The sequence below is a fragment of the Carassius carassius genome, chromosome 18 (genome assembly GCF_963082965.1).
Source record: "Carassius carassius chromosome 18, fCarCar2.1, whole genome shotgun sequence".
Classification (NCBI taxonomy): Eukaryota; Metazoa; Chordata; class Actinopteri; order Cypriniformes; family Cyprinidae; genus Carassius; species Carassius carassius.
Window position 1 is genome coordinate 24,882,588 of NC_081772.1, and position 144,179 is coordinate 25,026,766.

The following is a 144,179-nucleotide window of genomic DNA, read 5'->3' on the forward strand; positions in this document are numbered from 1 at the left end:
TGTTAGTTCTTGACTTGAATCTTGAGAAAGGGCCTTGAAGAGTTTTAGACTGGTAGGTCACCCATTAGGGTTGAACCAGAGAGCCTGGTTAGCACAATTATTTCTGCCAGTGCATTAGTCTTCCCTGTTAACGCGTCAATCAAGGACTTAAAAAGGCTGGAAAAGGACAAAACTGTTATTTCATGTTATGATGTATAATTTCCCAAGACCTGAGAGTTGTGATTGTCTAGCATGCACAGCACACCGTTTCAAATTTTGACATCTTAAATATACAAAAACAATGAATTTCATTTGTGACCACCATACTTTTGTTTCATACAGGAACAGGGAAAAATCAGATTAAGGATGTTTCGAGCTGCTTTTATGTCTTGAGTTGCATTGTTCAAAAAGTGTTGCGCTGTTAAGAAACCCCATACACTGTTAAGTTGGTACGTATTAAAAACGGCTACTAGAAAAAGTAAAAACACTTTAAAAGACAACATAATAAAGTGATTTAAAGCTTTTGTACATATTTTACAACGTCTTTCAGAGTCCAGAGTAGGAAGGGTACCAGAACACGGAGAGCAAGCCTTATCTGGTATCACTCTGAAAGGAGTAAACCACAGTTTGATGGACTTAACTTTGTCTAAAAGGGTGTAAGGAGACAATAATGAGTTTTCTGACATCACTGCTATGTAAAAACTAAAATATGAGGTAATAAACAAAAGGCAAGCTGACTGAACATGAGTAGCTGCCAGTCCCAAACGACACCTTCCTTTTAGTGTTTCTTCTCTGAATCTACATTGACCGTCGAGTAATTGTCAACTGAGTAGTAGTCCAGAATTGGTAAAATGGCTCATCAAAGGTGCCTAAATTAGAGATCCATTCCCGCAATAAAGAAAAAAAATATAATCAATAGTCAAACAATGTTATTTCAATGCAGATTATTGCTTTAAATGTTCACTGATTCACTAAATCTGTAAACTGGTGTGTAGTGGTCCAATATCAATGGAAATAGTTGGGTACCGAAGTATTTGACATGGATGATGGTAGTGGACAGAAGCATTTGTGTTGCTGTGAGCAGTTTCTCAGTTTGGCCCTGCTGGAGCTTTATTGTGGTTGAACAGAAGGAGAGATGTTCCTCGTGTGTTAGAGCTGCTATAGAGGGCCTTTGAACGGATTCCCAGAGAGCTGCTGTCGGATGGACGGCTTTGATCCTGCCACGTCCCCGAGCTTTCGCCATACCACCTGAACACAAGGGGACGAAGTCAAAAAACAGCTGTGCCACTTATACATGCTGTATGCCAGTGCAAAACCTGCATCTTACAGGCTGTTATCATTTTCAACACACTGCTTTTTATGTAAACTAGGCTTATATATACTTAAGATTGAATCAATTCATTCTGTATGTTCTATAATATTTTGTCCCATTTAAAATAAATCATTTTAGAAGTAAATTTTAGACATCACAATGTTATAATGTACAGTGAAAGATGGATGATTTTGAGATTTGAATTTAAAGATAACATTTAGCAAGTGTTAAAGTCAGATTTACTACATAGGCCAATTAAGTGTGAGACCACAATCCTATAAAAGCACTGATGGGAGTTGAACCCACTGACAGTGTGCAAATGAAAGACCAATGCAATCTACCAAGAACAGTGCAACTATCTCAGCCATGCCAAGCACAAAATGGTTTATGCTGTTTTTGGGAATTAAATAATGATGCACATTCCAGTAAACTGACTAGTGCAAACTTTACTAAGTCACGCTGCATGATATATTTAAATACTCTCCTCCCATGCATTTTGCATTTGAAAGGGAAACTTCATGTGCAACAAGTGCATATGCAATATGGTCAGCCACAAAAATAAATGTCCATGCCTTTTCATAGCTAATTTTTTTCTAATTCTTTAGGAAATCCTAGAAAAAATAATGTAGTGCATCCCAATTCTAATTTATTTACATTGTCCCTTTTTCACATAAAGTCTGCTATTTGTTTGGCGTATTTAGCATCATGTCACAATCACCCATAGAATGTAAGGGGAAAACTCTTATTCACAATGGTGTTGAACAGGCCAGGAGTATCCAGGTGAGAAGGACAAAGGTGTTATTATGCTCCGAGCTGGATTTCTTCATTCCCACATTCCACTGAGGGGCCCAACAAACAGATTAAACTATCATGAGCTCTGTGTACCAACCTGTCCATTCACTGACACTTCTTCCCAAGGGGAAGCTTAACACTGGAAATGAAGTGTGATATTGTAAAGCATTTCTATCTGCCTTAGCAAAGGGTCGACTGAATGAATAGACGTCACATTTTTGGATCGTACTCTATATGTTTTAGCAAGCCTGAGAGACCTATCACAAAAATCCAGAAAACACTCACATTGCACATCTCTCGCACTATGGCTTTCTCTTTTTCATTCAGGTCCTTTTCACTTTCTTCTGGAAGCTGCTTGGCCAGATTATCATGGACCTCCAGAACCTGTTAATATATGGTCAAGAGCATTTTTTAAAACCAGCATTCAAGCATTTTCGCCAGTTTTCTAATGTTCTAGTAAATCCAATCTGTTATCATATAAAGCAATTGTGTCTCTTCTTCAGAAGACTTATATTAAAGTGCTTGATTCATATGCATTACTTTTACAATGCTTTTTATTAACTTTATGAAGCCTGAATTTTTGTTAGGCAGTCTTTCAAAAATGATGGGAGAATATATATATATATATACAGGGAGTACATTTAACATAAAAGTGGTTGAATGCCATTGCATTAGATATCAATATATCAAAGTTGTATACTGTAGATACAAATATAACTTTGAGAGCTTCTTTAATTTTTGAAGTTATTATATTAATGATATAATTACTAAGTGCTAACATGGTGATTTTTTGTGAATTTATGAATTAATTTCCTGATTTCATAATTCAGATTTCATTAGTTGACACAGGAGTCCTAGCAGAGAAACCACAGATGTAGTTCATCACAGTCAGTGACTATGAACATATTTCATAACATCTGACCAGAATATGTTCAAATGCTTCATTTTGAACAATATATCTACCGTTTTATCAATTGAAACCTGTTTTGAATAAACAACTTCTATATAGCTATCTTTAAATAAATGCTATATGGTTTGATAATGCGTGAGAAATGAGTGTACCTTCATGGCATGAACCACAGCTTCAGGTTTCTGTACAGATGAGACAAACCCGGTGGAAGGAGACGACTCACTGGTCTGTAGCCTTCCAGTCCCCTGGAGAAGAGAACACACAGGGGGTCAGTTTAATCCTGGCACACATCCTGGTTAAAGCACCATGGTACACCCCATTTTTTGGGGTCAGTAAGATTTTTTTCTGAAAGAAACTTATACTTTTATTCAGCAAGGATGAATTCAGTTGATCAAAAGTGACAATGAAGATTTTTATATTGATACAAATATATTGATACATTTTTTGTGTCTCACTGATTTAATTGCTGGTTTGCTGAAAAGTTATAATTTCTCACGCCTCTCCCTGTAACCACTTTTCAAACCAAACCTCCGCCTTGTAAAGGTGAGGGCGCGAGGTTAAAAACAGAAAAACATCCTGCTGGAAAACATCATCTTAAACTACTGAAACATGGTAACTGGTTTATAGCTGGTCATTAGTGGGTCCAGTTTAGTTTAAATGGTTGACCAGCGGAAGTACAGAGAGGTAAACATAACCAACAGTTTTGCAGAATTTGATGATTCCCCATTCATGTACATAAAAGCCAAGAAGAATGCAGATTGAACTGCTTTTAAAAAGCAACTACCTGTACCAGAGAACTAGCTGAGCTGGTATAGATCATTGTGGACCAAAAAACACACCAGCTACAGCACATCTCCATTATCATCATGCAGTCCTGTTCTCATTGGTGATTAATTGAATAATTCATCATCGTTAATTATCTGTCTCAACAAAGAGATATGAGGATCATTTATAATGAAAACCACATCCCATTTAAAACATCCATCTTAGCTCAGCATCGCACACAGCAGCCCAGACAGCTGTAGAGGACAAAATCCCTGGTTGTGTTTAATCATTCATAGTGCATGAGGAGAGCCGGACATGATCCGCATACATTCATACTGATGATGACTACAAATCACTCCATTTAAAAAACACTAGTGTGTTTTGCTGTGTGCCGATGATCTAATAAGCATCTAAATATACACCTCTATATCTTTCATAACAGAGCCTATCAATCAAAGCTTCTGGAAGGAGCTCTCCATAATTTAAGATGGTTCCCATAGAAACACAGTGCAGAAACCTTCTTTGAAATGGTTGAAGAAAGTCATCCTCACTCTATTTATTGTCAATTCATAGACAGCAAAACTGCAGTGGAATACACTTTGCATGCTTCTAAAACATGTTATGTACGTTTCAATGTTGACGTCATCATGAAAATTTAAAATGAGAGTCAGTTGTTTTTGATTCTGATAATGAAGGCGGAATGAAAGAGCTGTCTGTTAATTGTTTTATGTACCTGATTAATCATTGGCTAATTTAACACAAAAAACAATGCTGTGCAATGGGAATGTATGATGCCTTTGTTCAGTCCACACACTGCTTAGAAGTGACACCAAAAATCTATAAAACATGAAAGGTCAAATGGAATAAAAAGGAGCTTGAACTGTTTCTCAGAGGAGATGCTGAGTTTGAATTTAGAGAAATTCAATTCAAGCTCTGCATTAATGCTGTGAAGACTTTCAGCTGACAATGGCAAGATTGTTTCAAGCAAGCATGCAACATGAAACCGACAGGGGCGAGACTTCCTGTGCACAGGCTGAAGGCTACATGTTCAAAGGCGCATTTGCTTTTCCATTTACTCATTCATCGTATTTTCAGTAGACCTGGTAATTTTTCAGGGGAAAATGAAAGGGAAAAGTTTTCAAAGATAAGTGCCTCCAGTTCTATACAGGAAAAGCCTATAGCAATGTACGCCAGATTAAAGATCTGACGCACCAAGGATTTTTCCCAAATTGTTGCTGAATAGTGCCAAACTGATTAGACTGAGGGGCCATATACATACACAAACTTTTCCACCAAAAACTGGAAACTTTTTATGCGTTTTGCCTATCCGTTTACACAACAACAGCGTTTTGGGGACTGAAGACGTTATAAAAACGTTTAAATATTTTTACAAACGGGTTTCAAAGTGCACGTTTTTGAAAACTGCACCGTTGTCGTTTCTGTGTGAACACTCAATATGGGAATCTTTGAAAAAGGTGACATCATGCGTTCATTGTATGTGTTAGGTATGTGGACATGAGCAGTTCGTGTCGATTTTAAAGGCAAGCGTGAACAAACATACACAACAATGGCGGAGTACATGGTACTGTTGTTGCTGCTCAAGAGTTTGCTAATGATTCTTCAACAAAGTGTGGGTTTACTTCACCAATAGACGCATCACAAACAACATATAATCGTCACTTCCCTACAGGTACTGTTTACTAACAAGGTGACAGCGCCAACTACTGGCCTGGCATACGTGATACAGCGTATTTGGTCATTTTTGTGGATATGTGTAAATGCAAATCGTTTTGAAAACACTGTCATGTATTCGTGAAACTTTTTAAAAATGCAAGGGAAAACGTTTAAGTTTTTGACTACATCGTTGTTGTGTAAACGTAGCCTTAGTAGCCAGTCGCTCAGGGCATGTTCTTTTATTCTATCTTTGCTACTTTTTTTTTTTTTGACATTATACTATCCATTTAAAAAAACATTTATTATGAATGGTAAAACAAATTTACAATTTGTTTAAAATTCAAACCAATTTATTTAAAGCAAAACCTAAACTATGGATTTGTTGGAGTTCATTCTCTCTCATTTTAAATGTGTGCACTTTGCGAACATTTTTCTCATATGAAGTTAATTGAATTATTTAGGACTGCGTCGCTTTGGAATATTAGTTGCAGCACATTTCAGATGATTACAAATACTGAACAAATGAACATGCTAAAATATGCTTGGATTGATTTGTATGTACAGTGACTTAAAGAGGATCGCTCACATTCAGTAGGGCCTCCTGTCTCTGGGGGAGTGAAGACAGCTGTGATTCGGAGTGGTAGAGGGTCATGCCCTTCCGCAGGGCTCGCAGGTCTCCCAGATTACACTGCCAAGAGGGAAAGAGAGACATTATGACTCAGTGCATATTAAATATCCCATTGAACTAAACATACTTAACTGTTCTCAGAGGAAACAGAAGTGGCAAGAAAAAAGGGTGTGAATTTTTTTTTTTTTTTTTTTTTTTTTTTAAATCTGGAGATCACAACCAGTATGAGAAAAGAGGAGAAATGACTCAGATATTGGGAATATCTGCTTTAAAGGGATAGTTCACCCTAAAAATGATAGCTCTGTCATTTACTTACCTTTAAATTGTTCCAAACCTATGTGTGTTTTTCTCAGTTGAGGGTAGCCATTGACTTCCATAGTATTTTAAGGAAGTCAATAGCTACTGTCAGCTGTTTGGTTACCAACTTACAGGTTTGGAACAAGTGGAGGGTGAGCAAATTATGACAGAATTTCCATTTCGGTGTGAACACTCCCTTAAATTAAGAGAGAGAGAAAAAAGTAGTTTATTTACTCCACTGTTGAAAAAAACAAAAAACAAACGCATATGCTTGTTAGATATGTTTTGAAGCATAGCAGCTGGTTTGAACTTGTCATGTGCTAGTCCTTAGCTGGAGATGTGCTGATCCTAAGCAAGTCCTACGCAACTAGCTCCTGCTCAAGACCAGTTCAAACCAGCTTCTATGCTTCAAAACATACCTAACCAGCATATGCTGTTTTTTTCAACAGGGTCTTGACTAACTCTTGGCTAGCTAGACTAGCATAAAAAAATGTTATTGAAACAGATTTGGAGATTTTGGTCTTTTCTCACTCAAGCAGAGCTGTGTGTCTATTACCTACATGCAAAATAACTACATGGGGCTGTTTCTAAGATGGCTACAGTCCATAGAAAGTAAGCTGGAATCTCTTCATGCTGCTATAATAGAGAAACCCACAGGCTCCAGCTGGCATCATCTCTAATCACCAGTGATCCTTATGACATTTTCAATGTCTTGCTTTCATGTTCCCTGTATGCATGTGATCACTATAAGAAAGACCTATAAATAACTCTGTCGCTCTCTTTTAGCAGAGAAACTGTGTTTAAGGAGGCTGCAAGAAAGAAGTGAATTTCACATCTGCCTGCAACTTAAACATACTATATCACCCACTAGCCATCTAGTGGGTGATTCTGTTTCATTCTGTTCGAGTGGCGCCGATACAGGATGGCTGCCTCCGTGACGTGCTCTGCAGTTGTTTTTGTGTTTTTGTTAGTTTGTCCTGTCTTTAGTTATATTCCTGCAATCAGTTTCACCAGGGACGAATTGCTGGATATTCGGCAACACACATCTCCCGATATTTCACCGGTTTTCGACTATTCTGATGTTTTGCTAGACATTCTTGTCGGCGGAGCGGCTGCGCTGATCAAACGCTTCAAGAGGACGCGCAGGCGGGGGAAGCGAGCGGGAGCGCTCGTGAGACTCAGAAAACGCGGATTTCGAACGCCGTTGCCTAGCATCCATCTGGCAAATCTCCGCTCTCTTCCCAACAAAACGGACGAACTGCTTCTGCTCTCTCGGACAAATAAAGATTTCTCTCACTCTGCTGCTCTGTGTTTCACGGAAACTTGGCTGAATGACACCATACCGGACAGCGCGCTCCATCTGCCGGACTTTCAGCTGTTTAGAGCGGATCGCGACGCAGAATCAACGGGGAAATCGCGCGGCGGCGGGACATGCTTTTACATCAATGAACGGTGGTGTACAGATGTAACTGTGTTAAAGAAGACGTGCTGCTCAAATCTCGAAACGCTCTTCATTAACTGCAAGCCGTTCTATTCGCCGCGGGAGTTTCACTCGCTCATTCTGGTTAGTGTTTACATCCCTCCTCAAGCGCACGTGAGCTCAGCTTTACAGAAACTCGCTGAGCACATCACAGAGATAGAACAACAACACCCAGACTCTGTTTTAACCATTCTTGGGGACTTTAATAAAGCCAATCTCTCCCGTGAACTGCCAAAATACAGACAGCATGTTACTTGTCCCACAAGAGACAGTAATATATTGGATCACTGTTACACAACAATAAAGGATGCATTTCACTCTGTTCCACGAGCAGCTTTGGGACGTTCTGATCACCTTCTGGTTCATCTTATACCGTCCTACAGGCAGAAACTAAAATCAGCTAAACCTGTATTATGGACTGTAAAAAGATGGACTAATGAAGCAGAGCAGGATTTACAATCTTGTTTTGACCTCACTGATTGGAGTGTTTTTGAAGCTGCTGCCACTGATCTGGACAAACTCACAGAGACCGTAACATCATATATCAGTTTCTGTGAGGATATGTGTATTCCTACCAAGACTCAACTAAATTACAACAATGACAAACCATGGTTCACTGCAAAACTCAGACAGCTCCGTCAGGCCAAAGAAGATGCTTACAGGAAGGGGGACAATGTCTTGTATAAACAGGCTAAATACACACTGGAAAAGGAGATCAGAGTGGCAAAGAGGAATTATTCTGAAAAAATAAGGACTCAGTTCACTTCGAACGACTCAGCATCAGTGTGGAAAAGTCTAAAGAAGATCACCAATTACAAGACACCACCCCCCAGCACTGTGAAAAATCAACGACTGGCAGACGATCTGAACGAGTTTTACTGCAGGTTTGAAAGAACACCCATCACCTGCCCTGAACACCTCTCCACACAACCGTTCACACCAATAACAACTCCTGCAACCAACCCTGAATGCCTTTCCAAACAAACGTTCACACCATTCACAGCTCCTGCAACCAACCCTGAATGCCTCTCCACACAACCGTTCACACCATTCACAGCTCCTGCAACCCATCCTGATCACCTCTCCAATCAACCGCTCTCACCATTCACAACTCCTGCAACCAACCCTGAATGCCTCTCCAAACAACCGTTCACACCATTAACAGCTCCTGCAACCCATCCTGAACACCTCTCCAATCAAGCGCTCTCACCATTCACACCTCCTGCATCCCCCCTCTCCCCCACACCTGCAATACAGATCAGCGAGGATGCGGTGCGCCAGGTCTTCAGGAAGCAGAAAAGGAAAAAAGCACCAGGCCCAGATTGTGTTACACCAGCCTGTCTGAAATCCTGTGCTGACCAGCTGGCCCCCATCTTCACAAAGATCTTCAACAGATCGCTGGAACTGTGCGAAGTCCCTTCATGCTTCAAACGCTCCACCATCATCCCCATCCCAAAGAAACCCAAAATTACAGGACTAAATGACTACAGGCCTGTGGCTTTAACATCCGTAGTCATGAAGTCATTTGAAAAACTGGTGCTGGCTCACCTGAAGGACATCACTGGACCCTTGCTGGATCCTCTTCAGTTTGCCTACAGAGCAAACAGGTCTGTGGACGATGCAGTAAACATTGGACTGCATTATGTTCTGCAACACCTAGACAGACCGGGGACCTATGTGAGGATCCTGTTTGTGGACTTCAGCTCGGCTTTTAACACGATCATGCCAAACCTCCTCATGCCCAAACTAACTCAGCTCTCCGTGCCCACCTCCGCCTGTCAGTGGATCAACAGCTTCCTGACAGACAGGCAGCAGCTAGTGGAGTCATTCAGGTTCCTGGGCACCACTTTCTCTCAGGACCTGAAGTGGGACATTCACATTGAATCCATTGTGAAAAAGGCCCAGCAGAGGTTGTACTTCCTTCGCCAGCTGAGGAAGTTTAACCTGCCACAGGATCTGCTGAAACAGTTCTACTCCACCATCATCGAATCCATCCTCTGCACTTCAGTAACTGTCTGGTTCAGCTCAGCTTCTAAATCTGACCTCAGAAGACTACAGAGGGTAGTCCGGACTGCTGAGTGAATCATCTGTACAACCCTCCCATCTATTCAAGAACTGTACTTATCCAGAGTGAGCAAAAGGGCTGTTAAAATCACTCTGGACCCCTCACATCCAGCACACTCCCTCTTTGAACTGTTGCCATCTGGTCGACGCTACAGAGCACTGAGCACCAGAACGACCAGACACAGGGACAGTTTCTTCCCTCAGGCAATCCATCTTATGAACAGCTGATACACACTGAACACACTACACTTTATATTTATATACACATACACTTAATTTATCTAACACACATACTTAGTATACACTTACATTTTGCACATAATATACATGTACATACATAACTGCATTTTTGTAATATACCTGCCTACAATTGTCAATTTGTATATTGTCATTCCTTTTCTACTTATTTGTATTTTTTGTATTTTTATATTCTTTTATTATGCGTTTTATGTTCTGTCGCTGTCATTCTGTTGTACTGCGGAGCTTCTGTCACGAAAACAAATTCCTCGTATGTGTAAACATACCTGGCAATAAAGCTCATTCTGATTCTGATTCTATGGTATTTAGGACACCTTGAACCAGGACTGATGTACTTGTGTAGACAAGTTATACTTTTGTTTGTATGCACTTTCTGTATATTTTGATGATGAACACACACACACCCACACACATTTTATATTAATTTTACTTAATATTAGGGCTGGTAATCTAATGCGTTAATTCGATTAATTAATTATGGAGAAAAATAACGCATTAAAATTAACGCATTTAACGCACTTGCCCTGCCCCAGACCTATGTTGATCATCTGCCATTTCATACAGTCGATTGATGACTACTATGAGGCAGAGCAACAACTTACTGAGATGGAGCCTAGAGAATATCCCTAAAATTCAAGATATTACTGTTTGAAATTTTGTCTCATATTTACATCACATAGTTAAGAAACATTACACGAGAAGTAGGCTAAGTACAATATCACATGAGTGCAAATGTGATCCTCATCTTATACAACAGTTCATTAAGAAGTTAATATTGTGTTATTTTAGACACAATTATGTCTGTTCTGCTCAATATATGCCATATATATATATATATATATATATATATATATATATATATATATATATATATATGCAAAAAAATTGTTTTGCAAAAGAAAATAAAGTTTTACAAACAAAAATTTAAGTATTGAGGAAAATAATTTTGCTTTTTGCAAACAAACATAAAGAATGGCAAAACTTGAATGAAACCACGCGAAAGCAATGATTTTGCAATACATATTTTATATGCTCATATCTATAAATTTATTTGCAACGCTGCTTTTATTTTGCGTGTCAGTCTAGTTTGAGCTTGTGATGCCGTTTTCCCTTCGCGCTTCTTTTTTCGGCACGTCTCTCTTTGTGGCACTGCTTTGACGTGGGGGCGGAGTCAAGGGACGGGGGCGAGTACAAAATGCCTCCCTGGAGTCATCGGCCCGAGACGCTGCTCACTGATCTGGGTCCTGTCATGATGAGCAGAGGCTTGCGAGTGGATAGTTTCTTTTTATTCAGTAGCATTAAAACATGCATGTTTTCGTTTTATTAACTATATTTACAAATGTATATGTGTATTAGCAGTGTTGGCTCAAGTTAAAGAAGTTGTTACCATGAACATCTGCTGTTTATTTCTCTCGATGTGCACACTTTTATGGTATTAAAATGTGTATCGTTTCATTTGGTTAACTGCATGCGTATTAACTGTTTGTTTAAAATCATTTAACTTGTGATGGGGACGCCAGCGCACAGAAGCGTCTTTGTTCACATTAGTTCAGAGTTACTGCTAGTTTTAACGATGCTTTTGGAAAACGCAGCCCTGAAGAGCTTACCAGTCCTACTTAATATCAGAGGTGGGTAGTAACGAGTTACATTTACTTCGTTACATTTACTTGAGTAATTTTTTGGGGTAACGAATACTTTTCGGAGTATATTTAAAGATGGGTACTTTATACTCTTACTTGAGTAAATTTTTGGGGAAAAATCTGTACTTTTACTTCGTTACTGTGGGCGACGCTCCTCTCGTTACTTTATCTTAATGCAATAAATGTTAGGTGCTTCAGTTTATTCCAAACGCGCCGTCTACTTTTCTCTGGGCAATGAGCGATGCCCATTCGCGAATGATTCATTCTTTTGAGTCAATTCTGTTCAAAGGCTTGATCAAACCAATTGGCAAATGAGTAAATTGGTTCATGAATCAGTTTGAATGAGTCGTTCAGTTCCCTGCTGCACGCGCTGAGCGTCTGAAGTGGTTCACTCGGAGTTGTAACGTTTAAGAACAGAAAGAGCGTTGAAAACGTGGCTGGAACTGCACTGAATTGAAATCTGCAAAGGTTATTATTTGCTAGCGATGGAGATCCTTATTAGACGAACACCGCGTGTGCTGTCTACTGTTTAACAGGTAATAACTTGGGCTACATTCGATTACAGTACACGATACCACTGTGACATTAGTTTGTTGTACGTGTGTGGCTTATAACAGAGGGGAGTCAAGTTGAATGCAGCTTCCAAAAGAAAAAAAATAGCCGATTAAGATTTTATTAATTTTAATACAATCACACTGGTGCAAGTACGTTCAGCAAGTCATATAATCAGCTGCTAAATTCAGATCTGTGATCGCTTGCTGGCGCTGAGCCAGAGATAGATGCGTTTATACAGCGCTGCGCATTATAACAAATCACACATGATTCTTTTGAGATTATTAAAGCATTGGCCAATCAGAGGGGTTCAGATGAGTCATCGCTAAAATGCCGGTGCTTCCTTCACTCGCTCACTGACTGAATACCTCTTTCTGGCGAATTCTCATTTTTTATCCGATACTCTTTTACTCTTACTCAAGTAACTATTCAAGACTAGTACTTTTACTTTTACTTGAGTAAATATTTCTAGAAGTACTTTTACTTTTACTTGAGTACAGTTTTTGGGTACTCTACCCACCTCTGCTTAATATATATCAGTGTTGGAGGGACAAAAATCATTTAGTTGCATGATATGCTTTAGTTGCAGTTATTATTGTATTTTAACACCCATTATTTTACAAACATAATTTGCAGACCTCCAAGTGCAATGACTCAACCAGGGGCCCAGAGCCCACTAGAGGACCTCAGCAAATTTTCAAGGGGGCCACAGGATAACTTTAAATAAGTATTTTAATAAAAAAAATATATGATTAAAATAATCAAACTCTGATCAATATTAAAATTTCAAAAAAAAAATTGAACAGTTCTTCTGCAACAATTCTGACAGAGAAGGTTTTTTCTTTTTCTGAGAAAGACAAAGGATATAAAAACCAGAGGGACCAGATGTGGTCCAGAAGTTTTCCAGAAGTCAAAAGTTCTTCTATCATACTAGGAATGAATATGATCATGCTGTCACTCAACAATAGAATAGTCAGGTCACTACACTTTCAGCCAAAAACTGGAAACTTTTTATGCGTTTTGCCTGTTAGTTTACAAGACAACAGCATTTCGGGGACTGAAAATGCATATTTTCCAAAACGGGTTTCAAAGTGCACGATTGTGAAAACACCACCGTTATTGTTTCCGTGTAAACACCCAAAATGGGAATCTTTGAAAACGGTGACGTCATGCGCATGCGTAGTAGTATGTAGACATGCAAAGTACATGTACATTTTAAAGGCAAGCGGTAACAAACATACACAACAATGGCGGAGTACATGGTACTGTTGCTGAGTTTGCTAACGCTTCTTCGGCTAAGTGTGGATTTACTTCACAAATATTACAACCAATAGATAACAGTCACTTCCCTAAAGGTACTGTTTACTAACAAGGTGACAGCGCCAACTACTGGCCTGGCATACGTAATACAGCATTTTTGGCCATTTTCGCAGAAATGTGTAAGCGTGAAATTTAAGCGTTTTAAGAAATGTTGTTATTTATACATTTAATATTTTAAAAACGCAAGGGAAAAACTTTACCATTTTTGACTACATTGTAAACATAGCCATAGAGGGAAAGAGAGAGAGAGAGAGAGAGAGAGAAATTTAAATGTATTAGTAATCTTCTTCCAGGTCATTACCCAGTAATTTTACAGACATTTCTGTTAACCCTAAAACACTACGCAATTAAGTGCGACAATCAGAAAAACAGGTAAAACACCTGTAAAAACAAGCTATAAAAGCTGTCACTAGGATGGTATCTTTTCAAAATAAACTAATATGTACCATTTCGGTACTAATATGTACTTTTAAGGTACTAATACCCTTAGGGGATTCTGGGACTCTGAAAAGTTACCGCTCCAGTGACAGCTTTTGTACCTTTTTTTCTGTATGATGTGTATGAGTGTATGATGTACCCTTATTATAAGGTTTATTTATGACCGTCTAGTCAACTCATCACTCAGACAACCCAAAATCTAATTAGCTTTGAAAATATGCACAACCTTACTTTGCTGGAAAGTCAAATATGGTTTTAAGCAATTTAACTGGATTTAAACAAGACACACACAGAGACGTGCATTCTCTTAGAGAAGATATGGGATGATGCCCAAGATAGATAAGTGGGCATTTATAAAAAATTTAAAGATGTTCACATTCATCTTTACATCCATCAGTCTGTCAGACATGAAAAATTGACACTGCACTCACTACCTGTGGTGCTTGAATAAATGATAAGATCGGAAAGACGTTCAACACAGAGGGACAAGAATATGAGCTCAAGCGCCAGAAGCCCCGAGCACATTCCAGCATGTTAGCACAAGTGCTTAGCCTAGCATGCCATTGTACACACCAGCTTTTGAATTCACAAAGAATGTGAATGTAAAGATAAGAAACAAGCAAGAAGAGAGCTAGGAGGACATAGAGGTCCACCACCACTGAGAAAAAATGTGGTAAAATTACCTTCATGGACAGCTTTGATAAGCTATAACGGCTACAGGGCTGGAGAACACAAAAGACATTTCATAAACCAATTAAACAAATACAAGTATGTTCATATAGTTTTTTCACAAGGGCTATCAAAACCAGATTAACTACACAGATAATAATGTTTGGACTTAATATGCATGGTTTTGCAGGACATTCCACATTAAATTGTCATCTCATGTCACCAGATGGAAATACAATCCTTTCAATTGTCTTCATTTTGTGAAATATAACAGATATAAAATAACTCAGATTTTATTCGTCTGAAAGAAGAAAGTCAGTGAACCAAGGGGTACATTTTCGGTGAACTATCCCTTTAATAAAATTATTTTGTTGATTTCTAATGCAAAACGTTAGCCTATTATTGGGCTGCGTGAAAATCAGTGTTGGTTCGATTTAGAAGCTAACCTTCATTTTCAATTTCAAAGACTGCCAATCACAATGAAAGCCATTGGCAAAATAATTAAGGCAAAGCAAATACTGAAAAGTGACATGACATTCAGTTAAGTATGGTGACCCATACTCAGAATTCATGCTCTGCATTTAACCCATCCAAAGTGCACACACACACACAGCAGTGAACACACACACACACACACACACACACACACAAACACCATGAACACACACAAACCCGGAGCAGTGGGCAGCCATTTATGCTGCGGCGCCCGGGGAGCAGTTGGGGGTTCGGTGCCTTCCTCAAGGGCACCTCAGTCGCGGTACTGAAGGTGGAGAGAGAGAGCTGTACATTCACTGCCCCACCTACAATTCCCGCCGGCCCAAGACTTGAACTCACAACCTTTTGGGTTATAAGTCCAACTCTCTAACCATTAGGCCAAGACTTTCTGAACTGTTTCATGAAAACAAACCTTTCATTCTCAGGGTCATGTGGGTTTAAAGTAAGTTGCCAACCAAAGCGTCATTTATCAAAACATCTGAAATGCTTTTAGGAATAGCTTAGCGTAGGTATCCTGGGAAATCACGAGTTCAGCTCAGTCCATGTGCGCTCAGGACAGCGTTCTCTGAAGGATTGAGCTCTCGTCTGAATTAATCATGCTTCAAGTGAATTCACTTATTCTCAGAGGACTGCAGAGATGAGACGCAAACCGTTTTCTCTTATTTGACCAGAGGGAGAACGTAACTCTCTTGCATTTTAATCATAGCTTTACAAAGTGCTTTCCATCTTGGGGCTAAAATGCTTTCAGACGTTCCATGCACTTCCACATGTTCCACATGTTCAGAGAAAGAGACTTAAATATACATGGCTTGAAAAGGCACAACAATTTAAGTGTACCGCCGTTTAGTACACCCACATCCACTGCAAGACAGAGAGGGGCTGGTAATGAAAACTTAATGAGAAGGATATATGATTAAAAGAGAATTATTGCAGATTCAAAGACTCTTTCAAGCCTGTGGCCATGCCAAGATTCTCGGCTTTGTTTCTATGAATACTGTGGTGAATGCTACCTACAAAGGCCTTCATATGAACTGCTTTGTGTTTTCATTTTCACTAGAGACTGATAGAATAAATCACCCAAAAATGAAAATTCAGTCATCACTTATGCACCACAATGTCTTTCAGACCTTCTTTCTTCCAAGGAACACAAGGTGAAATGCTAAAGAATGTTCTGGCTGCTCTTTTGCATGATGGAAGTGAAAGGGGACCTGAAATGTCAAAAACTGTCAATATGATTTGTTCAGTTTATTTCAAGCTTTAATGAATCAACAACACAGCCATGATGGAGGTCACGTTTTTGTTCTGATGTCACTGAGGTCAAGCCTGAGATATAATGGATGTGGACAAAGCACATCAGAGAACATGTTTTAGAATAATGACGTCCCTTTTATTCAAACCAAAAATAAATTAGAGAATAAAATGTATATGCATATTTTTTATATTTCTGAAAGAAGTCTCTCATTCTCACCAAGGTTGCGTTTATTTGTTTAAAAATGCAGTAACACGGTTACAAAAAAATATTGTACAAGTAATATTGTCATAATATTATAACAATTTAAATATATTTTATTCCTGTAATGGCAACGCTGACTTTTTAGCTAATTCTGAAAAGGGTCATTTGATCCTTCAGAAATGCTAATTTGATGCTCAGTTATTTGTTTATAAGAAGAAAAAAAACAACAACAGTGATTCATTGATCTCTTTACTTTCACTTTTGATCAATATAGTACTGCTAAATGAAAATATTAATTATCTTTTTGTACCTTAAACTTTTGAATGGTACTGCATTTTCACAAAAATATTACGCAACTGTTTTCAATATCGAAAATTATAAAATAATAATATAAAATAAGATAAAAAATAATAACTAATGTTTCTTGAGCAACATATTAGAATGATTTCTAAAATATTATTTTACATTGAAGACTGGAGTAATGGTCTTCATTCCTTCATTCCATGCATCACAGGAATAAATTACATTGTGAAATATTTTAAAGTAGAAAACAGTAATAATTTTTTACCATATTACTGTTTCCTGTTTTTTTGTAATCAAGTAAATGCAGCCTTGGTAAGCTTTGGTAAACATTAAAAAAATTATTCATTAATTCATAACTTTTAATCAGTGTGTGTGTGTGTGTGTGTGTGTGTGTATGTGTATGTATGTGTATGTGTGTGTATATATATATATATATATATATATATATGTATTATTACTGTAGTGGCAGCCCTAGCCTTATTTGTCTGAGTACAGTTAATTTATAGATTTTTGGGTAAACTTTTACCTGCAAGTACAGTGAGCTTTAAAATATGAACCTCTGTGAAGCTATGAAATGTAATTGCTCTGACGTTTCCAAATACAGGTATGAACCTTTTTTTTTCTATCTACACATCTACACAAGCTGGAGGTGAAATAAGTCCTATTCCAGTGCAGAGGAGAGTGGGCTGTAATGCTGTTCTGCTGCATGGGTTCACAGTAAGTGGTTTGTTGTAGATGTCTGTACTATGGTGGGTGAATACATTTGTGCCAATTGATGATAGACAGATTGATTGTGGTGCCTTCAGGATAAATAGGTGAACTTTAAATGCTCTTTCAGTTGGTAAACCCCACTCATTCTCCACAAGGGAGGTTAAATTGAGGACACAGATGCTCAGAGATGCCAGCACAATCCCCGTGTGATGGTAAGCTGCTCCTTCTTCCTGCCGGAGGTGATACTGTGTGCCAATTTAACACAGTTTGACCCACCATGAATTAAAGGTTGGCTGACTCTTTCGTAACCCCAAACTGCCACCACTAATGCCACCAATGGCAAATCTAGGTCTAGTTTACTCTTATTTTCAAGTGCTTTATGAAGAAAGCATGTTGTTAAAGGTCCAATATTGTACACTTTTCTGAAGTTCTATTTTAGGTTTTGATGTCCTTTAGAACATATGTTTGCGATATAATTACCAATGACCATCTCATTATATTTTTACAGCTCCTTTCTCAGGAGGTCTGCTAAGAACAGGTCGATTTTAGCCTATCTAATTAATATTCATGAGGCTCTCTTCTGATTGGCCTGTTGTTTTCTGAATGATGCATGGCCAGGCCAACCACAGGTAACTAGGGTCAGCCGATGTCACAGCACTAGCTGGAGGCGGCAAAACAAAGGGGAAACTGGAGGCGGCCCACTCAAACCAGCACAGATTCGGCTATGTAAGGAGCTTAAAATATCTTCAACATGATGTGTTAGATAGACTATTACTATACATGTTAGATGTGATAAACCTCATAGTCACACGCGATGTTGTCTGGGGGTTTGACAAAAGGAGAATGGGACGGTGGCCGGTGCTCGGGGTGGTAACTGAAGGAGGTGACTGTAGTTCTGATGTCAACTTTTTATGGAAGTCCCAACGGTTCGTGAAAAATCACAGCTACTTTATGCAGGCTGTGTGCATTTTAATGTGGACTGACTGTTTTTAAATTTACATGGTGGTTAAATAGCCCCTAGACATCAGTTATCGTGAAAAAAGCCAGGAAATTTCAACTTTGACAATATGTGACCTTTAAGTCAGTCCTTACTTGAGACAGCAGTTTGTTGTTATTGTCCTCTAGAATCCGGACCTTGGTTTCCAGCTGGCGAATGTAGTTTGAGGATGCATCTGAAAGACAAAAGAAAGGAAAAGATCAATTCGGATCCTAAAGAGAAAAAAAAAACACCTTCAGTATTAGAACTAGTGATTTTCTGTTGTCAAAGAATGAATTCGTTTTTTGTTGTTTATTCCCTACACTTATTTTTTACTCTACTGAACAAAATAAAGAGCCCTGAACAAGATTTAAACTGCTGGAAACTTTCAGTTTAATTAAAGACTTGAGAATACAGCCTGTGATACTATTGTTTTGATTCATTTGATTCAGTTTACTTTCAGATTTTAATTTAATCCCATGGTGCTTTAATCTTAAAATGATCTTCCCTTCTGATAACACAGTTGAGATCATTTCATTTTCTCTGTCACTTTGTCAAGGAATTCAAATGAGCAAAAGAATAATTTGTGGTCTGTAGAAAGCCGGTAACTTTGGACTCAATGAGTAATCCTGCTAATTTAATTCTGGGCTGGCATTAACGTTCAGGCCAAGAATGCATGGAAAACTCATCTCATCATAGACTTCATAACATGCAAGACTGAAACAAAAATCAAGGAATAACGCAAAACAATATTGAATTATAAGATCCCACATTACATTCTCTAGTTTAAGTGAATGATAAATATTATACAGTAGAATATAAAGATAGAACAGTATTTACTGTCGTATATAACCAAAAAACTGAGGATTTTCCAGGAAACATTTTAGAATAATGAAGCAAACAAATCGTTAAATTATAGTTTTGAATATATTAATTTAAAACAACCATTTGAACTGGTTTCATGGAAACAACTAGGAGCATCGTAACAGACCCTCAGATCAGACTTAACACTGCCATAAAACATTTCCTGTTTGTAAAATATTACACTGCAATTTTATATTTGGTCTCACTGACCAACGGAGACACCTGGCTTTCCGACCTTCTTGAGTTTCCTACCGCATACAATGCTGACTATGAAATAAAGCACATACTTTGATTTATCCTTTTGAAACTTTTTTTTTATTCATTTGGCCATCCAAAGATTAAAAACATGTGCTAGGAGTTAGCTGGGAAACTGTTACAGCCAAGAGTTTCCTTATGAATCAAGAAAAGTTTGTGCACTGAACTCCCTTTTTGCTGATTTTAATCAGTTAAAGGTACAGGTTGTAGGACCTGCCACTAGAGGGCGCACTACCAAAACAATAAAAATCACGTGGTTTGATGACGCTAAGGAGCGTGGAATGATAGGATTTGTTGTCTTTTACCCAACTGCTGAAGGCCATCAATCAGACGATATGAAAACGATTACCACTTGTTCAACAAATATATACACTCGTGTACATTCAAACACAATAATTGGGCATACATAGCAAACGCGAGTTCAACGATTTGTGCGAGTAGATTACATACAAAGTCAATGCAAAGACGCGATCAGACTATGGATCAGACGCGTCCTCGCGTGAGTCCAGATGCCCCGCGTTTGGCGTGTATGCCCCATAATACTAATCTTGTTGATTGTTATAATAACATACGTTTTCTGTAAAGATACGAATCGAAACAACTCACCTGTCGAGTAAAACACAAGCGAGATCGGCATCTCTTTCTAGTTGAAGTTTGTCGCGAAGCTACTTCTGCATTTGTCCACGACACTGTTATCATGTGGTTTCTACGTCAGTAAAGGCGGTAACAAAGGGTAACTAACGTCACTGACAGGCGACTGCACTGCTCCGTGTCACTGTTTAGAACGGGAATCTTCTCCTGATTTACAAGTAGTTGAAAACATTACAGATATTGTTAATAATCAGCTGGACAAAATATATAACACTAGTCTAGTGGTTTTTGGATATTTTACTGCAAATATCTTACAAATTGTACCTTTAATCCAAGCACTTATGTTCTATGTTTAGCAAAAAAGAAATACTTGCAATAATGTTGTTCATATTTCCTTTGAAATAAAGACTTATGGGCAGCACTAGTTATTAGCCTAATAGATAAACCGACTGCCATGTCGGAGTAAAACCCTCATCAGTGCTGGCGGCTGCAAATCCCTAGAGACACTCTAATCTAACTTCATCTGGCTGACTGAACGATGGGCACGGGCCAAGGCGATTAAGAATCAACTCTGATACACAAAACCCCGGACCAGCGTCCAAGTGAAGAGATCCACCCACTACCAAAAATCATTCCAACCAGAACCAGCTACTAGAAATATGACTCCACTACCCAAAACAATTCAGTTTCCAGCATTCCAGGGAGCTTTTGATTGCTCAAAAACATTTCTAAACTGAAAAAGAAAAGATTTTTGTATACATTTCTAACATTAAATAATGAATTTTAAACAGTTTTTTTTAATTTTAAACTGGTTTTATTTGATCAGTTTTAGACTTTAATGTATAAAACAGTTCATATGCCAGTGCATAAATATAATTTTACTCTTATATCCACCTTTTTAACGTACAGTAAGACTTAATATTTTGATGTCATCCACTTCCAGTTACCTGTTCTTATTGTAAACTGAGGTTAGAGCACTTTGAATTCTTCTAGTTACTTTTGCACATTCATGGATAAAATAGCTTACTTACACATTGCAAATTAAGTTGCACATGTTGCATTCAAATTGATGTCAGTATTTTAATATATGCTTTATATGCAATGTTACGAATTCAGTAATTTTAACAAACTTTTGGGCATTACCATTCAGCTCCTTGTAAAACCTTGGAGCTGAATGTTTTATAGATGTGTTTGTTGTGTATATCCGTAGTCTTTATTGTTTTGCAATTTATATGGTAAAAAAATGTGTAATTCCTTTCTAGCCCACAATGTAGGACTATAGCATTTTGTAGTTTGAGACTCGGCTCTGAATGTATTAAGAGACAGCACTGCACAATGATCAAGTAAATCTGACGTGCTGATAAGTTATTTGTTATATTTTTATGTGTGGCAGCACAACGCGGATGAGCATGTGGGGGTGGAGCAGCGGGTCTGTATCTCTCGCTTTGTCACTTCCAATCGCATCAGCAATGCCATGACCCACTTCTATAGCCACCACTGCGGCACAAGGCTCACGTGGGAATCTTCAGGACAGGCCACATGGGCAGCAAGTGTTAAGAAGTCTTCATGGCATCAAAAGCAGCCCCTTCCAACAGCAGTCCCACCCAAAGCCTACAAACGCAGCAGGATTTGTTCAGGGAGAAATGAGATGAATTCCGACTTGGAAACATGCTGATGAGCCTACAGAAACACTGTCATTCAGTTTCCTTTGAACATCTGTTGCAATACATTGGGCGCTGCCTACTGCGTGCAAGCATGTGTTTCAAATACAAAATCAAAAACTGTGTGTGTGTTTGTGCGAATAACGCTGTGAGTCTTGAAGAAGAGAAACAGAAAGGAAAAACTATAACGGGAAAAAACTCCCAAGCGAAAGCTTTAAATGGGTGTGTGCACAAAGTTGCTGGATCAACTGCTACAAGATGTGGAAGTCCAAAGCAGAAACAACAGTCCCTACAATAATTCATTCCATACAGTCTGACCTCATTCTGCAAGAAAACTACAGCATGGCAGACAATGAAACTTCAATTAAAGAGAGGGGGAAATCAACTTCAAACTTGGCTAAAAAGAAAGTCGGACAAAAATCTTGTTTAAAAGCCTGCATGACCTTTCTTGTCTCACCGGAGGAAAGAGGAAGTAAGAACAGACGAGAGGAGAAAACAAAGAATGTTAGTGAAAGACAGAAATAGATAGAGACATGTTTGTATAGTGAGTTCATGTTCAAGGTTGTATAGACTTTTTGCTATCACTACTTCTCTATTAAGGAGATGGACAAACTAGGTTTTTAATACTGGAAAATGTACATAATATTCAAACTGTGCTACTTGTTGAGAAGACTTGTGCTATCACTGTTCAAACTAACTATTTTCAGCTGACAACTGATAAAATGGTTAAAAAATGCCATAAGGTCTAGACACACCAAAAACCAACATCAATGAACTAGCGGCAATGACAGCCGGCTGTGGTGTTGCCTCACACCAAACCATTTAAATAAAGAAAATTAACTTGAAAACACCACAAAGACTACTACAACCTGTGCTACAACCTACAGCCATCTTCAAACTGTGTCTACATACTTACACTGATGGTGAAGACAACAACCAGCAGTTTAACGCATCAGATTTAAATCACTTTAAATTATACCAGATTACTATTTCAAATTATTACCAGCTCATGGACGATTCATTTTTTTTAACCAATACTTATCTGTTTACTTGCTGCATGACTAAAAAATACTGCATTTTTTTTTTTTCGAACACTCCCTCGCCTGGTATTCATCAGGCCTCACCAGGTAAACCCATCCCACTTCTCAGTAATCTCACTCCTCTGGTTGCCATGTTGTGCTGGGAATTCAGACAATGCATTCAGCGTTACAAACTCAGTTTCAAGTTAAACTTCAATTTAAGCTGTAAAGCAGATCAAATGTCATTATTCAACTCAATTTATATCAATAACAGTGTAAATTTTGCACATTTGTTGCAAATCAATTATTAAACAACTTTAAAGGCAGCTCAGAAGATAACTGTGCCATTATTCAGCTCAATTCAGTTCATGACTTTTTTTTATCCAGTAGTGTCACTGCAGTCAAATCGATACACTGCAGTCAAATCGATAATATTTCTGAATTTTAATTGTCTTATGAAACACTGCTCTGTGTCCAGACCAGCGGAAAAGTCATTAACTTTGTTTTTCCGTTTACTGCAACTAATAAATGCATTAATAATACACCTGACACTTCAGAGGCACAGCTGAACACTTCACAGCGACTACAAATATTTAATATTCCACCAGATCCCAAGATCATCAAGGGCAAAGAGATTCCTCTTTGACAAGATATTATGATATCAGCAGTCAAACAAGCTTCATACATTAGTAAAATTACCTTAGATATATCATCTTACACAATTATTGTTACTATTGTATAAACTTATATGGTTCAGTCAGTAATTTGGTTTAATTTCTTGACAGTATGGCTCCCATTTTTTAGTAGTAGTAATAACAATAACTGTAATAGCCAAGACTATTTTGGCAAACGTCATGATTACAATCCAATGTTTCAAGTGAAAATGCTTTTTTAGAGGGTTTTTTTCAATTGAATAGCTTTTTATTTCAAATTATAACATCAACATAATAAGTTGTGTTTAATTTGACAAATAATTCACATAAATGTCAGAATGTGATGCGAGTAATAACCTCAAAATAGCTAAATATTAGTCTAGTTGAATTCATTTTGGGCTACCAAAATCTGAAGAGTGCCTACCCAAAGGGCTACCTGGGATTTTGAAATATTCCTATGGCCTGGACGCCATATTGGTGTATCACTAGTTGACCAACCAGACATTGTCATTCATTGAACAGAGTAATTATAAAAACTGTACGTAAAAAAAGAAAAAAAAAAAATCACCTGCTATTCCATTAAGTCTAGGTGTATATCACGTGTAGACGTGCCTCCCACTTTTAATTCTCTTAAGAGCAGACAGACACACACAGGGCATGCTGGAGTATTTAAGCTGTCTGTTTGCTGGTGGGTGACAGGCACAGCGCCAGTGGTGCAATTCTAGCCGATTCCACAGATTTAAGTAATGCTGACACCACAAGCCTTAAAACTTCAGTGCATCCTCTAAGCCGTGTAAAGGGTGTGATCTCACCACTGGCAAGGGAACCAATAAATGAGTTTATCTAGGAAGACATGAACTTCAATTATCTGTGTTGTTTCTGGGCAAGTAAAAATTTCTTCTCCTCTGCCACGGACCACTAACATTTCAGAGGTCACTGGAGAAAAATCTAAATATTTTACATTGTGGACATAATGCAGCACGTGAAAAAGACCCCCAGACTCCATACGAGACATGAACCTTGATCTTCAAGTTTAAAGTGACAGCGAGTTTGCTAATGGGATATTTACTGGAAGTTGTGCAAGTTTTATTTGGCAGATCAGCACAATTGTTGTCTGCATTAAAATCAATTGAACATATTTTTCATTATGTACAAAGAGATTATTGACAATGTGGAATCGGTCTATTAAATCTATTAACTCTGTGAAAATATATCTTTCATTACCAGTTATGCAATATGAAAATAAATGTTTGTCTATTCCTCAGAAAATTGTTGTATGGCTTCAGAAGATGTAATACTTCTATAAAATAAAAAAAAAGTATGGGATGGCAATTTTAGAAAATGATCATGCATTGTGATGATCTCCACCTCATTCAAGTGTGAATAAACATAATCATATCATGTATTGATTAAATATTCAGTTTTCAACCACCTTAAACCAAACAGACATATTTAAAGGCCTCAGTTATGTTTTTTTTTCTATGCATGAAAATAAATGAATACATAAATTTAGATTAAATTTCTAAACCTCTGCTTAAATTGAGAACAAGACCTTCTTCCTTTCTCAGCCTAAGCAGATGCCTATAGTCTTAAAAAGAGAAACATGAGACAAAAACAGCTCAGAGGAATTTGACTTGAAGGTGTCAGAACAACATGTGTAAACTTGTACCAATATTTATTTTTAAAATTCTTGTTCTTTGTAAAAACATTTCAGAGTATTTTTGTGTCTACTGTGTTTTTATATAACAGCTATAAGTGCCTATTTATAATGTATGGTTGCTTGCAGTGGACTGAAGATGCTTCACAAGACACTTAACAAGGCAACTGGGGAATATTCAAGTTCTACCACTGTTTGCATTTCACCCGGCTGAGTGGTACAGTATATGAAAAATTTAGAGAAAAAAAGAAAGAAAAAACGTTCCCAAATGGAAGAAGTAAAAAAGTAAATATTTCGCATTTTGTAGAGGAACTGCTGCTGAGAGTCAAAATCAATCAACCTCCTATACCAGACCAATGACTGATTGGTAGAAATACAAATAATATGCACTTTATTAAAAAAAATATATATATAATTCTAAGCTGTATTTAGAAGCGTCTTTTACACAATCTGACAATATTTTCAAAGAGCTAGAAGTCGTAAACTTTTAACTTTAAACAATGTATTCAAGTCTATATTACAAAACAACAAGTATTTGGCCTTAGCTTGGTTATATTTAATGGTGCCTATGTTTATGCTTCTATGGTCAGGTTTTCTTGTTATTATCGTCCCACATATTATGCAACTGACCCTGGAAAAATATTACTTCAACATGTTAATGAACCACAGCCATGCCAGCATCGCTCTCCAAGCCATGGAGGGTCTATCGGAAAATAGAAGTGCATGTCCATGAAGCTTCTGCTTCTGTGGTCTCCTTGTGGGATAGTAGGAGTGTGAATTTTAAAACATGGCTCTTTCCTACACCATATCCAGGTACCATTTCAAGATCCATCTGTGAGGTCCCGTAGAAACCGGAGGTCATTTTCAAATGCACTCTCGCCCGTGCCTACCATCAAACCAGTGTCCTGTACTGACTACTGAATGTTCCCTGGTCCCACTGGGCACTGATGGAGCCGGAGATGAAACTGCAGTGTGGAGACCTCAGGCAAGCTCTGTCTTTTATCTGATGGAAACCGCTTCAGTGCAGGTTTTGCAGAACCCAGACTGATACATCTGTGGTGAAGAAAAACTGAGCTCGACCAGTGATACCTTCCACCGGATTCACAAGATTCCCAATTAGTCTGGGTACATAACATCCTCATTCGTAGTTTTCAGAAAAGCAGGGACAGTGTCCCTGGTGTAAGGACAGTTTCTGTGAAAAGACATCTGACGTGTGCTGCAGTTTTGTTGTGTGTCAATTTTCAGGATTGTTTCTAGCAAGAAATGTACTTTAGTTTGCGAGACAACTGTTGTTCTATTCATTCATTGGTAAATGAGAGACTGATGGCATTTTTGAGACAAGCCTTGACCTCCTTTGAAGTTAAAAAAATAGCAAAGTGACAATACCACAGGAGAGGATAGCACACACTCCAAAACCACAAAAAATGGTATCCTAGCAACATGAGACTGATGCTGGAGGGTTTCGCTTTATTCCAGAAATGCAACTAAAGCTTAATCTGCTCAAATCTGTCTGTGTCTGTAAGCTACTTGACTAAAGCTATATATATATATATAACGTGTCTCCTCTCACTTAAACTGCGTCCTATGCTCACTATGCTCATGTGCTAGATATTATTTCTTATTATTTTGTTTTTATTTCTAGCCTTTTACTGCGTGCAGTTAGAACGCTCTGATCCGTTAACATGGGCTCTGAAAAAAGGCGCATTACAGACCGTGTGTGAACCTGGAGTTAGGCATATGCCCAGTCTGTTCTGTTTTTGCGTTAGAGGCGCTGCATTCTGATTGGATCGGATACTGCAGGAGGTCAGGGCCATGGAAAATCGTGCTATAAGGTGATTTAGAAGTCGCGCACGCTCAAATCGTGATTAATTACGATTTTGATTAATCACACCGCCCCTAGAATGAACTGGCAAACAGAAAATAACTCGGGCTGGCACTGCTCAGCAAAACGGGAAAACCAGATCCAGAGAGTCAGTGGAGCAAGCAGTCAGGAGGGAACATGCTGAAAGCCATTTATGTTGAGCCTGTTGACAACCATTTATGCATGTTTGAATATGTTGTTCTGTAGCATATGCAGCAAAAATATCTAAGATAAATTGGTGGTTTATTCTTAAACCAATCAGCGAGTTCGAATAGTGGAAGCATAGTAACAGTTTAATATTAATTTTTTGTTATTTAATTATATATATGAAATGATGTTATTATGTTATGACTTAGACATTTTTACATATATTAACAATATTATTATTTCTTGACAGCCCACCTGCAATACCACCGCGACCCACTAGGCCGTGGCCTACAGGTTGAAAACCACTGGTTTATAGAGAGACTAAATCTTGGAACTACTTTGAAAGAATCCTTTGAGAATAATTGGAAAATTAGATTATATTAATTGCACATTTTGAGAAAACTAAAGCGTTTTTTGACATCGCATGCATGTTCTCCTATTGTAGGAGACTCCCAAAACAATATTAGGAACCTTTAAAATGGCATAATAGAGGCACTTTAACCGAACCTTATCGCAAAGAGGACAGAATCAAATTGATAATAAACAGCTTCATCTAAGCTAATATGGATGTTGCTTGCAAGACAAAAAAAGATCGATTTATGAACAGTATAGGTCTGTCTGATGTACAGTATAAAGGTCTGTCTGTCTCACAGCTCCTGAAGTGTGGAATGCTCCTGGAATGTTGCTGCATGGCTAAAAAGCTAAGAGCACCTAAGAGCAGAAGCAAACCGTCTAAGACAGCTTAAGAACATAATCATTCAGAGATGCTTTTCTTTTCTTGAATATCCATTTGGCTTTTAGATAAGCTCTACAAGACTGCTGGAGACTGAATACTGCAAAAACTTGGCCTGTTTCTAAGCAGGGTGCTTAATCACTGAGGTAAGAAAATATAAGTACAGAGTTAAGAGGGAAGAAAAAAAAATTTCATGGCCGAATTGCCGCCACAAACTGAGCATTAATTTTCAACAATTCAGCAGTTCCACAGTTTTCCAGAACGTGCTGCAAATTTCCAAAGTATGCAAAAGTCTATAATCCCATGATTTGCTTAAATAAGGCCACTGTTGTACTGGTGAGGGCACACACTGCTCTGATCTCATCCTCACAAGAGCACTGGGACACCAACAGAGTTTTTAACCCAGCTCAGAAAGTTTTCCTGTTTGCACACATGCCCAGTGCATTCAGGCTTGCGGATGATCAGTTCTTTCTAGCAAACATGAACAGGCAGACCCACGATTCTTCAAAAGCAAGAAGATATATGAAGATCCCGTTTTGGAGATTTTAGGTATGGAGCCCCTAAGGGGACTTGGTGAGTGAGGAAAAAAAAGAAAGGAAGAGAGATAAGAGGAAAATTATAATCCTCACATTCTCTCACAAAAGAATTGCATTCTCCCCAGAGATGGGAAGTAACGAAGTACAAATACTTAGATTTTTCTGGTTTCAGTACTTTACTTCACTAACTTTTTACTTTCACTCCTTACATTTTTTACACAAATAACTGTACTTTCTACTTCTTACATTTTCAAACCAAGCTCATTACTTTAGTTTTAATCAGCAGTAGAGTCCTCTCTCTCTAAATGCACACATCCATAGCACCCCCACCCAATTAAACTGCTAGCAACAGTTTGAGTGTCACTCAAAACACAGTATGCTAAAGGACATCATTATTATCTGTTCTAAAGTTACATCGGTAATTTAGCTGACAAATATTCACATTGTTTTATAATACGTTTAGAAGGAGCTAGGGCAGACAATCTTTATGAAAATTAGCCATGACCATAGTTACTAGGTAACAACAAATCATGGAATTTGTAGTAAAACTATTTTTATACAAATGGTAATCGTTCCACTATACAATTATTGTTACTGTACTTTTACTATAATAGTTAATTTTCATAAGGGAAAAATATGACTTATGATAATGCGGTAACATGTTCAATATTAGGATTTTTCTATAATAAATTGTCATAGTGTAGTTAATGTTGTACTAATTTTGACATTTAGGCAATTAATAAGCAAGAAATACAGTTATTTTACAACGGCCCAACCTAATTATTTTATCCTTTTTTATGCGATGGCTACACCAAAAATAGTGTTTTCCACGGTTTTAGAATTTGTTGTGGGTGTATGGGATGGCCTGGATGAGTGAAATTTTGTCCCAGTCCAGTTGTTGACATACGGTTGTTCAGCCTGGATAATTCATTAGCTAACAAAATCAGAAATTTAAGTTCTTTTGTATTAAGGTGTTTATATGATGTGAGATCCCATTACCCGTGTGACACTAAAACAGGTAGCAGTAATGGCTAGTTTTTACTTAAGTACATGTCAGATCCCGTACAATACATAGAAAGTATTGCATTCACCAAAAAACACTGTGTGCACTCGTAAAAGCATTCTTATTTCAATCAAAAACTTAAACATAACATATAACGTAAATAGCATCCAAATAACACTAAATGAAGTTAATGACAATATTTTCTAGCAGAAAATAATACAGATGTTAGGAAAAAAGGTCCGGAAATTGCATGGCACAAATTGGACAAAGTCATCAGAATAGCATTTGGGACACTGGGACAAAACGTCAAAGGTGAATGAAAGACGCACTCTGTGAATTTGTGTAGAGAATACGCTCTCCTGGCAGATTGCAGAAACAGCTGATGCTCACAGGAAAATCTCCCTCCAAATGAACCTCTGATGACATTGGGGACACTTTAGTTAAGTGTCAAAATATGAAGGTCAGTTTGCGTCAACAGAATGGGAATGCTGATTGTGCTGTTTGGAGCAGCTAGTGCCCTGCCCTTGTGCCACCTGGTTACTTCATTAACAACTGAATTACACAGCATTTCATTAGGCAGCAATAAATAAACAGATAATCAATGCATTCCCACTTGGACAAAGGTTAGATTAATGCAACAAATGGCTCTAAAAGCTCTAGTCAAATACTACTTGTGGACGTTCTAAAAAAATAGGGAAATGCAAAACTATATATACTCTATATTTTCGCAATCAATAGGTGAGTAGCCTGAATGGCTAGTTGGTCTTCAGAATAAGAAAAATAAGGCTGGTTTTGGATTCACCTGACAAGTGATTAGACGCGTTTATTTAGGGACAGGAGAAGAGGACATGTTCATGTGTTCAAAAACAATTGGTTCATTATTTACTCTCATGCTGTCCCAGATAAACACTCCATCTCTCTGAGCTCATATAATACAGGTTTATGGATCCATCAAAGTTGACGATTCAAAAACCATGCGAAACAAACACAACAGGAATGTATTCAACTCCAGTTTAGGCTTGCTGCGGTAGTTGGTGTTACTGGTATTATCCAGTGTTTGGCCGTACGCCGATTACTTTACTTGCATACCATGGTACCGCCCCCACTGTAATTTAGCTTTTTTATAGAAAAACCCCCGAAACATTTAGTTCAGTTGGACAACGGATGCTACAGTTGTAAGCTGAAAGTGTCTGTTCTTCTCCGTACAACACATGGTGCAGAGCCGCAGCACAGTTCAGCAGAAGTCAGATTTCACTAAACACGAGAAAAAAGTAAACACTGATGAGATGATAGCGGGGGATTTTTCAAATTAAATGTAAAATAGTCTGTTTGGCGATATTTTGATTTTAAAAGATTCTTCTTAAACCAGAGAAGGTTTAAAGTTTCTGTTTTAGTCTTGGAAAGCAAAAGGTGTAAAGATGTAAGCAAAACAGACAAACACCTTTTCTTGTAAATCATGATACCAAGATCACAAATTCCAAAGCCCTGCCCCCTGGTGTTACCAGTAATAAGGTTTTTTGCTTTTTGTGCAAGTTTATACAAGAACAGTACAAATATTTCTAACTTCTTAAATTATGAACCATCAGTTCTTTGAGACACAGGTTATTGAAGCGTCAACTTGGGGGACCATACGCGTGCACTACATGAACTCAGAGATGATGACAGAGAACTCAATGCTCAGTTTTGCTCACTCAAAAACAGCTGTCCAGCTTAAGAGTTTCACACAGAACATTTACAGACATACTACTTTCCATTCATTAAGAGAGCAAATTCTCTATCTCACTTGTATTGTCTCATGTGTGGTTCAATGTATGAGACTTATTCGTCTCTCTCCCTCTCTCTTTTTTTTTTTTTTTAGAAAGGACTCACTATTGTTTTAATAAGGATTGTGGGTATTCGTGACAGGCTGCTTTCTGTCTGACTAAAGCCAGCTGAGGGTGTCTCTGCACCAAATCTCTCCTGGGCCAAACAATCACACAAAAAGTGTAGAATATGGTCTCATGTTGAATTTTCTTTGCCCTTTTAATCTTCCATGGATTCACTAATGTCCTACATGCTGTGACAGAACACATAGGATGGTTTGTTTAAGAATAGCATGTTGTGATTCATCTGTCTTATGCATACAGGAAATGCAATTTTTAAAAGAGCAACACTTCCTACGCTGGTCACCAGAGTGAAACACCCTTTAAACTTGTAGAATATATTTAAGGAAAGGAACAAATCTTACTAAATAACTCTACTAAGCTAGAGGGCAATGCAATATGGGAACTTTTAAAATATTTTAGGGGTGTCCTACCTTCCTCTTGGCATGCCACCTTCTTATTTAGCTCCGTTACACCAATGCTGGAAGTTTCTGGTGATTCAGAAGACCATGATAAGCTGGATCAAGTGTGTTTAATTACAGTTAAATCTAAAATCCTCAGTACTGTGGCTTTCTAGGAACAGAAATGGATAGCTCTTTAAAATAATAGAAAAGAATAAAAAGATGAAAATGATCTGATCCCAACATTAAAGTTGAGAAGAAATTCCATGAATGTTAAACAGCATCATCAGACAAAGACGCAATCTGCAGGGCTTGGCAAATTATTGAGTCACGAAGAACTGGCTGAGTTAGTTTAACAGGTTCACTTTGACCATTATTGGGTAACTGCTCTCATTCTTACACTTGGGCTCAGCGATTTTACTACTCCCTGAGACAAGGTAAAACATCCCTCATGAAGTATCTCAAGGCAAGAGCAACATACGCCACTGAGAGATAAGCCTTGTTTCCAGTACGGTACGGTTCAGTACAATATAGTATGCAATTCCAGTTCCAGTTGTCCTGTCATGAATGAGCAGGGAGAGCAGCAATAATATCCCCCTAGGGTAAACAGAACAGGGCAAATATCATTAATATACTTAATGATATTTAAATGTATACATTATTAAAGAAAAAGGAGTCTGATTCAACAAGGAATATCAGAAAGCCAAGTCCTGACCGTGCGAAAGGAGGAGTTGGGGATGGAGGAGGGTAATTTGCTCCTGAGCAAGTGGAAAAGCTGCTGCATTATACTGACTAGAGCTTATATAGGAATGCCGTATTTGTATAGGTAGAGGTGATCTGCTGAGAATCAGCTGATGAGAGGCTGAAAGAGCAACAGAGACCCCATTAACTGATATTTTGATGGAAACTATAATTATCATTGTAAAATTTTTGGCATTTTAGGCATGTTTTCGTGACCACTGAGCACAAACATCAAAATAAACTCAGTAGAATTTTTTTTTTCTTAATACATGTTCCCTTCACAGTTCCTATTTTATTCATAAAATATAACTCCTACAACTAATTTGTCAAATTTGTCAAGTGCATAAACTTCTTTGGTGTTTGTAGTCCTTATGTAAGCTTAGAAATTATGTTTTAAACAACACAATGGTTTCAAATATTCATGTTTGGGGACTGTTTCAAAACAAAACGTTAAACACATATCTATTTTACTATTTACTTTTGACTCCATGGTTCAAAAATATTAACAGTAAACTGGATTTTAGAATAAAAAATTGAGCACTCTATTATTTAAAGATTTCCAAACTGACAAAAAGTCCAGGTTGACTGACACAATTCACATTGCTGTACAGCGTATGAGCAAGAGATGGGGATTTGAAACCATATAAAATACGGTTTATATGCATGAAGATCAATAGAACACCTGTTGAATCTTGTTTAACTTTTGAAATCTGAATTACAATCAAAATGTAGATCATTTCAGATATGTATAGCCCACAGAAATCATTGTAAGAATATAATAGCAACCTAGTAATACATCCTGTCTGTGTAAAGGCTTCAACTCTTGAAACCATAGAGTTGTGAGCAGTTGTGCAACACAGTTCGGGATTTAACACTGTGATGAAATATGAACCTGTCTCTGATGATTACTGCTGCACCATCTGTGCATTGGGAGGGCCAACGGCTCAACTGATTGATGAGAGCCCTTAAGGAGGAAAGAGAGCATTAGACCTCATAGTCACCAGTGTTGGGGAGTAACTAGTTACATGTACGGCGTTACGTAATTTAATTACAAAATAAATGTAACAGTAATCAGTTACAGTTACTAAGAAAAAATGAGTAATTAAATTACAGTTACTTATGAAAATTGTAACGATTACAAAGAGGATTACATTTGAATATTTACACACATCCACATACAGCTTATTTCTTTCCCAAATTGCACTAAGACATATGGCCCATAATCTCAGAGACGCGCAAAACACATTCGTAGAATCCAGTCATAAGACTGAATATGAATCCTGCACGTTCTGCGTGTCTGTGGAAATCAGGCGCTGACTGGACATCGGGAGAACCGGGACTATTCCCGGTGGCCTGGCAGACGATTTGGCCTTCTACTTTAATATTGTTATTGTATAATTGCAGGCCGAATATACTAAAGCGATTATTTCCGAATCCGCCATTCGATAATTAAATCTCTAATAAATCATGAATCGGTTAGTCGTGACTGGCAATGGTTGGGCTCGCGCGCTCTCTGCGCCTCGGCCGAACGGTTTGGATCAGACTCCGAGTAATCAGTGCGAGATAGAGAGACCGGAGTGAACGGTATAAGCGCACAGCTGGAGCAGAGAAGCGACACTTCTGTTCAGGGTTTCAGGTGCAGGTCAGTTTCATCTGTAAATATGCTAATGTAGTTTTGTCTTTGTTTACTTAGTCAAGCAGCAGCAGCACATTGCTCGCAATCACTCAAAATACTGTATAAACGACGTCATTATTATCTATTGTAATGTTACAGTAGTAAGTTAGCAGACAAATCATCATATTTTATCATAGGTTTAGGGGGAGCTAGTGGATACAAAAACACAACCCTGAGGAAAATTAATGTAGCCTATGGTATGGCACTAACCGTGGTTTAACTATGGAATTTGTAGTAAAAATAAATACAAGTGGCAATTCATTTGCCAAAAAAACAAAATTGCACTTACAAAACATGGTAAAAGTCAAATAAAAATCTTCAGTATTAAAGTCATGAGAGAGATGGATGGATAATAGAAGTGAAGGTGCAGTTCAGGAGAGAACTCTTGATTATGTTGCATGTCCCCCAACCTAAGGATTCAAATCTTTTTCATATCAGGTGCAAAAAAAAAAATAGGGTTGTCCATGTTTCAGAATGGGTTGTGGGTGTATGAGTGTGAGATTTCCCAGCCTATTTTTTTCCCAGTCCGCCCCTCATGAAAATTAATCTCTAGAACAGTCACTTCATGAGCATTTTTTACTTATTTTGAGAAACTATCATCATATCATATACAAAGAGACAGCAGTGTTTCAAAAAGACACCAATGTTTCAGGAGTTTAGTACACAAAATAGGACACATGCTTATTAGATAACCGTATTTGAGTTGATGTATATGCTTTTATTTTTTTATTAACTATTTTTCCCCAAACCATTGTTAAATGCAGTTAGATGCCTGTAGTTATGCAAAGATTTGGTTTCAAAAACAGTATCTATAAACTATTTCTTTTGATTTTAAATCTGCTTTGAACTTCAGATCAATCTCTAAGTAAAGTCTGATTGTGTGGTGGATGTGTTCAAATTTGATCATCTTAATTCAGGTGATGAAGAATGTTGAAAGTCTGACAGTATTGAGCACTACTGTAAGGTTAAACCTGCATGGTGTAAAATGGTTGAAGATGATTAACAGTTGCAAATTAACATTCATTAGAAATTTATAAAAGTAATCAAAATGTACTCAAAAGTAATTAGTTACATTACTTTATTAAAGTAATTAAAAAAGTTACACTACTATTACATTTTAAATAGGGTAACTTGTAATCTGTAACCTATTACATTTCCAAAGTAACCTTCCCAACACTGATAGTCACACACCCTCCAACCCATCCACTCTCTGGCCTTACTAGCCAATGTCTCCAACAAATACCTCCACAGGTCCCACCTTACTCACTTATTATCTTCCTACAGCTGTTAGAATGTCTGAAGAATCCCTGTGGAATGAAGACACATACTCCAAACATCTATGTGCTCAATCTGACGTTCTAATTAAACGACACTGCAACACATTTTGACTCCAGGCCACACATATTGACCCCAGGGGATTTAACCAAGATAAAACTTATTTAATTGATCAGATAAAGCTGGTAAAGTGACAGGCCTATTTAAGATCAAAGTAGATCACCATGTTCATATGTGCTCAAGTGGTGATTCTGATCAAACCGGTGAAGAAAATGCTGTGAAGATTCTGTATTTAACCTCAATATGTTTTCCCCCTGTTTGGAACCACCCACCCACCCCATCCCAACCATCCATCTATCACTTTGTTGTTTTTTTCGTTGGGTTGCGATTTTTGTATAATGTTTTACAAGAAAATACCATTTCACATTTAATTTAATGTGCTATTAGCCGAGTGAAAATTGCTTCTACATTAAATTTCGTATTAGTGTGTGTGTAACATTAATGTAATTAAATTAAATATTAAACAAGCTATTTGTCACTGCCAGGACATTAACGTTTTTATGGAAAAGATTTTATAGTTTGTTATAGAAAAACAAGTTATGCTCAGAGTACAGAGCCTCGATCATAACATTATAACAAGCAACTTCCGAGTAGAGACCTGCACGACCGCGGGACCCATCGCAGCAGAGTGCGGCGCGGGGCAACACTTGATGGGCGGGTAGAGACTCGTGTGTGGGATGCAGGAGAATAATTAGGGTGTGCTCACACTAGGGAATCTTAACCGTGCTGGAGCATGTTTGACCCACAAAGCCTGGTTCGTTTGACTAGTGTGATTGTTCCATTTAGTAGTCCCTGGCTCAGTTGGAAGAGGTGGGCAACAGCGCGGTACAGTTATATAGCCTATAGATCAGTGAGTGTTAGCCGCTAACCGCGCCGGAGCGCAGATCTTCTGATACGTGCAGCATGATTGCGTCAATTTCTGAGTGGCAAAAGCAATAGATCTGTAAAGCAATATATTGTGAGAGGGCCGTGTGTTACCGTGTCCCATATGACTCAAAATAATTAACCACAAAGTTAACAAAACAATTCACTTTATTGTGCCGAGCAAGAGCGCTTCTCTGCATTACATTATATTTTAATTTTGGGGTGAAATGTGACTTAAGAGTCTTCATAAGACAGCAGACTTGAGACCTAAATGATACACTGTGAAACAATCACTGATGTTTTAAACACTGTTTAAGGCCACTCTTTATATATTACAAGCTCTCAAATTGATTGTCAATTGCCATATATATATATATATATATATATATATACAGTACAGACCAAAGGTTTGGACACATCTTCTCATTCAAAGAGTTTTCTTTATTTTCATGACTATGAAAATTGTAGAGTCACACTGAAGGCATCAAGGGCTATTTGACCAAGAAGGAGAGTGATGGGTGCTGCTCCAGATGACCTGGCCTCCACAGTCACCGGACCTGAACCCAATCGAGATGGTTTAGGGGTGAGCTGGACCGCAGACTGAAGGCAAAAGGGCCAACAAGTGCTAAGCATCTCTCGGGGAACTCCTTCAAGACTGTTGGAAGACCATTTCAGGTGACTACCTCTTGAAGCTCATCAAGAGAATGCCAAGAGTGTGCGAAGCAGTAATCAAAGCAAAAGGTGGCTACTTTGAAGAACCTAGAATATGACATATTTTCAGTTGTTTCACACTTTTTTGCTATGTATATAATTCCGTATATAATTCCACATGTGTTAATTCATAGTTTTGATGCCTTCAGTGTGAATCTACAATTTTCATAGTCATGAAAATAAAGAAAACTCTTTGAATGAGAAGGTGTGTCCAAATTTTTGGTCTGTACTGCATGCATATATATATATATATATATATATATATAGAGAGAGAGAGAGAGAGAGAGAGAGAGAGAGAGGCTATCCAACCCATCAGGAAGCATCTTCAGTTGTCTGAGAGCCTGAGAGACAGGGAGAGTCTGTGTGCAGCAAAGTATTGTCCTCTCATCTGAAATCCTGGTGCTGCTGAAGTGCGGCTAAAGCCAGGCTTAACATGCCATTTCATTACCGTTATCAAACAGTCAGCTCATGTGGGTGTTTAGGGCTTGAATAGAGCAAATTTACTGGTTTCCTTTTATATGCCCTTCCACTGAATGAGAAACAAAGTCCATCAGCAAGTCAAAAATCCGATTTACTTGTAAAAGCGATTAACATGGAACTTTCATTTAAGGCCACACTGACATGCAATCCTGTTGTATTATTGATCTGAGGAGGTGTACAGTAGGTTATTAAAACTGGGGTAATTAGCTACATCTTCAGTAATACTCTAAGACTTAAACTCTTACTGTTACCTGTTAAGTATATACAATTAATATAATCATTTACATTTGTACATAGTTCACCCAAGCTTTGCAAGTTTGCTCTTTGAGTTTATATCATGTACAGAACTTAATACGAAAGCATAAGAAAATGATTACCCTTATAATCTTAGCATTAATTAAATAACTCTTTAAAATCAAGTCTTCCATTTCGATGTTGAAGTGTTATAACTGTAGTTTCACAGCAGCATCTTAAAACAGATTAAACCTTCAATCTCAAATATATAAATGATTAGTAGATTGATGAGCAATACTTTTAAAAATCCCGTGAAATGGTACGACAAGTTCTCTGTTTCTCAGTTTACATATTTCCAATTAAAACAGTGAGTAATGTTTTAACTTACACACATTCAACTCAAATGATCTCTACTTAAGTCTGTAAAATGTGTGGGAATCCCAATATGGTGGCACGGTGTCTTCATTTACTGCATCATGAGAACTCTAGTTGCTTAATAATAATTGCATATGCCCATTAGTGAAAGATGAGTAATCAGCAGGCTATTTTTGGTTTGTTTTCCTGGAAGACAAAGACTTCCGGGAAAGTTCACCCAAACGTAAAGCAGATTTTTATTTTGGGGTGCATAATTAAAAACATAAAGCAAACATAAAGCAGATTTCATTTAGCTGAAACCATGAAACCTTGGTGATTAATAAAATGTCACAAAAAGCCAACTGCTACTGTCACTTTGAAAGCCAAATCAGGCCATACAAAATGAATACCTGCCGCTCCTGATGATTCAAGTGTTATGAAGCAAAACGATCAGTCTAAGCAAAAAAATTACATTATTTATAACATTATTGCCTGTAATCCATAGCCTCATGTAAACAGTCCGGAGTGATGTCCATGAGTGAACAGTTCTTCTGAACTGGTTTATTTTAGTAAACTGAATGAACCAGTTCACCAAATCGGACTGAACCGTCTGAAACAGTTCGTAGCTCAAGCATCACAGACCTACAAGTTACTCAATCAAAAATTACTTTCAGATGTGTTCGACGGTCACAAGATACTGGTATACGATCCTATGAACTCTTTCAGCGCTCCAAGTTGCTGATGAGCTGCTGATACAAGTAAGTCAAACAAGCACTTGAATGAAGGGGCGAAATTAAAGTTTTTATGGTTTCTCAAGGTTCACGTGAAAAAGAGAGTTGTTTAAGACTAGCTTATAAATTTTTTAAGTTTTAAACATAGAAAACACCCACGTTTCACATAATTGGGTGTTTTATTAATATAATTGTGTAGGTTACCTTATTACATGGTTTCAAACACCGTAGCATTTTTTTTTTTGCCATCTTGGTGAACTCTCTCTTTTAATGTGTATTTCTGATACAAATATATTTTGTCAACTTTTTAAGAGCGTACTAACATTTGCATGACCTTAAAACTTAACGAAATGCACTGAGCCACAAAATTCCAATTTTGATTTCACTGGAGTTTTATACAATAATTGCAGCAAAAATGGTCATCTATACTCACCACTGAGTCCATTGGGGATGCTCCTGTGATGGTGTGGAGCAGAGAGATCATCCATTGATCGTCTTATGGTGTCAATTTTGGTTTCTACAGTCTTGTGTATGTGATTATGATGATGGTCTGGGCTGCCAGCACTTCCACCGCTGGAGGTACTGCTCCCATCGCCAACATCTCTGACAATGCTCGAACCTCCATTCAGGTTGCTCAGACTAGACTGGCTGTCTATAGAGCTCCTAGATCCTGCTCCAGTCCTGTCTTCATCCAACATGAGAATGATCTCCTTTAGTTCTGCATTCTCCCGAAGAATGTTTTCCTGGTTGCCTTCCACCTCCTTGAGTTTCTGCTGATAGGTGCTCACCTCCTTCATCACGGAGCTGGCCGTATGCCTCCCAAACCTCTGCCATTCCCGAGATAGCTTCTTACCTTTCTGCCGATCATCATCGAGAAAGCAGCAGAGCTCCCTGAGATCCTGGTTATCATCCTGCAGTTTTTGGTTGATCTCCTTTAGATTACGGATCTCATGGAGGTGCACCTGAAGCCTGCGGTTGATGTCCTTCATCTTGTTCCCATGTTCCAGCATTACTTTCATTTTCTCACTGTCAGCCCTTCTCAGTCTCTTGATCAAGTCTTCTTTACTCCATCTGACCAGTTCATCATCAGAGATCTTACTTAGGTCATCATTAGGACAATGTTTTGCCATCATGATTCTCACAGAGGAACAGTCTTAGGGTTAACACAGATCTAACATAGTAATAAATCCTAGAAAAACGCAATGTAAAAACGCATTCAAAAACTGATTAATGTATTAGACTGTGTAAGTATTTACGGGAATCATTTTAAAATGGAAGACTATGCATTAACTGATTTGTATTGCTGTATTGATTTGTATTAAACATTCACCTTTATTATTAACGGCTCTCTTACCGATAACTTCGCAGTCATGCCTGGATTTATATATCCTAAAATATGCGTGACATAAAAATCCACGAGCATCGTTGTAAATGAATCGATGTTTTTCTCAAGATCTTTAGACGCGCGTGCTCTTACAGGTTTCAGGAGCAATATTTCAAAAAATAACAACCACAAACACCGCCTTCATTAAAAACATATCTGCATTCACGTTAAAATCCAGCGTATCCTCAAAAGATCAGATCAGAGGGGGTTTGCAGTATAACTCCTCACGCGTGTCAGTGTTCAGGGTCTCGAGTCCGATTCCTCTGGACTGGAGTGAAATGATCCGAAGCGGATCCGATCTGAGCAGGTTCAGAGATGAGAGGCAAAAGGCAGGATCTGCCCTCTTAAAGAGACAGCACCTCATTCCCACAAACACTCTGACTGGATTTGATTTAATTAAAATTTTAAATAGATTATAATATCGGTTTCAATTACAATTAAATTATTAATTAATTTTTTAATCATAATTACTTTTTCAAATTTTTTAATTTAAGTGTTGAACGGTTATTTGTCGGAATTTTATCATTTTTGCAAATATATTCTGTTTCCCACGCAAACTACACAGCATTCATCCATCCATTCATTTGTTCATTTAATTTTAAGTGAGCAGAAAGAGTAAACCATGGAACGTCAACAAATTTTTAAAGACCAACCTATTGGTTATAATGTAAAGTGAGAGTGGCGGATGGCTAACAGAGATATTTTACATTCAAAACAAATCCAAGAACTACAACTTTTTCGCAAAAAAATGAAAAATGTCATGATTTGATTACCAGGAAACATACATACACCGTGTTCCAAATTATTACACAAGTGACATATCAATAGGATTTCGGTACAATAAAGAATCTTAACAAACAATTCACACAAATGTATACACACTGTAAGTTAATTTGGATAAAATTGTCTGTCAAAAGTACAAATACGGCATTAACAACATTTTACCTACTAAAAAAAACATAACATATGTTTCATACAGGACATCTGAGACCATTTTTAACCTACTGGAAAGTAAAATTAACATAAAATAAAATTCAAATCAAATAATAAAATAAATTTACTTTTTAATATTAACTGATTTACACTGAGAAAAAAAAAATGTATCAATTAATTATTTTGTAGGTTGTTAAAATAATATCACCTATGTTTGGGTCCAATCTCATGCTTCTGTTTTCTTTCAAAATGTGTTTTGTGTGAAATGGGGTGAAACTTTGCAGGACTGTGGCTCTTCAGGGCCGCCATTGGCCACCCCTGCAATAGTCACATATGTTTCAATTTTAGTAAGACCTTAACCTTAATTTTTGAGTAATTGTTAAAATGTATTTAAAACAATAATAAAATCAACAACAACAACAATAATAAAACGCTTTTTGTTTCACCTATATAGAGGTCTTCAGGATTACTAGAACAGGCAGGTGTTTTGGAGCTGGTTGGAACAACACTCTTCAGGACACTGGCCATCAAGGAGCTGAGTTTGACGTGATTTAAAAAAAAAAAACACTTTATACTACTGCAGAACTGGATAATGGAGAATTTTGTTGGTGAAAATCGCCCTCTACTGGACAAAAAATCCATCCGGGTATTACTTATAGGCTATGAGTGGCGACGAAAACATCGACTAACAATCCGTAAAAAAATATTTTAGGTTGGCTGGTACATAAAATCTTTTCTTTTTTAATATTTTACTTGAATACCTTAATTTTTAGCCCTGATATAAATTAATTCTTATATTTTATTTATAAGAATATTGTACAAAGAAAGTTTAATTCTTTTTTTGGTACGTAATCATTCTTTTCTGTCACATAACGCATAAAAAGTGTTAAGGAATTTTACATACACTGCTTGTCTTGATATTTGACTTTATTAAAAAGCATTTTATTCGACACTTTTATCGTGGCTGGCTCCATAGCTCAGTGGTTAGAGCACTGGTCTTGTAAACCAGGGGTCGCGAGTTCGATCCTCGCTGGGGCCTACAAGGTAGATTTTATTTGGACATGTTCATAGTATCTTTGCACGTTAAGTAAGAAACATTTTTACAGTTACACCTAATACAAGTAAGAAACACTACGTTAAGAGCAAAAGGACACTAAAACAGCTTATATATTTTAATCATTGTGTTTAATCTCTTTGGTTAAGCAGCATATAGCGTGTAATATAAGACTTTAATATAATATAAGGTTTCAGGATTTTGACATTTTTATATATATGTGGCCAGTTAGCCTGCTTATATAATGTTCATATTTTTATAATCTACACAATGTATTTAAACAAAAACCTTAAATCACCATAATGAAGGACTAAAACTGAATTAAATTACCCAGTAGTTTAATACGTTTATGCTCAGGCTAATGTTTCAAGGTGATGTATGCAGCAGAGTTGTCAGAAAACAAGTGTTTTAACGTGCTATGAGCAGTGTTTAATGTAGCAGATCACTCCGCACTTGGGCCGTAGAATTCCTGTGTCTTTAATGTCGAAAGGCTGTCCAGGAACCAAACTGAAGTCAAATCTCTGAAGCAGTTTGCTGAGGTTACACCATGACATTTCATTAATATACAGCTAATGTATGTCTACACATTAACAAGTGTTAATCATCATTTTAATTCTTCCCATAACATAATAACCACATAGTTATCTCATTAAAGAAAATATTTACAAATTAGGCAAAAAAGGGGTATCAAAATCAGAAGGGGGTATTGCCAAAACAACAAACGTACAGCAAAATAAGCGAACTCCCTTACTACCATAAACAGGAGAAAAATGTCAAATTCTAAATAAATGGCACCCACCTCCCTACTAATCCCACAAATAAAGAAATAACAGTTTAACAAGCAGACTTCAAATAAACCAAGAGGAAAAACAGATGAATTAAATCATACAACGAATAATCATTAAGGATAACGCTCACTTCTGCCTTTTGAATCTCAATCATCAAGTGTAATAGAAAGAGACTAAAAAGAGAATACTTCAATAAGTAGCACACGCAATATAAGGTAGAGATACACGGTTAACTACTGGCTTCAACAAAGTATCAGGTCTTGGGTTGAAGATGGGACCTCAAAACTGCTGCACACAGTCAAGCCACCACCAACACGGCTCTTCTTCTTCTTCTTGCTTTTTTACGGCGGATCACAGACAAATATGTGCATTACCGCCACCTATCTTGAAATGGACCATTGACACTTCCTATACTATAACCTCTCAATCAACATAAATTCTCCTTATTTACCCGCACAGAGGCTTCATAGAGTTTCATCCGGCGCTGCGTGTTCAGCTCCTCCGTCTACTCTCAGCCACCATGACAAAAAAAAAAACTCATTTAAATACGCTTATTTAACCCAGTATTTCCCAAATATTCTACCATTAAATTTATTATACTCCTATCTGACTTTAATACATTTTTAATTGTAAACTTAACTCATATTATTTAATTCCTTCTTCAACTCTTTCCTTTCTACATTATATCTCCTGCAGTGCATTACTACATGCTCAACTGTTTCACTAACTTCACATGCCTCACATAAACCTGTTGGATTCTTACCTATTAAATGCAATGTACTATTCAATCTTGTATGCCCTAATCTTAATCTTGTAATTATATTCTCCTCATATCTACTCCTACCTGATATTCTTCCTTTACCCACTATTGACTGTATTTGATGCATATGTCTACCTTTTATTTCATTATCCCAATATTGCTGCCATATTTTCAGAATATTCTTTTTAATAATTGACTTAATTTCTGACCTACTAAATAAAATCTGTATATTTACTATTTCTCGTTTTATTGCCTTTTTTGCTAATGCATCAGCCTCCTCATTACCTCTCAACCCAATATGAGCTGGAACCCACAAAAACTGTACCTCTAAACTAGCTTGTTTGATTGAATATAATTCTTGAATTATCTCTATTACCATATCCTGTCTTGTTTCTGATTTCATCTCCTTCAAACTTATTAGAGCTGAACTACAATCTGAACATATTACTGCCTTGGATATTTTAACTTCCCTAATCCCCAACATGGCTCTTCTTCTTCTTGTATTTATAATGGCGGGTGGCAACTAACGTTTAAGATGCATATCCGCCCCCTACTGTGCTGGAGTGTGGACCAGAAATGTATCTGCAGTCAGATAATATTGACTTCAGGAGAAAAAAAAAAAAAATATTAATAACTCCCTTTATAACATTAAGGAAACCAATGAATACATTAATACAATAATCCCCAAGAACTTAAATTATTTTCATTAAACCAGTTTCTTTAAAAAAAACCCACAAAGCTTTATATATCTGATCTCCAACTTTAAACAGGTTTTTAAGATTTAATGTGTTCCCTCCATATTTCTTTAATTCATCTCTTAATTTTATCCTTTGATTTTCATATTTGACACATTGGCTAATCACATGTTCTGCTGTTTCTTCTTCCATTCCACACTCACACATACCTGATGGATGTTTTTTCAATAAATGCATTGTTTTATTCAACCCAGTATGCCCCAATCGCAACCTCGAAATAATTATATGTTCTCTTGTATGTCCACCTATTGATTTCATTCTTCCTACCATTTGTTTAATATTGTATAAATGACGTCCCTTCATCCCATTGTTTCTACCATTCCTTCATAATATTATTCCTTATTTTTGCTTTACTTTCAGCTTTACTAAATGCTACTTCCATAATTCTATCATGTTTCAGAGCTTGCTTAGCCAACGCGTCTGCAGCTTCATTCCCCTCAATCCCCCTATGAGCTGGAATCCACATAATTCTGATTTCTGTTTTTATATACTGAAGTCTGAACATTATTTCATACATTTCATATACAATATCAAGTCTGTTATTAGATGATAAAGACTGTAGAGACATCAATGAAGATAAGCTATCTGAACATATCACAACCTTACCAATTTTATTTTGTTCTATCCACTGCAATGCCGTTAAAATAGCTAACAACTCAACCGTAAACACTGTTAGATGATCAGAAGTTCTTTCTTTAATACTTATCTTCAACTCTGGAATAGTGAATGCAAACCCAGTAAGACCACTCTTAGGATCCTTTGATCCATCTGTGAATACTGCTATAAAAGATTTATATACAGACCTTAGTCTGTCATCCACTACCTCTGCCCAGTTGCCCTCCCCTTTATGTCTTTTTATTTCCTCTTGAAAATGTAGGTCAACAATTAATGGTGGAAACAGCCAAGGTGGCGTGATTGGATAAGGGACAGTAGGACTGAACTTTCTCTCCTGTAACTCCATTTCAATTGCTATTTTTCCTGATGCCCAAGCAAAACATTCTACCTTTCCCTTTGCACTTTCCCAACATGGGTTTAGATACTTTACTGTTGGGTGCCTTCTTTCATTATGACCTTTTAGGTTTGCCCAATAATTCATCATCAACTGTTTAAATCGTAAATTTAGAGGTAACTCACCCATCTCCACTTGAACTGCACAAGCTGGAGAGATCCTTATAGCCCCACAGCAGATTCTCAGTGCTTGATTTTGAATAACTTCTAGTTTCTTTATTGATGTTTTCGACGCTGATCTAAACACTACACTTCCATATTCTATCACAGGTCTCCCCAACATGGCTCTGATGGTGTTTGCAGCTTAAATACTCCCAGCATCCAATCACAGCAGGGCATTGATTAGCTGAACCAGGTGGAAACCATTTCTCCTATGAAGAGAGACAGGGATGAAGAGAGAAACAGCAAAGCTTGAACACACACAAACAGAACCTTACGTCTCTAGACATACCATCAAGGAGACACACTTCCCCTCACGTCTGTACTGTTGTACTGTCTCTTCCAGTCAAATAGCATTTCATAGCAGTGAATAACGAGGTATCATATCAATCACAAGTACAGTATGGAGTACCACAAGGCTCAGTATTAGGGCCGTTACTTTTCACACTTTACATGTTACCCTGGGGAGAAATCATCTGCTTTCACTGTTATGCTGATTATACTCAGCTCTTTATTTCTTTGTGGCCACAGCAAAACATACCATTAAAAAAAAAAAAAAAAGGAATGCATAGTCAATATAAAAATCTGTATGAAGTGTAATTTCTTACTCTATTCTTACTAATTCTGAAAGAACAGAGGTGTTAATTACTGGACCTAAAACCTCTGCATGTAATAACCTAGAATGCTGTCTAAGACTTGATAGCTGCTCTGTCAATTCTTCGTCATCAGTTAGGAACCTACAGTATGTGTGCTATTTGATAGAAATCTTTCCCTTGAAAGTCACGTTTCTAGCATTTTTAAACCTGCATTTTTCCATCTAAAAAATATATCTAAACTACGACCTATGCTCTCAATGTCAAACGCAGAAACGATAATTCATGGCCTCAAGGTTAGATTATTGTAATGCTTTATTGGGTGGTTGTTCTGCATGCTTAACAAACAAACTGGTCCAAAATGCAGCTGGTCCAAAATGCAACAGCTAGAGTTCTTACTAGAACCAGGAAGTATGACCATATTAGCCCGGTTCTGTCAACACTGCACTGGCTCCCTATCAAACATCGTATATATTTTAAAATCTTGCTTATAAAGCCCTGAGTGGTTTAGTACCTCAGTATTTGAATGAGCTCTTATTGCATTATTGTCCTCCCCATCCGCTGCATTCTCAAAACAATATGATAATACCTAGAATATCAAAACCAACTGCGGGCAGCAGATCCTTTTCTTATGTGGCACTCAAACTCCAAAATAACCTACCTAACATTGTTCGGGAGGCAGACACACTCTGTCAGTTTAAATCTAGATTAAAGACCCATCTCTTTAACCTGGCTTACACATAACACACTATTACATTTCTAATATTCAAATCTGTTAAAGGATTTTAAGGCTGCATTAATTAGGACAACAGGAACCAGGAAAACTTCCCATAACACCCGAAGTACTTGCTACATCGTTAGAAGAATTGCATCTACGCTAATATTAATCTGTTTCTTTCTTATTCCGAGATCACCATAGCCACAAGATCCCGTCTGTATCCAGATCAGAGGGTCACTGCAGTCACTCGAATCCAGCCCAGAGGGTTGATAAAAACAACTTGAGATGACCTCTACTAGGGCTGTCAAAATGGCTGAATTTTGTACATAAATATTATCAAAATTCAAATTATATTCAAATTTAAAATGCATAATTTCAGTTAGGGTGATGAAAAGCTTTTGGCTTCTCTCCTGAGGCCACAAGAGGGTGCATCGAACAAAATATTACTGTGACGAGTGGGACGGGGCCGTGAGCCGTGGGAACAGGAGCGAGGCCGGTGGAGTGATTGGAAATGAGCGGCACCGGCTTGACCCATCGGTCTCTCGTCCCACGGAGGAGATGGAAGGATATAAAAGAGGAGCAACGACAGTGAAGGATGAGAGAGGACCAGGCCTGGGTTTTAGTTGTGTTTGGTTTTTATTTGTGTTAACCAGCGGACAATCAAATAAGATTCAATAATGACAAAATAAAGACAAAACAGCGGACCCCTCACGGACGACTGACGCGCTGTTTTGTCTTTATTTTGTCATTATTAAATCTTATTTGATTGACCGCCGGTTCCCGCCTCCTTCTTCCTGATGATTATGAAGGTTTAATTTGTTACAGTGGTGCCGAAACCCAGGAGAAGAAGGGGACGCGCTGCTGAAGATCTCTCGCCACTGTGGTGAATCCGCGATGCCATCGAGCAGGAGAGGGAGTGTGCCGCCATGGACGCTCGAGGCGGTGGGCTGGAGTGAGTTCCCGGGCGAGCTCGCTGTCGGCCGCCCGTGATGTGGAGGGGCGGCTGCCGTCCGTGAGGGAGCGGAGGAGTCGGCGCCGTTCGCCAGAGAGCCGGAGCCTGCTGCCATCCGCCTGAACGGGGAGGAGCAAGGAACGGGGGACTCCTGCCGGCTGCCCAAAACCGGAGGAGCCGTCGCTGTCCACCGGGCGGCGGAGGAGTGTCGTGCCGTCTGCCGAGGGCCGTCCAGTGCCACCACCAGGCACCGCGGAGGAGATCACCCAGCTGGTGGAGGGCCGAGTAGCAGTGCGTCTGGGAATCTGATTTTTTTTTTCTCCTCTCTCCCCTCTGTCGTCTCTGTTGCTCCTCATCCTTCCATCTCCTTTTCTCTCGCCTCGTCTGTCCTACCCCCAGGTCCCCGTGAGTGGTCCCCCCAGGAGGGGGGGGGGGGGGTAGAGCGCAGTCTCGAGGGTACCCCCCGGTCTGCGAGGGACGATGGGGGTATGTGATGAGTGACGTATGTGATGAGAGACGTGGGAACAGGAGCGAGGCCGGTGGAGTGATTGGAAATGAGCGACACCTGCTCTACCCATCGGTCTCTCGTCCCACGGAGGAGATGGAAGGATATAAAAGAGGAGCGACGACCGTGTAGGATGAGAGAGGACCAGGCCTGGGTTTTAGTTGTGTTTGGTTTTTATTTGTGCGCGTCAGTCGTCCGTGACGGGCTGACGCGCTGTTTTGTCTTTATTTTGTCATTATTAAATCTTTGTCCACCGGTTCCCGCATCCTTCTTCCCGATGATTATGAAGGTTTAATTTGTTACAACTACTAATGCACGTTTATTCCAAGCATTAGAATACATGACTGTGAAGTGAATAATATTTAAATAATAATAATAATGTTTATAAACCAATCATAATTAAGTTGCTTAAACTTAAATATACTTTGGCCGTCTGCACAGTCTGTATTATGTCATTTTCGTCGTCAAGCGTGCTTACAGACAGCCATGCGAACGGTCGGTGTACAATAGACATTTTGCATTATTGACAAACTATTTCCCTATTTAATACTGTAAAGTGCTTTGACACAACCTGTATTGTTAAAAGCACTACATAAATAAAGGTGACTTGACTATTTATGTAATTTGATTAGCCTAATTCTTTCAGTAGGTTGCCTATGTGTAATTTTATACTTGTTTAAACTTTACTACAGAGGTAGCCTATAACATTTCTCTCCACTATAATATATGTCTCAACACATACTGCATAGCAGAATGAAAACAGGAACTCACCTGAAAATACTTTTATACTGTATATTTTTATAGTGCAGGTGTTCGGTCCGCCTAGTTACCAGAATGTCATCAAGGTAACAATGGACATTTGGTAGGCCATGTAATATGTGGTCCATAGTTCTCTGGAACATGGCTGCCGCTAAAGTGTTCCCAAATGGAAGACAATTATATTGGAATGGACCTTTCTGAGGTGAAATTACAAGAATCTGCTTTGGACTCTTCTTCAACCCTCATCTGAAGGCAAGCATGAGATAGGTCTAATTTATTAAAACACTGTCCTCCTGCTAATGAAGCAAACATGTCTTCAATGCGCAGTAGTGAATAGTATTCAATGTATACGGTGGGGTTTACAGTCATTTTAAATTTGCCACGGATGTGCACAGATCCATCTTTCTTTACAACAGGGAATATTGGAGCAGCTCATTCATTGTACTGTACAGGAGACTATACACCAAGTTCAGTGAGACGGTTCAGTTCAGTCTCAACTTTTGGGCAAATCCTTTCGTGGTCCATAAATGATGAGATAATTCATTCATCGGCACTTATGTATGTTTCTGCTCACCCTTCATTTCTTGTGTTCTCTCATAATAAAGTTAACATTGGCTGGATATCACATTGTCACTTACTATTACATTGTCATCAGCGCTTTGAAGCTGGAGATTCATGTAGATTCCATTCAGCAGCACACTCTTGTTTTTCAAATAAAATAAATAATCCAAACATAATTGAAATCAACAGAGTATAGCCTACAGGATGAAGCCTCTACATTACGTATAGATGTTTACTCTTTTGTAGATCTGCAGAACTGTAATTTCTGTCTTTGTTCAAATTGTCTTTTTGCCATCCCACACAGCAAGCAGTTTTGGCCCAGATCCGGCCCACATATGAGCCTGATCTAGGCCCAAACTATGTTGCTGTCTGGGATAAAACTCATGTGATCGCCTAAACTGGATCTGCTGATAATGAAAACTGCCCATATAAAGAAGATTTATCAAGAAGCTACAGACGTTTAACGTTTAAAACACAGACTCATTGAAGTATGAAATGAAAGCATAGTAATTGACAAGTCGTATTCAATGTTTTAATTTTCCAAGATTACAAGCTGATTTTGGGAATGGAACAAACAAAACTCCATTAACTAGCCACTTCAATGAACCAGTTTTGTGTATTACAATCCACAGTGACCTGATGTGAGATCCACCAATCATAGATTTTCCAGTACGTAGAATATCTTTTTTTTTTCTGTGGGTTCTTGGGCTCCCATGGGATATTTGAACAAAAAAAAAAACTAAACCTAGTTGGCGACATGTCTTAATAAATGAATTATAGTATAATTCTTTAATGTAGTTTATGTAGTCATTGAATCATTGACTTACCAAATTAAAAAAAACTCTCTGTGTTGCTTAGGGACAACTGTTCTGCGTGGTTTGGTAATTTTCTTTACCCAAATAGAGAAAAAAAAAACTAGTCATAATTATCCAGTAACAATGTACTGACATGCTTTCTATATGGTATGTGAAAGAAATGTATTGATAAAAAAAAATTAATGAAAACGTGAATACATGAACATGATTTTATTATTTCTTACATTTCATAAAAATCTTAGATGAGATCAGTGCTCAACTGTCTTTCAACATTTTAAATGTCATTTGGAATATGTGAAAAGGATTGTAGGTGATTTGAGGATGTAAAGGATGCAGCCTTCAAAATACACAGATGAAAGTTATGAAACAAAGGCTACCTTATAAGCATTCTTCAAACTGAGAAGGCTAACATGTCAGACTTTTAAAATTACTATTAAAATGGTCTGGTGTCAATAAAGTTTGATTGCAATTTGTGGTGTGGAAAGACGAGGACCCAAGAGCGATTATGCAAAAAGAAACTTCTTTAATTGAGTAGCGTAACAAATAACCAGCCTTCGGTAAAACCAACTAAAGCAGCCGATGAACCGGTACCCAAAAGGTAAACACAAAGTCTCTCCAAGAATCAGCAAACAGAGGGGTCGGGCCGGCGCTCGGGCTGGGTGCGGAGATTGGCGTCTTGCGGAATTCCTCTCCGCTTTCAAGATTAACTCAGATGGCGGGTAAGGTCACTGTCCAGAGTACTCGTCAGCACCAGCAGGGCTGGACAGAGAGCAGAGCAACAGGTTAACTCAAGGCACCATAAGATCTGACCTGAGACTGGAGTACGAGAGGCAGGGTAGGATCCGACACGACAAGACAGGACAGGAACGAGATGGTTGTGAAGCTTCTACATGTACAGCAAACGAAATAATCAAGCAGAGAGCACAAACACGGGGAACAAGAAATAGCCAGGATGATTAAGGAAAAGAGAGAACAGGTGTGAATCTATTAGGAGGAGAGATAATGAGGAACAGCTGAAGAGGTGAGTGAGTGTGGCAAAATAACCAGCAGAGGAGGGGGAGGAAGAGAAGGAAAACCGAAACCATGACAGCAATTGGTTAATAAAATAGTAGTAGACTTATTTTTGATTTAGGACAGTTATAAAACTTGCAGTTATTACTTCCAAAACACTGTATCATCATTGCAAATAAGGAAAAAATGAGAGGAAACACAAAAGGAGAACAGATCACCACAAGATTCACGCCGGTTAGAAATGTGTCCTAGTGTGGTCTGACTTGCTCTGATGTCATGCTGACAAAAAACTCTCGCAATGATGAGACTCTTTGTTTGGTTAATGTTTGAATAATATAAGATAAGGCATAAGTACACAATAATTGCTACAAAACAAGGGCCATAAACATGTCCTATGAGCAGTGTTTAATGTAGCAGATCACACCGCTCTTGGGCCGTAGAGTTCCTGTGTCTTTTATGTCGAAAGACTGTCCAGGAACCAGACTGAACTCAAATCTCTGAAGCAGTTTGGCAAGCACAACCTTTGCCTCCATCTGAATATAGAAATATGACAGAGTGGTCAAGATCACAGCAAATTTGGTACTTGGACAACAAAGTATCAGTCAAACATCTAAAGGAATCCACCACACGAGTCTGTGTGTTCTAAAAGTAAAACAATTGCCATAATGTCACAATATAAAAGTGTGTTCATGTCGTAAATACCATAATTACAAGAATCTGACATGTAACACAAACAAAGATTTTTAACTCAAACCATTGCAGTCTGTCAGTCATATAATATAAGTGGATGGAAATCACAGTTTGAGAGTCATAAAAGCCCATCCATTCATCCATCTTCTTCCGCTTATCCGGGGCCGGGTCGCGGGGGCAGCAGTCTAAGCAGAGAACCCCAGACTTCCCTCTCCCTAGACACTTCCTCCAGCTCTTCTGGGGGGACACCGAGGCGTTCCCAGGCCAGCCGGGAGACATAGTCTCTCCAGCGTGTCCTAGGTCTTCCCTGGGGTCTCCTCCCAGTGGGACGTGCCCGGAACACCTTCCCGGGAAGGCGTCCAGGAGGCATCCGGAACAGATGCCCGAGCCACCTCAGCTGACCCCTCTCGATGTGGAGATGCGCAGTAGTGAATAGTATTCAATGTATACGGTGCTCTACTCTGAGCTCCTCCCGGGTGACTGAGCTTCTCACCCTATCTCTAAGGGATCTCCCAGCCACCCTGCGGAGAAAGCTCATTTCGGCCGCCTGTATCCGGGATCTTGTCCTTTCGGTCATGACCCAAAGCTCATGACCATAGGTGAGAGTAGGAACGTAGATTTACCGGTAAATCGAGAGCTTTGCCTTGCGGCTCAGCTCTTTCTTCACCACGACAGACCGGTACATCGACCGCATTACTGCAGAAGCTGCACCGATCCGTCTGTCAATCTCCCGTTCCATCCTTCCCTCACTCGTGAACAAGACCCCAAGATACTTAAACTCCTCCACTTGAGGCAGGAACTCTCCACCCACCTGAAGTGGGCAAGCCACACTTTTCCGACTGAGGACCATGGCCTCGGATTTGGAGGTGCTGATTCTCATCCCAGCCGCTTCAAACTCGGCTGCAAACCGTCCCAGTGCATGCTGAAGGTCCTGGCTTGATGAGGCCAACACGACAACATCATCCGCAAAGAGCAGAGACGAAATCGTGTTGTCACCAAACCTGACCCCCTCCGGCCCCTGGCTGAGCCTAGAAATTCTGTCCATAAAAATAATGAACAGAACCGGCGACAAAGGGCAGCCCTGCCGGAGTTCAACACGCACCGGGAACAAGTCTGACTTACTGCTGGCAATACGAACCAAGCTCCTGCTCCGGTCGTACAGGGACCGGATAGCCCTTAGCAAAGGGCCCCGGACCCTATACTCCCGGAGCACCCTCCACAGGCCGCCGCGAGGGACACAGTCGAATGCCTTCTCCAAATCCACAAAGCACATGTGGACTGGTTGGGCAAACTCCCATGAACCCTCCAGCACCCTGTAGAGGGTATAGAGCTGGTCCAGTGTTCCACGGCCTGGACGAAAACCACACTGTTCCTCCTGAATCCGAGGTTCTACTATCGGCCGGATTCTCCTCTCCAGTACCCTGGCATAGACTTTCCCAGGGAGGCTGAGAAGTGTGATCCCCCTGTAGTTGGAACACACCCTCCGGTCCCCCTTCTTAAAAAGAGGGACCACCACCCCGGTCTGCCATCCCAGAGGCACCGTCCCCGACTGCCACGCGATGCTGCAGAGACGTGTCAGCCAAGACAGCCCCACAACATCCAGAGACTTGAGGTACTCAGGGCGGATCTCATCCACCCCCAGTGCCTTGCCACCGAGGAGTTTCTTGACTACCTCGGTGACTTCAGCTTGGGTGATGGACGAGTCCACATCTGAGCCCTCAGCCTCTGCTTCCTCAATGGAAGACGTGACAGCGGGATTGAGGAGATCCTCGAAGTATTCCTTCCACCATCCAACGACATCCCCAGTTGAGGTCAACAGCTCCCCACCTCTACTGTAAACAGCGTTGGTAGGGCACTGCTTCCCTCTCCTGAGGCGGCGGACGGTTTGCCAGAATCTCTTCGAGGCTGACCGATAGTCCTTCTCCATGGCCTCACCGAACTCCTCCCAGGCCCGAGTTTTTGCCTCCACAACCACCCGGGCTGTAGTCCGCTTGGCCTGCCGGTACCTGTCAGCTGCCTCAGGAGTCCCACAAGCCAACCAGGCCCGATAGGCCTCCGTCTTCAGCTTGACGGCATCCCTTACTTCCGGTGTCCACCACCGGGTTCGGGGATTGCCGCCTCAACAGGCACCGGAAACCTTACGGCCACAGCTCCGAGCGGCCGCTTCAACAATGGAGGTGGAGAACATGGTCCACTCGGACTCAATATCTCCAGCCTCCCTCAGGATCCGGTCGAAGCTCTGCCGGAGGTGTGAGTTGAAGATCTCTCTGACAGGAGACTCGGCCAAACGTGCCCAGCAGACCCTCACAGTAAGTTTGGGTCTGCCGAGTCTGTCCAGCTTCTTCCCCTGCCATCGGATCCAACTCACCACCAGGTGGTGATCGGTTGACAGCTCCGCCCCTCTCTTCACCCGAGTGTCCAAGACATACGGCCGGAGGTCGGATGAAACGTCGAAAGTCGATCATCGACCTACGGCCTAGGGTGTCCTGGTGCCACGTGTACTGATTGACACCCTTATGCTTGAACATGGTGTTCGTTATGGACAAGCTGTAACTAGCACAGAAGTCCAATAACTGAACACCGCTCGGGTTCAGATCAGGGGGGCCGTTCCTCCCAATCACGCCCCTCCAGGTGTCACTGTCGTTGCCCACGTGGGCGTTGAAGTCCCCCAGTAAAACGACGGAGTCCCCAGTCGGCCTTGACAGCCCGATCCGTGGACACGGTCATAAAAGCCATACACAAACAAAACCAAATTAAACACAAATCATCACAAGCCACAGGGTTTAATTTGGTTTTGTTTGTGTATGTTTTTTTTGACATACTATTGCATGGTATGGCACGGTATGGCTCGGTATGGTTCACTTTTGGGTGGTTTTCCACTGGGTACAGTACCTGGTCCTTTTTTTAGTACCACTTCGGTTGAGATTCCAACTGAACCGTACCGTTACCAAAACGTGTGTGTAAACTGCTGATCGCGGATTGGGCAGAGAGAATCTTCACTACCTGCATGACTGAACTTGCAACACAAACAAAAGAAACGCTAGATTTAAATCAGGACAGCCAGCGAAGGATTGAACACAACTGTTTTGAACAAGCGCACCTTTTTTTAACAACCAAAATGTTTTGTTGTCTGTTGAGAAAGTACGTACGTTCCTTAACTTTTTTTAATGAGTCGTGGCAGAAGAAGCGGTGCAACTATAATGACAAATGAATAATCCCCCCAACTCTAAAGCGATACTAAACTGCAGTGGAAGCACAAACCGTGCCATGCCGTACCGCGCAGTGGAAAAGCACCAAAAGTCATCACATCTTGGATGCCCTGGGGGTAAGCAGGTAAAAATCTAATTTAAATTTTTGTGCTCTTCATATGAAAGAGCTTGGGTTAATGCTGAACGCCTCTCCAGTACAAAGGCCCATTTATCATGGAGTGGTTTGGAATTGGACGACAATGCAGGCAGCCATCAACAGAGTGAATCTAGGCCAGTCAAACACTGTAAAACAGGTTCAGAGACTGTTGGGTCTGATGGCAGCGGTCTCCAATGGGATACCTTTTGGACTCTGTACATGAGAGACTTGCAGTGGTGGCTCAGGACCAAGGGGTTTTCCCAGAGGGGTCACATGTTAATGCCTTCATGCCTTAATCATGTGGAATAAACCTTGGTTCTTGTCCTGAGGTCCTGTGTTGGGAGCTCCTTGTCATTATGTAATGCTTACGATGGACGCATCCCTCACGGGCTGAGGAGTAATCAAGCATTGAAACACTTTCTCCCATACCTTAGAGGCCATTATGCACTTGTTTACACAAACAACAGATCAGTGGTTTCATATATCAACAATTGGGGAGATCTGCAGCCGTGACCACTTTGCAAGTTAGTACACCAGATCATCCTGTGGGCTCATAAGTATATAAGGCTGTGTCTGTACACATTTCCTCTGATTTTGTTTTCTCCCAGGAGTTCTGAAGAGAGTCCACTAGCACGGGGTTCGTCTGCTACTAATAGCCCAATTCTGGTTGTGCCAAGTGTCATTCTAGGACCTGGTGGCCCTTTTCAAATTGTCACTATGGGAGATTCCGGTCAAGAGGGAGCTTCTGTCTCTGGTGGAGGGCTCAATCCTTCACCCTTGCCCAGAGTTATGGAAGCTATGGGTGTGTCCTCTGAGGGGGCACAACTCATATAAAGCCGGTCTCTCAACTGAGGTTATTGAGACTATACTCCATTCAAGAGCTCCCACCAAAAGGAAACAGTGCACCTTGAAGTGGGCTCTGTTAAATATTTGGTGTGGCAATCAACAGCAGGACCCAGTTAATAGCCTGGTTGGTTCAGTGCTGGAGTTTCTGCAGTAGCGATCCTCTGCAGGATTATCTCCCTCCAACTTAAAGTTGTACATGGCGACCATAGCTGCCTACCATGCCATTTGGGTGATCAGTCATTAGGAAGAAACTTGCTATTGGCTCGTTTCCTCTGTGGTGTGTTGCAGCTGAAGCCTGCAAGCTGCACTGTTGTCTTGGAAGGACTGTCTAAAGCTCGGTTTGAGCCAATTGAAGAGGTCTCAGAAAAAAATTCTTGAACCTTAAGACAGTATTACTACTTGCTATTTTCTTAAGAGAGTAGGAGATCTTCAAGAACTTTCTGTCACTCCGTCTTGTCTTGAGTTTGCACCTGGAATGGTGGAAACTTTTCTGCACCCAAGGATGGGTTTCATTCCAAAGGTGCCCACTAATGTGCCACAGCCCATAATACTGCAGGCCATTTGTCCGCCTCCCTTCAGAGATACAGACCAGGAAAAGCTTAATTTGATGTGTCTGGGTGAGAGCACTGGACACTTATGTCCACAGGAGAAAAAAAATATCATTTGTTCACCTGCTTTGGTCTGGAAAGAGATCCCTGCGACCAAGCAGACACTGAGCAGGTGGATAGTCGAGGCCATCTCCCTCGCTTATGAGTCCTCTGACATTCCTTTGCCTTCAGGGGTCAGAGCGCACCAAACTCAAGGTATGGTGGCTTCTAAAGCTTTTCTCCCCGCAGAAGGTTTGTGAAGTGGCGGACTGGTACTCCTCGCTCACAATTGTCAGATTCTATAAATTATTCCCACTGCGTTTCGACGCAGCACAAGTTCCCTTGAAGAGGAATGTTTCATTTTATGACTGTAACCATGGATCCCCGAGAGGAAAAGAGATTCTGTGTTGCACTGCCATACTCCCTGCATCCATGTGAGTGATAATACTCTTTGTTCTGGATGCGCTTTTAAGTTTCCTGGTCTCTATGTCACCCCACCCATGATGTCTCGCTACTCCATTGGACTGATTTCACATGCGCTTCTAGACACGATCAGACAGATGTGTTTCCACAGCTTTCCAAGCAGTGTCTCGTTCCCTCTTGGGGAACCATGGTTACAGTCATATAACTAGAAATATACCCCTGGACCGGTGCCATGATGGCTACATAATGAACGGACCAATCTTACTGGGAATCTGGAGATACTCACTATAACAGCACAGCTCCCTGAGATTTTCAACGGCTGGTCCCTGGAGCAGTTTGGGTACAGACGCAGTGTTTCCTTCAACACCTGCAGTATTGAGTCAATAAAACAAAGACCATTTAAAGAAATCGATATAAAACCATTTGAGCTTGTAACAGGTAAAAGACCATCTTTTCCAACCAACCTGAGACAAGTAAGTGAATTTTCCAAGGTCTTCATATCCAAGGTCTTCTTCGGGCTCTGTGTAGCCGACGGGAAATTGTGGTAGTCCAGAAACCAATTGTCAATGAATCCATAAATCAATAGGGTAGTAGACCCTTTGATGAATTCTTCATGCAACTATTAGGCTACACAGAGCCTGCTAAACTCAGACCTCTTTCCCGTTTGGACTCCGGAGTTCTTTTTTTCCACGTCACTTCCCATTCCCCTTAAAACCATATTGCATGACATAACAATGATGAGATGAAAAAACAAATAAAAGTCCATATATTAGTCCGTGATTACACCACAGGCATCTGATACAACAGTATGCTTTTTTTCCATCTGAAGAAAAAAACAATACAACAAAGCATGTTTATCATCACCTCAAAAAGCTGTACATAAAGGCAGAAATAGGTGACTATTACACCCCCCCCCCAGCCAGCGGCTTATTGGGACCATAGAAAGGCTTCAAGTCAACCACAATTGTTATCCACCTTCAGATTATAAGTTAGCCAACGAACACGGTAGTATACAGGACCTAGTTTTTTCTCTACCCTAACAGGCCCTGACCATTTGGGTGCAAACTTGGCAGAGAATTTAGCTGAGGCTTTAGACAGAGGATGTGACCTAACCCAGACCAGATCCCCAACTGCAAAGTGTACATCTTTGCGTCGTGCATTATAGTACCTGGCTTGTCTGGCTTTTGCCATTCCCACATGTCGTTCGACCTCCTTCAGTAATAATGTATGTGAATGTACTGTGTGGTATGTAGATGTATTGGGTGCAGGAGATTTGTGGATAAGGCGTTCTAACGGGCCTTTAAGACTGCGCCCCAAAGCCAGCTTAGCAGGGGACACACCAGTGGTCTCATGCACAGCAGTGTTGATAGCCAACCGGAAGTCCGGCAGCCACCGATCCCAGTCCTGATGATGTTCGCCTACAAAGGAGGCCATCATAGTCTTAAGGGTCCTGTTGACCCTCTCCGTAAGGTTTGTCTGGGGATGGTATGCTGTCGTGAGCTTTTGGGTAACACCCCATGATTCACACAGGCTGGATAATAAGTGACTAGTGAATTGGTCGGACACAAGGAAGGCAGGCACCCCCCAACGTGTAAAGATGTCATTCTTCAAGATCTGGCAGACCCTTGGTGTCTTGGCATCCTTCAATGCAAACAGTTCCACCCACTTACTAAAATAGTCGACAACCACCATTAAAACTGAATTCCGGGCTTTACTGAGAGGGAATGGCCCCATAAAGTCCACTCCTATCATCTCCCCCGGGACTTTGACTTCTGTCGATTGAAGAAAACCAGCTGGCTTTTCATTCGAACCCTTGTACTGTTGACAGATATGGCAAGCTCGGACATGGGTCCAAACATCCTTGTGAATTGTGAGCCACCAGGCCACCTCCAAGATCTTCAGGAGGGTCTTCATCCTTCCTAGGCGACCTCCCAACGGACTGTCGTGGAAGTAAAACAGAAACTCCACAACTAGGTTAGCGGGAACAACCAGTTGGTAATTAAAGCCGCCATATTTAGACGGTACACCCCGGTATAATACTCCCTGCTGCTGCTGGTAATGGAGGCGATCAGGTGAATGCTGACCAATAGTGTGACCAAGATCTTGGCATAAAGGGTCTGTCTGCTGAGCTTTTCCGATGTCCTGAAGCGACTTAGGTAGGTCAGACCAATAAGATTTTGCAACTGCCACACATAACCTCCCATCCTGTGGAAGAGGAACTCTGGACAGAGCATCAGGAACTACATTACAGCAGCCTTTTTTATAGTGCACTTGGAAGGTGAATGCCTGTAGACGCAAAGTCCATCTTGTGAGCCGTGATGACGTCTTGGGACAGTTGAATGCCCAGGCCAGTGCGCTGTGGTTTGTATACACATCAAATACCTCTCCTTCAAGGTAATGATGCCACATGATTGCGTAAGTCCATGGGGATATATTGACTGCGGCTTCTCGCCACGCTTGGCCTTATATTTTTGCTCTGTGTTTTTTTCCTCTCGCGGAGGAGACTGAAGTTTCATACGGACAATTGATGTCTCTTGAATGAACATTCGGTCTGCTGGCCAGGACACTGGGACATGGGGACATTGGGGTTTTAAGGGTTGAATGAGTGAGATAATTTGAGAATGTTTGTTTGCTGTGTCGGAGTGCGGCCATGCCTCTATCTGTGAAATAAGCGCATGTTGTTGCCCGTTTGGGTATTATAATGTGATATATCTCTTAATACACTTGGTTGAACTTATGTTTCATTGTTTTTTCGTTAATATATAATTAATTCAAGTCTACATACATGTAGATCTTATGCTATTTATTTTTTCTTTATTGGTTATTTAATGAAAGTAAGCTGTTACTGTATTTACATCAGTAGGTATCAGATCCACCCGTTACCTTATGTTTTGCGTGCAGTATTTTTCTCTTGCTTTGATAGCGTAAGGGAATTTGTTACAAAGTTACAAACAGTTAACTTTTTTTTGTTCCTTCTGGTTGCACTTTTGCTAACTTGTATTTGAACTTTAATACTTTAACTGCTTTAATTATTCACAAAGTTTTACCAAAGTGAAAAGAAAAAAAAACACACATAGCATTTTATTCTCAATTATTTAAGACCCACATACCTGCTTTTTTGAGGATTTGTGTGAGAATGTCTTTGGGGACATCTTCTCCATTTGCTATTGCTGTCTTCCTTTTTTGTATCCATTTCTGTCCCGTTTTACGAAGGAGTTCAGTTGCATCTTTAGTTTGTTCTTACAATTCTTGGGAAAAAGCTGAGGTCATGCAAATGAAAACAACAAAATGTTTATATAGCATTAACCCTACTAATTTAGAATGACAAACATCTATGGATAAATTGTCTTTTTGTAAAAAATGGGTCTCAGAGATAGAACACCATGCCCTTTAAACACTGATCTATTGCTTTCTGGAAGGGGCTGTCAGTTTGCTTGAACAAATTCAAATCAACACCGAAAGCCGCCTGTGGATGAAAATGTGACAACTAAGTGCTGATCAACAGCTAATTTCATATTCCATGTGTTAGACTTTCCTTTGAATTAGAGGGAAGAAGGGTGAAACCTTTTAAATGACGTCGAGTGTGACACAGTTGACCAGGTTATGCATGATGGTAGGTGTTTTCGTGTTGGCTATTTACTCCAGATGGTCCATTAGGTGCTCAGACATCTCGTTAAAAGTGCCCATCAAACTTTGTAAGTATCTGACGGATAAGACAACATCAGCTGAGGTGCATCTCTATCTCATTTCAGTAATTCAGAGATGTTCTTGACTCACGTGCTCTTAAAAGCTGGATCCATGATGCGACACTGCCTGTACCAGAGAGGTGTAAAAATAGGTCCATAATATTTCCTCACATTTATAACACAGTAGGGCAAATGTTCACAATTTTTACCTCTATACATGTATTAGTTTCCATCATGTGTTTATATACCTGCATTAGTATATATTTTTTCTTATTATTTTGACATAGCTCAAAAGAGATTATATCTGAAGATCCATGAAATGGTAAGATTAATTTTCTTATAGTCAAGAAGACACTCCCCTCATGTCTGTGCTGTCTCCTCCATTACAATACATATATAAAGGCATATAGTAGATGGATTTAAAGCTATCAAACATGAACCTAATGCCACATACCTCAGATTTTGATTTGGGGCCTCTACCATACAAATTTCTAGATGATGGTAAGGGTGGTAATGTGCCTTAAATTAAAGCTTACAGTTTTCCAAACAAGTTAAAGAGGCATTTGTAGACGAAGGGACCTTTGGTATACTTAGATTGCATCAGGATTGTCTACAATTACAGGGCAGAGAATTTTATTTATTAGATTTTGAGTCTTTTGATTGCGAACAGTAATGAAATTAAATATTTACCTTTGTAGCCTAAGGACAATGGACTTTGATCACAACATAATTAAAACTGGTCAGCCTGTAGACAGGGCTATATTTTTCTGCCCTTAAAAACACAAACACGGTCACAAGCGCTGAGAGCTTTCTACTAAATGTTTGTGTGTGTGTGTGTGTGTGTGTGAGAGAGAGAGAGAGAGAGAGAGAGAGAGAGAGAGATCTATGCAATATGTGATTTATCAGTTACGTAACACTAACTAGGTGCAAGTTCAAATCAACAAGACATTAGTCAAGTAAAACAAATTAAAATAAGACAAATATCTATACAAATTATAAATGACAAATATTCTGAAGAGTTTATAGAAAAGTGTTTTGTTTTTACCACTGAAGAAATGGACGATAGAGGGCAGTATTAATCTTCTTCTAATCCTACATTCCAAAAGAAAATCGGTGTGCCAAAGCACTTGTCGCGCCTGATAACCTTATTAACTATAGATGTGTGTATGTGCTGTATTTCAAACTTTTTATCACTTATGTTTTAATACTGTTAATGTCTGTGCATTGGCAAACAAAAAAACCCCGCAAAATATAGGAGATAAAAAATAGATTTAAGATGAGAAATAAAAAAAGTGTCCTAAAATACAATAAAAAGTAATAAAATAATGTAAACATATATGTAATATCTCTCTCTCTCTCTCTCTCTCTCTCTCTCTCTCTCTCTCTCTCTCTATATATATATATATATATATATAGCAACAGATGTGAAAGGCTATTGTTGTACTGTCAATATACCAGTAAGCTACTTGTAATAACTTTTTTTTTATTGCCACATCAGAATAAAATGTTATTCTTTCATAACAGTCTCAGTTTTAATTACAAATATTTGTTAGGTTCCTAACCATATGCATTTTTGTTTGACCTGCTCCCATTGAGACTGCTGCCTTTCTTGTTTTGTCACATGATTCTGTGCATTGATCATTCAGAGCCAACTTTTGACTTGCAGCCTAATGGTTAGTTTGGCATTTAATTAACACTTCACATGTCATCAGCAGTAAAGATCAAAATGAAACGGTTATTGATATACTGGTGTGAACTGAAAGACATAATGGATTGGTTTTAAATCTTTGGTTAGATTAATTCTAAACCACAAGATGTCCTCTGATGTGTTTGAAGTAGAACACGGCCTCTATCTGTGTTAGAAAAGATCACCACAGTTCTCGGGCTTCAAACAACCGGTTAATTGAAAAGAAAAACTCATGAATGCTATAATCAGGCATCCACTCACGAGGGTTTTAAGCATGTGTGGCCTGTATCACTTACATTTGTGGTCTCAGTGGGTGGCAGGCAGCATGGGAGTCAGGGCCGGCCCGCGCCATAGGCAGTATAGGCAAATGCTAAGGGCGCCACTCATCCATAGGGGCGCCAGAATGAGTGAACAAGTGTTTTTTTTTTTTTTTTTTTTATAATAGGCTACTATTTAAAAATCATTAATTCGAAATACTACCAAATAAAGCAAAAAAAAAAAAAAAAAAAAAAGTCCGGCTCTTCAATCTTCCCCTATCCATCGAGTGCTTGAAGTGCGTCAGAAACAGAGCGCGCACGATCAGTTGTTGGTAATTTGTTGTGTAGCGTGCCCGACGCCGCATCCAATGTAGACAGCACTGCTTTTGTTAACACACAGCTCGTAGAAACGGGCCTGGCAGCTCGCCCCAGTTCTAGACACGGTGAAAGTTTCCTGATTGTGACGGAAGGCCGAATTTACATGACACATTATAAATGAGCATAGTCTGCGATAGATACAGTGCCAAAAAGAAGAGAAGAGGATAAAGACAGAGGTAAAGAGATGTAGTGAATGAACAATTTATTGCATAGGAGTAAGATACTATAATTTCATGGCAGTTATTTTTACCTTAAACTTAATGTTAGCAGTTGTTCTGAGTTCTGAGTCCCCAGACTGTGATTTTGTACAATCATGTCAGTTTTAAGACGCATTTTTTATTATCACTTTTTTATTAATGTTTTACTCTACAGTTGTGCAGGGGATACAGTACAAGCCAAAAGTTTGGAAACATTACTATTTTTAATGTTTTTGAAAGAAGTTTCTTCTGCTCATCAAGCCTGCATTTATTTGATCAAAAATACAGAAAAAAATGTAATATTGTGATATATTACTACAATTTAAAATAATTTGTTTTCAATTTATTATACTTTAAATTATCATTCATTTCTGTGATGCAAAGCTGAATTTTCAGCATCATTACTCCATTCTTCAGTGTCACATGTGACATCCGGTCTATCACATGATCATTTAGAAATCATTCTAATATGATGATTTATTATGAGTGTTGGAAACAGTTCTGCTGTAATGTGTGTGTGTGTGTGTGTGTGTATATATATATATATATATATATATATATATGCTAAATCATGAACACAATGACAGGGTGAAATGGGCTGTGATGCATGGGGCACCAGGTAAAATCTTGCCTAGGGCAGCAAATTGGTCAGGGCCGGCCCTGATGGGAGTACTGAAGGCGCTCCTCAGCCAAACGAACAGAGAAGTTTTAGATTCCTGTAGCCCTGAGAGAGGTCACCAAGTACTGGCAGGGTGCCTGGAGAGCCCAAACCTCTGATGTTGATTTGAAATACTGGTGCATTTTGTGTTATTCTGTATTCATGACATAACTGTCTGTCTATCTATCTATCTATCTGAATGCTGAGGAGAATACTTGGATGTAAATCAGTTAGTGGTATAGATACTGTAACTCAAATTTATTTGTGTAGCATTTCAAAGCAGCTTTACATATATAAATGCCTATAAGGCCTTAGCTTCACCAGTTAGCATGTTTTAGAGCTGGGCGATGACAATATAAATCAATGATCAGAGTGATCTTCAGGATTTAGATCTTGCTATATTGTAGTGTTGATTGTGACAATATAAGACAAATAATAAAACAATATGTGACAAATATGACAGATTGTCATTGGTGAAAAATCTGAAAAGGTCTGATGCTCCGATATACACCTGGGCTTTTTAAACTAGCTCATATTTGATATATTATACATTAATATATAACAGAAACTTTCAAGCGATTATGTTGAGAATAAATAGGCTACTTTAACTAGTAGCATCTCTGATTTCAGGCAGAATTACTATATTGTGATGTCATTCCTTACTGTGGTTGAAAATTATTTATTTTGTTAAAATTATTTAGATTTTGATTGATGTAGTTTAATATAGTTTTGAAGCTTGTATTTTGAAATGACAGGGACCTGCCAAAAGTTACATAATGCTTTAACTCCCCAGTAAACAACCCAGAGGAGAGAGTGGCAAGGAACGAAAAACTCCATCCTCACCTAAATGTCAGTCCTGTTCTGAATTCAAATTACAGTTCTATATCGTGCTTGCTACCTTCATTTAATTACAATTCAAATTCAGAAATTAAAAAGACATCTGAAAGGCACACAACCCCGCTCATCACTCAAACAACTTAGATTTTCTAACTGAAAACAGATTTCCACAAATACAAAAAAGCAGATAGCCAGGAGAGATGAGTTTCCAGTTGCTTGATGTTTCTAGTTAAAACTGAACAAATGGAAAAACAGAGTTATCAAAGGCATCAGCTCTCATGAGTCTCTCGCTGATCTATTGATGGTTGTTCATATAAATGAATGACAGGTATTTGCATTGTAGTGCCAAAAAAGTCTCCACGAGTGTTATTGCTTAGCATCAGTTAATCCAGATGTTAACTCTGACGCATGCATTTTATGGAAAGAAACAAGAGATTTTATTTTCAAACTCATCTTTGCATTTGTTTTAATAGAATTTTCAACATGCAAAATCATTATAAAGTATACATGATAATGAACAGCAAACATTAACTTGTTTTGTTGTTAAAGAGATGTTTAGAACACGATTTCCCTTTTTAGGTCAGTGTGTCCTGGAGGACTCTGGGTAGTGCACCATCTGAATGGATGATCAGTTCAAAGCGTCAGCAAATGTATGATGAAAACACAATAAATACTTTACAACACATGCCAACACAGAAATACTCTTCTTGCCATTAATGTGACAACGACCACAGGAAGCAATCCCTTCACAACACAAACACCAGAAACACGGATAACAATGCTTCATCATGCAAATATATTTTCGATAAATGCATTAAATAAAGTGCCAGCCATAGCATGTGCATACACAGTCTGCGTACTCTTAAGAGCGATATTTCAAATTAGAGGTCTGGAGCAATATCAAGTATCCCTTGCAACAGTTCCCAACAACAAATGAAAAGCAACAGCAATAACAACACAGCAAATGCACAATCGCAGAACAACTAAATGAAAAAATTGTACAAAAGCATTATATAAAGTATCACATTAGAACAATATACTCATTATAATATTATCTTTATACATCTGTCAGCTCTTTCCCTTTCTGAGATTCTGACACTAATAAAGAACTACATTTTTTTTAACATTGTTATGGAAAGGTTTACCCTGAGTTGGCAATGAAGTGTGCCCATTGGCTCTCAAACATCTCCGTAAGTCTAAAGCAGACTTTTTAACTCATTTTGCTTCAGGACCCAGATTTTACATTAGACAGCACTGATATCAAAGTAAATACAGTGGGGTCCAAAGGTCAGAGACCACATTGAATATATGGGACTTAAAATCAATGATGATTAAATGTTTATATTAAAACAAATAATAAATACAATTTTCAAATATCAAATTATATTGACCATTTTCAGATTGAAGCACATAAGATGCTCTTTGGAATATTCTCATATCATGCCAGATAACATTATCCTCAGTTTTTGCACAAATGTGGAACTCGTGTTTAAGCTGAGTTCTGCTGTCCATCAAGCAAAAGGGAGACATTCATGATTGAAATTACAACTTTTCATTAAAATTGTTATGCTGATAAATTATAGCTTATAATAAATATGTATTAAATTTGACAAACATTTTCAGTAGTGGTGTCAGACTGTTGTACCCCACTGTATGTGAGTGCAGCAGCAACAACAAAATGCTGTATTGGTCATTTACACAAATACAAGGGTTACAAGATTAACATATCATGACAAAGATTATCAACAGATGGATTATAATCAATTTTTAAACATTTCTTAAATTTGCACAATATTTCAAACATAAGAAATGCCATGCTTTGCGAACACAGTTACAACAGTGTGTCCCACAACATAGGAGTAGCTCGATATGTGGCTGGCTGGCATATTTGTATTGGGTAAAGCACCACAGCAGGATGGTGTGTCAGAGGAGGGACAGTAATTTGGTGATTTAATATTCTCTGGCCTCTTCCAATTCATTCATGAAAATGTCCTGTTGGGGATTCTCTATGCAATGCAGGCCATTATTGGGTGGGCGGACGGCATGAAACCTGCTCCAGTCTCCTTTGCATAGTATCCAAGGCAATACATCCACCTTAAAATGCAGTTCTGGAGAGAACTCTGTGCTGATTAGGTTGGGGGTACCTGCACCCTTACCCCTTGTAATTAGATGCTTGTTGTCATCATAGCAACAATGCTGGGCAGCCAGGGTGGTGCCATCTTTTGAGAGGCCAGAACGCAAGCAAGAGCGTGCCGAGGGTTTGTAGATATCAAGACGTTCTTTTGGCCCACTAGCATCCCTCCATTGGAAGGTCTGATCATGTCCTGCATCCAGCAGACTGACTATATTGTTGAAGGCTTCTGAAGGATAGGTGCACGGACAGCTGGGTAATTCAGTCAATACCTGCTGCAGGTAACGCTGGAGAAACTCACTCGTACAATTCAACCACTTATCGCAGCTGTCAACATCTGCAGAACAACCAAACCCAAACAGATTACACGTGATTGCCTATAACAGAGTGACATTTGCCCAGTAGTGGTTTAAAAAGTAGTGCGATAGATTGATGCATTAGAAAATAAGAATTCACATATTTGTTCAAATTTTCAAACATTGTTTTGGGTATAGATCATATAGACTATGTTGCAAAAAGCATTAACTAATACAATTATTTGTATAGGTCTGATACAGTTTATTTAACACAGTATCTGATTTTACATTGCAACTGCTTAATTCAGTTCTGTTTTTTTCATGATCACGGTGCAAGAGCTTCTTAAAATTATAAATCTAATCCAAAGGGGACATTTAACAAAAATCATGTCACTTGCCATCCTGGTATGCTATGATTTCATTATCATAAGGCTTCCAAAACATGCATGAAATATCACCTACAAGCAGAATACACTGCTATTCTTAACCAACTGGTGTCGAGGTGATTTCTTGTGGCTGTTTAGAGTCAGTTCAGCAACTCCACAGGTCTTTCACTAACATCTGACAGTCAGTGTCTGAATGCTTTTGATTTAATTTGGGACAATATAATTATTTTAATTTTCTTTTTTACAATTTGTTATTCATGATTGTTTGAACTTAATATCGACAGCTTTAACAAAAAGTTTAAAACACTTACTAGTGCCAAAGGGTTCTGTGCCATTTTCCATCTCAAATGGAAAGACATGAGCCACACTGTTCCAATCATCTGTGGGAAAAGAAATTCAGTGTTACATAATTTTGCATAAAATGGTTTAGAAAAAAAAAGAAGAAGACATTTTTGAGTACTTAAGTAACCTGGGCATGGCTTAAGGTCACAGCTTTGGGATTCGGTGGAGATGCAAAAATCTCCACATGAACGTGATCGAGTCTGGTTGCCATGGCCACACGTGACAGTACAGGGACTCCATGTGCCCCATTCTTCCTCTTTCTCTCCTAAGAACAACATAATTATTAGTTATAACATTTATTTGTGATTATGTCTAAGGCACGCCTCCCTATTGCTAGGTTTAGGTTTTGAACAAAACCCCTAACCTTGAATACTTTTCAGTGGTCCGATCACAAGTGGCCATCTGAGATATATGACCATTACTGTTTACACTTGGTATTAGCATCATAGCATGTGTTTCAAATGCATTTCCTTTGACCACTTGTGTTGTTAAGGCACACCCTATTATTTTGTTTCTGACTACCTCCATATGGGGTTTCATTGATTCGATCCTTAAATGTTATAGACTCTGTTTACACTAATGACTTAATTCCAGACCAGTTAGCAGCTAAAAATCATCTAGCAATCACACCAGTAATGTCTGAAGAATAAACCCAGAAAATGCATAGAAACATAATAACAACCACTCATCACTCAAAGACACCATCTCAGGAAAACCTTTGCAAAAGCATGCTAGCACTCTAGAAACCACCTTGGCTGTAACTTTTGCACAAGAATACAAGGGTAAGCTGCAAGAGTAAGCTTTTGCTAGGGCTTATAGCCGCTAAAAAAAAAAAATTAATAAAAAATTAAAAAAAAAGACTTCTAAAGGCTGATTAGCTTTTAGCATTGGGGGATTTCAAAACTCTCTTTTCTAAAAACAAACTGCAGATAATGGATTAAACAAAGAAAACAGATGCATTCTTCTGTCTTCTGTAATATAGAGTATAGATTACAGACTAGCATGTTTAAATATTTAACTTGAATTTGGGTGGGGTGCCAGTGATATTGCACACACAGTGATGGTGCCCTGATTACAGACAGACTATAGTTAAAGATGAAAAGGAGACAAAGGCTCAGCGACTGCTCTTGCTGGCTTTGTAGAACTGCCAAACTGTGAAATCCATAAAAGCCACAGGGCTTGTCTTATAGCAGAGGACCAGTTCTTGATTACACAATTTTTGTTGTGCTATTTTTACAATTTCACAAGTTCGCCTGTCCATCCAGCCTTAATAGTTTATGGTAAACAAACTTGGCTTGCTGTCATCGACAGAGGCTCGACCGTAGGCTCGGCTTGAGCTCCGAGTTCAACCCACCTTTTGTGGTACTACATAGAGGGAGAATGACAGAAATAAAGGAGGAGATGGGGAGGTGGAGGGACGCTGGAATAATTGTCACTAGGACAGCATAATGACTGCTGCTGCTTATCAAAACTTGTAACGGTGACTGACAGGACTGAATGTTTATGCTCCTCTTGAACTTACGATCGGAACTTTAATAATATATTTTTTCCCATTCGTTTTTCCTACGTTCTTCCAGGGCTGAATGGAGCACCCAAGAAACTACCCTTAAGATGAATGGGAATACTAACAGCTTTCTTATATATTATTAGACTTTACTAATTAGATAGAATTTTTATGAGAATAAAAATATAAATAAAAATCCTTAATAAAACTTTATAGTATCATTTTATTATTTTCCTGATGTCCTGTTAAAGGCTATATATATATATATATATATATATATATATATATTAGGGGTGTAACGGTACGCAAAAATCAGGGTTCGGTACGTACCTCGGTTTTAAAGTCACGGTTCGGTTCATTTTCGGTACAGTAAGGGAAAGGAATGCAAACATTAAACTGCAGGTTGTTTATTACTATAAACTTTTTTTAAACAATTTGTTTATACTTTAAGTACTTTTTAATAAAATATATATAAAATTAAAAAAGAATAAGAAATAAAATACTGCTGCAAAGTTCTCCACTAAATAAAATACTCTCAGTCTCAAACCAATATCATATAATAAAATATAATTAAAAATATAAATAAATAACTATGATTACAGTGCAGCAATACCAGTCCCAGCTTGTAGGCCTGCTCATATTAAAAAAAAATATATATAACTTTTCCAAAATTTAAAGTGCATCATCAACAGTTTCAGTTTTTAGACCTGCTCAGATTTTGCTATTGCGTTGTCCTGATCGGAATTAAGAGCAAAGGTCTGTTTAAAAGCCGACGGGAGTTGCATTTGAATTACGGTCATTTTTTTCTTAGTTGTAGTGATGTTCAGAATCAGTTGCAGGGCGGGATTTGCGCTGAACGCGGAGACTTCCGCCACTTAATATGTTCGTTTGGAAACACGAAAATGTACCTATGTTCCGTACACAAAATATTGCATTTGGTCATTCTTCAAATTACAATTTTTAATTGTTTGAGAATAGAGGATACTAATTGTTAAAGTTTTGCAAGTAAAATTTTTGTCCAATCTCGCTTGATACAAGACTTAAAATTCTCAGCAGTCTGTGATCATCATTGTCTCTCCTTTCATGACTGGTCATACATTTTCAATAGGAGACAGATCTAGACTGCAGACAGGCCAGTCTAGCACATTCCCTCTGTGTGCCATGCTGTTGTAACACGTGAAGAATGAGACCTGGCATTGATCTAATAACGATGGACTTGCAATGAAAGATGTCATCTTGATGGCAGTATATGTCTCCGCACAATTCCAATATATGCCTCAATGTCAATTAAATACATTTTAAAGAGAATGAACAGATTAACATTTTTGATTTTATTGCATTTTACAAAACATCCTAAATTTTCTGGAATTTGGGTTGTCTGTATGTGTGTGTGTGTGTGTGTGTGTGTGTGTGTGTGTGTATATATATATATTATGAATATAGAAATTATGTCAAAAATAAGATTATCCAGTAATAGTACTAATTCAGTACTAAACTCCAGTGGAAACACAAACTGAGCCATACTGTGCTGAGCCGTACCGAGCCGAGTCATATCACACAGTTGAAAAAACGCCATTAATCTCTAAATTTAGCACTCAGTCATTGTGTCTTTCCACCATCACTCCAATTAAACCCCCATTCCATTTCATCCTTGTCCCCAGTGAAACAAGACTGCACAGCTACAACGCAAAGTATGCAATTCCCACCATGACACAGACAAGGCCTGGAGAGAAAAACAAAAAAGCAACAGAGGCGTAATGTTATGCATGGCCTTGAAAAGCCTAGGATTCTTGAACAAGCTTGAAAGAGCCAGCCGCTCTGGGATGGAGGGGGTGGTGGGGGGATGCCGGGTCTGGGGTCCAACCCGCGGGACATAAAAAGTAAACGGATGACCCCTCTCACTCACCCCTCCAATCTATGCTCTAATTAAACACAAGAACAGGCTTATTTGCTCAAGAGAACATACTCACGCTACCATTAGTGAGCGGATTGGGCTCATCTTCAAACAGCGGTCTTCTCTGCCGAGTGAAACCAGTGTCTACATCAAAGGTCCGGCGCTCACAAAATACCCTGCCGCTGGCTTGTCTGAATCAATGCTGTGAAACAGCTTGCTCTACCCTTACTCCCCAAAATCTTCATCTCTCTTTCCCTTAAACCACCCTACAAATTGCCTTCATCTGACTGCTGCCAAAGCAGCATTATTAAATTCTCCCATTCCATCAGCTGGACACCACCTTTTTCTATTAATAGTTTTAATATATGGACACATGGCAGTTCTGCAAATGTTGAACTTGCTTGAAGACAGCTTTCTCCATTCCAAAGCTTTTTTTAATTACATAGCTTGAAAGTTCAAATACTACTACTTCTAAATTCTCAAGACCTGTGAGTAGAACTGGCTAATAAAGAAAATGCTCACCATAATGGCGTTGGGTCCATGGACTTTCCCAGTTGCCACCTGTTTTGCCAAGCACACTAGGAAGGGGCTCCCCACTGTCATACTCCAGTGCATAATCATCCTCTTCCTCCACTGCTTGGCCAGTACCATCCTCACCTGAATCTACATCTGCGTAGCCCCAAAATAAAGGCCAGAAAAGCTTCTTCCCACCATGCCATTCTACAGTAGAGGAGGGAGAAGATGTAGGCCAGTCATTACTCCTTTCTTTAATCAGGCCCGTGTCCACTTCCATGGTTGGGTCATTCAACACCTCGATGGTCACCTATGACCAAAGATACAAAGTACACAGGGACTAAATCACTGAATTATAATAGGGAACATTGGGTGTTATTTTAAGAACTTAAAAAACACACAGCTAATAGGCAATGAAGATAAATCATTCTAATCATTCTATTAGTAAGTCTAGAGAACAGTCAGTGACAATAAGTTTCAGCTGAGTGTTTTTTTTTTAAGCTCAGGCTCAATATCAAATCAAGCAAAATTACTTCCTCTTCATCTCAAAATCAGATTACTTATTACACTTAATTACATCCAATCAGGAGTGATGACTCACTATGGATGCTGATGAATCCACTTTGTGGATTACACAGGATTAGACATTAGCCTCAGAGTAGAGACAAACGGTAAAGGCTTATTATATCTGGGCTGGCATATTATGACTTGCCCACTCAATCATCAAAGGCATTGGAAGAGGAACTCACTACCATCACATCACAAAGCATTTCACAGAGATGGCTACTAACTTGAGATGTGTGCTCTTGCATGTGCTCACCTGAATGTTTGGGTTTTGGGAGCCAGTGTCTGCATTTGCAAGATCTGGAAAGTTTCTGAGTTCTAGGACAAAGGGTTTTGATTCTTCCTCGGGCTCAGGCTGTAGTAGGACACCTGTTGAGCGATGCTGATGCTGAAGCCACCTGTGTTGGTGGGGATGTAGGTCTGCCAAATTATTCTGGATTTGGTTCTGCTGGTGCAAGAGATTATGGTCAGTGTCTCTCATTAGATGTGTCTAATGAAAAACAAACGGAACCAGCAGCGAATTAGTCTTCTGAGTTCTGACATCATACCTGCACCACTCTATTGCAACATTTTGGAACATCTAAGTATTGCTTAGCAGGTAACATGGTGACTGGGAGTTAGAGAAGTGCTGATATTGGTTTTGTGGATTCATACTGGGCAATGCGCATTACTGGGGGTTTTGGGCACTTCTTGCTCCATGGTCATTGTGCAACTGCATCGTTGGCTTTTGTGCTGCATCTCACGCTATTTGAACACATGTATGCCACTATTAAATAACTTCAAAAAGCATTCCATACTGCTGAATGAATGTTTTTTCAGCAGCTGAACATTGTTAACAATTGGTTACATATTGCATGAATGCAGTGGTGAATCAGAGATGTCGTACGTTTTTTCTTCCCGGAGGTCTCAACAAGAGGGGCTGAAAGACTAGATGCTGTCACTCATTAAAGATTCTTGACATAGATTAACAGAGCGAGTTTAATATCCATAGTGAAAACTGAATCTCTCCTCACATCCTTTGTCTCCCCGAGGCCGTCTCTTGTCTTTCTTTGTATTGTTAATTTATTGTAAAATTGCCTTTCCTCCCTGTGGAATGTGGACTGTCCTGCCACTGGGCTTTCTAACCATCACAAACATATGACATGAATTCCAGAATCCGAAACAAAGCCTTAGCAAGCGAAAGACCATACGTCTCACACACACAGCCCCTACTGAGCTTATTGGTGAGACACATGGACACAATCAGCACACACACACTTTATGTTGGGACATTTGGGAAAGCAGCATGCAGTGCAGCCTAGATTTATGTGACCTCCAATATCAAAGTCTCAGGACCATGCCATTTCCAAACCAGTGAAGAAAAACAATAATCTAAGACCCCTCTTAGTTCTCTTTCCCCTTGATGACCCCTGCCCCAGATGTAAAAACAAAAGAGACATTTAGTTATACAAAGCTGAGTAGAAGGACCTTTCTTGGAGAGGTTAGACATGGCCCCCTTGTGCACAAACATAGCATCAAGGAGACCAGACTGCAGGAAATTCCACATTAACACAGAAGAGGGGCTAAAAAAATAATTTAGGAGCTGAACTATGACCCCGTGAGAGAGAGTGAAAAAACAAAGTGTTTTTTGACCAGTATTATGTAAGGCCTCATATTGTACTGCTCTACTGTAGGCCTCTCTCCATTCTGGACCCCTTCGCATGGTGAAATAATAAAAACAGGGTTAGAGCTTTGAATCTATTGGTGTCACTCGTTTCAGAAATATGGATATAGAAATATAAGCATTAAATTCTAATTCCTTCAAGATCACTATTATTAGCAGCATTATCTCTAACACTGTCAACGATGTTACCTCAGACTTTTACTTTTCTGAAGAAATGTATCCTCAGCATGTTTTAAATTTTATTCATTTAGCTTAAGTGACACAATGTTCATTATTAATGCTTAAAGACTTGAAATGAATACAACCTGCATTATTTGTGCTTTTGGGTCTTTCAGAATAACTATTATGTTCCATGGGGCATGGTGCAGTTTCTTCACAAGTCCAAGTTCCACAAATTATTGAATCAGCCTCATGTATTGCATTTGGAAATATGTAGTGTAAATTATAAAAAATAAATAAATAAATATAAATAAATTAGAAAAGTTTTAAATAAAATGGCCTGATGCATTTGTCACGCTGTGGTTATACAGCATGTTGTATCCAAATACATGTATAATGTAAAGCCATACACACAATAACATATTCAACATTTTATTTTAAGGTGTCCTTCTTACACATGTGACACGTAGCCTACTTATTATAATAACAATTAATTATGCAGAATTACATTAAAGTAACCCTAAGCCAAACCCAATTCCTAACCCTGACCTACTAAGTATTGCTGTAGTTATTTAATATTTCACAGTACGTAAAAATCTAATTACACTGTAACAAGGCCCTACAAAGTGCAACCACATATTCACACAATCTAGTACAAATTGTTTGGAAATTACGCAACAATTCTACTAATACTAACAATACTCAGTTCAAAATGATACTTACATACTATGTTATTTTGTGTTATTTAACATCACGTGCTATTTAAAGGCTGAAATATGGGTCTGACACAGAGGCAAAACAATACAATTGACCCACACAGAGCTAATTAAATAAATTAATTATAAAAGTATGTTTTTTAATCAATCCCTGTCAAATAAAATTAGTGAATGAAAAAAACAACAACATGAAATAAGATCACGGAAATATCGATCCACTTGTACTCACCTCGATGGAGTCCGCGTGTCTGGTTCTCTCGTGACGCATCACAGGGACGCCGATCGCGCGCTCTGTCCAGACAGAGAGCAGCACTGTTAAAAGTAGCCATAAACTTTTACGCGCTGTGAGCATTTTGCACACTTGTGTGTCTGCCCACTAAATACCACTAAAATATTAAATGAGCAATAGTTGTTTAGGAAGCTCTGTGGATTTTCCTCCTGGCGAAGATCTTCAGTACGCAGCTCTTCATCTTCATCAAACTTCATTAAAACTAGCACAGGTATGTGACTTGAAACGACTTGCTGAGTCTCTTCTTCACTGAGTCTGTCCATGTGGACTGATCGGCTCTCAGTTTAAGTAGCTAACGTTACTGCTGACCTCACTCACGTGCTGCTCTTCCAGTGCATCCTCGTCCAGCTATTACAAAACTTTATCTCCACTTCTTCTGTGAGATGGCAGAGCACTGAATCATTACCTACACGTTAATGATGTAAATACGGGCATCTCGGATATCACAAGGAAGAGAAAGATATGTACACTTGAGCTGTAGAGCTGTGTGCGCAGCAGTGATACAACAGCAGGATGGTCTGATCTCTAATGGAGAATCATTTCCAGAGCCAATGACGCTCATTCATCTGACAGGTGTGTGCGAGGATCACTTCCGCTCAGGTGAGTGTTTGTGCCATTCAGAACTCAATTCACTTTCAGTTGTTTTAATTCCAGTTCATTTCCTAAGTTTAAATTGAACTTCAATCAAGCTAGCGATGCTGGATGGTTAAATCATATTTGAATTTAAGAAAATATGATTTGAATGAACTGAAATTTAAAGAAATTCACAAAATTTCACAGCTGTAAGAGCATTTTTAAATAATTAATCTCATGGTCCAGTATGAATTAGCCATTCTATAGTTTTATATATTCTATGTTTCTATAGTGTATATAACATTCAGGCAGTTTTTTAACTGTTCTAGTTTCATCCTTCATATCATTCTTCACACACTGTAAAAATTATATAATCATTAAAGGGTTAGTTCACCCCAAAATGAAAATTCTGTCATTAATTATTCATCCTCGTGGCGTTCCAAACCTATTCGACCTTCGTTCATATTCTAAACACAAATTAAGATATTTTTGATGAAATCCAAGAGCTTTCTGACCCCGCATAGACAGCAATGCAACTGAAATGTTCCCAGGCCCAGAAAGGAAACTTTATTCAACAATTCCCTCCTTGTCAGTGTCCGCCACCATTCACAAGAGTACCATTACGTTGTTGTTATTTTTGTTTTCTTTGCACGCAAAAAAAATATTCTCGTAGCTTCATAAAAATATGATTGAACCACTGATGTCACATGGATTTAACAATTTCCTTACCACTTTTCTGGGACTTAAATGTGGTAGTTCCGTTGCTGTCTATACAGGGTCAAAAATATCTTAATTTGTGTTTCCGAAGATGAACGAAGGTCTTACGGGTTTGGAACAACATGAGGGTGAGTAAATAATGACAAAATAAATTTTTGGGTGAAATGAACTATTTTTTTTCCATTACTTTAACTCATTAAAATAATTCAACAAATTTCTACTTTAATTTTTAAATATGATTTTATATGCAGTTTAATATAATTTAATTCAAAATGACTTGTAACTTGCCAATTTGATTATACTTGATAAGTTTTTAAACTAAAGTAGGTGGAATTTATTTTATTTTTTTGTCTTATTTGTCTTCAATAATGAAATACATTTAACTAAACTTGAAACGCTTCACTGAATATACATTATACCTTACATAAATGTCGTACAGTCTGAATATGACTATTGAGTAAAATATTGGTCTTCGTTTATAAAAAAACAGACCGTAAGAGCAAGATTCGATGATTACAATGACCTGGATTCTGGAGAAAACAATATTCAATACAAGTTATTTAATTATCTTCAGAAACAAATGATCAGTCACATTCAGTGAATTTCAGTTTCTTGCATGGAGAAGTGTGACAAATGTGTTAGAGTATGCATATCTGATGAAAAATGCAACTCAAAATGTATTAGAAACAAACAAACAAAAACTGTGGAATGCCCTTTGGTTTCAGTCAAATGCAGCTCTGTGGCATTACTTGCATTTATACAGGCTGCTTAAAGCCAGTGTGCCGACGTCATATCTGCATCTCTTAACAGTCATTAGTAGCTCTAAGTTCATATAGTCCCACTTACATATATCTGCTTTCAGAGACATATTCAGAGCTGCCTTTCCAATTAAGAACAAGACTCAAAAAACACAACAGGGAATGTAGAAAAAAAAACATTAAGGAGGAAAAAAAAATGTACATCCGACAGGCATTCATGAGCCACATCATCATACATACAAACAAGAGCTCATTTCATATATCAGTGACCCGTATTTAACACTTCTGATAGAAGAACACAAATTCAAAAAACAAAAAAGATTTCTCTTCAAATGAGCAAATCAAAAGCAACTATATAACAATACAAAAGGCAACAAACATTTTCCCCTGCTGTCTGTTAACAGCAGACAAAGAATGAAACGATGAATGAACTATGTATGCAAACTTTCACCAAGTAACAGACATTCAAGACATAAAGGCACCTTCCAAAAATAGAGTACACATGAAGTCCTGAAATTCTGGGTAAAAAGTGCATTTTTAAACAGATGGTGAGTGCATAACCTTCAGAAAATGTCAACAATGTTATATTTTATGTTTATGAGGTTTGCGGTTTTTAAAAGATCATTACCAAAATGTGGGACATGTGTACATACAGTTTAACAGACCCAGGATTTATGTGATTGTTATTTTTTCTATTCGTCAATAAATCTTAAAATTAAACAAAAAATCGTCCAAATAATGTTTGGAGATGTATGGGCTAATTAATGGGCTTTGTTCCTCTAGTGCTTACTAAACCAAATAAAAATAAAAGGGACACCAAACTGTACCCTATTTGTGGAAAGTACCACAACTCAAATTAAAATACAGAAAACATCATCAGAATTTTCCATACTAGAATGTTCTGATGAAACAAAACCGAGAATGTTGTTAATATTCCTTTTGGACAAGTTAAGACATCGCTAATTTACCAACTTGGTGATATTTGCTTTGTCAAAAAACATACAAAAATCATTAAATTTGATATTTGAAGATTTGTGGACCTACGCAAAGCTAGTATGTGATATGTTAAATGCAGACACACTGCATTAATAAATACATGTCAATATATTTTTAGATACATTTATATGGATAGGAAGTCACATTCTTATTAGTGGTTTATAATAATTTCTGTCCTTCATAAGTAGATTTATTATATAAATGCCAGTGGGGGTCACTGTTTTTCTGTACACTTAAAAAAAAATCATATTCTTAATCAGGATTTCTGTCTTGTTTTGTAGTAAAAATCTTAATATTCTTAAATTTGGCTTAAAGTAAAGTTCGTAAAGTAATAGTTCGACAGTAAAACTATATTATAATAAGACTTCTCAGACAATATATATCTTGAATTAAGTTTATTGTCCTCCATTGGTGTATTTTGTTTCTTTTTGTTTTAAGCATAAATCTTACTAAATTTATTATAAGCTTTGTTTGCAAATGAAGCAAAAAGACTATTATCTAACCTTAACCCTGAGTAAACAAGACAGAAACACTGATCATATTTGTATAAAATATCAGAAAATAATTGTGTGTACTCTCATTTGTTTCAGACTGTGTAGAAGGATAAATTAGCCCTAACACTACGCATTAACTTTTATCCTGTGTCATTTCTGATGCTGGACACAGTGATGTGGAGTCTTTACTACGGTTGATATTGCACAGTGAAATGAATATTGCTTACTTAACCCAAAGGTAAGACTTGAAATTTGGTCAGTTGGTGGGCTTCAGTGTGTCTCCGCTGAAATGAATCAACATGAAAATGATGCTTTAGTATGACATAAATCGCTCTGGTGTGGAAGAAAGACACAATCAGTCTATCGTGAGAAAGTGCTAGTCCTGGTGGCTCTCCAGGTATGAAAAACAGTCAGTTCCTTCACTCCCATGTCTGTTTTTTCTGGAGTATTTCAGCTGGAGTAGATCTCCAACTTCACTGATGGCAGTTAAAGCCTGAAAGAGTCAAGAAGAAACAGGGGTTATTAACACTTGAATAAAGGTATGGTTGAGGAATAATATGGTGCATTTGGTAAAACATGGTGTTAAATAATTGCTAAAGGATGACAGGATGCTTATTTTTTGGAATGAATTATTCCTTTAATGTTTTTGTACTCTAGTTGACTGTGAGGTAAGTCAGAGATTCATGAATGAATAACTGAAGCGCAGGAACACTGATTTTTGTCTCTGCTGCTGCTTGTGGTTTGAAAACATTCACTGTGAGGTCAGATGTTGCATAAAGGTACCCACAAGAGGTAATAGGTAAAGTTTAGAACTAGTTTGGAAGTTTAAAAAGTACGTTAACGATTGGGTTTTATATTTTACCTTTCCTTTGTACCTTTTGCCTAATACACTAATAGACTTATTGGTGAAGCTCATGAAACATCTCAGAGATACGGAAGCCTGTTTCCGCCACTTATTAAAAAAAAAAAAAAAAAAAAGGTAAATCGCAAATTTTTATTTCAGAATTCTGACTTTTTTTTTTATAATTACATGATAGAAACTCGCAATGGCAAGTAACAAAGTCAGAATTGCGAGATGTAAAGTCAGAACTGTGTGATATTATCTCGCAATTGTAAGGAAGCGGTCTTATTTGCCTCAGAATTGGACTTGATAACTCAAAAGTGTGAGTTTATATCTTACAATTTTGAGAAAAAAAAGTCAGAATTGTCGGATACAAACTTTATAACTTGCAACTGCAAGTTTATCTCATAATCCTGACTTTATAGCATACAATTACGACTTTGTATCTGGAAGTTCTGAGAAAAAGTCAGAATTGCGAGATGTAAACTCACAATTGCAAGAATTTTTTATTTTTTTAATTGCAAGTTAATATATAGACTTTATAACCCGCAACTGCACATTTATATCTCACAATTCTTCATAACTTCATAACAAGACTTCATAACTTGCAATTGCGACTTCCCACAATTCGTAAAAAAAAAAGTTACAATTGTGAACCAAAAAAAATAAATAATAATAATCTGAATTGTGAGATGAAAAGTTGCAATTACCTTTTTAAATCTTTTTATTCAGTGGCGGAAAAGGGCTTCTGTACGGAGTACTAATTTACCCCAAAATCAAAATATAAGACAAAAATAAATAATAAAATAAATTTGATAAAAAATAAATTTGTCGTCATAATTTTTTTTCTGGAATGATTATTTTACTAGTGTTCATGTGACACTCACGGTGTCGAGCATCTCTCTTGTGTGGGCGGCAGAAACACAGAAACGAGCTCGGGACTCAATGATGGGTGTAGCAGGGAACCCAACCACCACTGTCCCAATGTTCCTCTTCAGCATCTCCCGCCCAAATGCTCTAAACAACAGAATACAAAATAAATACATTCTATAAAAACAATCAAAAGTCTGCTAAATCAAGTAGTTTTTTTAAATCATCATCAAACAAAAAAAAAATCCTCTGGTGAGCATATCATCAAATACAATAGTCATGATTCAGTTAAACAAAAAGTGAGACTGACCCGATTTTAGCTGGCATGTAGAGCATCAAGGGTACAACAGGGGAGTCATTGTTCCCATAGATGATAAAGCCCATCTCATGTAATCTCCTGCGAAAGTAGGTTGTGTTTTCTGACAGCTGACGGAGTCTTTCCTGACCTGCATAGAAGACAAAATACAAAAATCACAGTCAGCCCTGCTAACCAGCTTATTACCCTTTCCAAAACAGTGTGTCCTTGCTATTTATTCAGTAATGGTTTTTGCTTGGCTTAATGCTTACTATTGCTCATACTTCAAATAAGTTAATAAAAATGCATCCCACACGGTTTATTGTATGGACATGAATCATATCTCAAATTGTGTGGCTTGTTAATAAAGAGAAGTGTGCTGTTACATTTCAAAGTGCTCAGACTTGGAAAAAAATTAAAAAGTCCCTGCCCTCAAGCAACCATCACAGCAATTGACCTCAGATATCTATTGTCTTTATAGAGCCACTTTATTCTGTTTGAATCACTGAATAATTTTTTCTTTGAAACAATCTGTATTCTAGAGCTATATGAATAAAGAAATAAAGGCGAATAAAGTCTGAGTTTGGGCCCCAATTCCTTAATCCAATCAATTCCTCATGTACAAAATCAAGTCCTGCCTTTCATGTTCGAGAAGCGGTTTTTCTCGGACATCTGAAAACACAATTATGATTTATTTTATAGTTGCTCTCTGTGGTTGCTGTGCAGTGATATCATGAACAGGTTTGACACGTCTAATGTTACTACATTGTGCATGTACTAGAAAGTTCTTCTAGTGTTGCGCATTAACTGTGCAACTAGGGTTGTGCAATTAATGGGAAAAATTATTGTGATTGCCTAGTAATGAAAAGTGGTGATTACAGCATTAGATTTACTCCCATAACAAAGATTACTATTTACAATGTGACCCACAGCCAAAGATGCTTAACTCAATCTGTGTGCAGAAGAAATCTGCTCAAAACGGATTTGTTCAGTCACTTTCATGACAAAGTCAAACAAATCAGGTCTCAAATCAGGTCTCGGTATCGGCAGATACTCAATATTTAATTGAATCAGGGGCACAAAAAAATTGATCGGTTAATTACAACAGTTTTTCATGAGAGTGCAAAACTCTGTGAACTTGCGCTGAACAGTGACGGGCCGCTATTAAGCCCAATTTGCTTCCTTTCTGGGTATAATCAATTCACAATTTGAATAAAAAAATTTTTGTTTCATGCTGCTAAGAGAACCAATAGACCTTAGTCAGGGTAGTGGTAATTTTTGAAAACAAGGTTTTGATGGAAAAAGCACAATGCATGTAATGTATTGTACCGTTGTTTGACAGCATACCAATCGTTCCGGCAATGAAACATCTTTTTGGAAAAAACTTAACTTTTAGCAGACAAAAACTCCAAAACACTTTGGAAAGTTGGGAGTCTGTGAAAAATATGTGATCTAGGACATTTATGCAGTGCATGAAATTTAAAAATATGTCTATCCTTTGCAGAATTATCTGTTAATTTCAATATGGCGTCCAAACTAGTGCGATTTGGTCATTTTTCATATTGCCAGCCTGTGAGGTCGCCGATACACGATATTTTCAATAACCTAAATAATATACTATCAAACATACTGTTAATTATAAAATATTTTAATTGGCTAGTTCATATATATTTGGATACATCAGTCACACATCGCTATTAGGACCAAGGTCTGCCGTTTATTTTAAAGACCAACAGTTTAACACTAAATGCTGGACATAAACAAATGTTAAATATTAAATTATTTAAAACATGTAGCCTAAAATTAAAGTTAAATTAAACGGATACATCAGCCATACAGCATGCCCCGTGACGAGCCCTGTAAGACTGATAACTTATCTGCATATTTGTATAATAACGATGATGAAGAATAAGCATCAATATTTTTTATTAACGTGCTGTAAAGAAAACATTTTATCTTGTATGTGTGTTCCCTGGGAATTGATCCCATGACATGTTTCTAGTGCTGTGCTCTAAAAGTCAAGCTACAGAAATCAGCTCAAGTTGAGACGTTTCTATACCATAAATATAACATAAGTCCAATCTTATACATTTGAGAGCCTAACGGTGAAGGAGCTCATTACATCTTCAATGTCCGTCAGCATCGGTTATCCCACAGAGAGTAACTTACGGCCTTCGTTTCTCACGCTAAAGGCTCACAAGGGCTCGAAGAGTTTCCAGATGCATTGTGTGTGTGTGTGTTTGGGATATAGATGTGGTTTTCCAAGTGAACGCCCTGCTAAATCAATCAGGGGTGAAACGGAGTTTGCTGCCTAGAGTTAGCATGTGTAACCAATCGCTGAGTCATCGAGTTTACTTTTCCTAAACAAACTCCGAGATTGTGTGACTGCTGATAATTAACACTTTTCAACACTGGGAATATTCTTGCAGTTCAAGGAATTTGAGTACACTGACACAAATGCTTGATCTCAGATTCCACTGCATCCCCAAATATATCAGAACAAAATTCAATATGCAACATATGCAATGATTTCTATAATCTTTTCTTTTCTTTCAGATTGACTGCTGCCATGGTGGAACGGATTAGATCTAGTTTAATGAATAACGACATCCCGTTTAATAGCGCAGACACTGGATTGTTACAGAAGTTTGCAATGCATTGGCCAAGCACTTTTATGTCAATTTGCATACTTGTGAGGAGTATATATTTGGCCTCAACAGAGGCTCAACAAGTGTTTTGTTCACAAGCATCAACCTGCATGCCAGGTCAAAGTTTTGTGTAATATACACAAAAACACCCAAGAAAGTACACAGGGGAACAGTATGGAAGTCCAAGTAAAGCTTACAATATGCAATATTTGTTATATTATAATTAAATAACCACAATTTATCATTTCACAACAGTAATCTACGAATTGCTGCCATCTTGTGGCTCTTTTTAACATTACACATTTTTGTACAAATACAGTATTACTACACTGCCTGGCCAAAAATAAGTCGCCACCCTCTGGATTTAAAGGGTCATTCCACCCGTGGAGAAATGAATGTGTATTGAAAGTGGGTCATGTATGTAGTAGAATAATATAATTTTTTTTTTTTTGGTCCTTCTGGGCCTATAAAAGGCAGAAAATAACTTTTTAGAGCTTGTGGACTGTAGACAACAATCCCCATAGTGCATTGCAATGCTCAGCTCCGCAGGCCACTCCCACTACTCCGCCCATCAATGAGGATTATAGTTGAGATCTCCTCTACGCTACCGATAGTAAATTATTTTGCACAATTTGTTGTGAAGAGTTATTTTGCGACCCAATTAATGCTTTTGTGACAAAATGGTGTGCACTTGCATAGTACCGGGATGTTGTTCAAGAACAAGGAAAATACCCAGAGTAAGTATTCACAGATTCCCGAAAGATACGGACTTGTGCAAAAAGTGGCTACGGGCTAACGTTATCAATAACCCTAAGTTCGGTGAGGACACAACACTTGAAGCACTAAAAAATCAGACGGTGTGCAGTTTACATTTCAAGCCCGAAGATTATGCGCCTAACCCCCTAGGATTGAAGAGACCCGCGCTTTTGAAAAACGCAATTCCTTCAGTATTTTCCTTGCCAGACGACGACGACGAAAAGCCAGGAACGTCGGGAACCACCAGCTCTAGCAGCACTAAACGCATTTGCCTGGAGGTAATGTTATTTCTGACTAGACTCTATTAGCAGCTAGTGGCTACTGAGAACACACACTGACATAGTCGTCTGCTGTAAAGAAACACATCTCCTATGATTTTTCTGTTTACGAACTAAATATCTTGTATGTTTTGCTCGCTTGTTGTTTTAATGTGTCTGCCTCAGTAACTAACGTTACACTTGTCAATAAATGAGTAAGTAAAGTTAGTATGTAACGTAATAATGTAACGTTATACACTTAGCTAAAAGTTATGTTTGCTATTATCGATGTAAATCAACCATGTTTTACTGTGTTAGTTTGACGCTTTTCATGTTTTTTTAGCTGCTCGTCGCTGTACTGTGGCTCATAAAGGTAGCCACGAACATCCGTTTCTAACATAACTTCGTCTAAATCAAAATCCTCCCCAATGCATCCGTCTGAAAAATCAGTATTTTCCTCCATATTTTCGAAAAGTTTCTCCCGGTGAAATCAAACGCACGGGCACTGATCTGTGATAGGTCTGTTAGCGCATTAGGTACAACCCCCTATGGGCAGACTACTTGTGCTTGTAGTCTTTACAGAAATCCACCCTTTTTACACTTCCTCCTACAATGGCGTCAAATGACGATTTTTGCGTCATTGTAGGAGGAAGTGAAAAAGGTAAATAGTGGATTTCTCTCGTCTCAGGGGAAAATGAGAGAATGTTGCACAACCATTCAATAGTATGACTGGTTTTCTAACAATGGACCTCTTAATGCAAATGGGTGGAGTGACCCTTTAAATAAGCAATACTAAAGTCTAAGGACAGAAATATAATTGCTGTGAATAATATGTTTCTGGCATGCAACAATTCTTTTAACCCGAACTGATGCAATGTGTAGCTTTTTATTTCTCAAACAACAATGTCTGATGACATACCAATGTCAGTGCTTCCCACACATACTTTACTTGGGCGGGCCACCCAGGGATATTAACGGCCGCCCAGGTGTGGAGAAACATTTTTGCTTTTATTATTTTTAATCCACTTTTTTTTTTTACCGGCCAAAATAATGAAACCATTCTACTCACATTTCACTGCTGGTTATATATGCTATATATAATTGTGTATGTGACGAATAAAAATCTTGAATCTTGAATCAATTAAGTAAGAAATAATTGACGACGGGCCGTTGAATTATTAGAAAAATAATGATCTAATGCAAAATATAGAGAGCTTTAGTGATAACTAAGTGGATATTTGATTACTGCAATATTAATTTCTCGATATAAATAACATAAAAAGTGGAAAATGTTGATCAAAAACAAACATTAACACAAACTGATCACCGACCGCAACTTTCAGGCGCCATCTTTATTTTTTGGCTTAACTGTCACAGAATGGAACGCACAGGATTGTGGGATATCAAATGCAGCAAAGGATACATCTATGCTGCCTTCAAAAATCAGCCAGATGAAGGCATCTCAGGAGACAGGAACTGAAGCTAACATTGAATTCGGACGTGCCTTGATGCCTCCCTATCTTGGAATGCGTCCTCCGAAGGCAGCATTTTTCAGTTTTGGGATGCAGCCATAGACTGGTCCAACAGGCTCAACAGTGCTTAGTTCAGACTTGCTTCGAAGTGATTCTCAATCAATGAATAGCACACATTTATTCCAAGCGATTTCTTATGAGCTTGAGCTGATGAATTATGACAATGTCTACTTTATGACCTTTATATAATATGTAGGGATGGGTAGATTAACTCCTAGTGTCGACACACGTTTCGAGTTTTTGACTAATGACACTGATGCTTTGAAACAGTGTTTCGGAGCACTGCTTGAAATGAGGCTGTCACATGACCTGTCACTGACCCATCATGCTGGGCTCAAATTCAAAGCGCGTCGATTTCTCTGTCCCATACCCGCGATCCATTTAGTGCAATGTTATAGTATTTTCAGTCAACATACCTATATCTATGTAGTGTTTTACGTGGTGTAACGTTGGTAATTATAGTACTACTATTAAAAACATTGACATGTGAGTGTCAGTTGACTCAATGAAAATTAATACACCTTGCGGGCTCAACCACTGTTTCCAAAAAGGATAAAAGTTCTTCCATAACCACAAACATTTTTGCTGCTAAATGCCGTACTCCGTTGTCAACTGCTCACCATTGGCGAGAAAAAAAATATATTACTGCAAAATATAGTACAAGCAATAATTGAATTTTTGTTTTTTAACAATGTGCATGTTTGTGTTCTTTTGTAAGGAAGATACAAGATGAAATGCAGTGAAAAATGATGTAGGTCTAATTTATTGGCATATTAAATATTCTATTTTTGTGGAAAGACACAAGTTTGATGCAAGCAAAAATTTAGAAAGTAAAGTCATTATTATATAATAATACAAAATATTAGAATGTAATTAAATTTAATAGAAGCCTATGTAATTAGAATTAATTTCAATAAATTTAAATATTTAATTTACATAGTCCTGACCTTAACGCTATTGAAAGTCTTTGGGATGTGCTGGAGTAGACGTTACACTGCCTGGCCAAAACAAAAGTCACACACTCTAATATTTTATCGGACTGCCATTAGCTTTAATAATATTATGCTTTCATTGTGGCATTTTTTTGACAAAGTTATGTAACTTCACAACATTTATTTCCATCCATTTACCGTATTTTTCACACCTGAGTATAAGTCGCATCAGTCCAAAAATACGTCATGATGAGGAAAAGCACTGGACTATAAGTCGCATTTATTTAGAACCAAGAGAAAACATTACCGTCTCCAGCCGGTAATGTTTTAATTTTTAATTATATAATAATTAATTTTGATAAGTAAGTCGCACTTGAATATAAGTCGCAGGACCAGCCAAACTATGAAAAAAAAGTGCGACTTATAGTCCGGAAAATACGGTATACATTTTTGCCCAGGATCTTGTATTGACAATGAAAGAGTCCTGTTCGTCATTGAAAAAGTATTTCAGAATTTAGGTCTAATGAATCTGGGCACGGTCATCCTGGAATATGGACACGGGATGGTTATTCGGGAAATGGAAATGGAAAGCTGAACAATGCATTAGTTTGGGTTCAAATAATTGTTGCCAAACATATAACATGCCAGAAACATATGAAACATATTAATCACTGCAATAATGATCCAATCCTAGAAAATTCAGTATTTGCTAATTTAAATCCAAATTATAATTTTTTTTTGGCCAGGCAGTGTATAATACTACTGTATTGGATATTGGATACAAATAATATTTCGAATAAAATTCACACAAATATTATTCCACCCAAGTAATCTTTATTAGAGCTGATGCATATTAAAATTCTAAACTCACCTAATGTGGTGCCATCCTCTCCCATGATGCACTTCATTGAAGTGATAATCTGCTGGGTGATGGGCGGGGACATTGAGGTAGCATAAACTGAACTGTGAGAATGTAAGCGGAGGTAATCAACCAGCTCCTTCAAAATAAATAAATAAATAAATATAATTAATTAATTATACATCAAAAATAATTACATAACAATTGCTACTTAAGAAAAATATATACTGCAATTCTGAATTATAAGCATATGTAATATTGAGAAGCACATTTTTTGGAGGAGTCACTCTATTATTATTGCATACTGGAATTGGGGGAGAGAGTTGGAAATGACAGGCTGCAGTCCAGACTCGAACCAGCATGTTTGATTCTTGTGTGTGTGTGTGTGTGTGTAGTAATATAATGTAATACGCCATTGACTGCAGATTTGATTGCAAACCTTCTTTCCTCCGATGTATCCTCCAGCTGCACCAAAGCTCTTTGTGAAAGTGCCCATCATGATGTCAACATCACATGGATCCAGGCCAAAGTAGTCCACTACACCTCTGCCTCTTGGTCCTAGTGCCCCTATGCTGTGGGCCTCATCCAGGTACAGGTAGGCTTTGTATTTCTTCTTTAGGGCAACGATCTCAGGAAGTCGCACTATTGAGCCCTCCATGCTAAAAAGAAGAATGCAGGTGTACTATTAATGCATTCCCATAAAGGACTTGATATTGCTTTTCCATTTTTATTTGAAAATGTTAAATAAAAACACACACACACACACCTTTCATCCTATCCTACTCTGGCATTACAATGAATGTAGATGTGATAAATATGCTATTATTATTACTAATTGCCAGAAAAAGGGTATGCAAACCTGCCTCCATTTGCACATGCTTTGCACAAAACACATCAGGTTTCTGCTCAAGTCTGAAAAGATGAGTATACAGACTGAAGAAGGTAGATAAAGATGTATGCTATACCTGTAAATTCCCTCAACGAGGATGAGGATCTTCTTCCAGGGCCGGTGGGTTCTAGGTTGGCCATGTATGAGAGCATCCCGAAGCAACTTCTCCAGACTTTGCATATCTGAGAGTAAGGGTTAGAAATGAGCAGGCATCTTACTATGTTTTTGCGAATGCTGTTCTTAGTGAGCAGGTTTTAAAAAGTATGGCCTAAGATATCTCTGAGGTCCACATACATTACATTTTTGTGGCGAAATGCCAATTCAGTTACATTGATCACACACACGATATATTCAGCAAACAAGTAGCGTTCAGTAATGAGGGAGTTTCTATGTCTGAGCCACACACGGTGAACTCCTATTGGTCCACAATCCTGTATATTAACCATCAAATATTATCTACCTGGTTGTGACTGTTTTGCAAAGCATTTTTCTTTTCACTGTGGAGCATGAACTTACTGTTGTGTTTATATACACGGATGGTAGCGCCAGAGAGACGGGCACCCAGAACCAGAGATGCATGATTGAGCTCATCACTTAAGATCAGACAGCCCTAAGAGAAATACACTCGTAGGTTAATTTAATGAAAATCGAGAATGGATATAAAATATTACTAAACCTGTTAACTAAAGAGTTGAAACGATAGAAAAGAAAGATTTCAAATGTAAAAACATGTCAGTTTACTTTCTTACGTCACCGCTGTAACTCTGCAACTTCTCTGGCTAAAAAATGCATTGAGATGTGACCAGCTAGATATAAACTCATGCAAATAGATGGTGACAATCGAGGCTTTTATTTAACAGAAAATAAGACTAAAACGGGAATAAAGTGTACGAAAGGGAAATTTCTGCACCCCTCCTCTTCAACACACCCTCTCCTGTCGGGAGCCTGGTGAAGGCTGGCGATTAAGGGATGAGGTGATGATGATAATTAGGGGGAAGACTTGTGTTTTGGTCACATTGTTTTAACTGCTTGAGGTAATACTGTTTGTGTCCTCTCAGCCTTGAAAGCAAACTGCTGATCTTTCTCCACTAATTCAACATCTAGTTAACAAAGTAATGACGTAGTTATGAAATGAAAACATGCACTATAGTATACTATATACACACCGTTTTAAATCCACATTTGAAGTCTCCGCTCTGTGCAGTGAGCAGTGTCACGTATCAAAACAAACAGCATGTGGTGTCAGTGCTGCCTCTAGAGGCCAATCTTGTACTGTCTAATGACAGTCGAGCTTCTCAGCCACTCCAGCAATGGACGCAACACAGAAAACTATTGGCACGGATTTTTGCAGATAGTCCATAGTTCCAGCAATCAACTATCGGTGCCGATTAATCAGCAAAACCGATCAATCGGTCGACCTCTACTTTGACGACCATTAAAGCATCTTTTGCCCTGATTTTACCAAGATTTCAAGGTAGGGAAACAGTATTTAATTCTGTATGTGGGGGAAAAGTTGAGATTCCTCAAAAGTAATCAAATCTGTTGTGAATGAAACCAGGAATGTGTGCATACATTCTTAAGTGTAATGGCTTTCAATAACATGTTATGTGACTGAGTTATGACAAACTAGCTGTGTGAGCCAAAGGACTATATGATCATTGGAAGTAATTCAATAAAAGAACAAAAACAGAACTCCCGATCCACAATTTTCTTTGCCACTTTACTTGGCTTTGATTTAAAAAGAAAATTTTTAGCATTCCATTTGACTTGATGTTTTTGTTCATAGTAAAACAACGTACTTTTCCCATGAGCGCAGGAATATTCATGGAATTTGTAGCGAAGCCCATTCCAAAGACCATGGATGACTCCACCCCTAAAAACCTGGCCGTCAGCTTCTCCAGCTCTTCATGCTTGTCAAGATTTCCTGCACGAGAGCAAATATCTTTATGATGCAAGAACAGATTGGTATCATAAAAGAACTGTTTCCTCCTTTCCTCCTGTTGCCATTATGTAAACATCACACTCCAGGGACACAATGATAAAAATTAGATAAGAAATAGGTTTTGCATAGTGAAGCACATTTCTTTTCTACCATAAAAGCAAATTCTCACCTGATGGGATGAATGACTCAATAAGAACTGAATATATGAATACATATTCTATGTGTCAGTGAGAGGGTGGAAAATTATCATAAGGTCAAAATCTTGATTAATTTTATAAGAGGACTTATGAGGACCAAATATATGATCCTTTAAAATCTATTAAACCTACCCCAAAAGTGTCATATGAGAAGTAGTGGCTGTAAAGCCTGAGAGAGTGAGTATTTATTACCTAGCTCTTGCCTGGTGCTGCACACCCCCATGCCGTATTTCACAGTGCACTCAGAGGCAGCATCAGCACATGTGCCGGTATTCTCAGCAAAGCCTAGGTAGTTATACGAGCCCATATTGATAACATCTTTCAGAACCTTTCCTGTGTGTCTGCAAGAAAGAGCAGTGGAAAGAATAAACAAGGAATAACCTGAGCATCTCAAAAATAATAATACTAATAAAAATGACATGCATTACCTTCAAAAAAGAGAATATACAGCCTCTAAAAAGTTTGGAATAGTTAATATTTTTTAAGGTTTTTGAACCTTTTAAGGTGTCCTTGTTACAATGTAATTATACAAGTACTGAGTGATATTAATTAACTACATGTACTTACTATGGTTAAGGTTAGGGTTAGGATTTAGGATTGGCTTAGGGTAACTTGCATGTAATTATTCATAATTAACTGTTATTATAACAGTAAGTACATGTAACAAGGACACCTTAAAATAAAATAAAAACCTGAATTGTCTTATTTGCACCATGGCTGCATTTATTTTGAGCAAAAAAAAAAAAAGTAAAAACAGAAAGTGGTTTTAGATTGCAATAATTCTTAATATTCTAATATTGCTGTTTTCAGCAGCCATATTATAATAAAAAATATATTATCTTATAATTAAAAAATCCAAACTTCTGACAGGTAGTTTGTATACTCATTTGAATCACTTTATATAATTTTCAGATTTGTCCTCAAATACTATGTACTTTTAAATGATTATTTGATACGATTCACTTGTGTGTGTATATACGTGTTTTTGCATTGTACTTATATTTGAAAATATCATCCTTTAATTAATTTCGGTTTCTAATTTTCCCTGTCTCTTGGACTGATGGAAAAATAAGTTGCTGACTAGTTTGGATATCAGGCTTTCTGTTAACAGGGTTTGGGTATCAGACAAAACCCTGTTGATTAGTTGGGATATCAGTCAAAACAGATATCTGGATATGGCAACGTAACACTCACTCAAAGGTCCAGTTGTAGTCAGGTGTGGCCCGCTCCACAAGGTCCATCTTGGCTCCAGGGACGCTGCGTATGGGCCTGTTCCAGTTGTCTCTGATCCTCATGTACAGATTCCTGGTGTAGAAGTTCTCAAAGTCCTGGTACAGTGGAACAAAATCCTAGAAACAGAACATATAATAAAATTACATTTGAATAATATCAATGCACAAACATGACTTGAAGATTATACGAAAACTGTCATGTGAAATACATTACATCGGGCAGTATTAAATGAAAGTGAGGCAAGCACAACAAATACGTTATAACCGTACCTTCTGTTCTTCCCTCTCTCTGGCCAGATGACACTTCTCAAACTTCCAGTCCCTCAGGAAATCTCGCAGATAGCCAAAAATGGTAAGGATGCCATAGCCCATGTAGGTGAGGACGGCAACCAGCAGAGGCGTCTCCTCAAACGACTCCACAAATGGTTTTTTATAAAGTGAAGCGTATAAAGCATGATGGCTCTGTGAGGAAAAAATATATGAAGAGAATCTACATGAAAAATGAATGCACCTCATAAACAAAACCAAAGCAGGCATCAACAGCATAAAAAAAAAAATATGTATAAAAAACAGATAACAGTAGAATGATTTTGTCCACACTAGATTAAAGACAAATCATTTCATTACAGGTGGAGCACTGAAAGAATATAGGGACCAGAATAATTATGAAGTTTAGGGATGGGCTCTTTTAAGCTGGGCCATAAGCAACTATCTAACACCACCCTGAACATTTTATTAACTGCATAACAATAAACTGGTAGCCAGCATTCTCTATGGAAAATGTGAAACTGTAGTTGGGACCGAAACTGCTCACAGCTTTAAATTAATACATGAGGTTACAGACACCAGAGATGTTCAGAAGAGCAGAATTTCATTTACTACTCCAGTCAAGCAACTGAAGCAGAGTTTGCCTTCATACTCACACTGCTTAACAGCAGCATGTGATCAAACTCGCGCTTCTCTCAGCTGCATCCACTCTATAATCTGCACTTCCGGTAAGGAATGACTTGATCCCACTGTTGCAGATCCCTGAATCAGCCTTCTTATGTAAAGCTCAGTGAAGTCAGTGTTAACACAGTTTGTGGCAGGACTAAGTGTGAAAGACTTTGCGGGGAAACCCCCATTGCTAAATACAGGAAAATCTTATATTTGTTCAGTTTCTAAGTCAGTCATAATTCCTTCCTGAAACAAGGCAGACAAACCTTCTTTTAATAAAGACTGGAAATATTAACTCAAAATACTAAAAATACTTACAGTAGGGATGTAAAATAAGATATTTAGATGATATACATTAGCCCAATATGTCCCTATGTTAATGCACTTTTTCTGACATTTTCTCACAGAAAAAGGCTATATTTAGAAAGTAAAAAATATATAAAGAAACACTAATGATAATATATAGTAATTAACAGCAATATTTAAATAGAAATACATTTTACTAAAGCATTTTAGTAAATGACGAATCCCATTTTTGAGCAAACAAATTATTACAGATTCTAGCCTACGTCTTGGAACAATAAATTGTCCAAGAAATTATCACGATAAACGATAATATTGTTTCAACTAATATAATGATAATGGCATAATAACGCGGGTACACCTTTTCAAAGATAAATAAACTTTTATTTTATTTTATGGTTCAGAGCAAGAAATACCAACATGTTGACTTTGTGTGGCTTAAAATTAATAAATTTTGTATGTAGTGATGCTCATATTGACCATTTATCCATTAACCGAAACTAAACATTTTGATCGATGAAGGGGCCGTTCACATATCACGTTTTTTTTTTGTGCTCAAGCTCATAATGGAAGCGATGTGCTCGTTTTTTCAAGGACCTTCCCCTCCACATCTAGTTAAAAACATCTCAGCTTTTCAAAATAACGCAAGCGCACCAGGTCATGCGACAAGAACCAACCAAATCAGAGTTTTTTACTTTTCTTCGTAAATAAAACTTGTAGCAGAGTTACAGCAAGGGTTTTTCGGTGGTGGAAATCCATTACTGAAATGTCCTTGTTGTAACTGATATCTGATGGATGCTTAGCAATGACAGATTCCTCAAGAGCGCAACTGCCCGAGCGCTTTGGAAAGAAGGATAAAACAATGTGTGTGGGTGGGTGTGAACTCACAGGACGCATTGACATACGCAACCACACGCCTACAGACATATTTAGCTGAGCAAGCCAAATGAAGCGAGCGAAAGGTTGGCCCATTTCGACAGAAAGGGCAACAAAGTTACTTGCAAAATATGCTACGCGGTATTAAAATAAAGCAGTAGTTCAAGTACAATGCAATATCACTTGAGACGCAAACATCCATAAGCAATTGAAAGGCGCTTCCCAAAGCTGGTCACTGTAGCCAGACGTTATCTCTTTATTCCTGGAACATCTGTGCCATCGGAGAGGGTGTTTTCTACAGCGGGCTGTCCACAGGCTGCGCTCCAGACTAACCCCACATCATGACATGTTACATTTTTTAAATAGAAATTGAAAAAAAATTTCAAAGCCGAAAATATTATCGAGCTCATTTTTTTATTGTGCGATTAATTGATTTATCGACTGTCGCGACAGGCCTACACGTAAATAACAAGTCTGCCACGCTTTGTTCTGACCAACTGAGGAAAAAAACATTACAATAAATCTTGCTACCGGTGATGATTTAATCTAACGATTGGTTAGCTCATATCAAGCGTTGCAAATTATTATTATACTTTATTCAAAAATTATAAATGTTAACAACATCAGCATTGCGTGACTATGAGTATAGTGTTTATAAGCATCTAGATTTCAATTTCTTTACATTCTTACTCTAATTGTCACATCATTTGAATTTCAGAAGCACATTTAAAACTGGAATATCATTTAATTTAAATCACATGCGTTTCATATAATCTTTCTTGATTACAATCCGCAATCAAGCTGATTTTTTGACATTAATGTAATCCAGCTGTTGTGGGAATAGGCTATAATTAAACGATCCACCACCTGCAGGATCCTCACATGTGACAGGCTAGTAGCCGGGACAACTTCTTTGTGTTTACAGACCTGACGTAATGAGGTAGGTGCCATGGTCGAATTTCCCACGAAAACCTACCCGAACCACTAAAATTAGAAAACATTATTATAAATTAACCGTTGTTAATCGGGCTAAAGTAAGTTGATAGTTTCGAACACTTGCTGGTTATATAATTGCACAAATATTGATTTTGGATCATTTTTAATTTTTGACTTTACAAGCAGCTTTACATTTAAAAAAAAATAAAAAAATAAAAATAAATAAAAATGAACTGAAATAAAAATATCTATGTATTGTATTAATAATCAACATACTGGCCAATAACTATTTTCATGGTTTGCATGTGTGCTTGTACATTTAGCATGTTAGATTTAAGGTAACCTTTAAATAAATAAATATATATAATTGCTACACACCTAAACCCAAGGTCCATTTTGATAATAAGGAGCTAGGACAAGAAAAACTAGCTTGACAACACACCCATGTTCTTGTTGCTCCAATGGAGCTCAGAAGGGCTCTGGGCAAACGTCCTCAGGTTGCAAAGAACAAAGCGTGCTCTCCAGTTACATGACAGAACAAGGCACTGTTATTTTCCATGCTTGTGTCAATACAAACAGAGACAACTAAAACGCTAAGCCCAAACAATTCATTTGATCCCATAACCATTCATCTCAATGTCAATGGCTGCTGATGCTTTTTTTGACATTGAGGATTAAAAGTGTGCACTATATTAAAACCTCAACTTTTATTATTAAGTCATGGACTAACATTAATGTTTAACGGATCAGTAATTATTTACATTTGATATGTGGGCAATATGACCAAAATCTTATATTGCAATAGGAGTAATTTTATTTAACAGTAATGAAATATATTTTCGCAATATAGTTATTTTTGCTTGAAATGAGGTCTTTATGATATGCATATTTTTGACACCATTGAAATAGCATAATTCTTGTCACCAATGCCACATGAAACAGCTGTTCACCAGACATGCACAACACCCACAGATAATAAACACAAGCCTCAGTTTGCAGGTCAGGGACTGTTTCTTTTAGCAGAAGGATGACATTTAACAAATTCGGTAAAAATGTATTAATTAACAATATTCGATCCTTCAATATTTTTTATTAATTTATAGGATTTAGTACCTGATTTAGGGCACTTTAGGCTATAGTAAATTTGCTATATAGTACATTTAGTCACAAATGAAGGGGCCTCGGGCATTTTAATAAAGAGACCATTATTGGCTTGTTGTCACAAGGGTTATATTTCAATAACTATAATTCTTATGCCAAAATTAGACAAATGCTCTTCAGCAGTGGTGTTTAATGTTGCATCTTCAGTTAGCATCATTCTGTCAATCATGATATTAACTCAAATTCTAACATCATCATAACAACATCATCATCTAACAACTAACAACATCATCATATCATTCATAATTCAATTGAGGCTGAGTAAAACAAACAAACAATGTCAACTGTGTCAAAAGGCAAGGCCATTTTTAATAAATAATGTCTATAATATATTTTTTAATTAACTGAAAGCCATTAAATAGCAGTTCGTAAATTTAAATTATATGTCGAAGATGCTCTATATAACGGTCCAATGTTTGAGCACATTAAACCATGATACAAACCCAATCCCCCTCCCTACACACGAATATAAACCAGATGAACGGTACTTTCCGAAATCAAACTCGCAATGTAACACCAGTACGAAACAAAAATACTTCTATTGTAATTTAACTCTACAGCATAAGCGGCCCCTGTGTGTACACTTTCCGGGCGTATGAAGCGCAGGAGGCGGCCTCACCTTCTCCGCCGGGCGGCGGTATCGCTTCTGCTGCTGCTGGAACAAGCAGTGGTTCTTCACGAACCCATTTCCGCCCGCTTTCTTATCTTGTTTCGACCGGTGTATGGTGTCTCCATTCAGTAGCTTGCTAGCGGAGTTTTGCGTCATGGCAGGCCGGCGTTGTGTACTGGATCTCCGGTTTCAATCTGTGTAATCTCTCTGGATTTCCCGTACCCTCCCAAACCGTCGAATGACAAAACTACGCTCACTCCTAGATTACCGGACAGACCGCGCCCTCTACACGAACTCACAGCCAATGAGCAGCGCCGTATGGGCGTGGCTTATCATACACGTTTATCACCACGTGACGTTATTAACCCACGCAATCCTTAGGGCGTGGACCACCCCACCTTCTGTATGTACGTGACACGGTGCGCTTTTTATTATTAGATGAGTAATGGAAACTCTGACCTATACGTTAAATATCTTCCTCCATGTAATGCGAGTTTCATGCTAGTGAAGTGCACATCTGCACTTTTTACAAATAAGGTACAAAATCTGGAAAGCTAAAATGTCTCAAATATATATTTTTCTGTGCTTTCAGTGAAAGAAAGGCCTTAGATTCTAGCAGTAAACCTTAATAAATAATAATATTAATAATAATAAAATCACTCCTGTAGGTTAAAGGATAAAAACAAGTCAAATTGCTGGCAGATTTAAGAGAGTACCCATTAACAACCTGTTTTAACTTATGTGGAGTGAGTTGTCTCATATGGGGGCTGCCATATTAAGATCACATGACTGGCTGAATATTACTATTTACTGTTTACTTTCTGGGCAGTTTCTGGGTTCAAATGCTCTATTAGTTGCACAAGCAAACAACAAACAATGTTAATATACAGTCACAGTGTGCTGTAATACTACTGAAAATATAACCTTATATTCATGTGTTTGTTTAGTGAACTTTTTGTGACAAATACAACTAATTCAAACATTTTACCAACCAATTCTTAAAGATAGCCTAAACACTTTTTGTGAATGTAAGACAAAGGAATTACTTGACTGTTTTAAACATGCTTTTTAAAAGACACTTGATTATTGGTAACAGGACTGAGAAAATGTATCCATCCCCTACTTTAAAACTTAATTAAAAAGGTGCCTGAGATTGACCAATGTACATTTCAAAGAGTGAAATATGTGTTGTTAAATACAGTATTGAAAAAAAAGATACAAAATTAAGATTAATTTTTAAAAGTTACAAAAGCAAATGTAACCCATTTGGTGGAATGTCCCTCATACTGTTGTCTGGGATGTCGTGAGCAGTCTATATTATGAATTTATTTATTTATTTTAAAAAGCTTAGCTTAAATGTGTAATATGAGCAAATTTCTATTGTGGCATCTGCAAGAGAAACAATTTCTTAATTCTGCTTCAGTATAAATCCAAGATGATTGCCATAAAAGCAAGCACTACATAAACAAAAAATAATATAAAACATTCCATGCTGTAAATCTGTAGAAGGTAGGTCATGGGGTTTGAGTTTGGCTAGTTAGCATGGACCTTTTAGCCCTACTGGTGAAGGCCATAACCATAAACCATAAAAACTCATGGTGCCATCAAGCAATCAGCATGACGTACTTTCCTGTTCATGGATTAGTCTTACTCACTTTTATGACTTGGGTGGCATGGCTCATAAACAAGTGTATGCAGAATTCTGGGCAAGATCACATAATTTCTACGTCAAACACATCTTACACCAGCAGGGAAATGAACTTCCATTGAGATGAATGGGAAGGCTGACAGCTTTCTTCATGTATACCGACCTCCTCAGTCTAGCTTTAGCACCAAAAGTTGGTTTTTAGTTATTAACCAAATGCATTTCTCAAAAATTAAAGACAAGCTTTTGGTGTGTTTTAAGTGGATACTTCTCATGCTTTATTAATTTTATGTTAGATACCAGTAATAGCTTTTCTAACATTAGTTCTCACTCCAAGGACAATGGGATTTTGGGATTTAGAAACAAAACAAAAAATACCCTATTGATACCCTAAATACCACATTATTCATATAAAGTATTCTTAAATACTGTAAAATACTTTTGTATAGCATCCAAAACAACCGTCTTTTCCTTCCAGTAAGTTCCAAGGTGAGGCTTCTGTGGCTCCATAAGAATGTGATGCTCATTGGGGTTTGTTTCCTGTTTCATAAACATTCACACGCTAACTCTCAGATGACTTGACGATAAGAAACACGTTATATTTTAAAAACTATTGGCAATAAAGTGAAGGAAGTACTCTAAGGGCCACATTCCAACAGCACAAAGTCATTTAGAGCATGCCAAGTTAGTACACACTAGATCTAAGGAAAAAATATTAAATTAACCTCTGCATTGTTTTTCATCACTGTCACACATTCTCAGATTACATGATTATAGGTTGACATCATCACGATGTAGGTTTAGTATAGTGAAGCAATTATCAGTGCACCACCTGTAGAGTGAAGATGTATCTCCCTAGTACCATCAGCCCTTTATGTGCAACCTCTTTATGTAATTTTTCTCAGACCTGAGGATTCTTTTATATACAGTAGGTTATCTCTATATCATAAACCTCAACTTTTCATTCTTGCATGCAAATGGGGAAGTCGTGGCCTAATGGTTAGAGAGTCGGTCTCGCAATCGAAGGGTTGTGAGTTCGAGTCCTGGGCTGGCAGGAATTGTGGATGGGGGGAGTGCATGTACAGTTCTCTCAATACCACAACTGAGGTGCCCTTGAGCAAGGCACCGAACCCCCAACTGCTCCCCGGGCGCTGCAGCATAAATGGCTGCCCACTGCTCCAGGTGTGTGTTCACTGCTGTGTGTGTGTGTGTGTGTGTGTGTGCACTTTGGATGGGTTAAAAGCAGAGCATGAATTCCGAGTATGGGTCACCATTCCAGTTGAATTAATATTCTGATATTTTTTGACAGTGTTGTTTACACATTTCAAAGAAATCAACCTAATAGTTGTCTCTGCATATGAACACTCCTCCTTTAAGGCTACTCTTTCAATACCCTCTCAGTCCTCTCCTTGAAACGCTGCAGAGCTTCAGGCTATAAACACTACCAGCAGTTCTACAAGAAGATTGTCTTGTGTCCTTCAGGGACATCCTTGTGTGCCATTCAGAAATAAATTTATGTATTGCAATTCAACTCCTGACTTATCAAACAAACTGTAAATCGAACTGGAATTTAAAGCAGAAATGAAATGGAATAAATTGCTTTATTATTTTTTTAATTGTTCACATAAAATATTGCATGTGTGTATGTATGTGTGTGTGTGTGTGTATAAGGACAATTGAGGGACTCAAACACAACTATTCAAAAAGGTTCAAACATTCACTGATTCTCTAGAAGCAAACATGATCATTTAAAAGTCGGGGGATGAAAACTTTTGAACACGATGAAGATGACCAATTTCTATTTTAATTTTGTAGAAATATATGTATTTTTTCCATTTAACACTGCCCTTCGGAAGCAACAGAAGATACTTGGATGTTTTCTGAAAAACAAATTAAGTAGAATTTACCTTGATCTTCAAATTCAAAAAGTTCTCACCCCATGGGGTGTGATTCTTATGTGATTACATCCTATTTAAAAAATTGGACAAGTGAGTTTGAAAAGAATTGCATTTTTAAAATCAGGAATATTCTTGCAAGTAAAGTTTTCTTAGTAAACATATAAATTGCTATTTACTGGTTAATTTGAAAGAGAACTCTGTTTGACTGACACAACCATACTTTCTTTTCTGAAGCACTCTGAGCTCCAGACATGTAGCTGAATGCTATTTGAAGGCTGTTATGGTCTCTGCTCTAAAAGAACAAAAAGCTTTTTGCTCAATGGGCTGAAACAACCAGCCTGAATATTGCTGGTTGTTCCTCCATGGACAGCAGATAAGAACCTACCTTAGCTTTTGCTTTCCAAAGTTTCCATTATGACACGAAACAATGTCAAACCATACAAAAGCTAGCAAAAGAACCAATTTCCTTAGGCTGTCGTCAATGAAAAACTTTTCTTGCTCTATGTATTTAGAAATACAAACAACAGAAGAGTGAGGACTCATTATCTGGGTGTCGTGAAGAATTAAATACACCTAAAAAAAAAAAACCTGGACAATGTTGAATTGAAATGAGAAACAAAACGAGAGGATACTATGATAATGAGTGTGGGGCTGTAAAAAAATACATTTGGTCTTGATATATTAAGCGTATCTGTTCTTCACTGGATTCTAATGAACTTCTTAAAGAGACAATTAGAGTAGAAATAAAACTTTTGAATAAATCTCATGAAAACATGTCACAGTCATATTTCCTCCCAAAAATCAAAAGGAAAAAAAATAAAATTACATTTTAGAAACACATTACTACTTCCAGGATCTGAGCACAAGGAAAATCTTTGTAAAAGGTTAAACTGAGCTCTTATTGGTAGATACTACTATTACTTAATGCTTTATACAGCAGGGTTTAAGTGATATTACTTTTAAGAAATATCACACAGGCCTGATCACTACATCCTCCCCAAGTGTCATATGAATTTAAAATTAGCCAATGAAATATGAGCTAAAGACATTATTCAAACGTAAGAAAAAAAACGACTAGCCATTGAAAATCTCTTGAAATTACTCAAGGATAGCATGTTTCAATTAAGAAACCCAAATCATATCAGCAACTTCTACATTGGACATTTACAATGTGTAACACAGCTAAATAAAAGATCCTTTAGAAAGACATCTTTGAGTTAATTGGCGGAAAATTTAAACTCCTGGAGAGTTTCTTGCATCCCTGGGATTCACATATAGCACTGCATACTGATACTGTTACTGCCTATAAACAAAATCATTCAGTATTATGAAGAGAAAACGCAGTTTCAGATATATTAGGCGCAATTTTTACTACTTGAAAGTTTAAAGAAATATTCTTAAAACTGGAATCATGGTCTTGATCAAACTTTATAAATTTCAAGGAGATTTTTACAGGGTTTAACCTTTCCAAAATCAGAAAGAAATTAAATTTTCCCCTCTTTTTTGTATATTTAAAACATTCTAGGGGCCAGAAATAATTATTTAACATATATTAATAGAGGGCCAAAGAACAGATAAATTTTTGCATAAAATGTAAGCTATGCATTCTCCATAAAGCTCTAAAACTAACTAAATAATAGTAATCTTTTCTCCCTTGAACAAACTCAAGCAGTGCACATGTATGTCGAAAGGCTTAATTTACTCTAGGGTGTAAACAGCAGACTCTGCAGATGAAATCGATGTGTACATTATACGACTAATGGAGAGAGAGTCATTTGAAATTAATTTCACCTTGCGCCAAATCAGTTGGAGCACTGTTAAGAGATTACTTTAGACAAATGTCACACCACCCATAAACAGTTTATCACATTCAATGCAATCCTCTTCAAGAAATTTATTAGGTTGGCTTTGAGGTACAATAGGTTTAAGTTCACACTTTTAAATTGAAGAAAACATGACTGGAAAAAAAACATTTAGATAAGAGGATGATAAAAAAAAAGGATGATATACAATATTACTAAAATTTAATCATTCACTTAACAGCTAAAGAAAATTAGGACCCTGCAGCTGTGGACAGAGATGTCTCACTCCTTCCTGCGTTTCTTCTCATGATCGTTGTCCTTTGAGCGCCCACTAGTGGACGCCCTTTTGGAGCCTCCGTGCTGTTTGGCTTCCTCCAAGAACTTATCCAGACCGAAAGGATCCTCCTCAAACTGCACAGGTCCATCCCGGCGGGGGCCATGGTCAGCACCTGAGAACTCCCGATCAGGAACAAACCTGGAGAGAGAAGGGACATGGTTAAATTGTGTGCACCAGAAGTAATAGTTAAAGAATAAATACCAGACAAATAGAACCAATCTTCAATCAAGAAACCCAAATATTAAATTATTTTAAAAAAAAAATTTTCTTTCTGATCCGTTGTATTTTTTTTGTTAATATGCATGCAAAACTTGAGTCCAGGTGTCTCCATACCTGCTGCTTTGCATGAGTGTGTCCAGGTTGTCTCCATACATGTCCTTATCCGCATTCTTACTTGGCCTGTAAATATTTTGTGCCATGTCTCTGCCACTTCTGAAGGGCTGATCGTACACATTGTAGATCTCATCCTCTCCACCAGCAAAACCACTGTCCATCCCCTGAAAAACACAGACAAAGAGTGAGAAAATACACCAAACTGACAGCTATAAAATATGCATCTAACAGCCTTTTGCAATTACTGGACTTACATTTTGTAACACTTTATAGTCTAAATATTATGGAACAACTAGAATCATTTCTATGCAGTATACATTTCTTAACTTAAATTCCCAAGTCTAAAAATCATATTTTAATTATCATTCGACCCCAATTCGATTTTTATGTCCATTTAGACCACTATTTGGAATAAGACAAGCACCGCAATGTATTTCAAATAGAACCAAAATACAATATTTTGTGGTGAAGGATGTAATACAGAACTTGTCTAGGAATTCAATGCTTGATTAGATGATATGAAAGGGCTCTGATATTTAATTTCCATGCTCACAAGGTCATACTTTCATTAACAGAAAAGTTACAGAGGCAGATAAAGTTCTTACATGTTGATGAAAGTTTATGGATTAAACGCCGATAAATCATGTACAGTAAGACCAACAAAAACATTAAAAGTATAGTTTTTCCCATAAGGATCTCCTTACTGACCTGAAATCAGTAATCAGCAAAGGCCGAGGGTTAATTACCTTGTTCTGATTGAAGAGTCTCTGATCATACTGAGCCTCACTGGAGGTACGGGGGTTCGGCTGACCCAGGGCAATGAGCTCACTCACGTTCCTGTCCTGATCTCTCTGTAACTTCGACCTGGACAGAACAAAATACACTGACATCAGTTAAACTCACATTAACACCTTATACATACAGCCACACTCATCACGCTACAATACACAAGTCTCAAACTGAAAATTCTCACACGAACATCTTTTGAGAAAAAAGCATGAATGTTTCAAGTGATAAGTAGCATGCTTAAAGTAGGTGTCAGTTTGTTTCACTTAAAGGTGTGGGATTTGTGTGAGACCAGAGGACAGAAGATAACACTAAATCATGTAGGTTAAGTGCAATGTGTGCACCAGTTCTACAGGAACATGAATGATTCACGGTAAAAGTGTAAAAAATGCATGTGCCTCTTATCAGGGGCGGCTCTGGAGATGTTCCTGTCGTGCTGCCTTTCTTTCCTCCTCTCGTGACGGATCTCGTCACGCTCCCTGACTTCTGTGTCCTCACCACCTGAGACAGACACACAGATGTGACAGCACACTGATGAGAACCTGACACAAGGTTCAGTCAAAACCAGGTTTGAGGTCAAATTCTCTTCCTTTTGAATTCGAAAATATTTTTTATACATTTTAAATGTTTAAGAAAATATCCCATACAGTCATACTGAATAATTAATTTTAAATTCATTGCATTTTATGCTACTTAAACTTTAAAACCAAATAAAATTCAAGAGGCATTCTCAATTCTCATTGTATGACACTGCCACTAAACTAGACAATCAGTGATGGTGTGTGCATTTCTCAGTTTTGTTTTTTCTACCTTTGTCACCGTGCGCTTTGATACCAGCTCTCCTGTCCCTGGCCATTTTAGCCAACTCTCTCAGCTTCTCCTCTTTCTTTTCTTTCTCTTTTTGGGCCATCTTCTTTTCCACTTGAGCTCTCATTTCCACAGCCTCTCTGGCCTGTACACGTCACACAACCAATAGTTTGTTTCTCAAAATGGATACTGAATGAAAACTAAATAGTGCTGATCTTTATTCAAAACACAAACAAAACAAACAAGAAGACATGCTTTTCAAATAGAATAAAAATATTAATATGAAATATTAATTATAAATTGATCATTAATGTTAGTTCATACTTCATTAACTAATGTTAACAGATGTATTGGTATTGATATTAACAGTCTAACAAGGAACAATACTTCTACAGCTTATATTAATCTTAGCTAATGTTACAAATGGAATCTTACAAATGAAGTGTTGTTTCATATAACTCGCAGGTATCACACATCTGACTGTCCAGAACAGCTTATTTAATCACCAAACATTCACAACAGGAATGAAAAAAATGGTGTCTATGAGTTTGACGTTTAGAGCAAAACAGAAAAAGAAAGGGTGGTCTGTACTGTAGCTCTCTATATGAAGCATACAGACTTTATTACACAGAAAGATAACTGTTTCGCAGAAAAAAAGCACAATACACAATCTTCTAGCCCAGGGTGAAGTCATTATACATACAAATATTTATCTGGGACAAATATAAATTTCATTGAACGTGTCAGTGTGCTTTCTCACGTCACTAGCTTTAAACATGCAACTTCCATAGATTACAAATGCATAAAATTGACAAATTGGATATAAACTAATGCAGATAGGTAACAATCGTCACATCAAATATTTGGATGGGACCTGTGTTTTGGTGACACAGATTTGTGTTATATCCTCTCAGCCTTGATGTCCAATATACTTCTGTTCTTTCACTACTAATGCAGCATCTAGTCAACAAATTGATTACTTAATGATTTGAAAGCACCCACTATAGTGTACTGTATACACACCATTTCACTGTCTGTTTTAAACATGCATCTTAAGTGTCCCGCCTCTGTGCAGCACACAGCGTCATGTGTCAAAAACTGCACAAGGCATCAGTAATTTCGTCTCTAGAGGGCGCTCTCACTCTTGTACTGTATAAAGACAGCAGAGCTACTCAGGCAACGGACACAAACTAGAAAAACAATCGGTATGGATTTTTGCCCATAGCCGACAGCTCCAGCAATCAGCCTGAGAAACTGTTCTGTAACGTTAACGAAGTCCTGAAGATTTCACAACTTCCTCAAAGTCAGTAATCTTAGCGTGGGAGTCAAGTGTTAAGGGAATGTTGTCTACCTTTCTGTCTGCAATGTACAAAGCCTCAGCCAGCTTGGCAAAGTTCTCATTGATGTGGACAGTTTGAAGTCCTCGTCCGTCAGCAGCCAAACGCTTGTCTAGTGGAATGGTATAACCCTGAGAAGAAACAATGAGAGATGTGTGAAAGCAACACAGATGTATTCACTGTCAATATTTTTAACCAACAATAAAAAGATGAATAATTGATGGAGGCTCAGCGATACCTTTGCGTTCTTCCAGTTGGAAATACAAGGTGGAATCTTCCACTCCTGCTGTTCTTTCACTGTCATCTATAAAAAAAATTAATAAAAAAAACCCGGAAGAAAAAACATGGACACTTTGAGGTAAATATTTTTTTCTCCAGACAGGTTTCTGTGGATTCTGAGTGTAAACAAAGCCGATGCCTATCGATGTTGAGATCAATAGTTGTCGGAAGCTGGACTCCTACCTTTCTGCTTGGAGAGTGCATGACTGGAGCAGGAGGGGATGGAGGTCCACGAGGAATTTTCTTATTGATTCTGTTAGAAAACAATCACTGTGTTTCTAGTGAGTTTCCCCACACAGATTGCACTCACTCTCACTTGAAGGGTTAGTTCACCGAAAAATGAAAATTATGTTATTAATAACTCACCCTCATGTCCTTCCAAACCCGTGAGACCTCCGTTTATCTTCGGAACACAGTTTAAGATATTTTAGATTTAGTCCGAGAGCTCTCAGTCCCTCCATTGAAGCTGTGTGTACGGTATACTGTCCATGTCCAGAAAGGTAAGAAAAACATCATCAAAGTAGTCCATGTGACATCAGAGGGTCCGTTAGAATATTTTGAAACATCGAAAATACATTTTGTACAAAAAATACAGACAGTGTGAATGGAAAGAGGAAATTGTTTATTTCACTCGGTTTTGTCCAACTTTAGTTTTTAAACTGCACTCACATTTAAAATGTATTTATTAAGGACAACCCACAGCTAGGCGTGCATTAGAACGCACAACACAGGAGGCAAAGAACCGCCTAATACAATACCAGTCACTTTAGTTGGCTAGATATAGAATTTTGTACGCTTAACTCAAGACACCAAGATGAAGTGCAGTAAGATTACATTTATTTAAAGTAATCTAAATGAATCAGAGAGAAAGAGAGAGAGAGAATGTGTGTGTTAATTACCTGCATCCGTGCAGCACTTCTCTGCAAGTTTAAATACTTAAAAAATAACGATGTTACCAACTTGTTGCTCAGAAAGGAGTATCGATGCTAATTTAATGATAAAAAAATGACAGGGCAGTGTTGACACAAACGTCTGTGTGTTTGTGATCTGTGTGGAATAAATGTGGAATGAGATTAAACTGACTGGAACTACCAGAAGTAAGTATTTCGACAGCACATGGCATGTTTGTCTAATATATATTATATACATATGTCTTGTGCAGTACCTCTAACGCTCGGGGGACCCATGATTTTCTGAAACCGTAAGGAGGAGGTTCTCTGCGGGTGGAGACCAAAGCAGTGGACTGGGACCTCTGAACACGAGACCTTTCCTCTGCCTCCAGCTGGTCCTGGGACAGTTGGGTGGGCGCAGGGAGAAAACTACAAGATGGGGAAAAGCAGGGGATAAAGACAGAAAATACTAAATCATCGAGTGATCCCTATATATTTGTTGTAAACTTGCATCCATACACATTAGTATACGAGTGTAATGTTATGTGATGTACAGTAGAAAATGTGAACACCGTTTATTTCACAGAGAGAAAATACAAAGGCTAACGTTACAACAAACGTCTCCTTAACGTAACTGACGTACAAGAGGTAACATTACATATTACTTTAGAGATTGTATAATTTAAAAATATATATTTTTTTGCTGTTTACGTAGCATTAGCTTTTTAGCATCACAGTGATACAAAGAGCACAACACCGCAGGTCTTAACGCATCAAATAACACAACTCAGCTAATGGACAACAAAAATAAGTGGCCAAAAAAATCGTTTATTATTTAACTTTAATACAAAAGTGTAAACATAAAACCATAAAAATGATCCAGTGCCACTTACCTCGCCAGCGACATGTTCACTGTTTCTGTGGGTGGGTTCTGACGTCACGCCACTGAAATACCGTCTCGCGATGTTTGGAGAAGAGAAGGACAATTCCATTGACAATTCATTAAAAAAAAGTTGCATTAAAAGAGTACAGCAAACATTGTACGGAATTTATATATGCGTATCAAATACCATATGTAATTGTTATAAATTTTTTTAGCGATTATATATGGTAGATTTTAGTCAAAGATGCTCAAGATTCATCTTATTTTAGTCCAAATTGAAATATATTTAGATACATGCTACGTATTGTTGTAATTTTATATGTACTCTTGTTTGTATAATATGTTTTCTTCTTAAAAAAAAAATAACATGCTATGTTTGTCTGGATGATGATGATGAGTCAACCAATGTGTTATTAAGGGAAGCAGATTATAACAAGAAGCCCATAGGGTAAACAATGACATAATGTATAAATGACTGTTGATATCATTTTTATAAATATTTATATATTTTAAAGTGTCATTAATATAAAATATTAAATCAATTATTCTACTTAAATTGTATTTTGACAATTTAGTTAATTGAATAAGACAAGGCAGAAGACAAGGCCAGTTAAAGAGATTTATCTGGATGGTAAATATATTTAAAAATTTAAAGTATATGAATATGTAAATATTTAATTGCCCATATTTTAACTGAAGACATTTCATAATAGCAATATTATCAATTAAAATTTAACGATTTCAGTATACAGTACAGACCAAAAGTTTGGAAACATTACTATTTGTAATGTTTTTGAAAGAAGTTTCTTCTGCTCATCAAGCCTGCATTTATTTGATCAAAAATACAGAAAGAAATGTAATATTGTGATATATTATTACAATTTAAAATAATTGTTTTTACATTTATTATACTTTAAAATATCATTCTGTGATGCAAAGCTGAATTTTTAGGATCATTATCACATGATCCTTTAGAAATCATTCTAATATGATGATTCATTATCAAAGTTGGAAACAGTTCTGCTGCTTAATATTTTTTCAGAACATGTGATACTTTTTTAGGATACTTTGATGAATAAAAAGAAAAAAAAGAAGCGATGTTTTTAAAATATAAATATTTTGTAATAACAATATACACTAGCTACTGGTCAGTAATTTGGGGTCAGTAATTTTTTTTCTTTCTTCTTTTTAAATAAAATCAATACTTTTATTCAGCAAGGATGTTTTAAATTGATAAAAAGTGATAGTAAAGAAAATATATTATTAGAATATATATTATTAACATTTTTATTTTTATTTTGAATAAATGCAGTTCTTTTTAACCTTTTATTCATCAAATATATTAGACAGCAGAACTGTTTCCAACACTCATAATAAATCAGAATATTAGAATGATTTCTAAATGATCATGTGATAGACCGGATGTTACATGTGACACTGAAGGCTGGAGTAATGATGCTGAAAATTCAGCTTTGCATCACAGGAATAATTTTTTTTTTAAAGTATATTCAAATAGAAAACTATTGTTTTAAGTTGTAATAATATTTCACAATATTACTGTTTGTTTCTGTATTTTTGATCAAGTAAATGCAGGCTTGATGAGCAGAAGAAACTTATTTCAAAAACATTAAAAATAGTAATGTTTCCAAACTTTTGGTCTGTACTGTATATATCATGAAGATGTTTGAAAGGTGCATCTAGCCCATGGAATTTTTAAATAATAATCCCATATTTTACATAAAGAATAATAACACTAGCAACATCATTCCACTCATGCCTTCTGTGCAAAATGAGTTCAAATGAACACTTCAAAATAACAACATTATTTTTTTACAATGTCAAAGATAACTATTTTCCACAGACACAAAATTAGATAAAATAACCACAAAACTGCTTAGTCTGCCTAAATCTAACAAAAGTTTATATTTAAATGAAACAACAAATTTAAGAAGAGCATAGCTATTCATTATACCATACAACGTTTTTTTCAGCACAGCCATTTAAATACTAAGTCACACCACCCCAACTTTACTCCTATAAAAAATGGCATGATAATAGTATGGCATAAGAATCAAATGAGCGAACAGACATTGTATCTGTGCAAACCATCAACTTTAACAATCACATCTGTCACATCATGTTCGTCCTTCTGTCAGTCATCCATTTCTGTCTGTGAAATTAATAATTGGTGTGATATCTTATTGTGGGACACTGTCATTGAGAATTCATGACAAAGACTCCCATGAAGACCATGGCGATCTAATTAATCAGGCAAACAATTTAAAGACTATTGATTAAACCGGGTCTAAACAACTTGCTTAATTTCAGGCCTTCCATTTAAAACAGCATCTACTTGTTTTTACATCTGTAATTAATTTAGACAATGTAAATATGAAATGTGAAAAAAAGCAATAACTACGTACATTACCATACATAATTAGAATAGCAAAAACGTATTGTGGAAAAAGCACAGAGAAAACTCTTCTATAATTTTGTTGGTAATGTCAAATGTATATTCATGACAATGGGATGAGTGACGTGGGGGTGTACTTTTCCCAAGTTTCCAAATGTAAAATCTGGGTCCTGAGAACTGGAGAATTTGTGGTGAAAGTCGAAAAGTAATGTCCTCACCATGTCTCTTTAACTAAAGATTTGTCCATGTCTGACCTTTAAACTTTCCTTTATCAAGTCAAAAGTTTGAAAACAATGGTGCCTACTAACAGCATTATACTTAAATCTAGGTTTGGCGACAGAATGGCAACATATTATTGCTAAATGCATTTATGTTTTGTGAAAAGTGGTGTTTTGTTTCACATAAAAGAACATTGGTATGGCTATAAAGCAGTTTAGAGACATAAGCAGTGTTGTGTTAATACATCACTTCCTCAGCTAATGGCTCTTTCCCATCCATCTGCATTAGCCTTCCCGGATATTTCACTGGTTGCAGATGACAGATTGAGTGTTAATTTACAGGTCTTCCGAGCTGTGTGTATCCTCAGAATACTGATGTGTTGGACTCCTACACCCTGCAATGTGGCAGATTAACCAAAGAAGACAGTTACAATTATCTCAGCAATATGGCCACAAGGGACTCCTCCAGCCAGGCCAAATGTCAGTTTCCATTTAAAACTACCCACATATTCTGCCCTCCGTTCTTCACTTATTCCAACACTTTGGATCATTTGTAAATGTTTATTGCACACCAATGTATTGAAACAGACAGTAATTGTATCTAACAGAATATCGTAATGCTAATTATAGTGATTTCAATTCCTCTGCTCATCAGTCAGCATTGCTCCAGTATCATGAAAATAGATCCAACAGTAAAGCCTGACAGGTGAGCAAACAAAATGAAACTAGCCCAAACCCCATAAGTATAGTCATTGATAGAAAGACTAAATTACTTTTTGCAATGTACTGATTCTGTCACTTCTTTCAGAGCTCACAACTCTGACACCCCATTACTATTTTCTTTGGTTCTTGATAAATTTCTGCTTCCTCATTCTTGATTAATTATATGTCTCTGTTTGTTTCACTGTTTTGCCACGGGATTTGCACAAGCTCCAGCCTGGATCCAGAACACCTGAGAAGAGATGATGCTGACCCTCAGAGGACCTCAGATGATGTTAACCCTGAAACAATATACAGAACTACCAAATATTGCTACAAGTGTGATTACATCATATAATAATTGCTGTTAATAGTGTTAATCATCTTGTTGACTACGTCTTGTATTAATTTTTCATATGCATATAAAGTGACAGTCACCACTGTTAAGTACTACTAAATATTGTAGAAACTTAATTTTCTGTAAAGTTGCTTTTAAATGACTTGTATCGTAAAAAGCGCTTTACAAGTACACTTGAATTGAAAACTTGAATTGAATTATTGGAACAAAGCCTAGTCCACTTTGACTTGTTATATATAAGTATCTTAAATATAAACTGTCATGGATAAAACTCATTTAAGCATTTACAACAGCAGTGTGTCCACAACAGGTTGGTTTGTGCAACAATATCATTCATGCTTGACACAATTCAGCTGGGACTTTGCTTTCTTTGCTTTAATGATGTTTGTGTTGCACATAACATTTATGCAAACTTTCTTCAGGTACATTCATTTACATCAAAAAGCAAGTCTGACTACTATATATAATACTTATTTGATGGAAATACACTGATAAAATCAAGTAATTGGTTCCTTGTGAGACAACTTTCAGAGACAATTAGCAAACAACTTTTAATACTGATCTACATGCAATATTTAAGCAAGTATCTGTTTTGGAGAAGCTGTATAATTTCTGGGGACAATTCTGCATTACAAATATTAAGTTCAGTCAGTCAGGTCATCTCCTGTCTCAATATCACACAATCAGAGATGGGAATCGTTTGGCAACCATGGCATGATAAAAGGAAAAGCAGTTTCCTGTCTCATTATTGGCATTTATGTTTGTGTTGGAGATTTTGACTTTTTGGTAGAGGCAGTTCATTTATAGAGTGAATGTGGAATCCATAAATTCCTTATTGAGGAAGGATGAAGCCAATTCTGCAAGTCTGTAGACTAACACTAAATGTAGCCTACACTTACTGCAGACTATTGTGTTTTTGTAGGTGGGGTTTCCGATTGGCTGTAGATTAATTAAACCAAATGGAAAGTAGTTTGGGATTTCACAAAGACCATATATGAAAAAGCAGTAACTCTTCTTGGGTTGACCCGCTAGATGCTGTGTATCTAATTTCTTCTCTGTAGCCTGCCCTATTTCAGACCTGACTTAGAAAGGACAGCTCAAGGAAGTCATAGGTTTCAAATGGAGGTTTGAAGGTTTCAAGGTTGCATGTTCTAACAATTTTGGAGTTGGTTTCCTCTGGGTGTTCAGGTTTCCCCCACAATCCAAAGAGAAAGGAATATTGGTGAGTTGCAAACTGCAGAGAGAGAGAGAGTTAACTGTTGTTTCTCTGAAACTATTAAGGCGAAGAACCTTGTTATGAAAGTGACATGACATTCAGCCAAGTATGGTAACCCATACTCAGAATTTGTGCTCTGCATTTAACCCATCTGAAGTGCACTGTACATGCACTCCCCCCACCCACAATTCCTGCCGGCCCAGGACTTGAACTCACAACCTTTCGATTGGGAGTCCGACTCTCTAACCATTAGGCCACGACTTCCCTGCAACAGTCAAATAAACAAATCACCTATATAACATGTAATGTAAATTGAGAAATCATATACTGATAATATACAACAATGCAAAGTCTCTGCAAAGAGGTCTGGCTTGGTGATATTTGTGTTCCATGTATGTAGTTGAGTAAACAGTCCGGCAGCGAATTCCTTCTGGGCAACAATGCAATGGGAAACAGGGCCGGAATGCATTTCAACAGCCTTGAAAATGAAGCGTTGTGGGATGCTGATGTCCTGTGGTGCCAAAACGGTCCTAGATTCTTGAACACACAGATGAGGCCCTGAAGTAGGTATACAGAATGTCCTTAACAATCAGGAACATGTAGTTGTACCTGTGTGCTATAGATCAGCCATTGTGTTTCTGTAGAATGAGGAAGTAAAATTGAATGCTCTGCTGTGTTTAGTGACACTTGGGCTCTTGATTTGTGATGAGCGAGTTCTCTAACCTTGAGCATTCTGCAGCGTGTTCTCCCAGGACTGAGCAGTCTGTCATTTTCCTGAGAGACACCAAGTTATTAATGTGACAGTGGGTAAAAGGATGTGTCAGCTGTGATCAATCACACAGCCTCAGCAGGGATAAGAACACTTTAAATAGACCCAATCAGCCCAAGACTACATCAGCAGCGGTAAGGCCACACTCACAGAGTTTCTCCTAAATGGGAAATGTCTTTCAGTTTGCTGTAACAGTTTACAAGGCTACTGGATCTAGGTAACTGAACATTTATGGCATGCATTGACACATTATGATCAAAATATTTACATTTTCATTTAGGCATTTAGCAGAAGCTTTTATCCAAAGCGACTTACAAATGAGGATTTTAGAAGCAATCAAAACTAACAAAATAACAAGATGTAAGTGCAAATTACAAGTTTTGGTTAGCCTAACACAGTATATGTAGCAAGGTATATATATATATATATATATATATATATATATATATATATATATTAGGGGTGTAACGGTACGTGTATTCGTACCGGACCGTTTCGGTACAGGGCTTTCGGTACGGTGCACGTGTGTACCGAATGACCGAATGCAATGTTTTGTGTGCGGAACATAGGTACATTTCCGTGTTTCCAAACGAACATTTATTAAGTGGTGGAAGTCGCCGCGTTCAGCGCAAATCCCGCCCTGCAACTGATTCTAAGGCCGGTGACACACTAGCTGCGTCGCGTTTCTGTTGCGTGTCAGTTGCGTGACGGCTGCTTCGCGTTTTCTGTGTCTTTACACACCAGAATCGTACCTGACGCGGCGCTGGCGCGCTGCTACTGTAGGTGACATATAGGGAGGCCGCCGACAGACCAGGATCTTGTCTTCACGACAACAATATCTATACTTCATGTTGAGGACTAGGAACTAGGAACTAGGAAAAAAACGATTGCAATTCAAACGCAGCTCCCATCGGCATTTAAACAGACCTTTGCTCTTAATTCCGATCGGTCCAACACAATAACGAAATCTGAGCAGGTCTAAAAACTGAAACTGTTGATGCTGCACTTTACACTTATATATATTTATAAAAAAAAGTTATATATATATATTTTTTAATATGAGCAGGCCTACAAGCTGGGATCGGTAATTCTGTACTGTAATCATAGTTATTTATATTTTTCATTATATTTTATTATATGATATTGGTTTGAGACTGAGAGTATTTTATTTAGTGGAGAACTTTGCAGCAGTATTTTATTTCTTATTCTTTTTTTTATTTTATATATATTTTATTAAAAAGTATTTTATAAAAAAGTGTACACAAATTGTTTAAAAAAGTTTATAGTAATAAACAACCTGCAGTTTAATGTTTGCATTTCTTTCCCTTACTGTACCGAAAATGAACCGAACCGTGACTTTAAAACCGAGGTACGTACCGAACCGTGATTTCTTTCCCTTATATATATATATATATTTATGTTACATTTATTCATTTAGCAGACGCTTTTATCCAAAGTGACTTACAAATGAGGACAGTGGAAGCAATCAAAAACAACAAAAAGTGCAATGAAATATAAGTGCTATAACAAGTCTCAGTTAGGTTAACACAGTACACGTAGTATGGGCTTTTAAATAATATAACAAAATAAACACAAAACTGATAGAATAAAAAAAGATTAGAAAATGTTTAAATTTATTATACTTTAAATTATCATTTATTTCTGTGATGCAAAGCTGAATTTTTAGGATCATTATCACATGATCCTTTAGAAATCATTCTAATATGATGATTCATTATCAAAGTTGGAAACAGTTCTGCTGCTTAATATTTTTTCAGAACATGTGATACTTTTTTAGGATACTTTGATAAATAAAAACTAAAAAAAAAAATAATAAAAAAAAGCTGTTTTTAAAATATAAATATTTTGTAATAACAATATACACTACTGGTCAGTAATTTGGGGTCAGTTTTTTTTTTCTTTCTTTTTTTTTGTTTAAATAAAATCAACACTTTTATTCAGCAAGGATGTGTTAAATTGATAAAAAGTGATAGTAAAGAAAATATATTATTAGAATATATATTATTATACTTTTTATTTTTATTTTGAATAAATGCAGTTCTTTTTAATCTTTTATTCATCAAATATATTAGACAGCAGAACTGTTTCCAACACTCATAATAAATCAGAATATTAGAATGATTTCTAAATGATCATGTGATAGACTGGATGTTACATGTGACACTGAAGGCTGGAGTAATGATGCTGAAAATCCAGCTTTGCATCACAGGAATACATTTTTTTAAAAAAGTATATTCAAATAGAAAACTATTGTTTTAAGTTGTAATAATATTTCACAATATTACTGTTTTTCCTGCATTTTTGATCAAATAAATGCAGGCTTGATGAACAGAAGAAACTTCTTTCAAAAACATTAAAAATAGTAATTTTCCAAACTTTTGGTCTGTACTGTGTATGTATATATATATATACATATACACACATATATATACACACATATACACACACATATACACACACATACACACACACACACACACACACACACACACACACACACACACAATTGCATATAAATGAAAATAAAATAAAACTGACTAAGGACTCAGCTGTTCGGATTGAGTTGGTCATTCCACCAGGAGGGAACAGTTAATAAAAAAGTCAGTGAAAGTGATTTTGTGCTTATTTTAGATGGCACAATAATGTGTCGTTCACTTGCAGAATGCAAGCTTCTAGAGGGCACATAAGTTTAAAGTAATGAATTTAGAAAAAAGTGCTGGCAGCCATATCACCCTGGATCCCAAGACCGGTTTCCCATTGAAGCTAAGCAGGGCTGAGCCTGGTCAGTACCTGGATGGGAGACCTCCTGAGAAAACTAGGTTGCTGCTGGAAGAGGTGCTAGTGAGGCCAGTAGGGGGTGCTCACCCTGTGGTCTGTGTGGGTCCTAGCGCCCCAGTGTAGTGATGGGGACACTGTACTGTCAACAAGCACCGTCCTTCGGATGAGACGTTAAACCGAGGTCCTGACTCTCTGTGGTCATTAAAATCCCAGGATGTCTTTCGAAAAGAGTAGAGGTGTGACCTCGGCATCCTGGCTAAATTTGCCCATTGGCCTCTGACCATCATGGCCTCCTAACAATCCCCATATCTGCTGATTGGCTTCATCACTCTGTCTCCTCTCCACCAGTAAGCTGGTGTGTGGTGGGCGTTCTGGCGTACTATGGCTGCCGTCGCATCATCCAGGTGGATGCTGCACACTGGTGGTGGATGAGGAGATACCCCCTGACTATGTAAAGCGCTTTGAGTGCCTAGAAAAGCGCTATATAAATATAATGAATTATAAAGGTGTGCAGAGCCAGTGCTACTTAATGCAAACATTAATGCTTTTAATTTTTATGCGAGCAGCTACTGGTAGCCAGTAAAAATTGATGAACAGAGGAGTGACGTGCAATATTTATAGCTCATTAAAGATTAATCTTGCAGTGGCATTTTGGATTAATTGTAGAGGTTTGATAAAATTGACTGGAAGACCTGCCAAGAGAGCATTGCAATAGTCCAACCAGGACAGAACAAGAGCTTGAACAAGGAGTTGTGCAGCATGATCTGAAAGAAAGGGCCTGGTCTTCCTAATGTTGTATAAAGCACATCTGCAGGAATGGGCAGTTTTAGCAATGTGGTCTGAGAAAATCAGCTTATCATTAATTACAACTCCAAGGTTTCTAGCTGTTTTTGAAGGAGTTATGGTTGATGAGCCTAACAGGATGGTAAAATATTGATAGAGTGAGGTGTTTGTTGAAACCACAAACAGTTCTATCTTACCAAGGTTAAGTTGAAGGTGATGGTCCATCAAGAAATGTCTGTTAGACATGCTGAGTTGCGAGTAGCTACCGTCGGATCATCAGGATGATCAAAACAGAATGCAAAACACAAAAGTTGAACCTGACCTTGTAGGTACTAAATGTGATGCTGCACAGTGGCAATGCGGGTGATCCAAGTTTGAAATAGGAAATTAAAGGCACATTATTTATTGAAAATGGCTTGAGTAAATCTGATTGATTAAATTAGATTTACTAGTTATTAGTTAAAGATTTCTCTTTCTAATGTTTTAGGATGACTGCCAATCTATTTCTACTGAATCAAATTTAATGTCAAAATTACTGTCATACTGCCATTATTTACTCATTATCATTTCCAACACAATCATTAACAACAGTTGCTATTTGTATTTAAAGAAAATTAGCCAGTGTTTTACTCACCCTCAAAGCATCCTAGGTGTATACGACTTTCTTCTTTCAGTGTAATCCAGTCAGAGATATATAAAAAATTGTCCTGGCTATTCCAAGCTCTATCATTGCTGACGGCTGGTATTGCAGTTGAACAGTCCACAAGTCGTCAAATAAAGTGTGCGCATCCATAATAAAATGTGCCTCACATGGCTCCGAGGGGTAAATAAAGGCCTTCTGTAGCGAAGCCATGCATTTTTGAAAGAAAAATATCCACATTTCAAACGTAATAAACACTTTTCTATTACTTCCGATATCTGTCATGCGCAGAAGCCGTTCCGGTGGAACACTGATATCACCATCATCCAGTCCATCTGGAAAAACATGAAGATACAGAAAAAAACTCACAAAGACTAAACCCAGAAAAACTGTGGGAAAATCTCCAAGACACTTCAAGAAGCCTACCTGAAAAGCTACCTGAAAAACTATGTGCAAGTGTACCAATTCCTGTGGATCATCCAACAACACAGTATTAAGAATCAAGCGTATGTAAACTGGGTCAAATCCAATATTATTTCCTCTTGTGGACTATACCTAAAATTATTTTATTTGAAATATCTCATTCAGGTCAGTACTAAATCAAAAATAACTTGCGTTTTGTATGATCCCTCTAATTTTGGTAAAATACACTTGTGTAAAAATGCTGTAAAGTGAGGATGCTTTCAAAAATGCCATAAATAGGTTTTATTTATCAGATTTACTTCAATTAAATAAATCAAATCTTTGGTGCAATTTGAAAATTTGGTGGTGAAGGGGACGGTCACCTCCCCTTTAGTGGGCAGGGCCAAGTGTCATAAAACATAATGCATTACGGTCTTCTAGAACCAAAACTTTTTATAATCTTGGCAACAAACATATCATTGGAAAGGTCTGAGTCTCAGGATTTCATATTTTTGAGTTATTTTGAGATAGAAGTAAAATTCACAGAGAAATCTAGAGAAAAATTCATAAGGCAAAATTCAAAATAGTTTTGATGACTCCCAGTGGATGTGTGTGGTATGACGCCCTAAATAAAATCTCTCAGGAACCTCAATTTTTTTCATATCAACTTCAAATTTATAACATAACTTATTTAGACACAAGGCTTTAATTTTATACCAATTTTAGAGTAAAACCTGTTATGTAAAATATTTATAATAAATAAAATAAAATAAAATTAATATAGCGTTTTATAGCGTAATATAGCGTTTAACCTATTATTTACAGCACATTTCAACTTCTATAACTTTTTGATACTTTAATTTTTTGAAAACATTCTGCTAATTTTCTTCTTTAAAAACCTTATGTTTATATTCCAAAGTGTTCATAAATTACAGCAATTTTAGTTTGGATAGTGCACTTTAATGCCTATTTAAAAAATGGGGGGTGACAGTTAAGAGGTTTTAAGTTGTTATGCACTTGAAATCTTGACATCCAACAATAGCTTTTCTTGCTGCATTGATGAGAGAAGTAGGGGTGTCCATTTCATGAATGTCAATTCCATTTTTCAAAACTGATCTAAATGATTTGTTCATAAACTGGACGGATCCGGTTCTCAAGTTTAGTCCACTGACCACTGGACTTTAATACTGCAGTATTAGTAAAAATTGCTTAAACTTTGTTCTGTTTGTCACAATAGTCTATCATATGGCTTAAGAAGACCTGGAATATAGCACACAAGTTTTATGAACCACTTTTATCATTCTTTTATGATGCTGTTATGGTACTTTTGGGTCCTATTTGGCACATCCTTTTGTTTCCCACAGAATTAAAAAAGTCATGCCGGTTTGGAAATGGCTGCTCATTGCTTTTCTGATGGTTTCCCATGACAGAAAAACACAGATCACAGCAATGTGTTTTATTTATTAGTTAGTTAGTAAATTAAAAATAAATAAAGTTTCTTGATTTTATCAGGATGTCTGTGATCGATACACCAAGGCAGCAAAATAGGATTATTTGTAATGGAAGTGTCCGAACTCATTTATATTTACTTTTTATTTTATTTTATTTACATTTTTGCCAACTGTAAACTTCTGCTGTAGTCTTGATTTGATAAATGTCTCACATCTTTACTAACCTTGTTTAACACTTCAGCGCACATGTATTTTCCTGGGGTTTTTGCCTTTAGTGTAAAGGTTTGAAAACACATTTTGCACAGGCCGCACAGGTCCAGTATGTCAGCTCTGATTAATTTCTCATTGATTCACAGGTAAATGCTCCCAGGCTTTAGACTGCAAAGAGATGAATGAAGAACCAAGCATTTGTACAAAAGTGGGTCATACCTGCTGTCTAGTGAGCATTTTACCCAGTCCTGTGCTCAGAGTGTGCCAGCAACCATTGGCTGCACCCAGTGGGCTGCCTAATAATAAAAATAATAATAATAATAATAAGACCTGTGGAAACAGGTAAGGCTCCTTAACCAATAATGTTGCCTCATTATCAGCGTGATAAAGCTAAACGGGTGACGTCCTAACTAGGTTTTGGGTCCATGGTGATTTAGTTAATGGCAAGGCAAGTATTAAAGTTTGGTGTGTAACTCTGCACTACGGACTAGGGATGTGCAGCAAAGCCAACATCTATATATGCGTAATTCCAAAAGGCTCAAAATGGATAGGTAGGGCTTAAACAGAAACTTCTGAAAAAACAAAAACTACTTGGAAAGCTGGAATTTTAAATGGAATTCTTTTCCCTTAACAAATAAGTGTTTTTTCATAATGCATAAAATTATTTATAAATATACATTGAATGAATTAATAATTATTTTTATAACTACATCCATATTTTTTTTACATGTAACTTTATTCCATATATAATTATATACGGCAAACTTGCCTTGTATAAATCACAAAATGTATTATTCTTTTTAAATCTAATGTATGTAAAATAAATGTTGTGTGTATGGTGGGTATTTTTTGATGACTGCATGCAGCCTGCTTAAGACAAAGAACAATGCTATTGTAGATCAGGAATTAATTAATTATATTAAATGAATTATTAGAGTTGCAGTTGCAGTTTTTTTTTTTTTTTTTTAATTGAATTTTAATTTTAATTAATTAATTTATTTATTTTATATTAATTGTGTAGAAAAGTTAAATAAATATCTTTAAATTATAAAAAGAACTCACTATCCTGTCACTTCAAAATACAGAATGATGAGGTGAAAATGTAAAAAGTAATGATTGAGAGGTGAAAATTACAAAAAAATACATTACTAACTGGGTATTTCAAAATCAAAATAAATAGAATATTAGTGATGATTTCAGTATCAATAGACACTGAGGGGTCACCAATATGACATTCTTGCTCTGCTTCACTGCACCATTCTTGTTAGGATGACAAAAAATGTAAAAATATATTTTAAGGCTGCGGATTCAACTAGAAGCTTCAGTTTTAACAGAGAAAGAGCTCAAGGTAAGACATAGGCTATAGCTAAACATTTCATATATGACAACTGTTTTATGAAAGAAATGGTAAATGACCATCAGTAATCCAGTGCTACAAACTACTAAACTTATTTGTCAAATGTTGACATTAAAAACACATAATTTGCGTGATTCATGTAATTCATAGAAGAATGTGTTGAGACAAAAAATAGTAATGGAGCTGCTTTTAGCATATTAGTCATATGATTATAAGTCAATTTATGTATATTTTAAAATAATTTGCAAATAGTTCAAATGCATTTTAGCAAGTTAGGATTATTTTTTCTATTTTTCTGCATATATTTAAATATAATTTTAATAATACATTTCTTTTAAATCATTGCTCATAAAAGAGCATTCTGGACAGAGCAAGAGCTCGAGCAAGGAGTTGTGTTGCATGATGTTCCGAAAGAAAAGGCCTGTTCTTCTTGATGTTGAATAAAGCAAATCTGCAGGATTGGACAGTTTTAGCAATGTTGTCTGAGAAAGTCAGCTGATCATCAATCATAACTCCAAGTAAATGCATTGTGTGTGTGGAGACAACCTCACATTCTTTACTGCAATGTTTGGCAGTTTATTCAGAAGTCATTTGATGTACTACTCTGGACCAATTAGATTGTGAGCTGAGCAAACCAAAGGAAGTGATAAAATATTAATTTGCTTGTTGTGGTTAATTATGACAAAAACTTAGATGTACTTTTATTGATTGGAATGGGCGATATATATATATATATATAATATATAATATAATCTCACTGTGATCTTGAAATTAATCTAGATTAATGTGAAATGGCTCATTTGAATTCTGCCGAGGGCATTCAGAATATATGTGTTACCCAAATAAATTTGACAAACAGTTAGTCTTTGAGAAGGGGTTTATCAAGACAGGTGGTGCATTAGAAAAGGGGCTCATCTCCTGTTTCCAAAATGCATCACAAAGTGCTTGAAAAAGCTGTAAACTAATTCCACATTGCACAAGGTGCAAACAACCTTACGCCTGTTTCACACCAATGTTTAAGTTTTTTTCAAGTTTGTAGGTGTCAAGGTACAGAAACCAAATAATTAAATGTAAAATAGCACTGGATAGTCTTCAATGTAAAAATGAAATATACAATCAAACCTACATTTATTCAGACACCTTATCACATTATTACAGTTTTGCTATATATATCAAAATTTATATCTGGTGTCTGAATAATTTTTGGTTTGACTGTTAAAACTACAGAGTAATTCAGTCAAGAGCAGTGAGTGATTTTCTTTCATTTTCTTGGATTAACATTACAGCAGCTAGTAGCTAAAGCGTACGCGAGTACTGAATTGGGCTCTTTCACATCTTTTTGTTTGTTCAAACTGCGATTTGTATTTGTTCGTTCAGGTGCAGGAGGGACTTGGAGGAGAACTTCGCAGAAGACAGCTCGGTTCAGTGTCGCTGTCCGTGATACACGGCTCTCGATTGCTCTCGTGCGCACCGAACACAGCGAGCGAGTAACCAGCTACTCTGTTCAGCTTTTCCGCGTCTTGTTTTTGGATGCTTTAATGTTTAAATCGACAAGCGGTAAGGCTTAAAAACATGTGAAAAAGATAAGCTTTTGTGACGATGCGCAGTGGCCCGTCAACTGCCCTGAGCATCTTTTTAGGCTGGCCTCAGCCAGTCGGTTATATAAAATATCAAGGTGAAAGTCATCATAGCTTGCTTAGTATAGACCCAGCTCCCAACCCAACTTTGAAAAGGCGATATTTTTTTATCTCCCGATAGGAGTCTCACGTTAACGCACCACGTTAACGCCGATAGCGGCCCACCACTAATATATATATATATATATATATATATATATATATATATATATATTTTTTTTTTTCAAGATAAAGGTATTTTACTTATTTAACAGCTAATGGAATGCAAATCATTTAACTGTGTTCTGTGATTAACTGGCATCAGTTCAAACTATTTACATGGCCATGGCTGAATGTTGACTCATGGAGTTAACATGGAGATTTTAACCTGCTAGTGAGAGCGTACCTTTAAATTCTCTCTTCCAGGCCCCAAAGGTACCTCCAAGCTCTAAAAAATCTACTAAAGTTCTGCCTGTGTTTTCCATCATGAAAGGAAGAAGGTCAGTTCAGTGAATCCCGTGAACACCCACCTTATCAAAAGAAGTGCTTGGGTTGTATGAGAAGAAGGCAAGGCCAGAAGTGGCTTCTAAAAGCTTACAAGTGTAAATAAACCTGAGCTGGCTGGCCAGAGCTGGCCTTTAAAGTCAGAGCAACACAACAGAGTGCCAGGAAGAGGTCTGTGTTTTCTCTCACAGTATGTTAGTGCTCTTTAGAATTGCATTTGTTTAATTGTGCTCCCTGTAAGAAGACTGAAATTAGATTTTCTTTAATAATCAAGTTTCTCTTCTTAATTAAGAACAAAATTATTTATTTATGTATCAGCTATTTTGGTAGTAGCAATGCGTGCACTGTTAAGCCTTGTTATTGCTATCCTGAAACATTTTTTATTTTAATTTTGTAATATATGCATCTGTATTATTTATGCTGTCCTTGTCTTAAAAGGATATAAATATTTAAAATGTTTTTTCTAAATGATAAATAGGTTTTTTGTAAATTTTACCCCAATGGTTTAATTTTACCTTTTCATTGTATTATCTCACAATAGTTTTTCCTCCACAACTAAAAAATAAATAAATAAATAAATAATGTGACAACAAATCCTTGCACAATTCAATTCAATTCAATTAATTTCAATTAAAATTTATTTGTATAGCGCTTTTCACAATACTCATTGTCACAAAACCTTTGATATTCATACATCATACACATCATGTATTATAAGGGGCTGGGGAGTGGACCACTACTGCATGATGTGTTTCATATGTGCTACTGACCTTGTAAAAATGTGAACATCTAGGAAGCTTGAAGCAATAACTGACTTGCTAAAGCACTCAACATATGAAGAATTGATTATAGTACTTTATAAATATCTTGATTTGCCAGTCATTTTTAATGCTACTGAGAATAGCATTTACAAAAATGATTAGCATATAGAGTTAGCAAATGTTTTTATCAGTCTTAAGGCAATGTTTACACACCAGCAGATGGCAGCACTGACTGAAGTCTGACGCCCTACTTGGGTCAAATGACAGTTTCCATTCACTCCCACTGTCTCCTTGTCAATATTAAACATCCAAGAGGCATTTTGCAGGTATCTCACCACACAGCAATTTCTTTAAGGAAGGAAGCCGGGGAATCCTAATCTTATCAAAGCCAAAAATGGAATTAGCTACAGGCAGCTGAATGGAGGAATGCCAGAGTGGTAGAGAAAGCGAGGAATAAAAATAATGGCGGGGGCTGTACTGTTTTACACAGAGTCCATTTCCTAATTTCATTTCTGACTAATCTCCTAAACTCCTACACAAAGCAAGCACTCCACAAAACAAGCCCTCCAAAAACCTGCTACAAATGTTATGAATGCTTAGCCCTTGTAGGGAGAAATTACTCATTTCCTAATTGACTCAAAATTGCTTCATCACTCCACGAGTGCTCATTTGGATGCAGTGAGACGGCTAATTAAAATGCTCTCAGCAAACATCGACAAGCCTTTCCTTCAATTACTTGGAGGCAGATCACACTCAGATAAACAAGTATACCGCCGCTGCCACTGAAAGTCCATTTGGTTTATGTCTCTGTATTGGAACTGAGCATCTTGACCATGTACCTCATTTAATATGCTTGAACACCCCCAGAAGCTAATCTCCTCCTCATGGTTACAGACCGTTCACAAACCATCTCCTGCATATTGCAAACAAAAAAAAAACTGCAATCTCTAATCTAAATTTTCAGGGAGTACAGGTTTTTAGCAGATTGTTACAGAACAAAATTAGGTTTACAAGTTGCAACAAAGCACTCAAAGAAGTGGTCCTACAAATGGTAATACAGTCTATTCATAAACATATTGTGCATATTAGTAATCTTAGTACCTAAAGTGCACATATTTGTACCCAGACCCTTTAAAAAGGTACCACCCCACTACCAGCTTTTGGACCTTTATTTTTGTGATTTTTTTTTATATATTTAGTATCAATTGATTGAGACATACTTGACTACGCCTGTATGTTCTCTTATCCACCACCAGCTGGATCTCGAAAATAAACAAATATTGTGAACCTTGAACCACCTGAATGGCAGAAGAAAGTAGCTACAGCTCATGTCCAAAGCTTCAGCGTTCAGTGTATTGAGTTAGGTTTGAATAGGTTAGAGAAGAAGCAGCAGTTGGCAAATAAAGAGGTCAGCAGTTAACTTGTGCCTAGACCCCAATGTATCATTACAAAGGAGATACCTATTTATGTATTCTCTCTTGAAAAGAGGAATCCAGCAATATTACTCATTACTCATCATTCGCAAACATTCAAAAGTAACATTTCTATAATATTCCTTAAACCCAATGTTCCCATATAAAAAAATAAAAATCCATTTTGCATCAGAGAAACTCCTACATTTCACAGCCTTTGTAGAGCTACAGTTTGAGCATGAATATTCAAAGCACAATTAGTTCAGTACAATTTCAGAAATCATAACAACAATAGATGTAGTCATTAGCAAGCATGAGCCTGTTTCCTTAGTTACAGCCCTGGAAAATGGAACTGTTGTTCACTGAATATATAAACTTATATTTGATACAGTTATGCAATGAATATTTAAAGTTCATTGTCTATATTTTGATTGCACTGCTCACAGTAAAATCCAGAAAAATAATTTGTTCAGTACTCAGACTAGCCAAAATGTTTTAGAGGAGAATAGGAATCTCTCATGCCAGTGAATGCTAATTCCTCCTATTTCCTACTTCAGTGAACTCAAGTTTTTAAGAGCATTTGGACTCTAATTGTAGCTCAAGTGACTGCTTCCAACAGAATACACTAATTATGTTTTGTACATACACTACAGATTAGTCCAGCAGGGAAATGCCAAACACCTCTTTTTCAGTTTATTGCCTTTTATTTACTTCTGATTTTGACTAGACTGTCATCGCATAATTTTGTAGTCTTAGTGTTTTTTTGTTTTGTTTTTTTGAACAGCCTTTGCCATAATCCTTATGTATACTTGTACCCATGGTGCCTAAGCATGCTGCCCTGCACAAATAAGCTGATTATCATAAACAGTGTTTTCGCTACACGCCCGACACAGCCAAACCCTTGACAACAGCCAGACAGATCTGTTGTAGCATGTCTTGTAACTGCTTTTGACGGATGATGAGTAGCAGTGGCGTTCTCGTGTCTTGTTAAAACTGTACTTTACATTACCGAGTCCAATTCAAATGGCGGACCGGCCAAGTGGAACTGCAATCTGTCTAAAAGTCTATAATACCTGGCAAGACTGGCATGCCCATTCATCTCAATTAAATTTGTTTGTTCTAGTGCAAGGAGAATGAAAGATGCCATCTTTGCACATGATGAGCACTTAAGTTCAGATCCAGATTTCCAGATTTCATAAATGCAATGTGACCTAATGAGACAATAGCCATAGGAAAACAATGTCCTGACAGCACTAATTGCCCGATAGGACCACAAGACTGCACACAGTCTCAAACACTTGGCGACTATCCTGAGCTAATGTGAAAGCTTTTTCCCTTTTTTTCCCCCATTCTCAAAACATTTAATATTACATAGTGAAATATTACAGATTTATGTGTTGTTTGAAAAATAGTTATGTCAAAATACATCTACAACTCCTAGACACTAACTAGTGAAGCCTGACACCTTCATTTTCGTCAGACATAACACACACACACACACACACACACACACAAAACGCTCACTGTAAAAAACGCATTTCCTCATCCAGTGGTGTATAACCGTACACAATGGAAAAATAATATAAAAAATAAATGACTAATCAATAAATAAATAAATCAATTGAGTATATAAATGGTTAAAAAATGGTTAAATGACCATGGTGTTTGTGTGCTTGACTGGCCAGCAAACTCACCAGACCTGAAGCCCATATAGAATCTATGGGGTATTGTCAAGAGGAAAATGAAAAACAAGAGACCAAAAAATGCAGATGAGCTGAAGGCTACTGTCAAAGAAACCTGGGCTTCCATACCACCTCAGCAGTGCCACGAACTGATCACCTCCATGCCACGCTGAATTGAGGCAGTAATTAAAGCAAAAGGAGTCCCTACCAAGTATTGAGTACATGTACAGTAAATGAACATACTTTCCAGAAGGCCAACAATTCACTAAAATAATTTTTTTCTATTCTAATTTGTTGAGATTAGTGAATTGGTGGGTGTTTGTTAAATGTTAGCCAAAATCATCACACACAAAAGAACCAAAGACATAAACTACTTCAGTCTGTGTGCACTGAATTTACTTAATACACGAGTTTCACAATTTGAGTTGAATTTTCTGAAATAAATGAATTTTTCATGACATTCTTATTTATTGAGATGCACCTGTATCTGTTTTCTTCCCACAAGTTATGACATATTATATTGTCTTTGTACTTGTTTAAATTAGAGTTGTGATTTTCTCTTAATCACATTGGGTTGTCTCTAGTAGTTTGTTGTTGTTGTTCCGTCTCATTGGTACAATCTTGCAAGTATAAAATGAGATGGAACACATTGGAACGGTTTCATTATTTCATATATTATATATACCTGAAAATAAACCATTTGTTGGTAAAATGTCACAATGAATGTCCAACCTTAAACCTAACCCACAAGGGGGCATGAGCAGATGAATGAGATCATATGAATTTATTCAAATTCATAACCAATTAAAAAAAAATTTAATTACATAAAAATGTAAATATCTATGATCAGCTTTTGATAGAGTTACTTGAGCATTGAGCATTGCTCAAAATGGCTGCTGTAGGAGTGGAAGTTTCACCTTACAGTTAAAATAGCCAGTCACTTGTCATGCACATTAGCTGGACCAGCCTGGAAAATGCAGATGGACAGCAACAAATGCTTTGTTATTTACTCACTGTGACGATCAGAAAACAATTGAGATCAGCATTTGTAATAAAATAAAACAGGTCAAAGTGTTTAAGGTGGAGTTAATCTTGTCTTTGGTTTTACTAATCAAATATGCATTTCCCAATCAGAATGCATTTTGGTTCTGCAGATGGAGATAGAGTGAAGCCACAAGACTTATCCCTTATGCTGTTAAATGAAAAAAAAAAAAATCCCAGTAAGGTGTTAATTAATTCAAGAAAAGTGCAGACTGGTACATACACACACACACACACACACACACACACACACACACACACACATACACACACACACACACACACACACACATACATATATATATATATATATATATATATATATATATATATATATGCTTTTACTCTCACATGTATTAAATGAAAGCATTCCTGCTGGTGTGCTAGTCATGCCCGACTCTCTGAGAAACACCACCAGGGGCTCGCAGATGGAGTATTTCAACATGTCGGCAGAACATGACAGAAATTAGCCAGGCGTGACGGGAAAATACAGGGGCGTGAAATTAACTGCAGCTCTCTTGCCACTCATCTTTCCCCACACATTGTGTTGCTACCCACTGATGTATTAATTTGTATGTGTTTTCCTCCTCATAAACACTAGGGTACAGATTCGTACATAATATCGTGCATTTCTTTAAAGGATGTAGATGATTTTGCAGTCAGCCAAAATCAGTACACACAAACAGAGACCCTGAAGCTACGGGTAGTTTTTTATTAAAATACTGCGAAAATGTATTATTGTTATGCTGAGGATATTTGGTCAGGGATTGTCAGGTTAATTTTCAGGTCAAAAGCCAGTCTGATTCAGAACTCTAGGTGAGATTCGGATTAGCCAAGGGTAAAACAGTTGTAGGATGACATCACAGTGGGAAAACGGTGATCTGCCGGCTGTTGTCATCTCATCAGTAGCATTAGTGTTCTCACTAGTCAGATCATCAGATAATCAAATTTGGTTCTTTTGTATTTTTTCACAATCCAAATGTTATATGCACAAAAGGTAAACCAAAAAAGAATTTGATATTTGATGATTATCTTCAAACCGACTTGCTACATAGCTGTCACGATTATGGACTTTTGTTGAGTTTGTTTTAGTTATGGACTTTTAGTTTTTATTTTCCATTCGTTCCTGCTTACTTTGTTTTAATTTTCCTGCTTCTCATTTGTTGTCATTAGTTACCAGTTGTGTTGTGTTAATAATCCTCATTTTTTCAACTCCCTATTTAAGTTGCACCCTCACAGTTTAATTTGTCCGATCACCATCTGATATGGTGAGTGAGGGCATGCTAATCTGCTCTGTATCGATCCAATTTTAGTATATGTGCCGCCATTAGTGTGTGTATCCCTGCCTATATCCTGTTTTCATAAGCTACCATTAAAAGACTTCACTTGGAATTCTTCTTCGTCTTCCGTCTCTTTGCACACATGCAAGTGTGACACTAGCCTTTCACCCCTGTTTAAGACTAGCTCAGCCTTCCTCATTATGACCTTTTGACCTACCCAGGCCTTTAATCAGGATAAATCTTCCCTGAAGACAATGGGGCAAACAGTCATTAACCTCTCCAGAAGTGCCGCACTGGCGCCTGACAGTAATAATGATCAGCCAGGGATGATTTTTAATGGAGTATTGGCATCAATCTGAACATCCTTTAATAACACCACAGGGGACACATATTCTACCTTTACTCTGTTGTCTGCTATCCTGCTTTAGTCCCTTATAAACCTTTATACAAATATAGGAGCAGACCCCTGTCAAAAAGCCAGTGTAGGTTTAGTCAAAAAGACACTTGAAGTTTGCATTTGCAGTTTTAGATCTAGATCATAAAAGAGGGTTATGTTAAACAAAATGTTTCAGGCATTATGTAACACCAATGCAATGAATTATTTTATTTTTTTGCACTGAAGTTAATCATTTTTTAACCAAAATAAATAAATAAATAATTGTAGTGAAAGGTTCTGTCTAGAGTGGCAGCAAGGAGACCAGGGTCGGCGTACGGGGCTCGTGAGACTTTATTTAACAGTTTCAAAAATAAAACAAACAAACGCGGCAGGTGCGCGCACTTCAATGAAGTCTCCTCTGCTTTGGTACTGCAGCCTTCTGTCCTTGGCAGCTCACCAGCTTCACTCGCTCACGAGTCCCCGTCTCTCTCGTCCTTCGCCAGCTGTCGCGCTCCTTAAATGTTGGTTCCCCACGCCAATCACTGCAACGAGATCCAGCTGTTACTTGTTTCTCACCTGAACCACTTACCGGAGCCATCCGGCCTGCAGCCCCCCCCCCCATTCCTGGAGAGGAAGTCGGCCACAGCCATCTGCGCCCCCGGCCTGTGAATCACCTTGAACTTAAACGGCTGTAAAGCTAGATACCAACGGGTGATTCGCGCGTTGGTATCCTTCATGCGGTGGAGCCACTGGAGGGGCGCGTGGTCCGAGCAGAGGGTGAACTCCCGTCCCAGGAGGTAGTAACGAAGGGTGAGATCCGCCCACCTGATGGCCAAGCACTCCTTCTCTATGGTGCTGTACCTAGTCCAACTCGGGTAAAGGCCCGTTGGCACTGCTCCGTCCATTGGACCGTATCCGGTACCTCCTTTTTAGTGAGGTCAGTCAACGGGCTGGTGAGGTCCGAATAATGAGGTATAAACCTCCTATAATATCCCGCCAGCCCCAAGAACTGCCTTACCTCCTTTTTGGTCTTGGGCCTGGGACAGGTTGCAATTGCTGCCGTCTTATCAATTTGGGGACGCACCTGCCCGTGGCCCAAGTGGAAGCCCAGATACTTTACCTCCACCCGCCCAACTGCGCACTTCTTCTTCGGGTTGGCCGTTAGCCCCACCCGTCTCAGCGCCCTGAGGACCGCCCTCACATGCTCCATATGCCGCGGCCAGTCCCCACTATAGATGATAATATCATCCAGGTAGGCTGCGGCATATGCAGCATGGGGCCGCAGCACTCGATCCATGAGGCACTGAAATGTAGCCGGGGCCCCGAACAAGCCGAACAGAAGCGTAACAAATTGGTGTAATCCGAACGGCGTGGTGAAGGCTGTCTTTTCTTTGTACATGGGAGATAAGGGGATCTGCCAGTATCCTTTGGTTAAGTCCAATGTCGAATAAAAACGAGCCGTGCCTAACCGATCGACCAACTCGTCAATTAACGACATTGGATAAGCATCAAATTTGGAAACTGCATTCACCCTGCGATAGTCTACACAGAACCGTACCGAGCCGTCCGTTTTGGGCACCAAAACTATCGGGCTCGCCCAATCGCTGTGTGACTCCTCGATTACCCCAATCCCCAGCATGGCCTCTAATTCAGTCTGAACTACCTTTTTTTTGTGTTCAGGCAATCTATACGGCCGGCTGCGAATTACGACACCCGGCTCTGTCTCAATGTGGTGCTGAATCAGGTCCATACGACCAGGTAGGGGCGAAAACACGTCCGCAAATTCTACCTGCAACCGCGTGATGTCAGTGAGCTGCGAGGGCGAGAGGTGGTCCCCTCCTAGGGCCAGTGCGAGGGGTTTTCCTTTAATAATCGCTTCTGGCCCGAGATCCTCCTCCCCACTCCCTACCCGTCGCTAGCAACACTGACTCCTCCCCGCTCCATTTTTTAAGGAGGTTGAGGTGGTAGATTTGCCGTGAGTCGCTTCTATCTGTCCGTACTACCTCATAATTGAGATCCCCTATCCTCTGTGTGACCTCAAAGGGTCCTTGCCACTTGGCTAACAATTTGGAGCTAGAGGTTGGCAGTAATACGAGCACTTTATCTCCCGGTGTAAATTCTCGCAGCTTAGCTCCCCGGTTATATAGCTGGCTTTGTCTACCCTGGGCCTGGAGCAAATTCTCCATAGAGAGCCGCCCCAGTGTATGGAGTTTTGCGCGCAGGTCCAGGACATATTGAATTTCATTTTTGCTATCCGAGTGTCCGTCCTCCCAAGTTTCTCTCAGGACGTCTAGCACCCCCCGGGGCTGACGTCCATAGAGAAGCTCGAAGGGGGAAAACCCTGTGGAGGCTTGGGGGACCTCGCGCACAGCAAATAAGAGGGGTTCTAGCCAACGGTCCCAATTTTTCGCGTCTTCTTGTACGAACTTCCGAATCATGGTTTTTAATGTGCGATTAAACCGTTCAACCAGACCGTCCGTTTGTGGGTGATAGACGCTGGTACGCACCGCTTTAATGTCCCGCTTTTGGTACGCACCGCTTTTTTTAACGTGCGTGACATAAACGCGGTGCCCTGGTCCGTGAGAATCTCCTTTGGGATTCCCACGCGGGAGATTAAACGAAACAAGGCGTCCGCCACACTCTTTGCCGAGATGTTGCGGAGCGCCACTGCTTCAGGATACCGTGTCGCGTAATCCACTAAGACCAACGCGAAACTGTGTCCCCGTGCGGATCACTCTAACGGCCCGATCAGGTCCATACCAATTTGCTCGAAGGGGACCTGCACTAGAGGAATAGGGCGCAAAGGCGCTTTTGGAACGGCCGGTGGGTTTACCAACTGACATTCCCGACAAGACGCGCACCACCTGCGCACGTTCTCGTGAATGCCCGGCCAAAAGAATCGGGTCGTTAGGCGATTTAGTGTTGCTGCTACTCCTAAGTGCCCTGCCATAGGATTACAATGCGCCGCCTGGAAAAGCATTTCCCGACGGCTCCGCTTTACTAACAGCTGGGTTGTATCTTCCTTTGTCTGAGTGTTGTGGGTCACTCGATACAACCTGTCTTTAATAACGGCAAAATACGGGTGGGATAGCGGACGCTCAGGGTGGAGGACCCCCCCATCGATTGAGCGGACCTGCTCGAAGGCATGCTTAAGCGTCTCGTCCTGGGATTGTTCCAGGGGAAAGTCATCGCGGCTGGCAAGGTTTAGCATCGCCACGCCGCTCGGTTCCCCTGGGACCGCCCCGCTAGGTCCTGGGACAGATTCTCCCACCTGAGCGCTCGCCCCGCCCCCCGGCCGGTTCTTTCCCCCCATGGCACCCGCTGTCAAATACCCCAGTAAATGCTGGAACGCTGGCCAATTCGTCCCCAAAATTAGCGGATGCCGGAGGCGCGGACTAACGGCCACCTCCACACTATGCTTTTGGCCCCGAAATTTAATGCCTATGGCTTTTAATGGATATTCCCTTATATCCCCGTGCACACACCTCACCTTAACCATGCGGCCCGTATCCAATGCCCCGGATTGTATCAGGCTTTGATGGATGGAGGTCTGGTTACAACCTGAATCCACCAGAGCCTGATAGGTACCCCCCTTAATACTCACAGGTATTTGGTACAGCCCGGCTTGATCAGGGGCAGCCTGCGGGTCGTCCGGGATCCGGACCAGTGTCCCCACCTCCATCATCGGGCACCTATCCACAAAGTGGCCCGGATCCCCGCAACGCCAGCAGGTTGGCCCGGGTCTCCCCGCTGCCCTGGTGGCGGGCAGTGGCTCAGGGGATTGACGTGGGGAAGCAGCCGGAGGGTTTTCACTCCCCCGTTGCTGGGGTGCGGCCATCCCTCGTGCCCCGGCCGCAGGCTCCATCACCACCCTCCAGCGGGGTGCAGCCCTCGGTGGCCCCACCCAACGGGACCTAGGGAGAGGGAGAGATTTTGGAGCGGGGGGGAAGGGGGAGACAGGGGAAGAGAGAGAGAGACAGCCGGGAGGGGCTCGCCGACCCCGGACCACGCCGCCAGCTGATCCTCCGCCAGTTGGATGGCCAGATCAAGCGACACCGGGCGGTGGCACTGGACCCACTGGGCGGTCTTCTTTGGGAGGCGGGAGATGAACTGTTCCAGCACCACCGCGTTGATGATGGACTCGTCGTCGCCGTCCCCGGCCAACAGCCATTTGCGGCACGAGTCCCGGAGCTGCTGCGCCAACACAAAGGGTCGGCCCGCTTCGGCCAGCTCCAGCGACCGGAAGCGCTGGCGATGTTGTTCGGGGCTGAGGCCGACCCTCTGGAGAATGGCTCGTCTCAGGTCGGCGTAGACCAGGAGGTTCGGGACGGGCAGTTGTTGGGCCGGGGGGCGGGGGCGGGAAGGCATGCTTAAGCGTCTCGTCCTGGGATTGTTCCAGGGGAAAGTCATCGCGGCTGGCAAGGTTTAGCCTCGCCACGCCGCTCGCTTCCCCTGGGACCGCCCCGCTAGGTCCTGGGACAGATTCTCCCACCTGAGAGCTCGCCCCGCCCCCCGGCCGCATCTTTCCCCCCACGGCACCTGCTGTCAAATACCCCAGTAAATGCTGGAATGCTGGCCAATTCTGGGCCTCCCCCGACAGCAGAGGGATCACCCGGACGGGCCAGCTGTCCATCGGCCACCCACATGCCTCTGCCGTCCGCTCGAACAGGTCGAGGAACGCCTCTGGGTCGTCAGCGGGTCCCATCTTGGTGAGCGGCATGTGGGCGGACGGGGCGCTGGGGGAGGCCATCCCCATCCGACCCTCCCGGTCCAGCAGGCTCCGGAACAGCTCTCGGTCCTCCTGCTGGACCCGCATCATGGCCTGGAACCGGTGGTCCTGGTCGGCCCGCAGATCCAGCAGGGCCTGGTGGTGTTCTTGATGAAGACCCGCGAGCGATGTGATGATGTCCGCTAATGGCGATGATGATGATCCCGACGGAGTCTGCATGGCGGATCGCTCTCCTTCCTGTCCCGGGTTTCGGCACCAGTGTAGTGAAAGTTTCGGTCTAGAGTGGCAGGAAGGAGACCAGGGTCGGCGTACGGGGCTCGTGAGACTTTATTTAACAGTTTCAAAAATAAAACAAACAAACGCGGCAGGTGTGCGCACTTCAATGAAGTCTCCTCTGCTTTGGTACTGCAGCCTTCTGTCCTTGGCAGCTCACCAGCTTCACTCGCTCACGAGTCCCCGTCTCTCTCGTCCTTCGCCAGCTGTCGCGCTCCTTAAATGTTGGTTCCCCACGCCAATCACTGCAACGAGATCCAGCTGTTACTTGTTTCTCACCTGAACCACTTACCGCCGCTCGTCTCTTCACTCACTCTCACGTTGCAGACTTCGCTAAACCACGCCTCCCCCGCCACAATAATCAACAGGTGCAATTTAGCAAGAATATACACCTATATATACCTATTTGTTATAATAGTGTTTTTATACATATAGGCTACTATAGCCATTTTTTGACAATGGGATACATTTTCTAGTATTGCTTGTATACATGATGGAGATTACTGAAGAACATTGGTAATCTGCTAGTAAAGTTATAATTTTATTTAGAAATTTCAATATAGGCTACTTACATGATGAAACTGTACTATATACAGACAGTGTCAGCTGCGAGTCACATCACCAGCATGTCAAATTCACACAATATCTTTGACACTTTTGACTTTTAATAAAAAATAAAATAAAATAATAACTACAAAACAGATTACATCACTTCTTATTCAATTAAAACAAACTTTCAAAATATACTTTTCATGTTAAATGATAAAGTCCTGACAAGAAAGTAGCACTCTTCTTCCTGCCTTTTTTTTTCTATATTCGTATAGAATTTGTATTTTAACTGAAATGAGGTCAACTTGTTTTCCACTGCATCACACCTTGATGGGCTGTGGTGCATTCATTTGGCAGACACTGTTGTTCAAAACAACTCACTGTGCATACATCTTACCAATTACCTCGAAATCTTACCCATGACCTCAGTATTACTAGAACCAGATATTCAAGTTAGAAGAGCTGTTGTGCCTGTGGTGTGCTGGATTCATCCAGCCTGAGTTATTCCCCAGTCACATTCCTACATTCATACACATCAAATGTAAATAAATAAATAAATAAATAAATAAATAAAGTCAGGTTACAATATTATGTAAGAGCCTACTGCATGTAGCATAAAAGAGTAATCTTCTTTATAATAATTTCTCCAACCCTTGAAATACAAACCATAACAGTGGCCTCACATCAGTGAGTGGCTAATACCTACCAAGAGAGCTTCTGAAATTGTTTTCATTATAATATGTACCATTTGCTAGTCAGACCATGCTCTGATACTCTACATCTATTCCATGAAGACTCTTTCAACCCCCTACTGTTCATTTGGATTCAACTTTCATATTGTTCTGAGGTGAACAGGGCCCGGGTGTACAGGGAATGAAATGATTCACTGCCAATGTGCCAGTTCCCCAAGAGCAGACTGAAGGATATCTGAGAAGATGAACATTAAAGTAGGTGTACGTTTACATTGCTGTTACACAAACAGACCTCTGGCTATGATCAATCATTCTTTTCTTGGGTATTTCTGAGTAAGGGTATGCACTTTGAAGAACATAGTGTAGGGTGTTCTGTATAAAACCAACAACTTCAGCTTTGATGCTTCTAGAGTGAACATGGCCTATTGGGGCCTTATTGAAGTTTTAACTGAAAGAACGTTCTTCTCAAACTCAAGGTGACTGCAGAAATGCAGTCAAGTGTAGCAGTTGTGTCTTTGATGCCTGAGTTTGTCTGTGTGCAAGCCAGTCCAGATACAGTTGTGTTTAAAATTATTCAACCCCCTTGACTTGCAAGACAATTTGCTGTGGAGGATAACATTTTATGAAATCAATTTAACAAAGGCATCAGTAAAGTATTAGAGAAAGTTTGTTAATACACTTTTGAGTGATTCTGAAAATGGAACATTGATGAATCATGATACAATTCTAATTCTGGCTCTAAACATTCATGTTCAAAATTATTCAACCCCCTTTGTGCAGAATCTTTTATTCTTTAAAATCACCAATAAACGCTGTCTGTAAGTGTTTAGAAGCTTCTGTCATGTCTCTACTACAGTCTTGGCCCATTCCACGCCTGAAAAAGCTTTCAGATCACTGACAATCTTTGGTTTTCACATTGCCACTGCTTTCTTCAAATTCAACCAGATATTTAAAATGAGAATTAAGCCTGGAGACTGAACAGGTCACTTAAGTACATTCTGTGACTGATTCCTGAACCAAGCAGTAGTAGATTTGAATGTGTACTTTGGGATGACTGTCCTGCAGGAAAGTCAATTGAGCATCAGCTTCAGTCTTTGCACCAAAGGAATCACAATTCTTGTCAAAATGGCCTGATACTTCAAAGAATCCATGATGTCCTTCATACAGTCATGATTTCCACTTCCTTCTACAGTAAAGAAACCCCATAACAGGACTGATCCACCTCCAAGTTTGACGATGGAGATGGTGTTCTTCTGCTTATGAGCTTTGCCACTTTTTGCAGCAGACATACCGCTGATACATGGGTCCAAAAAGTTCCAGTTTGGTCACATCACTCCATAAAACATTCCTCCAGAGCTCCACAGGTCCACACAAATGAATTTTATCAAGTTCAAGTTGGCTTTTTGTTCTTCTTGATCAAGAGAGGTATTTTAGAAAGCACTTATCAGAAGAAACAGTCGAGCTACAGAGAAGGACAGCAGCTTGTGAGTGTTTTGCCTTGTTTTCTCATCAGACTAGTGTGTGATCGTCATTGCTAGGAAAGTTTTTTGGTTTAAATTGTGTGTGTCTCTTACCCTGGTTAATACGTGCTGAAAGTGGCGCTTGGTTTTGCGTTTGCCTATCGCGGGACTGCCTGGTTTCGATCTGCTAAATAGTGAGGCGTGGCCAGCTGACTTCAATCACAGATAATCAGGCTAATACAAAAGCGCTAAGTTTCACCGCGGCAGCGGTCGCGGCAGCCCTCGTGTGAGCCCTCCTCGTGTGAAGACGGACGAGTGTAAAGACAATCGACTCTACCTGCGCGACTCCACCGAGCAAGGACACCGACAGGGCACTTGAGTATTGCTTTTTTTCCTCTTTCTTCACTTTTTGTATACCTTGTTCTCAAATATCTTACACTTGTAGTCACTATGTGCTTTCAGATCTCTACTATCACTACTAACACTCGGAGAGCACGCTATGTACGTCGCAGGAAGGCCTGTCTGACAAACCTACGGCCTGTCCCTCTGACCTCTACTACTACGCTCTCTATTCCAGTTGGTCTCTGGAACTGCCAGTCTGCAGTTAACAAAGCAGACTTCATTTCTTCTCTTGCTACTCAATCCGGTCTCAACCTCATGGCACTGACAGAGACTTGGATCAAACCTGAAGATACTACCACTCCTGCAGCCCTCTCCACTAATTTCACTTGTTCCCACACTCCTCGTACCACTGGGAGGGGTGGAGGTACTGGTCTCCTTATATCAAAAGAATGGAAATTTGATCTTCAGCCATCACCTACAGGTACTGGTTCATTTGAATCACATGCCATCACTGTAACCCACCCTGTTAAAATCCACTTTGTGGTCATTTATCGTCCCCCAGGTCAATTGGGAAACTTCTTGGATGAGTTGGATGTGCTGCTATCAAACTTTCCTGAAGATGGTACTCCTCTGGTACTGCTTGGTGACTTCAACATCCACCTACATAAACCCCAGGCTGCTGACTTCAAAACTCTGCTCTCCTCATTTGATCTCAAGCTAGTGTCTACTACAGCGACTCACAAATCAGGCAACCAACTGGACCTCATCTACACGCGCTGTTGCTCTGTGGACAATTCTTCAGTTGCTCCACTGCACACCTCAGACCACTTCCTCATTACTGCTAACCTAGCACTTACTCCTGAAGTGCCTCACACTCCAACGCAGGTCACCTTTCGACGGAACCTACGCTCACTCTCTCCATCTCGCCTATCTTCTGTGGTTTCATCCTCGCTTCCTGCACTCTCTCAGTTCTCTGCTCTGGACACGAACAGCGCTACGGACACTCTTTGCTCCACTTTAACATCTTGCTTGGACAACTTTTGCCCACTGTTGTCTAGACCAGCACGCACTGCCCCATCTGCCCCCTGGCTGTCTGAGGTTCTTCGTGAACATCGCTCTAAACTCAGGGCTGCAGAGAGGAAATGGCAGAAATCAAGAAACTCCACAGACCTCAGTGTGTATCAGTCTCTCCTCTCTTCCTTCTCTGCAAATGTCTTCACGGCTAAAACATCCTACTAGCACAACAAAATTAACAGCTGTTGTGACGCTCGGACACTCTTCAAGACGTTCTCTTCTCTTCTTAATCCGCCGCCACCACCTCCTCCATCGACTCTTACAGCGGACGACTTTGCAGTTTTCTTCACAAATAAGACAAGATCCATCAGCGGCCAATTCTCCACACCGCAGACTGAGGACAACTTCACATTGACCGACGCACACTCTTTCTCCTCCTTCTCCCCACTCTCAGAGATGGACGTCTCCAAACTTCTCCTGTCCAATCATCCTACTACTTGTCCACTTTATCCGATCCCCACTCACCTCCTTCAAGCGATCTCTTCTTCAGTCATACCTTCGCTTACTCACGTTATCAACTCCTCTCTGCACTCTGGAACATTTCCCTCAGCATTCAAGCAGGCTCGGGTAAGCCCACTGCTCAAGAAACCATCTCTAAATCCAGCACTTCTTGAAAACTACAGACCGGTATCCCTTCTTCCATTCATTGCAAAGACACTTGAGCGAGCTGTGTTCAACCAGTTTTCTATGTTCCTTGTACAGAACAACCTCCTGGACAGCAACCAATCTGGCTTCAAAAGTGGCTACTCAACTGAGACTGCTCTGCTCTTGGTTACTGAAGCCCTGCGACTAGCAAGAGCAGCTTCAAAATCCTCGGTACTCATCTTACTGGACCTTACTGCTGCCTTTGACACTGTTAATCACCAGATTCTCCTGTCCACCCTCAGAAAGATGGGCATCTCTGGAACAGCACTCCTGTGGGTTAAGTCCTACCTCTCTGACAGATCCTTCAGTGTGTCTTGGAGGGGTGATGTTTCAAAGTCACACCACCTTGCTACTGGGGTTCCTCAAGGCTCAGTACTTGGACCACTTCTCTTCTCCATCTACATGACATCATTAGGATCTGTCATTCAGAAGCATGGCTTTTCTTATCACTGCTACACTGATGACACCCAACTCTACCTCTCATTCCAACCAGATGACCCAACGGTAGCTGCTCGCATTTCAGCCTGTCTGAGTGACATCTCTAGCTGGATGAATGACCATCACCTTCAGCTTAACCTTACGAAGACAGAACTCCTGGTGATTCCAGCTAACCCATTGCTTCATCACAACTTCTCTATACAGCTGGGCTCATCAACCATTACTCCTTCGAGGACAGCTAGAAACCTAGGAGTTGTGATGGATCATCAGTTAAGCTTCACAGACCACATTGCTTCAACTACCCGGTCCTGCAGGTTTGCCTTATACAACATTAGGAAGATTAGACCCCTTCCTGTCAGAGCAAGCAACCCAACTTCTTGTCCAAGCTCTTGTTCTCTCCAGACTGGACTATTGTAATGCTCTCCTGGCGGGCCTTCCTGCATGTACTGTCAAGCCTCTACAATTGATCCAGAATGCAGCAGCGAGGGTTGTCTTCAATGAGCCAAAAAAAGCTCACGTTACTCCTCTCCTCATCAGGTTACACTGGCTACCAGTAGCTGCTCGCATCAAATTCAAGGTACTGATGCTAGCCTACAAGACGACCACTGGCACGGCACCAACTTACCTAAACTCATTGGTTAAATCTTATGTGCCCTCCAGAAGTTTGCGCTCTGCAAGTGATCGACGCCTTGTGGTACCATCCCAAAGAAGTTCAAAATCACTCTCAAGGACCTTTTCCTGGACTGTGCCCAGCTGGTGGAATGACCTCCCAATCTCAATTCGTGCAGCTGAGTCTTTACTCATTTTCAAGAAACAGCTAAAGACTCATCTTTTTCGCCTGCACTTAACCAACTAACACTAGCACTTTTCCTTTTCTTGTCTTTTTAATTTAAAAAAAATATGCGTTCCTATGCGTTCTATACTAGACTAACTGAGACTTGTCATGGCACTTGTATACTGTTGTTGTTCTCTTGTTGACCTGACTGCTTCTATTGTTCTCATTTGTAAGTCGCTTTGGATAAAAGCGTCTGCTAAATGATTAAATGTAAATGTAAATGTAAATATTATCAAGATGTCTCAACATGAAGGCCATACTTGTCTAGTGTTTTTCTTACACACTGCATTGAAATTGTTTTCCTCCTTTCATCGGGTCATCTTGCAAGTCTTTGGCTGTACATTGCAGGTTTTTTCTCAGTTGCTCTGATTAAACATTTTATGATATTGTGCTTTTTCTTCCACAACCTCAAAGATTTTCTGGTAAAACACACTTTAAGCTAAGGAATAAGGCTGAGAGCTGTGTCTCTAGGAACTTTCAATGTCTTGGAAATCTTCATTTAGCCTTTCTAAAGTACTACGATATTTATTCTCTTTAGCTTTTGTGAGATCTCTGTTGACATTTTTGCTACTCAACTTCAATACATGCATGGGCAAAACTGTATGTGTAACAGCTCAAGCTAATTCTGTTTTTAATAGAGTTTCTAAAGGCTTAATTGTGTTTTGAGACGGTTTTATTCCCCATCATGCAAATAAGTGATTTAAAAACAGCAATGTTGAATAGGGGTTGAATAATTATGACATAGCAGTATTATTAAAAAATCTTATAACTCAAATATATTACATTATATATTGACAATATCACTTTTAATATGCCAGTGAACTGTTATAGATGCAAGTTTTATTATATCCTGGATCTTCAGAAAAGCTTGTATTTGTAAAGTACTGCAGTCTCTAGGGGGTTGAATAATTTTGAACACAACTGTAGTTGTGGGGAGGGATTATGGGTATTGCTGTGACTGCACCCACAATGCAAGATGCCCTCATATTCTCTCAGGTTGGCACCATACACTGATGAAGACAGATGGTTCTCTCTTTCTCTGTTTTACATTAGCATTTCTAAAACATTGCTTGACTTTATCGTTAGATTCCGAAGGGTAATGTGTTGCTTTTGCATGGTCTGGTTGGTTTTTCAGATTTGGCCTTAAGTCCAAGATGTTGTTACCTGTCCATTATACACTATATGGAAAAAGTATTGGGACACTTGACTATTACAATAATGCTTTACAGCATTATATCTGACACTTGACATTTTATTTAATGAAGTGATGCTTGCATGCCATTGCTTATGGAAACCTAATCTCTGACGCTGTACAGTTTAATGGCAGTGGATGTTTGGAACTCTTCTGCTATGGAATCAGCAAAGCATTGGTGACTTTTACTCACCATACTCCTCAGCGCTTTTGCTTCATGGCTAAGGTGCTGCTGTTCGTTAACCATGGAGTATCTAGTAGGGAAGAAATTTCACAGACTGACTTATTGCAATGGTGGTGTAAGGGTGTAATGGAGTACCCCCTCCCATTATTCATCTTGATTACTGTTTTATTTCATTCTAATTTTATTTAACAGTGTAGTCAAACAAGTCATCTTTATTCCACAGTTGTTGTTTAACGAGTCAGTATTTTGTTCGATGTTTTGTTATTTACATTTATTTATATGTAATGTTTCTTTTCATGCTCTATCTACATCATAGGAAGTATGTATATTGGCCGTCTGTGATTTGTAAGCAAAAAGATTGGCAGACGAAATTTGGAGGAGGGAGATCTGAAAAGGTCGCGAGATTTGGGGAGAAGAGAGAGTATTGCAAGACGATTGAAGAAGAGCGTTGTTGTTGATATTGTTACCGATGCGAGATCGGTGTGTGTTGCATGTGTTCTTGAAATAAAACCCGACCTTAAATCTTCATAAAACGCACGTGTGGACTCCGTGTGTAACAGTGGCATCCTATCACAGTACCGTGCTTGAATTCACAGAGCTCTCCAGAGCAACACGTTTTATTTTCCACAAATGTTAAATGCAGACTTCATGGCTTGGTGCTTGATTTTATACACTTGTGGCAATGGTTCTGATTGACACACCTGAATTAAATAATTAAAAAGAGTGTTCCAAAACTTTTGTCTACATAGTGTAAGTCCACTGGTTGAGTGGAGCAATTTAATCATCAACTCAATCTGGTCCATTCTGACAGCAACTCTGCAACTTATTTTTTACAAAGAATTGCCCACTTAAATATCTGAGTGACATGTAAATTGACAATTGACAATTCTTTATGGAAACTATGAAAATTAACTCAAATGATACTAGGACTGAATGATACTGTTGTACTGAAAATACAAGAAATTAGGAAATGTTTGTGGACTTTCTAATTGCAACTGTCCTTATTAGATAATTATTGTATTATCTCAGAAAACAAACCAGTAGGGTTTTATAGTAATAAAGTTGTGCTCATTGATATTCAGTTCAATTAAATTCTATTTAAATTTATTTGTATAGCACTTTTCATGATACATATTGTTGCAAAGCAGCTTCACAGCAAATTATTTATTATCTAGTGTGCTATTAATTTTCTCAAACAAAACTTTAAATATCTTTCAAATATCTAATACCATCAACCTTATAAACTCTAATAATTTTAGCATCCTTGTCCCATCCAAACATAGCT

At 38.4% G+C, this 144,179-nt stretch overlaps 5 protein-coding genes, 1 non-coding gene and 1 pseudogene across 9 annotated transcripts; 1 reads left to right on the forward strand and 6 right to left on the reverse strand.

The window, feature by feature from the left end:
• Positions 1-738: 738 nt before the first annotated feature.
• Positions 739-40,782, reverse strand: LOC132092743 (coiled-coil domain-containing protein 85C-B-like). 2 transcript variants are annotated; one of them, XM_059499119.1, is made up of 7 exons: positions 39,518-40,782; positions 18,833-18,912; positions 14,793-14,831; positions 6,019-6,120; positions 3,146-3,238; positions 2,369-2,467; positions 739-1,227 (listed from the first exon to the last, which is right to left on the reverse strand). In XM_059499119.1, the coding sequence occupies exons 1-7, from the start codon at positions 40,215-40,217 to the stop codon at positions 1,138-1,140; spliced, it is 1,203 nt and encodes a 400-aa protein (XP_059355102.1). In that variant the 5' UTR covers positions 40,218-40,782; the 3' UTR covers positions 739-1,137. The 2 variants fall into 2 exon arrangements, with proteins under 2 accessions (XP_059355102.1, XP_059355103.1); XM_059499120.1 differs by lacking the exon at positions 14,793-14,831.
• Positions 40,783-42,367: 1,585 nt separating this feature from the next.
• trnat-ugu (transfer RNA threonine (anticodon UGU)) lies at positions 42,368-42,440 on the forward strand. The gene has a single exon. It is a non-coding gene; the product is annotated as a tRNA-Thr (tRNA).
• Positions 42,441-52,207: 9,767 nt separating this feature from the next.
• Positions 52,208-63,455, reverse strand: LOC132091983 (cholesterol 24-hydroxylase-like; annotated as a pseudogene).
• Positions 63,456-66,970: 3,515 nt separating this feature from the next.
• LOC132092739 (isthmin-2-like) lies at positions 66,971-76,286 on the reverse strand. 3 transcript variants are annotated; one of them, XM_059499105.1, is made up of 6 exons: positions 75,828-76,286; positions 73,317-73,550; positions 72,506-72,806; positions 68,713-68,850; positions 68,555-68,623; positions 66,971-67,898 (listed from the first exon to the last, which is right to left on the reverse strand). In XM_059499105.1, exons 1-6 carry the CDS (start codon positions 75,948-75,950, stop codon positions 67,381-67,383), a joined length of 1,383 nt encoding a protein of 460 aa, XP_059355088.1. In that variant the 5' UTR covers positions 75,951-76,286; the 3' UTR covers positions 66,971-67,380. The 3 variants fall into 3 exon arrangements, with proteins under 3 accessions (XP_059355088.1, XP_059355090.1, XP_059355089.1); XM_059499107.1 differs by having other exon boundaries at positions 73,317-73,505; positions 75,828-76,285; XM_059499106.1 differs by having other exon boundaries at positions 73,317-73,508; positions 75,828-76,285.
• A 3,168-nt stretch (positions 76,287-79,454) lies between these two features.
• LOC132092738 (serine palmitoyltransferase 2-like) lies at positions 79,455-97,765 on the reverse strand. The gene is made up of 12 exons (XM_059499104.1): positions 97,507-97,765; positions 92,946-93,137; positions 92,638-92,792; positions 91,636-91,784; positions 91,104-91,228; positions 89,821-89,914; positions 89,381-89,486; positions 88,855-89,074; positions 88,428-88,554; positions 81,447-81,582; positions 81,154-81,283; positions 79,455-79,918 (listed from the first exon to the last, which is right to left on the reverse strand). The coding sequence occupies exons 1-12, from the start codon at positions 97,651-97,653 to the stop codon at positions 79,802-79,804; spliced, it is 1,698 nt and encodes a 565-aa protein (XP_059355087.1). The 5' UTR covers positions 97,654-97,765; the 3' UTR covers positions 79,455-79,801.
• A 5,010-nt stretch (positions 97,766-102,775) lies between these two features.
• Positions 102,776-107,029, reverse strand: LOC132092744 (SNW domain-containing protein 1-like). Its single transcript, XM_059499121.1, has 8 exons — positions 106,905-107,029; positions 106,681-106,746; positions 106,457-106,573; positions 105,109-105,250; positions 104,697-104,799; positions 104,259-104,376; positions 103,513-103,676; positions 102,776-103,317 (listed from the first exon to the last, which is right to left on the reverse strand). The coding sequence occupies exons 1-8, from the start codon at positions 106,923-106,925 to the stop codon at positions 103,125-103,127; spliced, it is 924 nt and encodes a 307-aa protein (XP_059355104.1). The 5' UTR covers positions 106,926-107,029; the 3' UTR covers positions 102,776-103,124.
• Positions 107,030-107,425: 396 nt separating this feature from the next.
• LOC132092745 (SNW domain-containing protein 1-like) lies at positions 107,426-108,613 on the reverse strand. Its single transcript, XM_059499122.1, has 3 exons — positions 108,505-108,613; positions 107,887-108,040; positions 107,426-107,768 (listed from the first exon to the last, which is right to left on the reverse strand). Exons 1-3 carry the CDS (start codon positions 108,516-108,518, stop codon positions 107,658-107,660), a joined length of 279 nt encoding a protein of 92 aa, XP_059355105.1. The 5' UTR covers positions 108,519-108,613; the 3' UTR covers positions 107,426-107,657.
• Between the last annotated feature and the right edge of the window lie 35,566 nt (positions 108,614-144,179).

Coding starts and splice junctions, on each gene's coding strand:
- LOC132092743 (XM_059499119.1), bottom strand. CDS start 40,217: ATGATGGCAAAACATTGTCCTAATGATGACCTAAGTAAGATCTCTGAT. Junction 3,239..6,018: donor GACAGGAGGCCCTACTGAAT/GTGAGCGATCCT, acceptor TCTCTTCTCCAG/GGGACTGGAAGGCTACAGAC. Junction 1,228..2,368: donor TAGTGCGAGAGATGTGCAAT/GTGAGTGTTTTC, acceptor CCTTGTGTTCAG/GTGGTATGGCGAAAGCTCGG.
- LOC132092739 (XM_059499105.1), bottom strand. CDS start 75,950: ATGCTCACAGCGCGTAAAAGTTTATGGCTACTTTTAACAGTGCTGCTC. Junction 73,551..75,827: donor GACACGCGGACTCCATCGAG/GTGAGTACAAGT, acceptor GTTTTTCATTAG/ACACATCTAATGAGAGACAC. Junction 67,899..68,554: donor CACAGAACCCTTTGGCACTA/GTAAGTGTTTTA, acceptor GTTGTTCTGCAG/ATGTTGACAGCTGCGATAAG.
- LOC132092738 (XM_059499104.1), bottom strand. CDS start 97,653: ATGACGCAAAACTCCGCTAGCAAGCTACTGAATGGAGACACCATACAC. Junction 91,229..91,635: donor CAGCACCAGGCAAGAGCTAG/GTAATAAATACT, acceptor GCTCTCGTGCAG/GAAATCTTGACAAGCATGAA. Junction 89,075..89,380: donor CTCGTTGAGGGAATTTACAG/GTATAGCATACA, acceptor TCTTCTTTTTAG/CATGGAGGGCTCAATAGTGC.
- LOC132092744 (XM_059499121.1), bottom strand. CDS start 106,925: ATGCACTCTCCAAGCAGAAAG. Junction 105,251..106,456: donor TGTACATTGCAGACAGAAAG/GTAGACAACATT, acceptor TGACGTGTACAG/GCCAGAGAGGCTGTGGAAAT. Junction 104,800..105,108: donor CAAAGCGCACGGTGACAAAG/GTAGAAAAAACA, acceptor TGTCTGTCTCAG/GTGGTGAGGACACAGAAGTC.
- LOC132092745 (XM_059499122.1), bottom strand. Junction 107,769..107,886: donor GGGTCCCCCGAGCGTTAGAG/GTACTGCACAAG, acceptor TATTCCACACAG/ATCACAAACACACAGACGTT.